This window comes from Hemicordylus capensis, chromosome 5, assembly GCF_027244095.1.
Source record: "Hemicordylus capensis ecotype Gifberg chromosome 5, rHemCap1.1.pri, whole genome shotgun sequence".
Classification (NCBI taxonomy): Eukaryota; Metazoa; Chordata; class Lepidosauria; order Squamata; family Cordylidae; genus Hemicordylus; species Hemicordylus capensis.
This window is the reverse complement of record NC_069661.1, coordinates 258,858,306-258,994,616: the sequence shown is the minus strand read 5'-3', so window position 1 is coordinate 258,994,616 and position 136,311 is coordinate 258,858,306. Positions and strand designations below refer to the sequence as shown.

The 136,311-nt window shown below is 55.1% G+C and overlaps 5 protein-coding genes across 17 annotated transcripts in view; 2 read left to right on the top strand and 3 right to left on the bottom strand.

Moving 5' to 3' along the window:
* CPT1B (carnitine palmitoyltransferase 1B) overlaps positions 1-31,084 on the bottom strand; it is a 31,359-nt gene extending 275 nt beyond the window's left edge. Inside the window, exons 1-20 of one of the 8 annotated variants that reach the window (XM_053256108.1) lie at positions 25,219-25,286; positions 22,055-22,111; positions 21,808-21,967; positions 19,257-19,396; positions 17,756-17,927; positions 17,410-17,511; positions 16,525-16,662; positions 13,024-13,101; positions 12,701-12,808; positions 11,497-11,581; positions 9,418-9,613; positions 6,751-6,936; positions 6,271-6,376; positions 6,006-6,122; positions 5,606-5,770; positions 5,265-5,399; positions 4,076-4,228; positions 3,224-3,337; positions 759-851; positions 1-91 (exon numbers count right to left, since the gene is read on the bottom strand). The exon at positions 1-91 is cut by the window's left edge and continues 275 nt beyond it. In XM_053256108.1, the coding sequence (XP_053112083.1) occupies positions 2-91; positions 759-851; positions 3,224-3,337; positions 4,076-4,228; positions 5,265-5,399; positions 5,606-5,770; positions 6,006-6,122; positions 6,271-6,376; positions 6,751-6,936; positions 9,418-9,613; positions 11,497-11,581; positions 12,701-12,808; positions 13,024-13,101; positions 16,525-16,662; positions 17,410-17,511; positions 17,756-17,927; positions 19,257-19,396; positions 21,808-21,948 (2,319 nt within the window). In that variant the 5' untranslated portion in view covers positions 21,949-21,967; positions 22,055-22,111; positions 25,219-25,286 and the 3' untranslated portion in view covers position 1. The other 7 variants (XM_053256114.1, XM_053256110.1, XM_053256112.1 and 4 more) reach the window with 7 other exon arrangements.
* A 2,702-nt stretch (positions 31,085-33,786) lies between these two features.
* LOC128327723 (kelch-like protein 30) lies at positions 33,787-38,740 on the bottom strand. 2 transcript variants are annotated; one of them, XM_053256871.1, is made up of 4 exons: positions 38,067-38,740; positions 35,489-36,223; positions 34,798-35,098; positions 33,787-34,339 (listed from the first exon to the last, which is right to left on the bottom strand). In XM_053256871.1, the coding sequence occupies exons 1-4, from the start codon at positions 38,079-38,081 to the stop codon at positions 33,954-33,956; spliced, it is 1,437 nt and encodes a 478-aa protein (XP_053112846.1). In that variant the 5' UTR covers positions 38,082-38,740; the 3' UTR covers positions 33,787-33,953. The 2 variants fall into 2 exon arrangements, with proteins under 2 accessions (XP_053112846.1, XP_053112845.1); XM_053256870.1 differs by lacking the exon at positions 38,067-38,740 and adding an exon at positions 36,500-37,372.
* Positions 38,741-39,988: 1,248 nt separating this feature from the next.
* CHKB (choline kinase beta) lies at positions 39,989-50,984 on the bottom strand. 2 transcript variants are annotated; one of them, XM_053256872.1, is made up of 11 exons: positions 50,721-50,984; positions 45,707-45,815; positions 45,401-45,514; positions 45,031-45,164; positions 44,441-44,545; positions 43,714-43,772; positions 43,186-43,270; positions 42,803-42,911; positions 42,038-42,144; positions 41,751-41,832; positions 39,989-41,328 (listed from the first exon to the last, which is right to left on the bottom strand). In XM_053256872.1, exons 1-11 carry the CDS (start codon positions 50,900-50,902, stop codon positions 41,272-41,274), a joined length of 1,143 nt encoding a protein of 380 aa, XP_053112847.1. In that variant the 5' UTR covers positions 50,903-50,984; the 3' UTR covers positions 39,989-41,271. The 2 variants fall into 2 exon arrangements, with proteins under 2 accessions (XP_053112847.1, XP_053112848.1); XM_053256873.1 differs by lacking the exon at positions 50,721-50,984 and adding an exon at positions 50,550-50,602.
* LOC128327725 (adenylate cyclase CyaB-like) lies at positions 50,949-63,109 on the top strand. 3 transcript variants are annotated; one of them, XM_053256877.1, is made up of 6 exons: positions 51,183-51,320; positions 51,404-51,640; positions 52,759-52,914; positions 58,207-58,308; positions 59,416-59,541; positions 62,876-63,109. In XM_053256877.1, the coding sequence occupies exons 2-6, from the start codon at positions 51,638-51,640 to the stop codon at positions 63,017-63,019; spliced, it is 531 nt and encodes a 176-aa protein (XP_053112852.1). In that variant the 5' UTR covers positions 51,183-51,320; positions 51,404-51,637; the 3' UTR covers positions 63,020-63,109. The 3 variants fall into 3 exon arrangements, with proteins under 3 accessions (XP_053112849.1, XP_053112850.1, XP_053112852.1); XM_053256874.1 differs by lacking the exon at positions 51,404-51,640 and having other exon boundaries at positions 50,949-51,320; XM_053256875.1 differs by lacking the exons at positions 51,404-51,640; positions 59,416-59,541 and having other exon boundaries at positions 50,949-51,320.
* A 7,217-nt stretch (positions 63,110-70,326) lies between these two features.
* Positions 70,327-130,099, top strand: MAPK8IP2 (mitogen-activated protein kinase 8 interacting protein 2). 2 transcript variants are annotated; one of them, XM_053257126.1, is made up of 13 exons: positions 70,327-70,725; positions 88,138-88,197; positions 89,552-89,657; positions 98,711-98,959; positions 113,660-113,774; positions 116,502-118,733; positions 119,226-119,301; positions 120,029-120,201; positions 124,675-124,784; positions 125,553-125,672; positions 125,925-125,995; positions 127,583-127,681; positions 128,665-130,099. In XM_053257126.1, exons 1-13 carry the CDS (start codon positions 70,661-70,663, stop codon positions 128,735-128,737), a joined length of 3,549 nt encoding a protein of 1,182 aa, XP_053113101.1. In that variant the 5' UTR covers positions 70,327-70,660; the 3' UTR covers positions 128,738-130,099. The 2 variants fall into 2 exon arrangements, with proteins under 2 accessions (XP_053113101.1, XP_053113102.1); XM_053257127.1 differs by lacking the exon at positions 88,138-88,197 and having other exon boundaries at positions 70,328-70,725.
* Positions 130,100-136,311: the final 6,212 nt, after the last annotated feature.

Here is a 136,311-nt window from a genome sequence, read left to right as displayed (position 1 = left end):
CTCAGGTGGCCGCCTTTCTGGGCGAGGCACTGAAGAGGGCTGCAATGTCCAGCATCGCCTGGCGGATGTTCCTCCCAAAGCGCTTGGAGTCCTGCGGGGAGAGGAGGAGGAGGAGGAGCTGCTGCCAGGGCCCTGAGGGAGTGGCCCCCCCGGGCCACGGTTAGGGCAAGCCTGGCAGGGGGCCCCGGCTGGCGGGGAGGGGCAGAGCCGAGGACCCAGCAGTCAGCGGACTCGTCAGGGGACCGAAGGGATGGCCATGGAGCTCAGGGGCACGCCCAGGCCGCACAGCCCCACTGCTGCCCCCAGGCAGCCTCCCGCCTCCCCACAAGTCAGCCCAGGCCGTCGGGCCCCCCTACCCCCCAGGGCTGAGCCTGGGGAGACAGGAGGGCCCCGGCCACAGCAGCGCCGGCCCTGCCATGGGGAGGAGGAGGGGGCCCCTCCTGCTCTCCTCCCGGGCATGCCTTCTTGTGGCCACTCCGGATTGGCTCACAAGGAGCCAGCTCAGTCGCCACTGCCGTGCTGCTGCTGCTGCTGCGCGTCTTCCTGGGCTGCTGGCAAAGGAAGACACCCGAGAGGGGGGGCGGGGGGGGCCGGGGCACGTGCCGGCGTTCTGGGCCAGCAGTCAGTGGCGGCTCCTGCCGGAAGGCCGGCTGGTTGGAGGGTGGCCTCCTCAGAGCGACCCCGGCCCCCCTCCTGCTTGGGGGCCTGTCGCGCAGCCCCGGGGCCCCACCCCAGCCCCTCCAAGCAGACGTACTTACTGTTTCCGGGCTGGAGAACTTGCTGGAAATGTGGAAGGTGATGAAGTTCTCACCGGCAACGATGTAGGAGACCCCGTAGCCATCGTCCGCCACCTGCAGGGAGGGGCAGTCGGTCAGGGGGAGGCAGGGAGAGCCGGGCCGGCGGGGCCAGGGGGGCTGGGGCTGTTTCCAGCAAGGTGGGAAGCTCCACAGGAGAGGGTGGGTGTGGGCTGGAGGGGCCGAGGGCAGGCAGGTCAGGTGCCCGCCAGCTGGGAGAAGCCACGAGGCCATTTTTGCAACTCCTGCCCTGCCCGCCAGCTCCTCCCTTGCCCTCGTCCTAACAAGGTTCCCACAAGGTTGCCTGTGCCACTCTTCGCAGGGAGCCCAGGCCCCGCTCCACGCTTGGAATCCCACAGCTGGAACGGACTCTGGAGGCCGCCTAGGGCAGGGCAGGAAGCTGCTGAGCCTCCCTGGCAGAGGGCCGGCCAGCCGCTCTTGGCGACTCTCCAGTGAAGGAGAGCCCACCACTGCATGAGGCAGACGGTTCCGCTGGCAACCAGCTCTTAACAGCTAGGAAATGCCTCCTCATATCTAGCCGGAATCGGCTTCCGGGCAACTTCGACCCAGGGGTTCCAGCCCTGCCCTCAGGAGCAAGGGAGAACAAGCCCTCCTCCTCCTCCTCCTCCACGGCGCCCTCCCGATACTGGAAGGCGGCCTTGTGCTGCTCCTCTTCGCTGCCAGCAGATCTGCTGCCAAGGAGCCACGCGGTCAGCCTCCCGCCCCGCACTCTCCGTGGAATGCTGCTTTGCACCAGCATGGCATTGCGATTCGACTGCCAGACTAGGGTGTGGGAGACCCAGGTTCAAATCCCCCCCTCGGCCATGAAGCTCAATGGGCAGTTCGTCACCTTTTCACAGCCTAAGGGAGCCAGTGTGGTGTAGTGCTGAGAGTGCTGGACTAGGACCGGGGAGACGTGAGTTCAAATCATATGGCTCAACTGCCCTGAGCCATATTTGGAAGGGTGGTATAGAAATCGAATAAATAAATAAATAATATAATAATAATAATAAAATCCCCATTCAGCCATGAAACTAGCTGGGTGACTCTGGGCCAGTCACTTCTCTCTCAGCCTAACCTACTTCACAGGGTTGTTGTGAAAGAGAAACTCAAGGATGTAGTACACCGCTCTGGGCTCCTTGGAGGAAGAGCGGGATATAAATGTAAATAATAATAAATACCTCACAGGGTTGTTGTGAGGATAAGAGGAGGTTGGAGGAAGAGTGGAGTAAAATGGCCAGGTAGCGTGAGCTGCTCTTTCCCAAGAGGGTATTGTGTTAATTGGTCGATTACCCCGGCTTCTGTGTTTAGCACTGGTTTCTCCCCACACCCCCCCGCCCATGGATCTTTTAGCCCCTCCTGGCAATCAGGCTCAACCAGGGGTGGCCCTTCTCTTCTCGGTGAGCTTGGATGGTGAGAAAGCTGCTCTCCTTTGGAATGAACGGGACCCTGCCCGGACCCTGCCTGGCCTCCCCTCATGCAGCTCATCGCAGGAGAAGAGCTGGCCTTGTGAGAGCAAGCATGCATTGTCCCCTTTGCTAAGCAGGGTCCGTCCTGGTTCACATGTGGAGTGTGTGAGCACTGCAAGGTCTTCTCCTTACGAGGATCCGATGGGGCCCTCAGCCAAGCTTCTCCTTCACCAGCCCAGCCTCCCTTTCTCTTCCCAGTGCATCGCCATCTGCCCCCCACCCCTGCCCCCTGCCTCACCATCAGACCAGGCCTGTTGCAGAAGGGGACTCACACAGCCCTTTTTAGCACGCTGCCGGCAGTTCTACGCTGGTTCAACAGCAGCAGCTGGGGAGAGATTCTTCTCCCCTGATCCAAATGCTGCCACTCAGGGGCATCCGAGGCAATCCAATGGAAGCCGGTTCGGGACAAAAGGGGGCATTTCTTCACTCCACAAGTACTGAACTTCTGGAATTCAGGACTGACCAAAAGATGCAGTGATGGACACTGGCTTTAGTAAAGGGAGGTAAAAGTTCACGGGGGGAGAAGAGCTCTCTCCGTGGCAATTCACCATGACAGCTAAATGCACCCTCCACATTCCCAGGCAGTCTATCTGAGCCTGAGTGGGGGTGGGTGGGATGCAAATGCAGCAGTAGAGCTTTCAGTGGGGGGATTCAACGTGCATTCATTGCCTCTAGAGTTTGCCTCTCCCTGCTATCCTTTAATCTTTTCCTTTAAAATTTAGCAAGGTATTTTTGAAGCATGTTTTTCAATGTCTGAATTTATTGTTTTCGTAATATTTGTGTTAGTAATATTCTTTCCCTTCTGCCCCCCCCCACTCAGAACTCTCTCTTGCACAAGTGTGCAGCCCCGTCCTGAGGGCATCTCGGCCCCTCCCCTCCCCTGCACCCATCCCGTGGGCCCGTCACACACTCTTCTAGCATCCAGGTGTGCGTGTGCATGCAGCAGCCGGACATACTCACGGGCCCAAAGCCCCCGCCGGGGGAGATGTGGTCCGGATTCTTTTCCAAGTCGAACATTTTGATCTGCTGCTGGGGAGTCTGGCTGGTGGAGAGGCGCCAGGGCTCAGACAGCACCTGGGGGGCAGGGGCAGGGCAGAGTGAGTGCCCAGCCTCCCCCCAAATGCCCACATCATCAGGAAGCTTCGGCGGCTCAAAAGGGAACTTCCTCCCCACCCCTCCCATTTGCCCCCCACCCCCAAACCTCAGGGCAGCTTTTCAATTCTGGGACTTGGAGATCTGCCTATTTTATTTCACAACTTGTACCCTACCTTTCTATCACCAAAGCTATGCAAAGCCGCTTCCATCCATTAAAAGAATCAATTCAAAATAAAACTAAAACCCAATTCAACAAAACGAATAAAACAGATACAAAACGCAGAGCACGAGGAAAGAATAGGGGAGTGCAAAGCAAGCCGAGAGCCAAAGCCAGAGGGACTGTGAGGGCTCACCAACCCAAGGCCATGGGGGGCTGATGGAGCCAGCTGCAGCCCCCCCCGCCAAATGTCTCCCCACCATGGGATATCATGTGGCTGACCAGAGGCTGCCCCTTGTGGGAGACTTGGGCCTCCCGGCTGAGAGGAGGACTGCAGCTCAGGGCATGCAGAAGGTCTCCGGTCCAGCCCTGCCGGCAGCAACCCCAGGAAAGGCAGGGAAGACCCTCCTCCTCTGCCTAAAGCCCCCAAGAGCCGCTGCCAGTCAGTGTAGAGACAGACAACACGGAGCTAGATGGACCCATGGCCTGAGTGGGCAGAAGGCAGCTCCCACCGTGTGTGTGTGTACACCAAGGGGGGCAGAGTGTCTGAGTCGGCTCACCTGGGCCAGGAACGGAGAGTCCACGCCCAGGTAGCGGGAGACCACGTAGAGGCAGAAGAGGTGCCTGTCGATGCCAGCGCCGGTCATGGCCAGGCGGTACATCAGCTGGTGCTTCTCGGCCGCCTGCTTGAAGAGCTGCAGGCACTCACTGGGCTGTGCAGTTGGGGGGGGGGAGAAGAGAGGTGAAGGGGCCCCTCCCTGACTGAGGGCGCCTCTGGGCCGCAAGGGAAGCCAGGGGCCCAGGCAGGAGCCCTCCCTGCTCCCTCTCCTCCTTCCCAGCCCTTCTGGGACCTGGCAGACAGACACAGGTGCCTTCCTCGGGCGGGGAGGGGGGCACCGCAGCAGCAGCAGCAGAGCAGGAGAAGCAGGGACTGCCCTCTGATGGCCGTGTGCGTCCCCCTTCAGCCCAGGGGGCCTGCCTGGCTCCAGCTTGGCCCCTCAGCCCGAGAAAGCCACCGCCCCAGCCCCACCTTGGCTGTGCCTTCTGGCCACCCCAGCCCCACCTTTGGAGCAGGCTGGCTCCTGCCGCTGGCCCAGGGACTCCGCTCTGCCTGCCCCACAACTGGAATCCCTCCACCTGGCCTGGCAGGGGCATCCTCACCTGATGCTCCATTCCGGGCAGTCAAAGCACCCCCCTCCCCTCCCCTCCCCCCACTGCAAGGCCCCCGTCCTCCTCTTCCCTTTCCCATCCCGCCCTCCCAAACACTCACTGCCAAGCCTTGTTTTCTATTTCTGAATGTTACTGTAAGCACTCTGGGGCAGAGAGCACTGCTGTACAGCACCAAGCCTGCTTGGGTGGTGCTGGTGCTCGGACTGTTTCTTGTTTTCAAAATCTTGTCAGAAACAAGAAGCCGATTCCTCGGCTGTGCAGCGCATCAGAGGCAAAACAGAAGCCAGGCTCAGACAGCCAGTACCTGGGCAGCGCTGGGAAATAGGCCGCTCAGGGAGCTCTCTTGCCCAAGCGTGCCCCCTTGCTGGGGCAGGGTTTCAGGCACGCAAGGGCAAGGCCGGCATTCGGCTGCCCAGCACCACGAGGGCCCGGGCGATCGGCTTCATCTCATGGGACCCCCGTCTCCTCTGTTGCTGTGCAGGTGGCATCGGGTGTGATGTGCTGCGGTGGGCCCAGGGAGCCTCCTTCCCATGCGCCTGTAGGGAGAGGCAAGGCCAGAGGGCCCGGCAGGGGACTCACCCCCAGGCTGGGGTTCACCATGCTGCGCACAAAGGCTGTGGACTCGCTGGTGCAGGAGCGGACCGTCTCCGTCCTGCCCTCCCGGAAGAGCCGCGTCATGGAGGCCTCGTAGGTGAGGCAGAAGTAGCCTTTGTCCTGGAGGGGGAGGCCGCAAGGAGGGAGAAGGCTGGGGAGGGGAGGCAGCCCCCGGCCCCCAACAGACCCTGCAGGGGGGACCTGCAAGCCCCAAACCTCTCCCCCCCCGGAGCTGAGGGGGGGCCCACCTGGCCAGGCCAGACCAGCTGTCTGCTCCTTGGAGCCCCCCCCCCCCGGTTGGCCGGGGAACTGGCGGCAGCACCTACCCGGAAGTGGGCCAGCTGGAGCGCGATCTGGACAAAGCTGTCTGGGCTGGTCTGGAACTTCTTGATGAGCCCCTTGCCAAACTCCGTGAATCGGAAGCAGTGGAAGTCCACGTCGTCAGCCAGCGCCCTGGCCACACTGTAGGAGCTGGTGATGATCTGCTTGCACTGCACAGAGGGAGCCAGGGTGAGGCCATCGGGCAGGGGGGGGGCTGGCACGGTCTGGCCCCTGCTGCTGCTGCTCCTCCTCTCCCCCGCAAAGGGGGCCCTCGGCTTCTGTGTGTGCCGCCTGGAGGGGCCTCCCCCAGCCCCAGCGGCATCCCTTCCCCAGCACCCTTCCCTGGCTGGCAACCCGATGCAGCCCCTGGCCCTCGGCACCCCAAAGAGCAGAGGCCGGACCTACCCCCTCGGGGATGTCCCACAGCAAGCGCAGCGGCGGAGGCAGCTCTGTGTTGGGCACTCCGTGGCAGTGCCCATCACTGCAGTAGCCCAGGGTGAACTGGTCGGTTGCCTGGGTGAACTGGGAGGAAGGGAAGAAAGGAGGGGTGGGGCGAAGAGCCTATGCAAGGCCTCCGCCTCCTCCGCCTCCTCCTGCGTGTGCCGCGCGGCCCCATCTCCCCGCACACACAGGCCGGGCCAGGAGCACCGCGTCCCCACCCGCCCCTTACCTCCCAGAGGTGTCCTGCTATGGGGGCGTCAGCCCACGAGTGCTCAACGTTGCCCCCCAGCTTGCCGTTCCGGTACACCACCAGCGTGAAGGATTTGTCAAACCACCTGGGCAGGAGGAACCGGCTCAGAGCCAGAGGCCGAAGGGGTCCAGCCCAGCGGGGGGAGGGCTCGCCCCTTCCCAAACCACGGCTTGCACCTTGGCCAGGCACCCAGCCCAGGCAAGCCGGCCACGCGGCACCCAGCGCTGGGAACCAGGCTAGCCCTGTCCAGGGGTGTCGCTGGGATTGAGCAGAGGGAGGGGCGCCCAGCAGCCCCCCCCCTTTATTCATGCTCTCCCTCCCTCTGAGAGGCCGCCGGGGCCCCTTTCCCCTACGGCTACTACGCCCCGGCCACGTCCCTTTCCCGCCCAGGAGGCCCCTCAGGAGCACAGAGCGCGGGCGGGCGGTGCCTCCAGCAGCCCACAAGGCGGCCCTCCTCACCTGTCGTAGCAGCGCCCGTGCAGGAGGCTCTTGGCGTAGTGATCCAGGCTCTCCTCCCACTCCCGGTTGTAGCCGTGGGCATCTTCGTCCAGGGTTAAGAAGAAGGCCGCCCGGTCGATGCAGTCCAGCGCGGCCTTGTTCCTGCCTTGGCTGAAGTACTTGGCACGGGCTTCGGCCCACGGAACTCTGCAAGACCAGAGGCAAAGGAAGAGAGGCAGGGAGCTGGGCGCTGGGAGGGCTGGGGTGGGCTCTTTTCGACCCTCCAGCTGCTGCTGCAGCATCTCTTATCTGCCGCTGCCGCCTCAGAAACATAGGCAGCTGCCCTACACTGAGTCAGACCCTTGGTCTATCTAGCTCTGTATTGTCTTCACAGACTGGCAGCAGCTTCTCCAAGGTTCGCCTGTGCCTTCCAGCAGCATCTGGTGGGCCACTGTGCAAAACAGGATGCTGGACTAGATGGGCCTCCTTGGGCCTGATCCAGCAGGGCTGTTCTTAAGGTTGCAGGCAGGGATCTTTCTCAGCCCTGTCTTGGAGATGCTGCCAGGGTTAGGCAGCATCTTGGAACCTTCTTCTGCTCTTCCCAGAGCGGCTCCATCCCCTGAGGGGGAGATCTTGCAGTGCTCACGTGCAGTCTCCTATCCAAATGCAACCAGGGTGGACCCTGCTTAGCAAAGGGGACAGCCCATACAAGACCAGCTTCCTTCTCATTTTATGTTATGTTTCATTTGCAGCTGAACTGGTTGCTTTCTCTGCTCTCTTACTGTTTTGCCTGGTAGAGCGGGGCCAAATGTTCCCAGAGGTATTTTTTGAGCTCAAAACAGGGCGGGGGGGTGGTGGTTCACAAAACGATGCCACCTCCCCTCATCATTTTCTCTGCAGCCAGTGGAGCGGATCTCCTCCTCGTGGCTCACACAGCAGAGACGGTGAAGGCCTGACCGTGACACCCGCAGGGCCGAGGGCTTCTTTTCTTGTGGGTCTCTTTGGCTTTGCACAGAGTGTGTGCAGAGCGGCCTTGGGATGGACAGTGCCCCCTCCCCATGAAACGAGGGGACGTGCCGGGAGGGCGCTGGGACATCCTCCAAAGGCCTAGCAATGCCCCCTCTCTCCCCGCAGCCCCTTCCCAATTGTGTGGGCTGGTCAGGCTTCATCTGCACTGGCCCAAAGAAGGCACAAGGTGTGGATAGCACCTTTCTCCTGGTGACCACGACTACGGCGCTCTGCGTTGTGGGATATAAAGACGGCTCCGTTCCCCTCCTTCAGCAGAAAAGGAGCAGCAGCGCTTCCCAATTCTGTTTTCACTCCGATGGTCTTCAAGACCCATCAGAGTGAGGGCGGGAGGAGAAGCAGCAGGTCCCGTCAGCTGAGAGCGAGAGAAAGGGAGAGGGGGGAGGAGGAGGAGGAGGAAGTCCCTGCTGGAAAGTTGGAGGGGGTGGGGTGGGTGGGGGACACACAACCTCCTGGCCTCTGTTCACCACCACCCAGCACCAAAAGAACCCCAACTTCACAGACTGCAAATTGGGTGGGGGGGGGAGACTTTGGAGGGGGCCATGCTGGCTCAGCTGTAGCTTTTGTTATTTTAGTGTTACAAACCATATTTTAATTGTTAAATTATTATATTAACACATGCTATTTCACATATATAAAATTATATGTATATATAGTCTGCTATATATGTTGAAGAATTTGTTTGTGCAAAATAAAGTTATACTCCCCAATGACCTACAGATAGAACATTTTGCTTACACAATTCTGCCATTAAAATTAGCACCACTTTTTAAAGCAGAATATGCTCGAGGAAAATTGTTTTTAAAATTGTAGCTTTTTGAAACATTTTGGAATATGAACATATGCTTTTAACTGTTATTGTTCTCAACAGACTTTTAACACTCAATGATCAGTTCAATAATACAAAAATGACATCCAAGAGGAGCAAAAGAGCTTTCCCAGATTCAAATTTACCATATATAGTAATTATTCCATTAAATGAATACGGTTTGAAGTTGAAATCCTACACATTTAAAACTGTTCTTTTACTATCCTTTTGCAAGCACATTAATACAAAATTCTACTACATACATTTAACTTCTTGAACTTTCCTATCAATCAGTGTAATCTATGCAAAATGACTTTGCGCGATAAATGATGGGCCTCCAGCTTCATATATTAAAGAAATGATATAAAAATAGAATTACTTATTATTTTAAATGTGCCGCTCCACGAGAAGGGCCACTGCTCAGTGGGGGAGCCCCGGCTGACAGTTCCAGGTTCAGTTTCTGGTGGCATCTCCAGGTGGACAGAAAATCAGAGTTCTGAAGTGGGAAGGGACGTTGGACGGTCTTCTATCTAGACCCACCTCCTGCCCAGTGCATGAGCCTGTCTAGAACCCTGGAAAGCAGCTGCCAGTCCGTGCAGACAAGACTGAGCTAGATGGACCAAGAGCTTCTTGACTCAGTCGGAGGGAGCCTTCTAGACTCCTGTACTGTGAGGATGCCATCGGTTCTGAGAACTATTTGGCTGGAAAGCAAAGTCTCCATTTGGGAAATGAATGAATCCAAGCATGGGCCTGTCTTTCGGCCTCCCCCACCAATGGAGAACGGAAGACTCCCCCAGGGAGCGAGACGGCCGTCCTGGCCGGCTCCTCCCGTGACCCTTGGCAAGAAGGGCTACCTGTCCCCAGCAGTGAGGGCTGCCAGCTTCTCCTCGCCAGGCTGCGGCGGCGAAGGGTCGTCCAGGATCCGCTGGAACTGCATCTCCAGGTCACGGGGGGGAAGCAGCTTCCCAGCGTGGTAGAGCCACACCTTGTAAAAGCGGCCCTTGTGGTAGACGGCCAGGTGCTTGCTGTCCGACAGGTGCAGAAGGGAATCTGTCGGGGGGGGGGGAGAGCCGCAGAGGCAGGTTAACACAGAGGTTGGGGGTGATCCTCTGAGTCTCATGGCTGAACCTGAGTCTGAACCTGGGTCCCCCAAGTCCTAGCCCTGGTTCACACAATCATTGGAATCTAGGTTTAATGTTGGGTGACCAACATTAGCATGATTGTGCGAACCCAGGCCAAGTTGGATGACGGCCTGAGATGAATGTGAGGCTTCCACTTTGGCAGATGTGAACACCTGGCACCTGGAGCGGCTCTTCCTAGCGGGCTGGGTGGGGGGGGCGCCCAAGTTGGCCCAGCCGCCTCTCGTTGCTCCTCTCCCTCCTGCCCCATCCAGGAGCTGTGCTGCCTGCAGGCTGGCTGTTGGTCAGACAGAGCTGTGCTGTTAACCACGCAACTCTACCTGACCAACGGCCAGCCTGCAGAGCACAGGGTGAAGGAGAGAGAAGCACATGGAGTGCCCGGAAGGAGAGGTGGCTGGGCCTCCCTCTCGCCTGCCCCCCACTGGCTCATGAGGACCAGCCCCTTCTGGCTCACACATGTTGGTTATGGGGGTCACCCACGTTAAACCTAGATCCCGACGCCTGCACGCCCCAGGCCCTAGACAGGCTAACCAGCCCACCAGGCCAGCTTATGAGGCACCCCTCTGCACGTCCCTCTCCCAGCTCAAGGCTGCACTGGGGGCGACAGGGCTTGTCTGAGGCCCTTGGATCGAGAGGGAGCCCCTGCTGTGGGCTGGGGCTGGAGTGCCCAAGGAAGCAGCAGCCCCACACGCCCCATGCCAGCACCCTGGTGGCCACACAGGTCTGGTTGCACACCCTGACTCCTGGCCAGATCCATCCGCCCAACGTTTCCACATTTTGGTGGACCCTGAGATCTGGTCAAGGACTGGGCGGAGAGCGTGTCAGGGTCAAAGGCCAGCCACACCTGCTCTTCACTTCCTGAAGTGAGGGGCACAACTGCAGCTGCCCAATAGTGAGAGAAATGCATTCAGCACATGCTCAGAGGCACACCCTTTTAAATTACTAATTACTACATGTGAGGCTGTCGCTCACAGAAGATCTCATCTGGCAGCATCTCCAAACAGGGCTGGGAAAGGCCTTGGAAATGCTGCTGCCAGTCAGTGTAGACAAGCCTGAACTAGACAGACCAATGGTCTGACTCGGTGATAGGCAGCTTCCTCTGCTCCTATGCCTGAGTCCCTTCTTGACAGACGTGGCTGCAGCCCCCAATCCAAGGTTGGCCAGAGACCTCTTGGCTCCTGGCCCAGCTGCACCCTTCCCCTCCTTTCCACACATTAATAGGGGCCACATCCCATGGGGAAGATCTCCTGCACACAATGTCCCTGCGTAGCTCCCGTTTGCTTCAAAGGGGGGGGGTTCTGCAGGAGAACTTCCCAATGGGATGTCTGCGTCCTGCTCCACGACTGCTGATGCCCCCGAATTCTGCCACCAGAGGGCCGTGGCTTGCTTGGCCTGCCTCACGGCAGGGCTGCCTCTGACTCACGTGCCCAATAGCGCAGTGGCCCGAAGACGATGCCGCCACCAGGAAGGCCCTGCTGCATCTCCCTCCTCTGCCCTGAGCTTCCTGGGGTGGTGGGTGCGGGGGAGGGCTTCTGCAACATGGGCATGCTGTGACAGCTGACACCCACGTGGGCTGTTGGGATCCCGCCTTCCAGCCAAGGGAGGGACGATGGCCGTGAAGAGCACTGAACGCTGGATAGAAACACTGGACAATAACCTCGCTGCTGCTGCTGCCGCCGCCGCCGCCACCATCACGTGGAGGGTGGCACCAAGTGAATGCAACAAGTGGGTGAGCAGTGGGTGGCCTTCCCGTGGCAGCTGCCATGCCTGCTCTCCCAGCCCACCAGCACCCACCTGCCTCCTTGCCAGGGATGCGTGTCGTGTTGAACATCCTCTCCATCTGGTAGCAGCAAATGGGCACCACACCCAGAGACATCACCTGGCAGGGAAACAGCGGGGGGGGGGGAAGAGGAGGGGGAGTCATTACTTGACCTTTCCTGCCCTGCCACCCCCCCCCGCTTCCTCCTTCCTGCCACGCTGGAGCTCAGAGCCACATGCTGGGTGGAGGGCAGCCTGCCAGTTGTTGCTCAGCTCCCGCAGGGCTGCTGCTGCTGCTGCACCAGGTGCCCTCAGAGCAGACCCCGTCCCCTGCAGGGGGAGCGCAAGGAGGGGCCACACATGGCTCCTCAGCTCTCCCCCCCCCGGCTCACGAGCAGCGCTGCCTGAGCCACCCAGCAGCTCTACCTGGCAAACAGCCAGCCTGCAGGTTGCACAGTGATGGGGCAGGGCAGGTGAGAGAGCAACCACCCCAGCAGCCTCCCATTTGCCCCCCCCCCGGCTCCTTAGGATGGGCCGCTGTGCCTGTCCCCCTCCACCCCCCTGTGTGTGTGTCGCTTTCAATGACTTTGGCCTCCTCTCTCAGCACAAGCTTCCAGGCAGCTATCAACCACAATGTAAAATCCCACAACAGGACACTAGAACAGTGAAATGCCAGACATCATACTCCATGGGGAAGAGCTCCTGCCCAAGCACCGCTATAATGTGCAGGAGCTGTGTAAGAGCACAGAGGAGACACAAGGAAAGGAGCAACAACGAAATCAACCACCCATCCAAAGCTCTGGGGAATAATCCAGCCCAGAGGTCGCCATGGGAAGCCCCCTAGGGAGAGCACCTCCCACCCCCAACACACACACACTGAGCGGCCACCACTGGAAAGACCCTGTCCCTGGTCGCCACCCGCCTCGCCCCGGAAGGTGGCACCACCCAGAGGGGAGCCTCTGGCCATTCAGATCTCCCAAAGAGCAGCGTTCAGATGGGAGCAGGCAGGCCTCCAGTTACGCTGCCTGCGGGGAGAAGCACCTGCATCTCCCCTACTAGCTGGACACCACCCAAGCCCAGTGGGAAGGACGCTCCAGGGAATGGCACGCTCTGCCCACGGAGGCCCCCGTTGGGCAGTCGTGTGTTAAGGGGCCCGCTCAAGGCACCTTTGCCCAAGGGCCACAGAAATCCTGAGAGGGGCCCCTGGAACTCCCCCGCCACCCCCCCGGCCCTCACTCACGGGCTTTATCTCCTCGCGGTCCAGCTGACGCCGGTAGAGCAGGATGGCGTGCACAGTGTTGCCTGCCCGAGCAGCCTGGAGTGGTGTGGGTGTTGCATACAGGAAATCCTGGCCAGAGGGGGGAAGAGGAAGGGCAGAGCCCCCGCTGTCCTGCTCAGGGGCTGCAGCACTTCCCCAGGCACAGCTCAAGAGCGGGGCTCTCCCCCAAGGGGCGGGGGTGGGGCTCTTCCAGACTCCACCCACTAAGGGGGTGGGTGCACCTGGGCACCAGCCAGGAAGCTGTGAGAGGCCCCAGCCCTGCCCTGCCCCGAGGCGTCACTCACCATGACGTAGTAGTTGCTGTTCACCATGATGGGGCCTCTTCCCCGGAGGTAGATGTACTCCTCCCACCAGTCACTCACCTGCAAAGCACAGAATCTCTCATGAAGCAGCCATACCTGGCTGCCCAGGTGAGCAAAGCAAAAGGCACTGGATGGGGGGGGGAACCATCTTCTGAGAGGCAGGAGAGGCCCTGAGGCTGCACTGAGAGCCTGGGGAGGTATCACAAAACATTGATGGGGGGGCACAAAGGGTGTTTTCACTGGCCCATCCCATGGAAGACCAAGGCACTGGAGGCAAAAACAGGATCTGAGGAGCTACAAAGATGCTTCGGAGAACTCTTGGACCACAATCTCCACCACTGAGGCCAGAGCAGCAATGAAAGTTGGTCTTCAACTACCCTGACATTTGCTGGAAGTCTTAACTCTGCAAGGAGTGGGAGCTCCTATAAATTCTTGACCTGCCCTTTGTGGACAACTTCATCTTCCGGGAGGTGGAAGAAGGAGCAAGCAGCTATTGTTTCCCTCCTTGTTGACAAACTGGTGAAATGTGGTCTAAATCAGGGATTCTCAACGTTGGGTCCCCAGATGTTTTTGGACTTCAACTCCCATAATCCCCAACCAAAGGCCACTGGGACTGGGGATGATGGGAGTTGAAGTCCCAAAACATCTGGGGACCCAATGTTGAGAATCCCTGGTCTAGATAATGCTACCCTGAGTTGGATTCCCAGCTGGTGGAACAACCACATCCAATGGGTACTCATTAATGGCTCCATGTCCTTCTTGAGGGAGAGATCCAGTGGAGGGCTACAGTGGGGCCTCTGTGTGTTGGGCCCTGCAGTGTGTTGGGCCCCGTACTAGTGGCAATGACTGCCACTTGGGGCTGGTGGGGGGGGGAGGAGGAGAGGGAGTTGGGGATAACCAGTCTTGTGGTAGCAAGCATGACATGTCCCCTTAGCTAAGCAGAGTCTGCCCTGGTTACATATGAATGGGAGTGTGAGCACTAGAAGATCTTCCCCTCAGGGGATGGAGCCGCTCTGGGAAGAACAGCAGAAGGTCCCAAGTTCCCTCCCTGGCAGCATCTCCAAGATAGGGCTGAGTGAGATTCCTGCCTGCAACCTTGGAGAAACCGCTGCCAGTCTGTGTAGACAATGCTGAGCAGATGGACCAAGGGTCTGACTCAGTATATGACTGCTTCCGATGTTCCTAACCATGGGCGGGGCTGACAGTAGGCAGCTCCTGCCCTAAGTGAAGAAGAAGAGGAAGAGGAAGAGAACCAGCATCCCCTGCTTTTCTCCATCTGTCAAGGTGTTTACTTGTCTCAAGCAAAATCTCCACCTTCCACTCCAGCACTTGGCAGCCAGCCTTTGAGTGCCAATTTAGTGCTAGATTCGCCCCTTGGTTGGCTGTGAGTGAGTAAAGGGATCCTGCCCTTAGAGTGGTTCATGGAGGGGCTCAGTGCGGACAGTAGACACAGACACAGACACCCCTCTTTCTGTAAGGCCCCGCGGCCTCCTCTTCCCTCAGTAGCTCCATCCCGTCTTCTGCCAGCATTGCCTCCCCCCTCCCCCTCCTTGCAATCTCAGCCCTCTCCAACTCCAACTCCTCCTCCTCCTCCTCCTCCTCCTCCTCCTCCTCCTCCTCCTCCTCCTCCTCCTCCTCCTCCGCACCCCACGCAGGACTGGGCTAAGGAGATCAACTGAAGTGGGCCGGGCAGGCGTTGGATCCTGAGTGCACGAGGACGGCAGAGGGGTGGAGCTCCGTGGCTATTTGGGTCTGGCCCGGTTTCCATTCCAAGCTGTGCCTGCCTGCCCGTTAGCTTGCCCGTGGAGAGAAGGCAATAAGAACCCTTCAAGAATAAGCACCAATATTTCTGCAGGAAAGACGCACACATGTCAAAGAAGAGGCGTCTGAAGTTGTCCAGTGAGGGACTTCAGTGAAAAGGCCTTGTTTCAGCTGGAAGCCGTAACCCCCCTCCCTCTCTTTCACCCCCAAGAGAGGTGAGCAAGTAAGAGCAAGAAGGAGGAGGCTTTGCTTCAAGTCCCAGAAGAGGAGGGAAGGTGGGCGGGCGGCTGCTTGCTTGCTTGCTTGCTTGCTTGCTTGCTTGCTTGCTAGCTAGCAAGTAGCAGAGCGACCCAGAGGTAGGGCCAGTCCCCCCCGTCCCCCACTTCCGCCCCCATTCTCTAGATCTCTGGATCTGCTGGTGGCGTTTTTTAAAAGGAAAGGGAAAGACAAGAGCCCCCAGCAGATGCTGGAGAGACCCAGGGCCTCCCGAGGTTGGCCGGGCTGCTGAGTGAGGAGGAAAGAGCTGGCCGGCTGCAGGAAGGCTCCTCCCTGCTCTCGACTCTCTCTGCTTGCAGACCGAGAGCTCCCATTGGGCAGCACACGGCTCTCCAGAGAGGCTGCTCAGCCTGCCCAGGAGGACCCTGGGAAAGCAGATGACGGGGCCGCCCTGGATGGCTGGCTATTGGTCAGAAGAGCAGCCTGCAAGCGACTCTGATTGGCTAAGGGCTGGGCTAGCCCCTGCCCACCCTGAGGGAACTGAAAGGCAAGAAGGGCACGTCCGGATGGGTGCTGAGGCAATTTGGGCGGTGACTGCGGAGGGCAATGGCTTCATTTGGGGGCAACTCCCAAGAGGGAGGAAATGGCTCTACAGAGGGAGTTAGGAAAAAGGCCAAGCGCCAGTGCCACCTCCTGGCAAGCAGCAGAAATGCACGAGCAACATTCAAGCAAGAGAGACAGACACAGAGAGAGGAAGAGATGGTATGTCTGGTGAGAGGGGGGGGGACTGGCAAGGGGGGGGCAATGCCCCCTCGGCCCCAACTGAGGAGCCGCTTCTGGCAAGACATTAATAAACAGGTTCACAGGAAGGCAACCCAGATGGTGAGGGGTCTGGAAGCCAAGTCCGAGGAGCAACAGCTGGAGGAGCTGTTGGGGCCGTTTAGCCTCAGCCTGGAGAAGGGGAGACTCAGGCATCCCCTCCCAAGACCCAGACAGCTGCCCCACAGAAGTGGGAGTGGGCTTGTTCTCGTTTGCGCCTGAGGGCAGGACGAGGACCGAAGGCTTAACATTTGGAAGGATGTAGGTCCAGTCTAGACATCCGGCGCAGTTTCCCGACGGTGAGAGCTGACTGACAGGGGGAGAACCTGACTCGGCAGTGCTGGGCTCAGAGGCTGGCCTGCCTGAGCAGGGGTGGCCCATCCCTGGGAAGGGGACTGAGCGCCGACCTGGTCCAGCCCCTCCTGCCGGGAGGCTCTCCTCACTCATACGAGGTGGGGGCAGCCGCCAAGCAACTCATGGGAAGGTTGGCCGGGGGTGGTTTGCCTAAGGATCTTCAAGGAAAGGGATGGGCGCCGTGCAGGGGCAGGCGAGGAGAGAAGCACCACAGAATGGGGAGCAGCAGGGCGCCTGCAGGGGGGGGGGAGGCAGAGCCAAGAGGCGGCAGGAGGGGGCTGAGGGGCAGGGAGCTGCTGCTGCTGCCGCCGCCGCCCCAGCCAAGGGACTCACGTAGTTGGTGGCCCACCAGGACTTGAGGCGGAGGTACTTCTGGAGCCGAGGGGCCAGCTGCTCCTGGAAGTCCAGGGCTAAGGCTTCCATCTGGTCGTAGTTCTCGTTGTCCAGTAGGGGGCGCACGGACTGAAGGTACTGCAGGCACAAGAGGGCAAAGAAGGGGAGTTGGTGGGGGGTGGGGGCAGGCACCCAGGGCTGTCTCTAGCACTAGTGGGGGGGGGCAGGATGAGCCACGGTTGTTTGGGTCTCTGTGGCAGTGTGGGGCCCTGGTAGGCCTGGGGGGGCCTGGGCGGCTGCCCCCCTAGCCCTCCCCTTCAGACAGCCCTGGCCTGCAGGCACCTCTTCCAGTCCTCTTGGGGCTGTTCCGCCAGGGTGTGCCACCCTGTCCAAACTCTGCTCTAGGGAAACCCAGAATGGCTGCTGAATGCAAAGCGAGTGCTGAGCTGGGCATCAGCCCCTCGTTCGCACCCTTCTCCTCCGTGAGGCCTCGGACTGACCCCACTTGCCACCCGCCTGCTCCAGCTTGGCTGGACAGATGCCTGGGCTGGCAGCAATGAAGGGGTGTGCACAAGAGATCTTATAAGCTGCTGCCTTCCGAGTCCGATGCTTAGTTCATCCAGCCCAGGATTGTCAGCACTGACTGGCAGCAGGTCTCTTGGCAGAAAAGTGTCGTGCACATCCCCTGCTGCCTAGGTGGGAATGACAGGGGTTGAACCTGGGACCCGCTGCATGCGAAGGAGATGCTCTCCCGGGGGTCTCTTTAAGAGAGCCATTGGGAAAGCTGGCAGGCAACCTGACCCCCTCCCCCCCCCGAGCAGCCCACCCTCAGCCCCTCTCCCCAACTCCAGTGCCTCCAGTTCAGCACTGCAACATTCCCCTTACCCTCTGGATAGTGTCCTTCACCCTGGGCACCGGCAGTTTGGGCAGGGAGGTCTGGAAGCTGTACAGCATGGGATTGCGCCCGGACATCACCTTCACTAAGGCCTGCAACGCGATCAGAGGATGGGGTGTGTGTGTGTGTGTGTGTGTGTCAAAGCATCCCCCCCCATTTTTCCATGGACACCCAGCCAACCACCCCTCATGCATCTTGAGCACTACTGATTCCAGCCCCACAGCTGTGATGACTGTGATGTCTGGGGCCACCATCGCACATGCACAGCGCGCAACTCAGCGCCTGCCCACAGCGGGGGGGGGGCAGCACAGCCTCACCCCGCAGCAAGAGACTCACCATCCAGACCTTGGTGCTGCAGCTGATCTGGCCGTGGGGCTCAAACATCCATCCGTGGTAGGAGAGCAGCAGCCGGAGCGTCTGCCGGCAGAGCAGGATCCCCGAGAGCCAGGCCCCCGTGGAGAAGAGGAGGGCGCTCAGCAGGTGGCGGTGGCGCAGGCCCAGGGCACTGCTGCAGAACAAGAGGGGGGAGAGGGGGGGCTGCTGCCGAGGCCGTGGAGCGGGGTCAGAGCCCCCACCCAGAGGAGCCCCGGGGTCACTGGGGAGCCTGGGCTGAAGGGCTTTGGGACACCCCCCCGCCCCGCCCCAAGTTAAGCATCATTTTTTAACATGTCGGTCCTGGAGGGCACAAGCCACACCACCCAGGACAGAGGGAAGAGGATTTGGGGGCCCCAGGGGGTGTGGAGGAGGCCCTGGACTTCAGCCCCACAGTCCGGGGGTCAGAGCGCCTCTGCCACCCCCCCCAGGAGATTTCAGGAAGGGTCCACCGTGCAGAACCTACTGTGGGATTCCACCCCACGGGGTTGCTGAGTGGCCCCCAAAAGGAGAGTCGGTGGGAGCTGTGGGCTGTCTGGAGCGCCTGGGGCTCGTCAGCAACCGCCGTCCGCACAGGGCAACGGGTCTCTGAGCAAGAGGAGTAGCACTGCCGTCTCGGTCTCCTGCCCTGCTGGTCAGCCGCGTACTGGGGGGGTGTCTTTGCCCGCCCCCCAACAGGGAAGGCATCAAGGGAATGTGGCCAAGCTGGGGGGCTGCAGGAACCCAGGAAAGGCCTCTTGCAGGGGCTTCTCTCAGCCAGCCAGCCAGCCTTGCTGTCCCGTCCCCAGCATGAAAGAGGCCTCCCCCTCCCATTCAGCAGGGCCATTCTTATGTTCAGGCTTTACTGCGAGTTTGAAGTTGCCCCCCCCAACCAAAGCAAAAAGTGAGTCTCCCCGCCCCCCCCCCCCGTAGATCGGGCTGCACTCGAATGCACAGTGGAAAAGCCGGAGAGCATGTGAAATGCTGCCGGAGAGTTTGCAGGGACACGAGCTGGTGGGCGTGGCCAGTGGGATTCTGGAGCCCCCAGCTCCGTTCTGGAAAACTCGAGGCGGCCCTTCTAGCCCCAGCGCCTGCCCCAGCATCCCCGAGGGGTGCCTGTTGCCCAGCTCTGACCGTTGGGGCCGCCTTCTTCCATCCCGGGCCTCCCTGGAATGCCAGCCCTCAGAGGACAAGGCTGCCCCTTGCCCCAGAGAGCCAAGAGCTTCTTCCCCACCCTGCCCACTGCCCGGGTGCCGAGGCCAGCCAAGGGCTCCAGACAGGCTCCTCCTCCCCCCCCAAGGATGCCCCCACCCCGCAAAGCCGCGCAGAGGCCAGCCATGCCCCACCGAGTGTCTGGCTTCACGCAGAACTGGGCGCTCCCGCCCCCTCATTCCAAGGACTCCCGCCAGAGCCCTCTGCTTTATATCCAGGGAGGCTGGGCTGCGACAGAAGGGTCCAGGAGGGGGGGACAGAGGCTGGCACTCACCTGTGGGGCAGGTGTGCCTGGATGTGGTGGATCAGGCCCATGGACACGTCTATGCGGAAGTACATGGAGCCCACGGTGGCCACGACCACTGCCAGCCAGCCCGAAGGCGTGCCGGGGAAGACCCCTCTCAGGACACTGTTCTGTGGGGAAGAACCTCGTCAGGCGGAGGGAGGGGTGGGAGGGAGGGGTGGCACTGGGGCCCGGTCTGCTGCAGGGCCCAGGACCGTCTTGTCCAGCAGCAGAGAGGCCACCCGCACCCCCCTCCATCCAGCTCCAACCGATCTGCTGGGCGTCTCCCCCACACACACACGCTGCCCCTTTTGCTGCCAGCCTGCTCCTCAATGGAAGGCCACAGTCCTGCTCAGACGCTGCCTTTGGACGGGAACTGCCCTCACACCCCCTGGCCATGGAGCCAGGAGCAGCAGCAGCTGTGCGGGACAGGCAAGGGGGCCCCAGGGCATCCGGACAGCGCACGGCCCTGGCCGGCCCACCACTTCAAGGGCTAGCAGTGCACCAGTGTACATGCAGAACACTCAGCCCAAGGCATCGACCATCCCAGGCGGGAAGACTTCTCTGCTGGAGAGCTGCTGCCAGTCAGAGAGTAGACGGCACTGGGCTAATGAGCAGCACCAGGCCGATAGAGCAATGGTCTGCCTCTGCAGAAGGCAGACTCAGATGGCCGTTCAATCAGAGCGCCAACCAGAAGAGAGAACACGTCTCGGAATGCTTGTGGATGTGTGGCATTTTACTGGAAGCTCCACGTGTTTGGGCCAAATCTCTGGTTCCCAAAGTTTGGACCCCCCAACTTCTGGGCGGGGGGCAGCTGAGGATGACATTGGTTGCAGTTTGATTCAGGTAAGAAAGGAATCCATCTCCCAGACATCTCTTGTAAGAGTTTCACACAATATAATTGCCCCGAAGGAGCGTTTTGGCCGAAACGCATTGGATTCCTAAGGAAACACACAAGATTGTACACTAAGAGGCATCCTGAAGCATGGCCTCTCTTGGGGGGCGTTTTGGTGGATGCTCCCTGGCTTGGGGGTGGGGGTTCGACTTCACGTTAGAGTGGAACCCACCCCCCAAGAGAGCCCCACAGCAAGGCAGTCCACACGTGCTGTGGAAGGAGGGAGGAGGACCAGCCCTCTGGCCCCGCTGGAGAGCTGCCTGGGGGCTGGCCATTGGTCAGGGATGGGTGGCCAGCCCCCAGGCGGTGCGGCTCTCGGGCAGGGCAGAAGAGAGAGGAGCCCCCCAAACGGCCTCCTCTGGAGTCCCCGCTGGCTGGTCAGGCGGCGTCGCTGCATCGCCAAGCACGCACGGGCAGAAAGTGGGGGCATGCAGAGCGCCCAAACTAGCATCGCCTTCATCAGCAGGTGGACTGCCTGCCTGACTGTGTCCTCCTCTGTGTCGCTCCTTACATTCTCGTGCTTTCGCTGGCCCTGGAGCTTGGGAGGGAGCCCAGGAAACCCCCAGAGTAAAGCTCAGCACAGACAAAGCTGCCTTGTACTGAGTCAGACCCTGGTCAGGCTAGGGCAGTGAAGCTGGCACTGACTGGTAGCAGCTCTTCAGGGTCTTCTCCGGTAGGGAAGGGTCTTTCCCAGCCCGACCTGGAGATGCTGCTGCCAGGGACTGCAAGCTGGACTTTCTGTCACTGAGCTCCAGCCCGGCCAGATCCTTCACTCACCTCCCTCCCTCCCTCCCGCCACCACAAGTATATGCCACCTGAGAGATAGATAGATAGATAGATAGATAGATAGATAGATAGATAGATAGATAGATAGATAGATAGATAGATAGATAGGCAGTCTCCATAATCCAAGTTACAACAATCAAAATGCTTTCACAGAATAAAAACAATTAAAAACAATTCAGAGTAGAACAATTAGAACAATGTCAGAGAGTGAAACAAACAGTCTAAAGGTTGTTTTAATTAAAAGCCTGAGAAAGTGATTGTTTAAAGGCGGCCAGAGATGGAGCGGCTCTTATTTCGACAGGGAGTGCATTCCAGAGCCCTGGGGCAGCCACAGAGAAGGCCGCCTCCTGAGTCACCACCAGGCAAGCCAGCAGAAAACATAACCAGACCTCCCCAGTTGATCTTTATAGGCATCAGGTTTCATGACCAAGGAGGCGCTCTTGCAAGCACCCGGGACCCTTTAAGCCATCCAGGCAGAGGTGCTCTGACCCCTGGACTTCGGGGCCAAAGTCCAGGGCCTCCACAGCCCCTGGAGACCCCCCAATCCTCTTTAGTCTGTCCCAGGGGGTGTGGTTGCCTGACCAATCATCAGGATGCTCAATCTGCAGGGGACAGGGAGGGGGGGCTCCAAAGGGCTTGAGGTCCAGGCTCCCAAATTACCTAGGTGCACCTCTGCATTCTGGGCTTTATAGGTTATGACCAGCACTTTGTATTTCACTCAGAATACAGTTATGGACCTCTCAGCATCTCCTGCAAGTCCCTCCAGAACTGCCCAATTCCCTCCTCTGCCCTTTACGAAGAAGGAGCAAGTCCAGGGCCGGCCAGGTTGCTGCGTCCCACTCAAGGCTGCCTCCTGCTCACCTTGATCCGGGCGAAACGTTTCTTCCAGGAGGAGATGCCCGACAGGTAAATCTGCTTGAGGGCTTCGCGGCTCAGCTGGAAATCCACCCCCTCGGGGGTGACGGTGAATTGGAAGGCCACCGCCTGGTGGGCTTCTGCCATCTTGGACAGTCTCCTTGACCTGCAGTGGGGCAGAAAGAGGGGCCTCTGGAAATAGCACTCAGCACCCCCATGGACTCCCCCCACCCCACCAGGCACACTAACTTGCCTTGCCCCATGCAAAGACCAGCAGTCGCCAGCACCACCTTCAGGACGATGTGACCATCTGCGGAAGAACGGAGACACCACTGCCCCACCTCTGGCAGCCAGTCAGCCTTGAAGGGGGCTGGTGGATGCTTCCAGAAGAACTGCACCCCCCCCATCCCTGCCAGCACAGATCCTCTATCAGGGGGACCAAAGCTGCTTCAGAGGCAAGCCCTGTCTGGAAACCCCACACAGATGGGTCCTGGTGCTCAGGACCACCTGGGGAGCAGGAGGCTGCTTGGCCACCACACATGTAAGCCCTGTGGCTCCAAAGGGTATCCTTGCTGGAAGAATCTTGGCGGGGGGTGGGGTGGGGATCCAAGGGAACTTCGGGGGCAGGGCTCTTCCTCAGAGGCAGAGCCCCCTGCTCGACATGCGGATCTAGGTCCCAGGTTCAGTCCCTGGCAGCATCTTCAGTGGGCTGGGAAAGACCCCTCAGCCTAGAACCCTGGAGAGCGGCTGCCAGCCAGTGCAGGCAGTCCTGAGCCCGGGGGGACCAACTAGGCAGCCAGGACTGCCCCCCCCCCCCTTTCAAGGCAGCCAGGACTGCCGCCCTGATGACTTCTGGGGCCCAGCCAGGAAGGAAGCCATCTCCTGCTCCAGCTTCCAGAAGGCCGTTCTCCTCGAAGCCCCTGGCCAAGGCCCTCAGGAAGGTCTCCTAAGCCACGGCCGCACCACAGGGGGCTGGGGGCAGGGTCTCCTCAGGGGACGTTGGCACTCAGGCAGGGGCATCTGGGAGGAAGTGGCGCTTGAGACATTGGGCTGGTGGGCTGTGCCGGGGCCCCCTTTTGAGGGGGGGGGATACGGAGTGCCCCTTTTCGGACTGGGTCCCACGTGGCTGCTCACGCATTCACCCCACCCCCAGAAGGGTTCTTGGGAGTCAGCAGCTGCAGCAGCCGCCACCCAGGAGTGCAGCTAGATCATTTCACAGCCTGGACCTGATGGCCTTATGAGGCCCCCTCCCTCCCAGGTAAGGTCAACTCCTTGGTTCCAGTCCTGCCCTCAGCAGCAACAGAACAGAAGTCCACTCTGTGTGTGTGTGTGTGTGTGTGTGTGTGTGTGCGCGCGCGCGCACAAACACACACACACACACACTAATGGCTTCCTAAACTTAGGCCAAATTCCTGTTGCATCATGCCAATGAATTCAAGAATTAAAACCACAACACTTGCTTCTCACACAGACCTTCTGGATCACAAACTAACTTGAACATGGCATTTGTGGGAGGAAATTGTGGTTTATTTGGATGTCAACCGTTAGTTTCACTAGGTATGAAGTACTCTATAGACAGATAACTCTTCCTGGTGGTTGTAAAAGTTCAATAAAAATCACAGGATTGACTGATTTCTTTGAAATAAAAAACACAAGAGTCCTGCCACGCTGACCGACTTCTGTGCACAACCTCAAAGGCCTACGTTGCCCAGCCATTCCAGGAGATCTAACGAGTGGGGGATGGGAGAAAATGGAGTCTTTTGCCCTTTTCTGGGAAGGCAAAGGGAAGGTTTCTCTACATGGGGGTGGAAGGATGGTCTGGGGGGAGGCACTGCACTCTCTGCAGTGCCAGATGCTTTTGTAATTTTCAGCCATGAAACAAGCCACATCGAACTTTTTTGAAGTTGTTGTTTTTAATTCAAAAAATCATTAAAAACCAACAGATTGAGCGATCTGCTTCAAAGCAAATACACAGAGTCCAGCGATTATGTCTTACATCTGTGCCAATCAGTTTCATTCCTGGAGATTTAAAAGGCTGGGCATACAAGTGGGGTGCTTTACCCTTTTTTAATGAAGACAAAGGGCAAATTTCTCCAGATAGGGGTGGAATGATGGTCCACGTTTTGGTAATTTTGTGCCTTGAAGCAAGCCAGTTATAAGATTTTTTAAAAAGTTTTTTAAAAATAAAAAATTAATCAAAAATCAGATGACTGACCAACCCAGATCCAATATACAGAGTCCTGCCACTCTGCCCTATATCTCTGCCCAATTTCAAAGCCCTGTGACAAACCATTCTGGAAATATACAAGAGGGGGTGATAAACCACACATGCCATAGTGTCCCCCCCCCCCGGCCACTCGCCTTCTCCAGGGCTTCGTGGCTGTTCTTCAGGCAGGCACAGGCCACCACAGAGGCGGCAGCAGCAGCAGGTGCCTGCTGACTGAGCAAAGAGGCACCTTTTCCGAGTGGCGATTCTCTTTACTGCGCAGAGGGAGAGCAACTGGCCTTACCCAGCCCCGACACAGCATCCCTCCAGTGGCTGTGGCTGGTGTCTACCTTTGGTTTCTTTTTTAGATTGTGTGCCCTTTGGGGACAGGGAGGCATTTTATTTATTTATATCTATGTGAACCGCTTTTGGACTTTTTGTTGAAAAGCGGTAAATTATAAAATATACCTATAAATATTTGTCACTGCTGCCACCGCAGAAGGTGTGAACTGGGCAGCATGGGCCTCTCTGCTCCCAGCTCTGCTGCTGGAGAGCTTCCCAGGAAGGCAGGGAGAGAACACAGCGCGCTGAAGCCCCACCTGCCCACCAAACAGCTGGTCTCGGGGGGGGGGCAGGGGAGCAGCCATAGCCTGCTTGCAGGCCCCGGAGAGCCTCCCTGGGCTGTCGGAGTGGAGGAGGCAGCATGCCAAGGAGGAATCTCCAAGAGGGCAGCCGTGCCCCACCGGGACAGGAAGGAGATCCCTGGCACCTTCCCTCCAGGAGAGTGGGGCACACAGACATTTGCCCCAGGGTCCATGGGGAACGGTGCCCCATGCTGCAGCCCTGAGCCAAAGGGGCCAGCACAGCTTCCCCCACTGCATCTCAACACTGGGGAAAGCCTGACCTGTTGGATGTCTGCCTGGCATGCTTGCACAAGAGCCTTGCCAGGTGGTGGTTTTGAGGGCTGACAGGGCCACTCCTGGTTCTCCAAAGGGCCCGCCCAGCAGCACAAGCAAACCTTGCTCAGGGTGGCTGGATGGTGAAGGGTGGATCTCTGCCTGCGCTGCCCTGAGAGATGCAAGAGCTGAGCTCCACAGAGGCGGCCCCCTGCCCTCCACGACTCTGAAATGCTGCCATGCTGGTTGGGCCAGCAAACACAGGGAAGACGAGGCTTCCGGCCCAAACCACCCCCCCAGCATTCACACACCCACCTGTGCCTAACTACCCTTTCTCCCCGGAGCCCCAACTGCCATGGAACCCCCAGGCCGACGGAGGCCAGTCTCCCCGTTCCACTTAAAGGAACAGGCCTAACTAACTGGGCAGGGAGCGCGTGCCAGGCCCCCAATGGCTGCACCCAGGCGTTACCACCATGGGAAGGACTGTGCCCTGGCAGGGGAGTGGCAGGCAGGAATTCAGCCGGGGGAGCTTCTCCCTCTATCTCCATAGCTGTGCGTATCTTCAGAAGGACATTGTAGAACTGGAGAAGGTGCAGAAGAGGGCAGAGGCGTATCTAGGGAAAATAGCGCCTAGGGCAAGCACTGAAATTGTGCCCCCTGTCCAAATTTCTGACACCCATCTTTCAGATAACTTTACCATAAGATCAGCTCAAAAATACAAGTCAAGCTTGTTAAGCTTTTAATATTTCAAGAACTATTTAGCAGTGGATGTAGCCAGACCAAAAAATGCTGGAAAACGACAAATTTCAGTATGCTGGGGCTCATGAAATACCCAAATACTCTCTGGAGGTATACTTGGAAAACTAAACAGAAGTGCCTGTCTAATTCTCTACTATACATTGTAGCATCACTATTACATCATAAGTTTTAAAAATAAATGGAGAATTTGACTTTTCCCAGATACTCTGAAAATAATTAAAGAATATGCAGAGTAAACTGTGTCACTGCTTGGAATATATTCTATTATTTCAGAAAGACAGTTAAAATGAGAGAAAGAGAGCAAGAAACTCCCAGTGGGCCTTAATATTAAGGATTTCACACTGATTCAAAGACAAACTCACCATTAATAGCCATATTATTAAGACATCACATTTAACTCACTTATCACAAGAAGCAAAGTAAGAGCAAATGAATACAATCCCAGATCATAAGCTTCAGCTCAGTATTCACAATCCCTGATTCTCTGTACATAGTGCCAATCTGAATATGTGTACAGTGACTTATATTAAATTTTTAAAGGATTTTTTTTTACCTGTAGCCCCTTCGGGGGGCTTCCTAAAGGCTGGGGGGGGTCTGCAAAGGTTCACCCTCCCCCTGTGGGCCTCGAGGGCCTCGCAGAGACCATTTGCAGTGGCCATTTTTAAAAAATATATTTTTTAAAAAAAATGGCCACTGAATACAAAATGGCTGCTGTGCATGCTCAAATGGGCTCTGTGAGGCCTGGCATGGCCTAGGGCCTTACAGAGGCCATTTGATCATGCACGGTGGCCATTGGTTACCGGCAGATGTACCACTGTATTGAGGTCGTTCATCTCAAGAAACGGACGCAGCTGGCATATCAGCCAAAGCTGATAGAAAGCCCCTCTGGCCACCACCTCAACCTGAGATAGCAGGGAGAGGTGTCCATCCAGAAGTACTCCCAGACTGCGTACCTGTTCCTTTTGGGGAAGTGTGACCCCATCTAGAAAAGGGAGATCAAAATCATCTCTGGAGTTCTGACCCCGCACAATAAGTATCTCCATCTTATCTGGATTCAGTCTCAGTTTATTCTCAGATTTTGAAAAGCAACAGTCTCCAATTGACACCATCTGGAATCTATCTGAGAGGTAGCAGCAGAACCACTGTAAAACAGTGCCTCCCACCCCCAACACCCTCAGACGTTCCAGAAAGATACGATGGTCGATAGTATTGAAAGCTGCCAAGAGATCCAAAAAGACCAACAGAGTCACACTTCCTCTGTCAATTCTCAATTGGAGATTATCCATCAGACCGACCAAAGCAGTCTCCACCCCATAGCCAGCCCGAAAACCAGTTTGAAATGGGTCTGGATGATCAGTGTCCTCCAAGACCGCTTGGAGCTGAGAGGCCACCACCCTCTCAATCACCTTGCCCAGCCATGGGAGGTTGGAGACAGGCCTATAGTTGCTCAACTCTGAGGGATCTAATGCAGGCTTCTTTAGAAGAGGATGTTAGAAGAATATTGCCTGCAGGCTGGTCATTCGTTCTCTAGGATGTGCACCTTGGGGGCTTCCTCTCGCCTTGTCCCCTCCCCTGGTAGCAACTACAACATGACTGCAATGCCAGGAGGGGCAAGGTGGGAGAGCCTAACCCCCAAGCCCCCCCTCCCAATCACACATCACCCTCGCTGCCCCCTTCTGCCAGCCAGGCTGAAGAAGCTGCTGCTAGTCAGAGATGCTGGCACATGTCCATGTTTATACCTCGTGCTGGCAAAGGCGCTGAGCTCAGCCTGGGCAGGCAGCGTTTGTTTCCATCACATGGAGCTGGACAAGGGCCAAGTGGGGGAAGTCACAGCCTGGGTCACTTCTGCTGGGCACATAGAAGCATCAGGTGCACATGAGCAATGGGGGGGGGCAGGGTGAAGGGAAGCAAAAGCAAGGCTGTCAACACAAGAGAGAATCTTTCCACAGGCTTAGCGCATGAGAAGCAAGCAATGTTCTCAGGGCAAGTGCCGAGAGGACCAGCGTGCTCATCAGGCCAACTGAGGCCTCAGTCTTCTCCCCGCACCGCACCATTGGCCTTGCAATGTTGTAGCACTAAATTGCAAAGGTAAAATCTGAAGTAAGGCATTGGAAATGTGAATGGCCCCTTGCTGCCAGCTGCCATACACCGAGTCAGACCATTGGTCTATCTAGCTCAGTATTGTCTACACAGACTGGCAGCGGCTTCTCCGAGGTTGCAGGCAGGAATCTCCCTCAGCCCCACTATCTTGGAGATGCTGCCAGGGAGGGAATGGAACCGAGACACGAAGACACGCTTCCCAGTGGCGGCCCCATCATCCCCTGCGGGGAATCTCTTCCAGTGCTCACACATCAAGTCTCCCATTCAGATGCAACCAGGGTGGACCCTGCTTAACTAGGGGGACAAGTCATGCTTGTGACCACAAGACCAGCTCACGGAAGCACACTTTGCAGATCCGTAGTGACCCTGTGGCTTAAGGGTTAATCTGGAACGCGACAACACTACTGTGTGAGTGTAACAAAAACCATTATAACGTGGTACAAAGTGTCCATTTGCCACAGGTTCAGCTCCTAAAGCCTAACGCCAAAGAAGAGTTCTGTCTAACTCAAAAACTTGCTTCCAGTACTTCAAAGCCCCCTTGGTCAACAAACGGCGTGTTCCGTGGAAGAGACCGTGACATCCGCGCACCACTCGCCTCCTGGATGCGCCCCGCTGCTTCAAGTCTGCCTGGCGGTCTCATGTTCTGCCTCGAGGGTCTGCCTGGCCGGTGGTGGCGGAAAACGCCCTGCACTTGCTCAGACGGAGGCCCTCGTTCTCTGGTTTCCCTGGGGAGGAGGGAGGGAGGGCATTTCCCTCCCTCCTCCCGGCACATGGGGCAGCAGCGCGAGCTCGCCCCCACGCCCCCCACCCGCGTCCCATTGGCACCCCTCCCCCGCGCTGCCCCCCGAGCCCGCTTCCAGGAGAGGCAGCAGAGCCCCCCGCAGGAGCCGCTCGGCCGGCGGAGCGCAGGGCTTCCCGGGGGGGGGGCGGCGGCGGCGTCGGTACCTCTTGGGTTTGGCGGAAGAAGGAGCGGCGTGGCAGGCAAGGGGCTCCTGCCGCCGCCGCCGGGGAAAGCGAGCGAGGCCGGCGTGAGGCGAGCTCCTCCCCCGCTCCTCCCGGGGACTCGACGACGGGGCGGGAGGGGGAGGCCGCGGCGGCTCAGTCTCTCGGCTGCGGGCTCCGGCGGCCTCTCCTGCTCCTCCTCCGCCCCGGTTGCAACCGGACACCCCCTGGCGGGGGGCGGCGGCGGCAGCCCTACTTGCAGCCTAGCCCATCGCCCCTCTCTTTCTCTCTCTGGGTCGGGGCGGCGGGAGCGCGCAATGGGGTTGGGGGACGCGCCTCCTCCCCGTTGCAGAAAGATGGCGAGGAGCCTCCCTCCCCGCCTCGCGCGCGCCCAGTCCATGGCAGCCAAGAGGCCTGTGGCACCCCGAAGACTGCCCTGTTCTCGGCAGAAGCGTTCCTGGCCCGGATGGATGACCCTCGCTTTGGCAAGGGCACCAAGGAGCCACCTCAGCGGGTGGGTCGAGTCGCGATGGCAGACGATGCGCGCAGCGCGGAGCTTGTGGAACTCCGAGCCTCAGCAGAACTCGAGGCTTTCTAGCGGGCTTGATCTGCACCGTCGCTTCCTCTGCCAGCCAGGCGCCTCCTCAGGAGTCGGACAGGCCGGGCGCCCCACACTGGCAGGGCCTTCCATCTGGTGCTCTGCATAGGCCTGCCTTGGTTGGGACGCACTCCGGCTGCTGCCTTCAGCCTGGCCTGGCCTGGCGCTTTGCATCCCGCCCCCCAGCCCTATAGACCTGCTCGCTGAGCGGAGGCTTCCCTGGATGTGTCTGAAGAAGAAAGGGGCTGCAGCAGAGGGGGGCCCCTGGCATGCACGGGCTCCTTCGGCATGGCCATGGGAGTGCCCCTGTCTGGCCGCTTGCAAGGAAGCTGGGCTTGCAGTGGCCACTCTCTGCCCTCCCTTTGGGTGCCCTCTGGCGCTGACCCGCCGCAGCTTCTTTGGGGCTCTTGGCTGTCAGTGCCTCAGGAGAAGCGAGCACCAAGAGCGACACCCTGGCTGGGCGGCCAGCCTCTTGGGAAGGGCTGAAACCCCCCCCCCCAATTTCTCAGATTAAATGAGGGATCCCGCCCCACATTCGGTGAGAAGGCGGGGTGTGTGTGTGTGTGTGTGTTTTGTAGAGATCCCAAGTGGCTGTGACCAGACTAAAGTGAGGAGTAACATCCATCCATCCATCCATCCACCTCGTCTGTCTGTCTTTGGGTAAGTCCCAGAGCACAGTCTAAGGCCACCTTGCTGAAGTGAAGCAGGAGACCCAGACATGCCACCTTTGAGGATGGGGCTGTCGCTCAGTGGTAGAGCATCATCTGCTTTGCATCAAGCAGAAGGGCCCAGCTTCACTCCCCGGCAGCAGCATCTCCAGGTAGGGCTGGGAGAGACGCCGCCTGCAGCCCTGGAGAAACCCTGCCGGTCTGTGTAGACCAGGGATTCTCAAACCTGGGTCCTCGGGTGTTATTGGACTTCAACTCCCATAATCCCCAGCCTCAGTGGCCTTTGGTTGGGGATGATGGGAGTTGAAGTCCAATAACACCTGAGGACCCAAGTCTGAGAATCACTGATGTAGACAATCCTCAGCTAGATGGAGCAAGGGTCTGACTCAGTAGAGGGCAGCTTCCTCTGTTCCTACGCACGTATTCTGGTGTGCCATACAATTTTGGCTCTCAAAGAATATAACTCTCGACAGGGTCTCCCACCTGCTCAAAGCAAATCAGACAAGCTGACCTCCGACTGGCCAAGTTGGTCCTACGGGGCGCTTTTAGGGAACGGGTGCCTGTTTGCACCTGCGAGGGCCCGTATCAGGGAGCATGTACAATAGACATGGTTGATCAGCTGCTGGCCATGCACACACATTACAATTTTCGGTGGAAACATCAACCATTTGCCTCCACCACCCCCATACAATTTATGGTCTTTGCCTGCGGTTGGGGAGAGCCAGACCTGTCCTCTTGCATCCATGCTGTCTGAGGCGGCACTGCAGGATGGCTCTGTGGAGATGGCAGAGGGACAGAGCAGGCTAGCTTACCCGTGGCTCTTCTCATGGGCTCGCCCCACTGATTTGTGCCTGACTGGTTTGTTCTGTCTGTAGCTCCCGCCTTCTGACCAGGATCCCCGAGGTGGCTAGCCCAAACCAGTCAACAACCGTGGGCCGCCCGGGCATCGTCCCGCCAGCCAGCGCCTCTGCGCCCTTGAGGCCCATGCCCCTATGTGCCCAGGCAAGCCGCCCCAGCTGTGCAGGGGGGGGTCCCTCCCTACCTGGCGTGGCGGCTGGCCTTCCTTTCCCCAGCAGCCGGCCCCCCCGGCGGAGACTCCTCCGCTGCAGCAGGATGCAAGCAGAAGCAGGCCGCCTGGGCCAGCCCCCTGGCAGTCTCCGAGGAAGGGCATTTGGAGGAGACGGGACGGCCCTGCAGGCCTCCCTGCACACCACCAGGCTGGGCGGGTCCCGCAGGAGTCACCCAAGGGCCAGCAGGAGGGGCCGTGTGTGCTGAGCCCAGGAGCAGAGCCAGTTCTTGAGCCAGTGCTCTGTGGGGAGAAGAGCGTTCCCCACTCACGCTGCCAGGGACCCCCTCCCACTCAGCAAGACTCACACAAGCCCCCTCCTCCTCCTCCTCCTCAGCACATCTGGATGCTTTCCAAAGGCCCAGGTAAACGTGACAACAAAGCTGGGCGTTGCAGCATTCTCTGCGTGACCTACAAGTGGGGGGGGGCACTGCTCCCATGGCACCTCCCAGGAGCTACTCATGCTAGGAAGCGGGGGGGGGGGGAGGCAAAGAAGGCATAGCTGCCTCTCCTTCCCAGACTTCTGTTTGCTTCTCTCTCTCCCACCCTGTGCTGACTGCAGGCTGGCCATTTGTCAGGTAGAGCTGCATGGTTAACCGTGACGCTCTACCTGACAAATGTTCAGCCTGCAGTCAGCACAGCTCTCATCAACACTCTGGCAGGGTGGAAAACAGAGGTGCAAATGGAGCCCCAGGATGGAAGCAGAGGCAGCTGTGCCCCCTTTGTCCCTCCACCCCACCTCGTTCGGATGAGCCCCTCCTGCTTCACCGAACTGCCTTCCTTCCAGGCACAACCCTCCACCCCATACCAGCGAGAAGGTGGACAGAGAGGAGCTGCTGCCCCTCTCACACAACACTCGGGCCAGGGGTCCTCTCTCAGGACACCCAGTTTCAGAAGTTTTCCAAGAGAGCCGGGGCTGGGGGCCAGGCGAGAAGAGCTCCGAGGCCCCTCCCCACTCCCAAATTCTATGACTGGCGGGAGAGGTGAAAGGAAGGCTGCTTCCACACAGCAGCACGGAATCAATCAATGGAACTCTCTGCCACGGGAAGTGGTGATGGCCACCAGCTTGGATGGCTTTCAAAGGGGCTTAGACCGATTCATGGAGGGCAGGCCTCTCCATGGCTACTAGTCTGGTGCCTGTGGGCCAGCTCCAGCAGCCTCAGAGGCACGATGCCTCTCAATGCCAGCAATGGGGCATGCCTCCAGTTGCTTGTGGGCTTCCAGGGGTGTTCGATGGCCATTGTAGACCATGGGATGCTGGGCTAAATGGGCCATCATGGCCTGATCCAGCCCTGGGGCTCTGCTCCTGCGCCTCTCTGTGGACCAGGAGCACGGTGGGGTGTGTATGTGCCTGTGGTCACGGAGAAGGCCCGGCCCTGGCCCCAGCCCAGCAGCTGTTTTTAATCACCCCCCCGTGCTATAAATAGAGACAAGTATTTGGGTGAGAGGGCACCCGGCGGCGGCGGGGGGGGCAGAGCAGTGTGTGTGTGCGTCTACACAAGGAAGCAGGATTGACCCAGGCAGAGACGGCAGCTGGACCAGCCCCCCCCCGCCTGGTACCCCTGAAAGAAGCCCACCCGCCCCTCTCCCCACTGCAGGACTTGTTATGGATTTGATTTGGAATATTTAGGGATTGCTCTCCACAGAGAGCTTTTGCAGTGAGATCCACACTGAGGAGGTCTTTGTGAAAAGCAGCCCCTAAATCAATCTACCTATTCATTGCTCTGTTCGTACACTGCCCAAACTTCGATCTCTGGGTGGTTTACAGCATAAAACAGATTGAAACCACGTAACACCACAGTTCTAGTTAGAGCACTTGGGTGAATACATGCACCTTTGCAAGTTTTTTGAAAGCAGTCAGAGATGGGGAAGGCTCTTCTTTCAGCAGAGAGTGAAATCCCAGGGAGCCGAGGGCAGCCACAGAAGAAGGGGCTGGTGGGGGGTGGGGGGCAATGGGGCTCACGGCGAAGACAAATGCTCTCTCCAATACCCAGGGCCTAAGCTGCATGCTAAATCCTGGGCAGCATCCTGGGGAAATACAACCATCTCATGTGTGTACATACTTATGTCTCTGTAAGCCACTTTGGCAACTTTTGATTGAAAAGCAGTAAATAAATATTCATTGTATACATACAAAAATATTTTGTTGGCCATCACACTTGTGGCCAGGGGTGCCTCCCTGGGGCTGTGGGAAGTCCCAAAGCAAGGTGTCCCTGTCCCTGCCCCCCCCGAAAAGCCCATCGTGGGCTGATGTGCTGTGTGAAGGGGCCTTTCCTTTCAGCTGCCCTCCCAGTCATAGAGAGGTCTTCTAGCCCACCCCCTGCTCTGGCATCAGCCTCGCTCTGAAAACTGGTGTCCTGGGAGGATCCCTGGCCCGAGCGTGGTGTGAGGGGGCAGCGGCTTCTCTCTGTCCACATGACATCTGGTACCGTGGTGGAGGGTTGTGCCCGGAAGGCAGGTGAAGCAGGACTGCCTCATCCTAACAAGGTGGGGCTGGGAAGGAGGCACAGCTCCTTTGCACGCATGCACACGCGCGCACACATAGACCCCCGTGGGGCAAAATTCATTAAATGGCAGCAGCTCCTTCACTAATGAGATTGCGGGATGGTCCCAATGACATCACTACCCACAGAAACCATGTCACATCTTACATGTTTCTGTGGAAATGCGCGGGGGGGGGGAGTTCCTGTTCGCACATAACACACACCAACTATTTTGTGTCCCAAACCACAGTTGCAAAGAGTGACTTTCCCCAAAGGCTGTCTTTACGAGTGTTGTTTTATTGAACTGCTGTGTTAGGGCAGGGTGAGCCCCCCCCTTCTTGGCCAATGTTGACCAGAGCAGGTTTCAGGACAGCAGCAGCAGCAGCAGCAACCCCCCCCCCATCGAGGAGGGAAGGCAGGGTGGGGGGGCGACCTCAGAGGGCAGCAGGCTCCCCCCCACACTTGGCGGCCAGAGGAAAGTGGAGGAGGAAGACGGCCTCGTAGAAGAGGGGGAAGGGTGGTGGCGGCAGCAGGCGGCAGCAGCCCGGCCCGGCCAGCTCCACCTCCAGCACGGCCCCCAGGTCGGGGGCGGCCATGTAGAGGACCCCGTCCAGAGCCAGGCCCTGCCCGGCCAAGCTGCACTTGGGCAGGGAGCACACGGGCCCCCACTGCCGGCGGCCCAGGCAGAAGGAGGTCACCGCCGTGTCCTGGGTGCTGCTGCTGCCCACCACGTAGAGGGGCTCCGTGCCTCCCAGGAAGTAGAGCCCTCGCAGGCTGGCGTCTGTGTGGGTCAGAGTGGGCAGAAGCTCCTGCCACGAGTCTGCAAGGAGGAGGAGGAGGAGGCGGCAGGATGGAACCCAGACTCCGCTGCGGCCCTGGCGGCCCCCAGGCCCCTTCCCCAGAACACCTCCCTCCCCCCTCCCTCCCCGTGTGACCCCTGGCTGGCTGCTGCCCCAGCAGTGAAGCCGCAGCATGACACACCCCATGGAGTGCCCACAGGGCATGGCCCTGCTGCCTCCACATGCTCTGCTGTGCCAGGGTTGCCCAGTGCAGCAGGGAGCTGGGAGTGGGGGGGAGCCTGGTTCTTCTTGACCCCCCACCTGGCACGTTCACAGGGGGAGCAAGCCAACTGTGCAGCCCTTGTGGCCCCTGCTGGCTCTGCTCAGCCACGTGAGCCTGGGGCACCGGGCATCGCTGCAGACTGGGCCCGGGGCTGGGTGGGGGTCCCAGGCAACGCCCAAGCGCGGAAGCCCCCGGGGGGCCACACCGGCCGCTCACCCGTGGCCACGTCGTAACGCAGGAGGAGCTTCTCGCCCGTGCGCTGCACGCTGCCCAGGGCGTAGATGGAGCCGGCGTGGGCCGTGCAGAGCGGCAAGTCATGGGACAGGGAGACGCTGAAGGAGAAGTCCCCCATGGGCAGGGGGGAGACAAAGGCCCAGCTGTCGCTCCAGGGGTCGTAGCGCTCCACGGCTGTGTACAGGCACGTGCTGCTGTCCGGCGCCAGGAGGGAGTCCAGGTACCAGCCTCCGAGGGCGTAGATGTGGTGCTCGACCACCGCCATGCTGAAGTGACGCCGGCGCTGGGGGAAGAGCAGGCAGTGAGAGCACAGCACTGGCGGGGGGGGGGGAGGCAGCAGAGGGGCTTCCAAGGCCCCCTGGGTTGCTTTGCTTGGCGGGCACCTCTGAGAGCCGGCTGGGCTGGAGTGGAGAGGGGCTGCCATCCGCTCAGAGTCGCCCTCAGCGTCATGGCTCCCCCATCTGGGTAGCTGCCAGGCTGCAGCTTGCCCCCCCCAGCCCCCCGCCCCCCCCTGGCTGGGCTTCGGTTCCAGAACTGCAGCCAGCTCCTCGGGTGGCGAGCGAAGCCGCCTCCGCCTAGCCCCTGTGCGGGGAAGCAGAAGCGGCTTCCAGCCCCGTGGGGTCGTCCTCCGAGGGGAGGCAGGCTGGTGCCTGCGCAGGGTGCCTGGGCTGACCTTGCTGGGGGTGGCCGTGGGCTGCCAGCTGCCCGTCAGGGGGTTGTAGCGGAAGGCGGCCATGCGGAAGACGAAGCCCCGAGTCCCGCGCTCCTCTCGGTAGCCGCCCACGATGAAGAGGTAGTTGAGCACTTGGGCGGTGCTGAAGCTCCACTTCTCCGCCTGGAAGGGCAGCTGGGTGGCCCAGCGCCAGGCCCCTTCCTCGGGGGGCAGGGGGCGGCAGTACAGGCCCCGCAGGGGCTCCAGCTGGGCCGGGGGCGGCACGCGCACATTCTCCTTGCGCAGCAGGCAGAGTCTGGCCGGGCCCCGCAGCCGCAGCCGGGCCAGCTCCTCCCGCAGCCGAGGGGCTAACTGGCCCAGGACGGGCCCCTCCAGTTCCAAGAGGTGGGCGCTCAGGTACCCGTGCACCTGGGCCTGCAGCTCCGGGCAGCCGGTGGCCTCCGCAAAGCGCAAGACCGACAGGCAGTTGTGGGGGCCCAGCAGGGGGCCCAGCGCCACCCAGCACCGCTCCAGGAAGCCGGGCAGCAGCAGGTAGCTGGCGGCCTGCACTGCGGCCAGCAGCCGCCCCTCTTCCGCCAGGCCAAAGCGCCCCGCGAACACCCACTCCAGGATGGCGCGGAAGGCCTCCGAGGGCACGTGGCCCAGGCGCAGCTGCCCCTCCGCGGCCTCCTGCATGCGCGATCTGGAGAGGGCCTCGAAATAGGCACTCTCTGCTGCCAGCCGGCCCAGATCCACCTGCCGGGGAGGGAGAGAGATGGGTCAGTGGGGCTCTGCTGACCAGGAGCGGGCCCAGGACGTGCCGGACTTGGCAGCCGGCTGGGCTGGTTGGCCAAAGCAGCAGCAGCAGCAGCATCCCTGGTGCTTGGGGCAGCCTCAGCCTTGCCGGCTTGCTCTCTGCGGCCCCCCCCGGATGTGTGGATGTGCTTCGGAGGGGGTATGAGGCTTCCCCCAGAGAGCCCTGGCCCAGGCCCCACCGGGAGCCCACAAGGAGGGCTTGCCCTCCACACATACCTGGAAGCTATGGGGGTCGGTGTGGACAGTGAGCAGCTGGGCGTCTCCATCGCCGGCTCTGTAGACCCTCCGCTCAGGGCAGCTCTCCCAGGCCTCGGGCAGTGAGCCCGGGGGGGCACCCCCGGAGCCTTTCCAGGAGGGTGGGAAATGCCTCCACAGGCCCCCGAGGAGGCCAGAGAGCCAGCGGAGCAGGCCCGTGGCCCGCTGGGCCCAGCCCAGCCAGGCAGAAGCAGCAGGAAGCCCCTCCAGGGAGGACGTGCCCAGAGCGCTCCGAGACATGGTGGCAAGCGGGGCGGGGGCAGGAAGCAAGCCCCAGCTCTCTGCTGGAACTCTGCAGCTATTTTTAGTCTGGACTGCGCGCCAAGCCCCTCTGCCTAGGCCCTCCCGGGGCAGCCGCTCCCCGTGCCAAGCTGCTTCCATGCCAGGAAGGGGGGGGGGAGACCTGCTGGGCCAAGCGAGCGGCTCCAGAAGGGCAGGCATGCTGGCTTGGGGACCAGCAAAGCCGGGCGGGCTGGGAGGGGGAAGTCAGGACTTCCTGGGGGTCTTGCAGGGGCCAGGACGGCAGCTTAAGGCTGGCGGGGGTGGAGTCCAGCGCCTCCCCTCTCTCAACACGATGTGCCTGTCTGTGCCTATCAGCCGGCGGCAACTGTGCCAGACAGGAGGAGGCCCCCCTCCCATGAGCCAGAAAGCCCCCCATCTCCTCATTATTACATCAGCGGGTGCAGCAGAGCCCAACCCTGGAACTCCCTGAGGTTCTGGAACTGAGCTCCCAGCCGGACGCCCTGGCGCCTGCAGTTAAGCCAGCAGGGTCGCCAAGCGGGGGCTTCCAGGAGTGAAGAAAATGAATCATCGGGGATGGGTGGGGTGGGGTGGGGTTCAACCCCCCCGCCCCGCCCCGCCCCAGAGCTGCCTGGAGACCAACTCGGCTGAGTGCCCGACCAGCTCCTGCCACCACTTCTTCCTCCTCCTCCTCCTCCAGCTTGGACTCGATCCTAAGCCCCAGGGTGGAAGAGCCGGCCCATAAGAGGCAGAGGTACCCGGAGCCCTGGGGAGGAAAGCAGCCCCGGCATCCCTGAGCCTGTGCCTGGGTGCCAGGCTTCGGAGAAGACGGGCAGAGTGGCTGGCGAGGCCGCGCAGAGACGTGCCTCTGGGTGAATGGGCGCCTCCCTCGCATCTGCCTCCCTCCGTAGACGGAGGCAACAGCCCTGCCCAGAACTTACTGGGAGGGAGGTTAACAATGGCTCAGTGGAGAAAGGGCGCCCCCTGGTGGTCCCAGCACCCTCTCGCACTCGGGCAGAGTTTGGGGAAATTCAGCCCGTTTGCTCGCTCGAAGCAGGGTGGGGACACTTCGGTCTGCCTTGTCCAGCTGCCCTCTGCAAGCCCTGGTATGTGGCCTGCGGCCAGAGCACGGCGTCCCCCTCTGGGCCTCGGTTCTGTGCCCTCCCGAAGATTTCTCCACCCAACTCTGCTCTTCCAAAGTGCTGGCATCCTCACCCCAGAGAACCAGCAATGCCCTGAAGGAGCAGCCGCGGAGTGGAGCGGTGTCCAAGCCCCATGGCGAACCCACCGAGAGGCCTTTCATCACCCGAGGAGGTGGCGGTTAATCCACTGGCATAAAACCACCACTCCGAAGCATATGGACTCGGGTTGCGGCTGGTGCCCTTGTGCGTCACGGGAGGCTGCAGGGTCCCCTCCACGGAGGAAAGGGCGGGGCTGCCGCCTCTCGAGCTCGGGCTGGCCACCCGCGGCCGCTTCCGGACACGCTTCCTCCCATCCCAATCTGCGGCCTGCTGAACGGGAGCACCTTGTAGCCAAGGCTTTGGTCGTGGCTGGGTAGAGGCTGCAGCCCGACTTCCAAGCAAGGCGAAAGGGCGGCCTCTCTGCCCTCCAGCCACCCTGGGCAAGGAGGCTGGAGCTGGCAAGCGGGGGGAGCCCTTGTGTCGCTAGGCCCACGGAGCAGCAGGCTGCCGTCAGGAGGGTCCGCACCCGCCAAGGAGCCCCTCGGCAGTGTAGGCAATGGGGGGGGGGGCGGGGCGGGGTCCCTTAGCTGAGCCAGGCCCAGAGGGCCTCATCCTTGCCCCACAGGAACCCAGTGCATTAGCCAGGCACTCCCCACTCTGCTGCGGGGGAGCAACGCGGGTGCTGGGGCACGTCGGCCTGCAGGGAAGCCCAGCCTCCTTCTCCTCCTGGGAGGCATTCCTGGTCAGCCCGCCACACACTCGGGTCCCTTCTGGCCAGAAATCCACCTCGAGAGACTGGCTGGGGCAGCCGGGTTGGACACCCGCAAGAGAACGGCGTTGCTGCGCACAGGCCCCCAGCTGGGCTCGGGTGCTCACGCTCCCTGCACCGACAAAGGACGGAGCCTCCAGCAGCAGCAGCAGCAGCAGCCCGAGGAAGGCACCCCCAGCCAGGAAGGCAAGCTCCGCCTGCAGCCCAGCTCCCTCGCGCTGCCTCAGTCGGGACACCTGCCGGGGGAGGGCTCCCGGCTTTCCAGCAGCAGCGCCCCTCCGGGCCCCCTCCCCCCTTCCACGCAGCTCCAGGGTTCCTCTCCTCCAAGGGGGTGTCCCAAGAGTCTAGCCTCTCCGCCCTTCAGGCACCGCTCTTGCCCCCTCACCTGCAAGCCTGGAGCTAGACCACTGGTGGGCACCACCCGCTGCCCACCCCACGGCCTGCCTGGGCTGTGCTTTCCGACAACCTCCTCCCCGGCGGGCATATTAGTGGAGCCAGTCTGTGCCCGCCCGGTCAACCTTCATCCAGGCCAGTGCAGGTGACGGGCAAAGGGTGGCCCTGCTGCTCAAGGCCAGAGCCGGGCAAGTTGGTTGCCCAAAGTCACGGCCTGCTGCATTTGCCTTCTTGCTGAACCAGGTGAATGCCCGCCTTGTACCCACAGAGCGGCTTGCCTGCCAGGAGTGAAACATGGCCCCCGTGCAACTGTAAGAGACAAAGAAAGCCTCCCCCCTCCACCTGTTCTCTCGCGCGCCTTCCTCTCTGTTTTTCTGGGTGTGTCGGCATTTGAAGACAAGGAGCCCTCTAGAGATAAAGCTTGCTGCCGTTCTGCAAGATGGCAGGTGAGGTGGGGGCTACCGGGAGACAAACAAGGCCATCTGCAAGCTGCAGTGTACTCCTCAGAGACCAACGGGACATCTTTTGCAGTTGCATTTTGGCCACATAAAAGAGTCACAGTCAAAGTGCTCAACTTGCGTTGATTCGGTGCCTAGGAGGGGGAAGGAGCTACACAGGCCATCACAGCCGCCCCACCCCGCCCCTGACCACTGAAAGTCCTGTTCAATTTCCCTCCCCACATCCACACACCTCAGGGCTTTCATCACACACTTCCAAACTGAAAACTTGCCAAGAAAAAACAGAACAGAACAGAGTCTTCTCCATGCAGCTGGGTTTTGTGCCACCCAATCACCAAGGACAGGAGCTGGCACCCCCACAAAGGCCCCTCCCTGGCAAGGAAAGGACCAAGCAGTCCAGAGAGAGAAGTGCTGGGGCCCCCAAGGGCCAGGCATTTATTGGCAGAGGCAGAGATGACATTCCATGGTTCCGGAGCAATGGCGGAGGGCAAGATGCACCCCAAGAGAAGGCGGCCGGCGGGCGGGCAGGGCACAGCCCCTGCAGTACCAAGCCCTGCGCTGGACATGCAGGCAAAGAACAATGAGAGCGCCAACAAGGGCCAAGGGTCCCTCTCCCCCCGCCCTGCAAATAGGCACCACAAGCCAAGCCCTTTCCCAAGGAAGGGTACAAACCCCAAGTACGCCAGGAGAGAGGGCGACTGTGGCCTGTGCTCCTCTCTTGGGACCACAGTCCCGAGCAGGCAGACCCACCTGCCATCCCACCCCCTCCCACCCTGGCAGGCCACGCTCGCAGGGTGCAAGCCTCCTCCACTGGGGCTCAGGAGAGCTCCCGCCCTCCTCTTGGGCTCCTGCAAACTCCAGACCTGCCCCCACCCCCCCGCTTCTCCCTGCTGCTCACAGGAGCCACTGCCAGCCCCGTCTGCTCTGACCTCTGACCCTGCATCCGTGGGCAGAGGCTGCACACCAGGGCTGCCGGGCCGACAAGCAAGAGGTCCCGAGGCAGTGGGTGGGGCAGGGGCGGGGGGGCTCCTCTCGCCAGTGACTGAGCAGCTCTGCCACAGCCCCTGGGCCAGCTGCACACAGCAAACCCCCCCCCCCACCCAAGGGTGGGACGAGCCCCGAGAGAACCAAGCCTGTCATGGCTGGGTGAGGAATCATTTCTGTGGTGCAGAGAGGAAAGGGGTGGGGTGGAGGGACAGAAATATCCTGACAGGATGAGCCGGGGCGGGGTGGAACTGAGCTTGCGCACGCATCGTCTACATCTGGGGCAGAGCCGAGGAGGAGCCCAGCTGTGGCAGCGGCCACGGAAAGCCAAGAGGGAAGCAGGGGTGGCCCGTAGGGCTCAGCCATCCCCTTCCTGCTCCAAGTGCGGAGATCTGTTGGTCCCCCTCCCCCAAGGGCCCCTCCCAGGCAGAGGCCAGAAGCCTTTCCCTGCGGAAGCCCAGCCTGAGCCGTTCCACAGGCCGCCAGCCGGCGCGGCCCCTCCCAGCTCAGCAGCTGGCATGAACAAGTCCCACCAGAAGCACAGTGTGTGTGGCAGCGGCAGTGGCGGCAAGGGGACTGGCCGGCCAGCCCTTCTGCCTATGGGGAGAATTTGGTCCACGGGCAACATCCCTTGAGGTCCACGTCAAACGGATACCCTGCACGCGAGCCAGGCCAGGCCAAGGCCAGCTGAAGGCAGGGTGGACGGGGTCAGGCACACAGCGCCTTCTGCTGGAAATAGGCTTCAAAGCGGCACTGCGCGTACTCCTGGGGCGGGGAAGGGAAAAACACGGCACCCGTCAGGCAGCTCCCTCTCCACCAGCACCCCTCCCCCGGGCACATCACGCGAACCATGATGCAGTGCTCCATCCCTCAGGGCCACTTTGTGCTCAACCCATCACTGACAGCCAGGCTTAGAACTGGGAGCAGGAAGGGTTCCGTGTGTGTGTTAAAAGAAGTGCCGGGGGGGGGGGTCCCTTGGGACTGGGGCACACGGGGATGAAGGGCAGCACCCCACCCCTGATGCCGTTTTCCTGTGGAGTGTCTCCCACACATCCACTGGAGCAGCTCCCGGGCCCAACCCTCCAGAGGCGGCCATCAGCAGCACTTCTCCCAACGCCTGCCATGGATGGAAGGAGAGGCGTGAGAGGCCGGGAGCCTTCTGCCTGCCGACCCTCCAAGCTACTCACCAGGTAGCCAAACTCAATGGTGGAGATCTTGGCCTGCAAGATGGACCACAGGCCCCAGAAGAAGTGGGAGGCCAGCACGAACCTAGAGCAAGGGGGAGGAGCGGGATCAGTGGGTGGGCCTCCCTGCTCTGCCCTCTCCATCCACCCTGGAGGGGCCCGGGCCCTTCCCTTCCCAGTGGGGGAAGGCAGCCACGCTTGGCCCCACAGGCGGCCAGATGGGCAGAAGTGCCTCCAAGGGCTGCAGAGCCCCCGGACATTCCCAACCCTTCCGCCGCTCAGTCACTGACCGGCTGATCTCAAGGAGCATCTCTGCCTCGATGCGCTCCTGCTCTCCAGGTGAGGGGGGTGCCTCCTTCCCAGCTGCCTCTGCCAGGTAGCACCGGATGAAATGCAGCTGTGGGAAGAGCAGGCACAGGTCCAGTAAGGGCAGCCGCTGGGCCGGGCCCCGAGAAGAGCTCACACCCAGCTGCTTCTCCCTTGGAGAGAGGAGGAGCAGGAGGTCTGTCTTGTGCCACCAGCAGGCACAGCCACCTCAGAGACCAGCGAGTGGCAGGCAGGCCCCCCGGCCCACCTCACCCCCCCCATTCTCACCCCCAGGGCAGTCAGCAAAAGAGATGGAGGAACCATTCAGAGAGGGGTTCATGCTCATTACACAGAACGTGACTCAATTCTGTTGTCTTTCAAGCAGTTTGAATCTATTATTTACATATGCACATGTAGAGAAGTTATGCAGGAGACGCTCTGCTGCTTTTGGAACACCCAACAGGGGCCCAGATGGCGGCTAATCTGCTGAAAATGAAATTAAAATGACCCACCCCGGAGAGCAGGAGAGGCCCGCCTTTGAGAGAGACGGAAGAATCCGACCCAATCTGATGCCAGTCAGAGAGCCATAGGCAGACAGCTGACAGAGCTCCGACTGGCCAACTGACCAGTGTGCCAAAGGGGCGCTGCAGCGGCCACCCCCCACCCCAGAGAGAGACGCCCTGGCAGCTGGAGCTGAGAAAGGCTCTTCCCAGTCCTGGCCCCTCTTGCAGTGAGGCCGGGGCACTCACCTGCTGGGGCTGGCTAGGGTAGTTTTCTGGGCTCGACTTGTAGAAAGGCCACTGGTCGTGGGCATAGTTGTACACCCACTCGCAGAAGTGATTTGCGATGTCAAAGCCCCTGAGGGAGAGAGTCAAGGCAGAGAAATGAACACGCCGGAGCAAGGCCAACGGAGACCGTGTCCCACAGCTGCGGCTTCCCGCTCTGCCCTGGGTGAGCCCTCCCCCCTCCGCCGACGATCACGAACTGGCAGCAGCTGGGTGGCAAGAGGCTGTGCCGGAAGCAGGAGCCACCTCTTCCCACTCAGGCTCTCCCCAGGAGAGGGCCACCATGCCAAGCCTGCCCCCCGCTCTTGCTCCAAAGCGCCAACCCTGCCCCCCCGCCCCCGGCTCACCTATAGTTGTAGCTGCTGTACTCAAAGTCAATCAGCATGAGGCGGTTGGAGGGGCCCGTGCGCCCAGCCAGCAGCAGGATATTCCCTGCCAGAAGACGACCAACATGAAGCAGCGCCTGCAGGCTCAGGTTCACTGGGGAGCAGCAGCCACAAAGGGCCACCATTTGGACCAGGGCCTTAGCCCAGGCGCTTGGGGCATTTCAGCCCTCACTTCTGCTGAAAGCCACCCTCCGGAACAGCAGCTGGCCCCTGGAAGTGCTGCTTGCTACGGTGGCACTTGGGGGCACTTTCTTTGGCAGGAAGCAGGTTAAAGGCGGAGGGGGGAAGGCGCCCTGCCACCGCCACACTCTGGACCCCGTCCAAATCACAGCCCTGCACATGGGAGTTATCCCAGCACTTCCCAGAGCCTCTCTGCAGACGGAGAAGCCTCGCAAGCCACCAGCAAGGGCCTGGGGAAGGAGATGGGCTGTGTGGGTGGGTGTTGGGGAATCACCCCCCTTTCCTTTCTCCCTTCTTCCACGTTCTCACCTTCTTGCACATCGTTGTGGCAGAAAACCACAGGAGACGGAGTGGCCTCCAGCAGAGCCCTACAGTTGCAGGAAAGAGAGAGAGGGCTGAAGGAGGTGGTGAGGCTGCTTCCCACAGCAGCCCCCCTCCACTCACCAGGGCAAATTGGGAAGAAAGGATAAGGGGCAGGACAAACAGGAGAGATGATTTCTTCAAACAAAACACAAGCCAGCCTTTGGAACTCATTGCCACACGATGGTGGTGGTTGTTTTTTGGTTTTTTAAAGGATCAGATAACACACACAGAAACCAAGGCTATCGACATCTCCCAGACATGAGAGTCCAAAAGGCAATCTCCACATTCGGAGGGCAAACCTGTGAAGCCGCCTCATCCCACTCGCTCTCTCCGTCCGCATTCTCTCCTGTGATGAGCAGCGGCTCTTCGAGGCCTCAGGAGGAAGCCTTTCCCACCCTGCTGCCTGGAGAGAGGGCCAGCACTGGACCCGGGACCTTCTGCATTAGGCACACTGTGTGCTTTGCTGCGGAACTGCAGCCCTTCAGTGCTCTGGCTCCTGGGACTGACCTCTCTGCTACCACCTGCTTGACCATCCCAGGGGACCACTGCCAGGAGAGCCCAGTGGGATACACCAGTGGCCATGCTTGGAGCGGCTGGACAGATCCTCAGCGAGAGTCGAAGCCGGCTGGGGAGTGTTCAGGGTCCCCACCATGGCCTATTGCTCTCCACTCACCGGAGGCTTCGCATCTCTGCCTCTAAGTCGTAGGCCTTGAGCTTGTTGAGCTTCTGCAGCTGATCCTCCTGGGGGAAGGTGAGCTCGGAGATCTGCTTCAAGTACCTGCCGAGGAAGGAGGCCCTCTCACTCACACGCTCTCCCCAACCGCTGCCCAGGACTACGAGGCCCCACCCCTGCTCAGCAGCCTAGAAGCCCCCTCTCCTCTCGGGCTCTCCCCACCCCCACTGTTCCAAGGCACAGGTCCTTTTTCTTCACCAGGCAGCCTGCTGAGCCTCTGCCCTATTTGGCCATCTCCTCTGAACTTTGGGCAACCATGGAAGAGCCTCCAGGGCATTCTCAGCAGACTGCAGTGGGACACTCAGGGTGGGGGAAATGTGCAGCCTTCCTGCCTCTGCCCCTCAGAGCATCCAAGCCCGCCCCTTGAATGGTGGCCCAAGGAGGGAGAGTGTGGCCACAAGGTGCTCCCAGTCCCACTGCCCACAGCTCCAGCTGCTGCTGGCCGCCAACAATCGCCAAGGGCAACCCCTTGCAGAGTGCACAACCGCAGCCGTCCAGCAGGAAGCTTCCGAAGGCACACACAAGCTCACCTCTCCATTGTCCCAAACATCCACTTGGGCTCTTTGTTGAAGGGCATCACCATGCCATGGAAGCGAGCCATCTTCATGGCAATCTCCCCCGATATGCTGGGGTCCGGCAGGTCTTCCGTGAGCAGGCGGCGGCTCTGGGGGGTGAGTGGGGAGGACACACACACGTCAGGTGTGGGGTGCAGAGGGAGTCTCCCTCTCTCACACCACAGTTGCTGGTTCAAAGGACTCTCACTGCCAGCGTGTGACGACCCCAGAGGACAGGGATCTGTGCTGCCAGGCAGCCTCCTGTTACCACCACCACCACCAGCAGCACGATGCTGGCACCCAGGGCTATGGGCCACAGCAGGAGAGAGGGTGCTCAGCACTCTACCGGGATGTATTCTTCCAAGCGCCCCTGCGGGAAGATGCCATAGAGCCGTGGCCCCAGCTGCCGCTCGGCCAGGATGGCAAACATGACGCTCTCAAGGACCAGTGAGTCGACTCCCTGTGGGTGAGAGAAGGGCTGGGATGATGAGATCCAGACACCACCGACAAGATGCCCCAACAGTCAGGGCAAACAGTGATTTTTATCAACCCTGCTTTTAAAGCCCAAGGTTTCACACAAGCATTGCCAGCCCCTAGCTCCTGTTCACACAAAGGGAGGGGGGTCCCTACGGTGCCCAAACCAGAGACTCACCTGAAGGATGGCCCCGTAGACACGTAGCAGGACCTGGCGTGGCTCATCCTCTGTGGCTTCAATGTGATCAGGCAGCGTGCACCTGTACAGGAGGTTGCTAAGCCCTCCGCTGCGGAGAAAGCAGAAGCCAGGAGCAGCGGGTCAGAAGGCAGGGCTGGGAGCAGAAGACTCCAGAGTTCTGGGGGAAAGCCACTTATCCAGAAGCTCCTGAATACAGTCACCTGCAAAAGGGAAGCACCCACCTCTGGAGGAGACCAGGCAGTACTGCCATGTGAATTTGGAAGGCCTGTGAGACTTGAAAAACCAGGCAGTTAGTACTGGTGGAAGGGGGAAGTGAGAAAAACGTATCTTGTATTTCACGCGAAGCTGCCTTCTGCCAAGTCAGAACCTTGGCCCATGTTGCTCAGTCCTGCCCACAGTGACTGGCAGCAGTGGCCCTCCTGGGTTTCAGAAGGGGGCCTTTCCCAGGCTCACCTGGAGACGCTGCCAGGGACTGAACTTCTGCATGCCAAGCAGGGGCTCTGCCACTAAACCACAGCCTCTCCTCTCTAGGTTTCCCCCCAAAGAGCAAATAACAGCTGGGTATGGATGGGGAAACAAAGGGATTGGACCTTACACAATGGTCGGCAATTAGTTTTGGTAAGAAGTAATCTGCCTACTTTCCTTCCACTATCCTTACAACTGGACTAAATTTGGTCCAAATCGGTTAGGCAGTTCATAAGTTAGCCCACTTGCACCTCAAACGTTCATGTGTCCACCATCTTGGGTGGGGTGGATGACATCATTACAAACTATGTCTTTGAGGTATCCCTACAACTGAACACAGTTTGGTTCATATTGGTCCAAGCATTGCAAAGTTGGTGGGCGGGGGTGGGGTGGGGAGGGGAGACGACGGAGACACACACACACACAGAGCTGGGTGATCTCATAAGCTAGGCTAAAAAGGATTGTTATCCCAAACAGCTAGTCCGACAGCAAAGGCTAGAAAAGCTGCACCTTCCTCAGAGGGCAATGAAAGGCCAACATTAGCTCCTCTTCCCCTGCTACCAGGACACAGAGTCACCCTCCCAAGTGGCAATTCTCTTTATGTTTGGAGGGGCGAGGGCAGCTAGTCAATCCTAGCACAGCATCCCTCCAGTATCTGTTGCTGCTCTCTCTGTGTGTAGATTGTGAACATCTTCTCATTATTACTGTTGGTTGTTTTTTTTTAAAGTTAAACTGCTTTTGTTTGTTTGTCTGTCAAATTTGTACACTGCCCCAAACTTTCGTCTCTGGGTGGTTAACAATAACATAACACAAGTTTAAAACATATACAAAAACTTAAAACAATTTAGGCAATCTAAAAATTAAACACAGATTGAAAGCTAAAAATTAAAAGCTGGGAAAGCCTGGGTGAAGAGGTGGGTTTTCAAATGCTTTTTAAAGATTGTCAGAGATGGGGAGGATCATATTTCAGTAGGGAGTGCATTCCACAATTTGGGGCAGCAACCGAGAAGGGAGAAGGGCCATCCTCCTGTGGCCACCAGCTAAGCTGGCGCCAACTGGAGATGAACCTCTCCAGACCTCAATGGGCGGTTGGGGTCACAATGAAGAAGACGTTCTCTTAAATACCCAGGGCCCAAGCCGTTTAGGGCTTTATAGGTTAGAACAACTAGCACTTTGTATTTTGCCTGGAAACCTATTGGCAGCCAGTGGCATTCTATCAGCAAAGGAGTAATGTGGTCTCTCCACAAGAGATCAACCTGGCCACCGCATTCTGGACCAACTGCAGTTTCCAGACTATGAACAAGGACAGCCCCACATACAGTGCATTGCAGAAGTCAAGACTGGAGGTTACCAGCAGATGTACCACTGTTTTGAGGTTGTTCATCTCCAGAAATGGATGCAGCTGGCGTATCAGCTGAAGCTGATAGAAAGCCCCTCTGGGCACCGCCTCACTCGGAGATACCAGGGAAAGGTGTGGATCCAGAAGTACTCCCAGACTGCGTACCTATTCCTTTTGGGGAAGTGTGACCCCATCTAAAATAGGCAGATCAAAATTGTCTCTAGAGTTCTGACCCCGCACAATAAGTACCTCCGTCTTATCTGGATTCAGTCTCGGTTTATTCTTCCTCATCCAGCCCATTACTGCTTCCAGGTAGGCATTTAGGGAGGATATGTCATCCCCTGATGATGCTGACAGGGAGAAATAGATCTGGCTGTCATCAGCATACTGATAACACCATGCACCAATTGGAGACAGTATGGAGCCCTGAGGGACGCCATACATAAACTCAGATTTCAAAGAGCAACAGTCTCCAATCGACACCATCTGGAATCAGTCTGAGAGGTAGGAGCGGAACCACTGTAAGACAGTGCCTCCCACCCCCAACACTGACATTCCAGAAGGATACTATGGTCGATAGTATTGAAAGCCACCGAGAGGTCCAAAAGGACCATCAGAGTCACACTTCCTCTGTCAATTCCCAATTGGAGATCATCCATCAGATCGACCAAAGCAGTCTCCACCCCATAGCCAGCCCGAAAACCAGTTTGAAATGAGTCTAGATAATCAGTTTCCTCCAAGACCACCTGGAGCTGAGAGGCCACGACTCTCTCAATCACCTTGCCCAGCCATGGGAGGTTGGATACAGGCTTATAGTTGCTCAACTCTGAGGAGTCTAATGCAGGCTTCTTTAGAAGAGATCTGATAATTGCCCCTATGCGTGGAAGCCATCAGAGCCCTGGTGGCAGAGGCCAGGGCCGCTGGCAGGGAATGCCGGCTTGTCTTGCCAGGGTGGTGTCTGCACATGCAGAGGCCATCCAAGCCCTGGGGGCGGAGGCCGGGGAGCTGGAAAGGAACCCCAGCTTACTGGGCTGGGGCAAAAGGGAGGCGGGATTGCAGCAGCAGGCAGCTATGTCAGGGCTACACTAATAAAGATGAAAAAAGGGCCACATTTGTGATAAAGAACCAAAAACAAACAAAAAACCGTGTGAATGCAAAAGATATATATAGATATATATATAAACATGAAACCTCAAAGCCTAGTAAACTAAATATATAATGATGTATTTTTCAAATATAATAAATTATTATTCATATACCCAAATGCTTAAAACCCATATAAACATTCTTATACAATATCTACTATGTAGAGGAAATAGCAATTGCTTATCACAGAAGAATCTAGTCTCCTAGAGGCTGAAAATGTCCATCCTCCTACATGTGAAGAGGTATGACTATCTTCAATTTCATTTGAAGCTCTTGGAGATGATTCATGAAGTAGTCCTTACTGATAAGTCCTTAAAAAAAACTGTCCAGATTCCAATAGTTTTCACAACAGCTTCTTCATGAAGGACTTATATACTTCATGGTGACACTTAACCTGTCCCAGGGAGGCAGTTGGGCCATTAGACAATGAGGGAGTGAAAGGGATTATTAAGGAGGATATGGAGGTTGCAGAGAAGCTAAATGAGTTCTTTGGGTCCGTCTTCACGGCAGAGGATACTGAGCATATACCTGTTCTTGAACCAGGCTTTTTAGGGATGGAGGCTAAAGAACTGAGTCAGAGAGAAGTGACAAGAGATGATGTTCTAAACTGTCTGCAAAAACTAAAAACTAACAGATCACCAGGGCCAGATGGCAACCATCCAAGAGTCCTCAAAGAACTCAAATGTGAAATTGCCAACCTCCTTGCTAAAATATATAACTTATCCCTGCAATCGGGCTCTGTACCAGAGGACTGGAAAGTAGCAAATGTAACACTGATTTTCAAAAATTATACCTACCTACAGAGGGTAGGTATAAATGTACTGTACTTTTTCACACAACACACAGTCAACTTGTGGAATTCCAACTTGTGGCCTGTTGGCTGCCCAGAGGCATCTGGTGGGCCACGGTGTGAAACAGGACGCTGGACGAGATGGGCTTTCTTGGGCCTGATCCAGCTGGGCTCTTCTGATGTTCTTAAGGGCATGGCCGGCTCCATGTGGCCAATGCCCAGAGCGGCTTGGACAGTGTAGACCTGTCTGGGGACTGCAGGGACTGCAATGCCCCCCTGAGGCAGCCAGCCTCAGGGAAGCACAGCACTCAGGGCTCCCAGTTCCAGGGGCAACGCAGCAGCTTTTGCTTCCGTGCCACAGAGTGCCAGAGGGTGCCACAGAGGCTTCTGGCATCCTCAAAACACCCACAGACAGCAGCAGAGGCAGGCAGGGGGCAGGCAGGGTGAAGCAATGGGGCTTGTTCTAGTTCTTACCCTTGCATGGAAACAGTAAAGGGGACCCAAATGTATTGCCGGGGCAGGGCGGGGGGGGGCACAGGGTATATGTGGATCCATCTAGTCCTGAAGTGGGCAGCCACAGACCGCCGACTGGCCCACAAGCAAAGCAAAGCAAGGCGGCGGCAGCAGCCCTGCCCCCACCTGAGATTCAAAGGCAGACTAGCTCTGCGCGTGGAGGATCTCCTTGGCAGCACCAGCTTCTGAGGGACCCACTCCCCAGAGGGTCCCTAACTGCACAGCTATTTCAGGCACAGGTGCTCAAGCGTGGGTCCCCCCCAGATGTGGCCGGACGACACTTCCCATCATCGCAGCTCCAATGGCCAAAGGCGTGTAGGGACCCGAGTTTGAGAACCCTGCCCCGGCTTAGGATCCCGGCTAGCGAGCGACCCATCTTGCGTCCACAGCAAGGTTCAGCAGCTGGCAGGAGCGAAGAACCGCCGACCAGCTGCATTAGGGCCCCCCCCACACACACACCCTCTTCCCGAGGCCCCAGCAACCGGCTTCCAGAGACAGCCTGCTTCTGAAATTTAGCCACGGCGGCCATAAGGGCCTTTCCTCACTCCCGCGGGCACTTTCAGAGTCACCTTAGCGAGACCAGTGGACGCGAGTCCCACCACCAGCCGCGGAGGGAGGGAAGCGCCCTTGCGCGCGCGGCTATTCGGCACTGCACGGTAGCGCCAGGAGAGGCGGCAGCGGCAGCAACATTGGGCTGCGCGGCTACAGGGAGCGTTACGGCGGGCGTGGGCGGGGCTCACCTGACCGGGACGATGCCGAGCTCTTCGGGGCCCGCCAGGCGGCGCCAGGCTCCGGCCAGAAACTCGCGGCACCAGAGGAAGGCGCGGCGGCGGGTGGGGGCGGGCACGGCCGGGGAGCCGCGGGGCGAGCTGGGGGGCACAGAAAAGTATCCGGCGGGCCCGTCCCCCTCCGGCGCTTCCATAGCGGCGGCTGCGGTACCAGCGTCTCCCTCAGGCGCGGAGCCAATAGCGGCGTTGAAAGGGCGGACTTTCTCCGGCCTCCCTGCTGCCTATTGGCGGCGCTTCTGTACCAATCCCAGCGGGGTCCTCCTCCGGCGGGCGCCCTGATTGGCCCTCCGCTCCGTCAGAGCGGGAGGAGTGGACCAATCGAATGCCCCCTTAGCGCATAGGGAGGCGGGCCTGGCGCGGCAGCCATTCAGAGGGCGAAGTATGCTCGGGGGTGGGCCAGTCTCGCGCTGGCCTGGAGTGGAGCACACGTGTGAATCCTGGGGGTGCTGCGACCCGGGTCAAGAGTCGGGCCGGCCTTTCTCTGTTTCAGGCAGCCCTGCCTTCGCAGGCAAAGCCCAGCAGCTCCGTCCAGTCCACGCATCAGAACTAGCGGTGGGTTCACACGAGCACGGGCGAACGAAGCCGGATTGACGGATACTTTTAAGGGGTGGTTTTTAATCATGTCCTGTTACTAGGTTATACAGTTGCAACAGAGCAGCTGCGTCGAGACTTGTGTGAAAGGACAGAGGTAATGTGAGAAGAGCCCTGTTTGAACCAAGCTGAGGCTGTGTAGTCTAGTATCCTGGCCATCCAGATGTAGCCTCTAGGAAAGTGAAGTGCAAGGACAGCAGTCTTCCCCTGTTGTACAACTGCCTCTGCAACAAGTATTGTGGTAGACTGCCTCTGGATGTGGAAGCTCATCCTTAGCTATGGTGAGTGATAGGCAGTCCTGATGTAAGAAAAACTATGCTGGATTAGGCTAAGGTGTGCCCCTGTCCTTGTGGTGGCCAGCTAGATGCCTCTAGGACCCGAGAAAGTGCTGAGAGTTGTGACCCTTGCTGGGTGTGCTTTGAAATGTGGCCCAGACCAACACAGCCCTCTGAGGGTCATCCGACAAGGTGTTGCAGAGTATTGTGGAGGCCTTTTCCTGCAGCTCTTTCAGGTGTTTCCAAACTGTGTCCCAGCTTGGGGTTAACACTCCTGGCGTATGTTAAATATGTTAAATAAAAATATGCTAAAGGGTGGTGGCCAGTGTCCACTGTTTGGCTCCCTGCTGTCCATGGGGGCAGTTCTATGTCAAATGGTCCAGGCATCGGCATGCACGTTGGAAGAATGTGGTCAAAACAAGAGGAGGCTGGTCAAGTCTCCCATGTTTATTGGCTCCAAAAGAGTGGGTTAGGGTTGGTTGCAGTTGTGCAGAATTGCTCTTGGGGCTGCTGTGCCGCCACTTGGTCTTAGCTCCTGGTTGGTGCCAGCTGTGGAGGCCAGGCTCCCTGGTAGGGCCATTGCTAGGTACTGAAAAGGGCCTGGGCCCACATCAATCATGTCCCCCCAAGAATCATTTTGTGCATTTTTTAGAGTCGCTGACATTATAATCCAGCACCTCTGAGGGTGGTAGCAGTAGCCACCAGGAAAGCTCTTTCCTATGTGTTGTGAATTTCCTCCCTGGAAGAGGTTGTGAAGGAGGGAGGGGACTGCTGAGAGATTTGGGGCTCTGAGCAATTCACTGGGGACCCTCTGATGGTGCCCCAGCTCAGTGACTAGAGTGCCCCAATCCGTGGCAATTTTGCTGTTGGGAAAAAGCCAAGATGGGAGCATGAACAGATAGTTCCCCGATAATTTTAAAGGACTGCTCTAAGGAGCTTTGAAAGTAAATGTTTTGAGAGAGCAGTTTTCAGTTTACATCTGAGAATCCTGCACAATGCATAGGGGGTTTCGAGGCAGTTGTGCAGGTAGAGAAGCCAGTGTGGAAAGTGTTTCCCTGGAGCCTGAAAATGGCATCCGCTTGCTGCTGTTCTCCTCAGTCACTGTGGTTCTTTCCCCCTTCCAGATGCCAGCGAACGTGGAGATCAAGGCACGGGTGCGGGACTTGGCACAGCTCCTACGTAATGCTGAGCGGGCAAGTGGATCGCCAGGCTGTGTCATTGCCCAGACCGACACGTTCTTCTCTGTTCCCTGTGGACGACTGAAACTCCGGGACTTCAGGGTAAGTGAGCAACTGGCAAGTTGCGGGAGAAACCCCCTTTTGCTGCAAGAGGCTGGTTTCTTTCCCCTTCTCAGGAGCATCCCTGATCTTTAAATCTGTCTCAAATATTTGTTAAGATCCTGATTCGTAATCTGAGCAGCTTATTTTGAACTGACTTGCAACTGTATTGTGCTGTGACTGTGAGAAACCATTGTGGTACTCATCCGATTAATAGCAGTGTTGCAGGAGCAGCTCGTCCTAAGGAGCAGAAGCAGGAGTGGTGTGTGTGTGTGCCAAAGGAAGCCCGGCTGCCTCTGCTTCCCAGAGCATCATCTGCTCCTCTCTCTCCTGCTCCACATGCTGCCTGCAGGCTGGCCATTTGTTAGCCATCATTTGACGAATGGCCAGCTTGCAGGCAGCACAGCTCTCATTAACGCTGGGGCAGGGTGGGATGGGGGGCACAGGAGTGGACAGAACTCCAGCAAGGAGAGAGAAAGACAGCTGTGCATCCTTTGGCACCCCTTTTCCTCCACTCATTAGGACAAGCCGCTCCTGCGGTGTAGTTTCACACTACCTCAAGAACCTCTGCCTAGGAAATGTTTCACATTTCAGAACATTCTTGCTCCATGCCACATAAATCCAATGAAAGAGACCCCTAGGAACTCTCCCCCCCCACCACACCCTGGCCCAGTGATGATTAGTCTCTCATGCCTGCAACTTGGAATACAATTCTTGTTCCTCTTTTTTGTAGTGGAAATCTTGATGTCTCCATTGTGTCCCTTGTTCCAGAGTGATCCTCCTTTTTCATCCCCCTCCCCACCAAAGAGGAAAATTTCTCCTTAATTTATTTATTTTATTTTTTAGTTTTGCATTTCTATACCGCCTTTCGTTAAAAACACAACCCCAAGGCGGTTTTTTTGTTTCTCAAGTGGGCTCCAATCTTCCCAAGTCCAGAGGAGTTACTAGGCAGACAGCCACTGACATCCCAGCATGTGCACTCCGACAACCGCTTAATCAGCACAGTTGGTTTAGCCTAGCAGAATAAAGAACATAAGAAAAGCCCTGCTAGATCAGGCCCAAGGCCTATCTAGTCCAGAATAGTCCAGCATCCTGCTTCACACAGTGGCCCACCAGACTTATTATTTATTCATTCATTCATTCGATTTATATACTGCCCTTCCAAAATGGCTCAGGGAGGTTTATAACAGAATAAAAACAATTAAAACCAGTTAACAATTAAAATTAAAGCTACAAAAACAGAAAAAAACAAATTAAACATTCAAACAGCTAAAAACCCTGGAAAACCAGGGCAAACATTTAAAACAGTTTACGGCAGTTTACAAACTCTGGAAGGCCAGGCCAAACAGGCCATACTGAGAGAAGCTGGATTGGAAGAAGATGAGCGAGGCTTTAAAGTTCGAGGAAGAAACATCAATAACCTGTAATACGCTGATGACACCACTCTGATAGCTGAGAATGCGGATGATCTGCAAGCCCTAGTAATGAAAGTCAAGGAGCACAGTGAAAAAATGAGACTACAACTAAATGTAAAGAAGACTAAACTAATGACAATGGGTACATTGTTGTTGTACAGTAACCAGCCCCAGAATTGATAATGAAGACACTGGTGGATAGTTTCTGCCTTTTAGGATTGACCATCAACAGTAAAGGATCCAGCAGTCAAGAAATACGCTGCAGACTAGCACTTGGTAGGGCTGCAATGAAGGCCTTGGAAAGGATATTTAGATGCCGTGACGTGTCTATACCTACAAAGATTAGAATAGTTCAGACCATGGTTTTTCCCGTGACACTCTATGGATGCGAAAGCTGGACTTTGAAGAAATAGGATAGAAAAAGTATTGACGCTTTTGAACTTTGGGGCTGGAGAAGACTTTTGAGGATACCATGGACAGCCAGGAAAACGAACCAATGGATCATAGAACAAATCAATCCAAAATTTTCACTCATGGCACAAATGACCAGGCTCAAACTATCATACTTCGGACACATTATGCGAAGACCCAGCTCCCTTGAGAAATCTATAATGCTGGGGAAAGTTGAAGAAAAGAGGACGACCACCAGCAAGGTGGATTGCGACAGCAATGAATGCGTCACTGAGAGACCTTCAAGGCCAAGTCGAAGATGGATCATCCTGGAGAAAATCTATCTATGTGGTTGCTAAGAGTCAACACTGACTTGATGGCTCTTAATCAATCAATCAATCAATCAATCAATCAATCAATCACCAAGCACACACAAAAGAAAACAGAAAGTCTAACTGGAAATCTGACTAAACAAACTTTCCCTAGACTAAACTACTAGAAGCCAAAGTCCTGGCTCCCTTTATGAACAAGTTAAAGAGCACAGTACCAATCGCTGTGGGACCCCACTTCTTACTTCCCTCCATTGTGAAAAATGTCAATTTATTCCTACCATCTGTTTCCTGTCCTTCAAGCAGTTACCAATCCACACACGAACCTGTCCCCTTATCCCAGGACTGCTAGGTTTACTCAAGAGCCTTTGGTGAGGAACTTTGTCAAAAGCTTTTTGATAGTCCAGGTATACTATGTCAACTGGATCACCTTTATCCACATGCTTGTTGACACTCTCAAAGAATGCCAAAAGGTTTGTGAGGCAAGATTTATATTTGCGGAAGCCATGCCAGGTCTCCTTTATCAGGGCCTGATTTTCTAAATGCTTAACAATGTTATCCTTGAGAATGTTGCTTTCCATCAATTTGACTTCAACAGACATTAAGCTAACTAGCCTGTTTCCCCCCCCAGATAGCCCTTGGATCCCTTCTTGAAAATCGATGTTACATTGGCTACTTTCCAGTCCTCTGGTACAGACCCTGATAGTAGAGACAATGTACATATTTTTGCTAGGAGCAGGAGGGAAAGGTTCCAGAGGATTTCCTGCAACAGTATTCTCTCTTAAACGTGTGTGAGTGCGCATGCTCACAAGTTTTCTGATGTCCATTCAGTTAATTTTAGATCCTGCTCAGGTTGAATTAGGAAGGCCCCACCCTGAATGCATGTGTGCACACACAGCCTTTATACTGCCGCCCCAAACATTCATTCATTCATTCGATTTCTATACCGCCCTTCCAAAAATGGCTCAGGGCAGTTTACAGAAAGAAATAACAAAGAAATAAGATGGAACCCTGTCCCCCAAGGGCTTACACAATAACAGAATTCATTCCACGCACAGCTGAGAAAAAATTAGAAAGAACACTAGCTAGGAGATTAGCAAATTCACATTTGAGTCCCTTTGGGACTTTTGGGTGGATGCCACCTGGCCCTGGATATTTGTTAATGTTTAGTTTTTCCAGACAGTTTAGAACATCTTCCCTCATCACCTCAGATTGGCCCAGTTCTTCAACCTCTTAAACCTGAGATGCTCAGTTCTGGAGCGGGTGTATGGTCAGTATCCTCCGCTGTGAAAACAGATGCGAAGAACTCATTCAGCTTCTCTGCAATCTTCTCATCCTCCTTAATAATCCTTTTCACAGCCTCCTCGTCTAAGAGTCCAACCACCTCTTGTCAGGCTTTCTGCTTCTGATATATTTAAAGAAATTTTTGCTATTCCCCTTGACACTTCTAGCTATCTGCTCCTCAAACTCTCTCTTTGCATCCCTTATTGTCTCCTTGCATTTCTTTTGCCAGAGTTTACATTCTTTCCTGTTCTCTTTATTTGAGCAGGACTTCCATTTTCTGAAGGAAGTCTTCTTCCCTTTTATAGCTTCCCTGATTCTACTTGTTAGCCATGCTGGCATCCTCCTGACCTTGGTGGTACATTTCCACCTTCTTGGTATACGGGCCAACTAAACCTGTAAGGTGATGCACATTGGGATGAAAAACCCCAACTTCAAGTATATGCGGATGGGATCTGAGCTGTTGGTGACTGCCCTGGAGAGGGATCTAGGGTTGGTGGTGGACAGCTCGTTGAAAGTGTTGACTCAATGTGCGGCAGCTGTGAAAAAGGCCAATTCCATGCTAAGGATCATTGGGAATGGGACTGAAAATAAAATAGCTAATATTATCATGCCCTTATACAAAACTATGGTGCGACCACACTTGGAGTACTATGTACAATTCTGGTCACCACATCTAAAAACAGACATTGTAGAACTGGAAAAGGTGCAGAAGAGGGGAACCAAGATGATCAGGGGCCTGGAGCACCTTCCTTATGAGGCAAGGATACAACACCTGGGGCTTTTTAGTTTAGAAAAAAGATGACTGTGGGGAGACATGATAGAGGTCTATAAAATCATGCATGGTGTGGAGAAAGTGGAGAGAGAGAAATTCTTTTCCCCCTCACACAACACTAGAACCAGGGGTCACTCCATGAAATTGATTGCCAGGAGGTCTAGGACCAACAAACGGAAGTACTTTTTCACACAACGCGTGATCCACTTGTGGAACTCTCTGCCACAGGACGTGGTGACAGCCAACAACCTGGATGGCTTTAATAGGGGTTTGGATAACTTCATGGAGGAGAGGTCTATCAATGGCTACCAGTCGGAGGGCTGTGGGCCACCTCCAGCCTCAAAGGCAGGATGCCTCTGAGTACCAGTGGCAGGGGAGTAACAGCAGGAGAGAAGGCCTGCCCTCAACTCCTGCCTGTGGCTTCCAGCGGCATCTTGTGGGCCACTGTGCGAAACAAGATGCTGGACAAGATGGGCCTTGGGCCTAATCCAGCAGGGCTGTTCCTATGTTCTTATGAACTTCTTTTATTGTGGTTCTAAATTATTTCCATAATTTGGCCCTCCTGAGTTTCCCTTTTATCTTCCTTTTTATCAGTCCCCTCATTTTTGAGGTTTCTTCTTCTGAAGTCCAACACATCTGTGTTGGACTTCCTTGACAATTCTCCATTTGCATATATTCTGAACTGGATCACACTGTGGTCACTGCTGCCCAATGGTTCTGCAACTCTGACATCTCACACCAGGTATAGATTAGGTCCTATTTGGATTTGATGTGAACTAATTTGGATAGGTCACCAAGGCATTGCTTTGGCCAATTGCTGATTCTCACCAGCTGAGATGGTTCATATTGCATCCATTAGTAAGGAAGCAGCAGCAGCAACTTGAGATCTAAAAATGACATCTGGGAGGTTTCCCCTGCAGCCCTGGGAATTGCAGTCTTTTCTGAGGCTGCAGCCACAGGTTTTCCATGGGTGGGGAGGATGACGAGCCCTTTCAAGTTTGTAGTATAAACAAGTCTTCAGTGTTCTCCCAACCCAGCCATTCTGTTGAGCAAGTTGGGTAGGCCAGTGTACATGACAGACAGTTGTTGAATGTTGTTTTCACAGGATGGCCGTGGGCAGCTGATATTTTATGACCGTCCCAACTTGGAAGGCCCCAAGCTCTCTCAGTATGCCATCTCGCCCACTGATGATCCTGCTGGGCTTGTGGTAAGAGCTGTTGCCTACTGTGGCTTCTCCTCCAGGATGCGGGGAAACTCTGTGAGATCCAGAGCTCCTGGACGCTGCCAAAGAGTCTGCCTGGGTGGGATGGAGTCATGGTTGCTATTGGAACCGCTCTTCCTCCAGCCTCCCAAGGTCACTCCAAATCGCCTGGGTGTTCTCTGTGCCCAGGAGCCCAAAATTCCACACTCAGGAGGCAGGATAACGGTGCTGGCATAGATTGATGTGGGACTTGGTCTGAGGGCCTGGGATGCAGCCGCTTTGCTGCAGCTACGCAGGTCTGGGTCAGGCCAGTGCTTGGGTGGGGGGCTCCCTGGGACTCCCCACATACACTCAGGGGCAGATTCAGCTCTTCGCCCCCCCCCCCCAGTGGCAAGGGAGGAAGGCGAGGGGGAAGTTCAGATCTTTTTTTTTAACTTTGAAATTGTTGCAGCGTGGAGACGGAGGGCGGCAATACCCCCCCCCCCAACCCAAGCCTGCCTACCTCCCCAATGAGAGCTGTTGCCCGATTTTGGGCCTTGTGTGTGCACAGAACTGTCTTTGTGCGTGTGCAAAGCTGTCATTTGGGAGGTAGGGGGGTTGGCTTGGGGGGGGTATCGCCGCCCTCTCCGCTGCCGTGCTGCACTGTGGTGGTGGTTTTAAAGTTTAAAAACTTGAACCCCCCCCCCTGCTCTTTTTAATGTTGCTCCCCCACACACACACAACACCAAGATTTGCCGCTGGGGGGATTTTGCCGCCATAGGCAGTTGCCTCTACTGCCTCCCCTTTAATCCTCCAGTGCATACGTGGCCTTGAGTTCTGTGAGGGGTGTTCTACAAGGAAATAAAACCTTATGCACGTGTGCTCCTGGCTTTGCCTGACTGTTGGTCCGTCTAGCCCAGTGTTTTCCTGCTGCTCCAGCTAGCAGCCGTGGCTGCAGAGAGGGGTCTTTCCCAGCTTGGCTGTGTGAGATCCCTTAGCCAGAGCTGATGGGGATGGATGCCGGGTGGGAGCCTGGGGTGTGTGTGTGTGTGTGTGAGAGAGAGAAAGAATGAGAATGAGAATGAACCAGCCTGAGTGCCACCTGTTGCAACCTCCTTGCCCTCTTCTCGGCAGGCAGTGCTGTCCCAGGCCCTCGGGGTGCGGGGCGTGGTCCAGAAGCAGCGCCGCCTCTATATGGTGGGCCAGACCCGCATCCATGTGGATCATGTGGAAGGGTTGGGGGACTTCATGGAACTGGAGGTAAGGGAAGCTGCCGGGGGCAGGAGATGCTCTTAGGGGTTCTCCCCAGGATGATTCCTGTCTGTCTGTCTGTCTGATTTATATTCCACTCTTCCTAAAATGGCTCAGGACTGTTTACATTAAAATCAGAACACAAAATAAAACAATTAAAATTTAAAACATTTAGACCAGAATTAAAACTCATTAAAATTAAAAGTAGATATCATTAAAAGCCTGGCTAAAAAGATGGGTCTTTAAGGCTCTCCTAAAGGCCTCCAAGGAAGATAATACTCTCATATCCAAGGGAGCATGATCCACAACCTAGGGACGACAACTGAGAAGGCCTGATCCCAGGTTGCCACCAGATGAACCGGTGGCAGCTGACGACGGACCCCTCCTGAAGATCTTAATGAGTGGTGGGGATCTTGTAGAGAAAGGCGTTCACTCAGGTAACCCAGACCTAAGCCATTCAGGACTTTAAAGGTAATAACCAGCACTTTTACTTTGCCTGGAAACATATTGGCAGCTTGTGCAGCTGTTTAAGAACAGGCATAATGTGGTCTCTCCGGGATACCCCAGAGACCAAGCTGGCTGCTGCATTTGGACTAACTGAAGTTTCTTAACTAAGTGCATAGGTAGCCTTACATAGGGTGCATTGCAGTAGTCCAACCTTGAGGTTACTAGCTGGTGTACCCCTGTTGTCAGGTCATTCTCCTCAAACAACAGGTGGAGTTGAATCAATTACAGCTGGTAAAAAGTACTCCTGGACACAGCCTCAACCTGAGGCACCAAGATGAGACCCAGGTCCAAGAACACTCCCAAGCTATGAACCTGTTCTTTCGGTGGTGGGGTGGTGGTGTAGGGGGGGTGTTACCTCATCCAGAACAGGAAGTTCTATCCCATCTCATAGATTATGACCCTTAAGAATGAGCACCTCCGTCTTGCTTGGATTTGGCTTCAGTTTATTATCCCTCATCCAGCCCATTAAAGGCAGGCATTTAAGGGGCTAATGTCATTTCCTGATACTGATGACAAAGAAAAATAGATTTGGGTGACATCACCATATTGATAACACCTAGCATCAAATCCCCTGATGACCTCACCCAGCGGTTTTGTGTAGGTGTTAAAAAGCATCAGTGACAGAATGGCGTCCTGAGGGACTTCATATAATATCTCCTGTTTAGAAGATCAAATGTCACCAAGCGCCACCATCTGAAATCTACCCGAGACACAGGAGCGGAACCACTCTAAAACAGTGCTCCCTATCCCCAAATCCCTCAAGCAATCCAGAAGGATACTATGGTTGATGGTATCAAAAGCTGCAGAGAGATCCAAAAGAACCAACAGAATCACACACCCTCTGTCAGTTCCCTGGCAAAGGTCATCTATCAGGCCAACTAAGGCCATCTTAATCCCAGAGCCTACCCTAAAGCTAGTTTGAAATGCGTCTAGATAGTTAGTTTCCTTCAAGATGACTTGAAGCTGGTCATCCACCACCCTCTCGAACAACGTACCCAACCATGGGAGGTTGGGGACTGGCTTATAATTATCCATCACCAGGGGATCCAGAGTGGGCTTCTTAAGAAGGGGTCTAACCACCGCCTCCTCCAAACAAGGTGGCATCCAATCTAATCCTGCAAGAGGGATGGCTGGACACCTCCCTAATAGGCCTTGCAGAAATATTGGAGTCCAGATCAGCCCAAATGCGAGAGATTTTATCTTCAAAGAATTCATTGAATACATCACAGTGACAATTGTTTCCGGAAACAGATTTGGAACAGAAGGGGCTTGAGTTGAACCCCTAACAATCCAGAACAGTTCTGCTGGATGAGAACTTGCAGATGCAATATGTGCAGAATAAAGTCGCTTTATTGACCAGCCTGCATGCATTGTGGACAGCCTAGTGGAATATGGTCCTTGCAGCTTTGTGCAGTTGTGAAGCTTGGAAGAATTCTATTTAGGGCATGATTTGAGCTGGAGAAGGAGCAAAGTCCCGTTTCACTGTGTGAAACAAGTGAGGCCAAGTTGGATCTGGGAGCATCTGAGGGGGGCACATGGCTTGCAGAAGGGGCCTGGCAGGGCGGCCTGTGATTTCGTGCAGATTCTGGAGGGCAGAAGCATGGGCCGTCCTGCGTGCTGGCTGCCTATTCCTGCTTGCTTTTGTAGGGCCAGGAGGAAGCTGGAGCACAAGCAGCTGGGCAACCACACTCCTTCCCATTTTGCGAAATTGGCTTCCAGCGGTGGGCTTGGGGAGCAAGTCCTCTCCAGCAGGAACAGCTTGTCCTCATGAGCCGGGGGAGTGCCAAAGGAGGCCCAGCTGCCTCTCCTTCCCTGAGCTCCACTTGCTCCGCTCTCTTCCGCTCCACACTGCCTGCAGGCTGGCCATTTGTCAGGTAGAGCTGTGCAATTAACCATGCAGCTTTCCCTGATGAATGGCCAGCCTGCAGGCAGGGTGGGGTGGGAGAGAGAGGAGCAAACAGAAATCTGGGAAGGAGAGGCAGCTGGGCCTCCTCCAGCCCGCCTCTGGCTCATCAGGACCAAGCACTCCTGCTCTCCAGGACTGCCTTGTCTCTCTGGTACAGGAAAGGGAGGCGAAAGCCTCTCTGGGTCAGCCCCTCCTCCTGCTCATCTCTGCTCCTCCCTGCCAAGACTCCATCATGAAGTCCTCTCCAGGACCAGCACCTCTGTGGGTGGCAGCCTGGAGTCCAGCAAACTCGGGTTTGACACAGAGGTTTTCCTGAATTTGCTTCCAGTCCTGGGCTAGTTCGTACATGTGAACCAGCCAATTCCCCCCAACCCCCTCCAAATTGGAGGGAGAGGGTTTAGGGCAAGGCTGTACAACTCCTGCAGGTGCTGGACTACAACTCCCATCATCCCTGACTATTGGCCACTGTGGCTGGGGATGATGGAAGTTGTAGTCCAACCAGAGATGGAGGGCTAAAGTTGTGTAGGCCTCGTCCAACTTTATATATCAACCGCTTTGGAAACTTTAGTTGAAAAGCGGTCTATAAATGTGGCGGTGGTGGTTGTGTAGGGCATCGCCCGCCTCAGCTTGCCGTTGGATCACGGCAGTGCTGCTCCACTCCAGCCAGGGTCTCCCTTCCGCGCCGAGTCCCTGGGAGCCACTCTGGGCTCCGTTGCCCCAACCGCCTTCCCAGCAGCTTTTGAGGCGTGTCACTGCACACTCCGTGTGGCCACCACCCAGCTCTGTCCAGCGAGGCTGAGGAGTTGCTAGGGACACCTCAGGTCTGGCTGCCCCCTTTCCCCCTCCCCATACCGAGCAGGGGTCAAAGGCCAGCTCCCCCTAGCTGGGCCTCTCTCTTGAAAAGCCCTCGTTCCCTTTCCATCCTCACAGGTGGTGTTGCAGGAGCAGCAGAGCCCCCAGGACGGTGAGCAAGTCGCCCGGCAGCTGATGGAGGATCTGGGTGTGCGGGAGGAGGATCTGCTCACTGGCGCCTACCTGGACTTTCTGCTGGCAAGAGCGGAGGCCCGTCCGTGATGCTGGACCACCCGGGCCCATTCAGAGGGGGATTCCCTGTATTTGTAAATAGATGGACTGACCCATTAAAAGGGGTGTTTTGGAATTTCAGTGCAGTCGAGCTCCATAAGCTTGCTGGATATCAAAAAGGGCCGGCTGAAAAATGATCTTGGCTCTTTAGAGCAGAGGACTGCGTTGCTGACAAGCGCATGTAGTTACAGCTCGCATCACCTTAATGGAGCAGGACTCTCCTCTTTAAACCAGGTCAAAAGCTGTCCCAGCTTGAAAGGGATCCCATCAGCTCCTCTAAAGCTCACAGGTAGGGCTTGCGTACAGGGCTGGGGGCGGGGGCTTCCCTGCTGATGGAGCCCTCCTTTAAGTAAAGCCCAAGGCCTGCACCTTGGAGAGGTTTGCCTGCCTTTGTGTTGGCTTGAACGAAGCACAAATGGCCTGAGAAGTGGCCCGTGCTGGCAGCAGCAGCGCTCTTTGGGACTACGCATGAGCTGCCCCCTCCCCATCTCCCCTGTGTCAGACCCAAAGGCTGGTTCTGGAGGTATCTGGATCTGTTACGTTTCAAGGGATCCAAGCATGTGTCTCTCAGGCCACAGAATGCAGCCACCTCTGTTGGCAAAGTGTCTGTGCTGAAACTCTGCATCTGATGGAGTGCCACCTGCCCTGAGAAGGTGCCCTGAGAGCAGCTAAGCCCGCTCTCCCTGCAGACGATCGGGGCAGTAGCCCTGGGCGGCCGGATCAGCTGCCCACACGATTGCTGGCTCCGTGACGGAGCCAGCAAGCTCCAGCATGCCCTGCACAAGCGCGCAGGGCATGCTGGCCAGACCCACGGAGCTGGGAGGTGGCTTTTCACCTCCCCTCTGGGGGTCTCCTTGTGAGTATCGCGGTGCGGAGCTGCGCCGCAGCTACTTATGCGGCTACTCATGACCAGATAGCCCGGGTTTGCAGAGCGCTCGCTCCGCAAACCCAGGCTAAGAGGAGGGCTACCAAAGAGGCTGGACACTTCACAATGATGAATATATAAGCTGGGGGTTCCTGACCTTGGGTCCCCAGATGCTGTTGGACTACAACTCCCATCATCCCAAAGGCCGTTGTGCCTGGGGATAATGGGAGTTGTAGTCCAACAACATCTGGGAAGCCCAGGAAGTTTTTCACACCCGGCTTTTAGTCCACATCTTCTCCGGGATGAAGGCTGTGTGTTCACATTTCGGACAAATTTACCCCCCAGTCCCTGTGAGCTATCAGGGAGCACTGCACACAAAATTCAGATTTTCCGTCCCGCGTTAGAGTGTAGCCCAATTTATATCCAGCCTTGGAAAAAATCCACTTTTTGCGTCTGGTTTTTGGGGGTGTAACTTGGAACTTGCAGTAAAGCCTTGCAGCAAACCTGCAGTCAAACCTGCTGTCTGGGAAAGCGCCTGCTCTCAGCAACCGGCAGCACAAGCAAGAGGTCCTTGTGGCCTGTAAGCAGCGGCCATTGCGTGAAATGGTTGAGGAGGAATCCTCGCCTCAGAAGAAGCTGACTTTCTCTTGCTCAAATAAAAGAGGAAAACAACGGCTTCAGAAAACCATAGCTAAACTTGTTGGCTAAATGGCAAGCTGGAGGCAGCCTGTTTCCAAAACAGCAGAAACCGCTTTACAAGGGAGAGATCCACTTAAACATAGGAGCCCAGTTTTTAATCCTCATTAGTGGAATAATTGCACGGGTTAATCGATGAGAGTATCCAGTTAGACAGGGAAAGCCAGTTGGACCTCAAGAGTGGGGACCAGGGATTCTTCCCTCCCTCCTAGTTAGAAGCAAATGCCCGCACTCCAGCACGGCCCCAGAGAAGAGGCTTTACTGCATCCAAGTGGTCTTTTGTGGGAGCGGGGCTACATGCTGCATGGTCTCCCGTCAGGGGTGGAGACCAGCCAGGGCTGCTGCACAACTTCCAGGGCAGCCCCGATGACTCACTGTGGCAGAGGAGCTGCTGCAGAATGACCCTCCAGCTCCTCTGGGCAGCAGCAGGTGCTGCCCAGCACTCCCTCCCATTCCAGAGCAGCCACGCCTGGCCGCTGCTCTCCACCGCAGGAGACTGTGCAGAAGGGAGCTCCTCGCGTGTTGCTAGTCCCCCGTGAAGGATGATGCATTTGAAGCTGGTTGGGCCAATGAGAGGATATTCTTCAGACACTGGGCATTTCCTCTCGTTCTGTTTCTTCTGGGTGTCTCCCCATTTGTTGTTTGCCCCCAGAAGGGAACTAGGGAAGCCAAATGGTTGTGGGCAGAAGCAGGGCCAGCCTGGCGTGGCCAGTGTGTGGCAGCAGCCCTGGGGAGGCCACTGCGTTAGTCTCAGTCACCCCGCTGAGTGAACTGTGTGGAAGGAAGAAGGATCTGCCTCCCAGAATGAACCCCAGGGAGAGTTTGTTTTATGGGAAGGGTGGATCCCACATAAAGTACCTTGCAGATTAATGCTGTGTTCCTGTGCACAGTTACTTGGAAGTAAGCCACATTGAATGTGGGATGTACTTCTGGATAAATGTGATTACGATTGGGCTGTGGGTTTTTAATAACTGAAAAACAAGAGTAGCAGAGTATCCCCTCTCCATTTATTTCACTTACCCCCTGCTAACTGAACAAAGGAGGCACCTTTATAAAAAGGGGTGATTCTCTTTATATAGCAAAGGGGAGAGCAACTGGCCCTATCCATCCCCAGCACAGCATCCCTCCAGTGGCTGTTGCTGGTGTCTCTCTTAGTTTCTTTTTTAGATTGTGAGCCCTTTGGGGACAGGAAGCCACTTACTTACTTACTTAATTTCTATGTAAACTGCCTTGGGAACTTTTGTTGAAAAGCAGCATATAAATATTCACCATCTTCATATTACTAGATTGTTCTGTCTCTTGAAGGGGCAGGAAGTGCAGGGCAGACTTTCTAAGGTTGACTTTCTCTGGTTATCTGTTGTATCTTTGTAAAAGCTTAGGACGCTTATAAAAAACAGGTTGGGGAGGAATTATGGAAAGGTGGGAGTTAGCATGAGGAGTGTGCTGGTCTCAAAGCAGCATCACTCCTGACCCCTTGGCTCTGAGGGTCAAGGCCTTTCAGGGACCAGGATCCCAAAGGGCTTCTATGCTGCTGCTGCTGCCTGGTTTTGTGAGAACGTGGCATTCCAGAATTTGAGCACTCCTCCCTTTTAAAAGCAGAACAATTAAAGCAGAAAAACAAAAGTGAAAGGAAAATGGGAGTCCTGAAGCAGAATCTGGCTGACCTTCTTATTGGCCAATCCCACTTACGAATACGACAAATATATATACCGCTTTTCAACAAAAGCTCTCAAAGCAGTTTACATAGATACACATAAATAAATATAATAATAATTATTATTTTTTTAACTTAGATACCGTCCAAACTTTAGTCTCTGGGTGGTTGGTTCTTCTAAGAACTAATCAGCCTACTTTCCTTTCACTGTCTCTACATCTTGACTAAATTTGGTGCAAACCGAGGGCCACAAGTTAGATCTCTTGCACCTCGAATGTTCATCTGTTCTCCTTCTTGGATCAGGGTGGATGTTGTCATTACAAACTGCACCATTGAGGGATCCCTGTGTATCATTCACTACAGCTGTTCCAAATTTGATTCCAATCTGTTAGACAGTCCTCAAGTTAGTGCACTTGTTCCTCAAAGGTTTATGCATCCGCCATCTTGGCTCGGAGTGGGTGACATCAACACAAACTACACCACTGGGGTATCCCTATGTGTCCATTCAGCTGTAGCAAATTTGGTTCTAATTGGTTAGACTGTCCACAAGTTAGCCCACTTGCACCTCCAAAGTTTATGCATCCACCATCGGTGTCCTTATGTGTCCCTACAGCTGCAGCAAATTTGGTTCAAATCGGTTAAGCGGTTCACAAGTTAGCCCACTTGCACCTCAAAAGTTTATGTGTCTGCCATCTTGAATCGGCATGGATGACATCCTCACAAGCTATGCCGTTGAGGTGTCCGTGTGTGCCATTCACTGCAACTGTACCCAATCTGGTTCAAATAACGGCCCTGAACCTTTCTGGAAGGGTGGTATAAAAAATGAATGAATGAATAGGTTAGGCAGTCCACAAATTAGCCTGCTTGCACTTCAGATGTTCATGTGACCACCATCTTGAATTGGAGTGAATGACATCATCACACACCATGCCATTTGGGCACCCCTATGTGTTCCTACAGCTGTAGGAAATTTGGTTCAAATCGGTTAGGCAGTTCACAAGTTAGCCCACTTGTGCCTCAAAAGTTTATGTGTCCGCCATCTTGGATTGGAGTGAATGACATCATCACCAACGATGCCACTGAGGTGTCCCTATGTGTCCCTACAACTGTACCCGATTTGGTTCATATTGGTCCAGGCATTGTGAAGTTGATGGAGGAGGCACACACACAGAATGCTGGGTGATCTCATAAGCCTACTGGAAAGTAGGCTAAAAATGGCAAAGGGTAGTGAGTCTGCATATAGGGCTTACGAGATGGGAAACTGCAGCGGGCATGAGGATCCTAAAAGGTAACACCGACTTCCAAGTGGTGCATTTGTGATTTAGTGCTGTCAGAATCCGGATGGCCTTTGCTATTATCTGCAGCCCACAAGCCAGAGCACTGCACTCGGGAGTTGGGAACAATCAAGCTAGGGTCAAAAGTGGGAGGAGTTCCCAAGCGAGCAGGCAACAAGAGGCATCTGCTATGGGGTATATCAGTGGGGCTGGCAGCTGCCGCCTAGCTTAGCCTAGCCTGTGATGGGAGTTTCTTGCCTCAGGTGCTTCACCATTAGTCAGGGAAAGCCAACTCAGGGTGACCAAGGCTGACAAAAGAACCATCTCATGATGGGCAAAGGAATCAACATTTTCGGCTCTTTGGGTGTAAAGACAAAATGGTAGCGTTTTCATTGGGGGACATTAAACGTGCACTGCATGGGTTAATGTGAGAGCGGCAGCACTGCTATCTTGATATGATAGCATCAAGGCTCAAGGTTGACTCAGCCTTCCATCCTTCCGAGGTCGGTAAAATGAGTACCCAGAATGTTGGGGGGGGGGGCAATATGCTAAATCACTGTAAATCGCTTAGAGAGCTTTGGCTATAGAGCGGTATATAAATGTAAGTGCTATTGCTATTGCTATATGGGGGTCCCCCTAGCTCATATCCTTTTGTTAGGTGAACAAATTCTGCCGCCATCACTTATCCACTTATCCTTCCAGGCCACAATGTGTCACGTGCAAAGAGAAAACGCCCTGCAGATAGTGACATGTGGAGCAAATTTATTCAGACATCTCAAGCTAGTGAGCCAAGCTACATGTTACAAAGGAAGATGCGGGGATGGGGAATGGGAATCAACACCAGAGCCAGCTTTGCCGGGGGACAAGCTCATTCTTGACCACCACCTGAAACAGTAGCTGGGCTGACTGGCTGCTGTTGGAAAGGGGATGCAGAACACTGTCAACCTAGCTCTGGTCCAACAAAATGCCCCTTCTGATTCCAACTACTTGCCCTAAGGCAGGATCTTCACTTGGGGCCTCCTGCAGCCCAATCACTTTGGCACAAGCCAAGAGGAGCAGCAAGGGAGGTGCAACCTGAGGTCCATTTCCATGTCTGAAGGAAGGAAGGAAGGAAGGCAGGCTCCCAATGGGGCCCTGTTTAAGTGCTAGGGTTTCCTTTTCTTTTCTGACTGAGAGGTCGACACGACACCCTATGCTGTTCCTACACTCATGTGGGGAAAGTCTGTGCATTCTATGCACTATTAGCTCAGCTACAAATGATGGACACTTGTGCCTTTTCCACTATGTGACTGCTTGCGATGAGAAACTGTGATTGACTGCTATTTTCTGCCACATCCACACAGTGAAGTAGGAATTTGTGTTGTGTGTGGGTGGTGTACTCACTTCTTGCACTGAGGTAGGCAAGTGTGTGTCCCTGGGTCGACGGCAAGAGGCCTTTTAGCTTCAGGTGCTGCTGGTGGAAACAGGAGGTTGGCGGGGCAGACCCCTGGTTTCCTCTTTTGAACCCAAACAGCCAGTTCAGATGATCCTGTCCTTTGGATAGTGACGACATGTGTGCCAGCAGAGGGGAGGAGTTGGGCTGGCCCCGGGCATAGATAGGTTACCCTATGAGACAGTCATACCACTCAGAGCAGCCTATCAGGTGCCACCAGCGAGCTTCCCTGGGAGGTTAGCAGCTGGTGCTTTGCATGGGATGTATTGCACACCGCTCCGCAGGGACCCCAGCGACACCTTAGCAACCAGGAAATGTTGACCGAGGGTCACTAGCGAGCGTGAGGCTCATGGGATCCCTGCGAGGAGAGCCGAGCTGGAGGCTGCGAAACGCCTCTCCAATTAGTGTCAGCACTTGGCTTTTCCTGGGAGGGTGCCCGTGCCTCGCCCTCCGCACGCTGGGTTGGCCCAGATTCGTCCTTGCTCCACTAAGTTGATCGGGCTCGAAAGAACTGCCCTGGGGAGTAGCGACCGCCCCCCCGCTGCAGGTGATGCAGGCGACTTGCAGAAGATGTCACGATAGTCCCCAGGTCCCTCGCTGCATCACGATGGCACTGCAGCCTCCCCGGGCACTGAGGCGCTCGGGCAGCGGGCTCGCCTGCCTGGCCGCCTTAGCGCAGCAGAGACCCTGGGAGGGAGAGGAGGGCAGCCCGCCTGCCCACCCACCCCTCGCTGCGCGGCTCAGTCTGGCTGGCTCCTGCCCGCACGTCCCCGCCCGGCGAGGGTCAAGGGAGGCCCCCGCCTCGTCCTCCCGCAGGCGCGGGCTCCGCTTCAGCACCAGGCCCAGGACAGCTCCGCCGCCAGCCAGCCCCCTCGGCCCGGCCGCTCTTCAGCACCACCGCAGCGGACAGCTCCTCCTCCGCGTGCGGCTCCCCGCGGGGCTCTTGGCGGAGGGGGCTCTGCCGCGGGGGTGCTGCTGCTGGCCTGGACCCCCCCCTCCCGCCGCAATAAAGCGCCCCCAACTGCAGGGTCCAGCCAGGCAGGGGCGGCTGCGAGGTCCTTCAGGCGAGGGTGGCCGAAGGCCACTCCCGGGCGGCCGAGTGGGGAGGCCTGATGGCCCCCGTCCCCCGTGCTAGGGCGGGCCCCGGCGGCGGCGGCGGCGGCGGCGGCTCCCTTCAGTCTTGCGGGGGGCGCCGCTACCAGGGGACTCTTTATGGGCTGTGGGGCAGGAGGGGGCGGCAGCGCGGAGGCCACTTCTGCTGTAGCGCAACCACCGCCGCCGCCGCCGCATCTGCATTGGCTTGGGGGCGCTGTTGAGCCTCGCCCGGCCTCGCCCCTCCTCCTCCCCGCGCGTCGCCGGGCTGGTGGATATTGGCTGCCGCCCGCCCCGCTCCGCTCCGCAGCCGGAGGGAGGAGGTGCAGCCCCCGGGCCTCTCCCAGCCCCGCGCGCTCGCTGCGTGCGCTGTTTACTCGGGCCTTGCCGGAGAGCGAGCGATGGCTGCAGCTGGCCGCGGCTTCGGGCAACAGCAGCAGCAGCAGCAGCAGGCGCCTCCGCAGTGAGTCCCCGCCCGTCCCCACCGCGCCTCGCTGGGCCCGGCCTGGTCCCCGCCGCCGCCGCCGCCGCCTCCTCCTCCTCTTCTCCCACCCCCCGCCGGCCTCGCCCCGCTCCGCTCCCGCCGCGCCCGCCTCAGCTCGGCTGCGCCGCGGAGAAGATGGCGGATCGGGCGGAGATGTTCTCGCTCTCCACCTTCCATTCGCTCTCGCCGCCGGGATGCAGGTAAGAGCCGCCCCGAGGCCGCGGGGATGGGCCGGGAGTCCTCGCGTGCTGGGAGGGCCACTGGACGCCGGAGGGCCCCCAGTCCCGACGAGACGACCCCGGCCTGGCCTGGCCAGAGGACAACCGAATGGGGGCCCGGTGGGGGGCAGGCATCGCGGGGCGGGGAGGCAGCGGGAGACCCGCTGCTGCAGCAGCACCTCCTGCTGGATTTGGTGGGACCTCCCTTCGGAGCCGCTTGGCCCGGGCTGCCTCCTCAGCCCTTGGTGGCTGGCCTGGCCTGTTTGCCCCCGCGGTTACCTGCCATGCCTGCATAAGGAGACCCAGGGTGCGGCCGGCTAGAAGTAACTTGTGGGCTGAGGCAGGTCAGGCTCTTGGGCTCCAGGGAGTTGCCTTGGCATTCGGCTGGAGAGAGCGCCCCTCTTGCGCTGGGGCTGCCTTGCCTTGCCTTCTTCTTCCCCTTGGCCAGAGAGCCAGTGAGCTCTGGACCTGCTTGCCCTGAGGTCCCTCCGATGCTCCCTCCTGCCTGGGACCTTTGTGTGTCCACCACCCACCTGCTCCCAGGGGCCTGCATCTCCACGCCTTTCCCTGCCTCCACCCACCCCAGAGTGGCCTCCTCTGCCCCAGCCAGCCACAGAGGCCTGGGCCAGCTTCTTGCCTGGATCCTCTGACTCAATTTGGGCCCATCTCTGGGTACCACTGATGAGCTCCCTTTCCTGCCCACTTCTCCAGTGGGGTGTTCCCAGCAGAGGCTCCCTCCCAGCTCCTCTCTACAGAATAGATGCCGGCTGGATCAAGTTCGTCTTCATTGTGAGGGGCATTGGGATTCTTCCCAGCCACTGGGGTGAGGGGGCTTCGTCTTCTGAAATCCTATCACAGTGAGGGCTCCTGGTCCTCCCCAGGGGCAATTCCCAGCTTGGAGGTGGAAGTTTCCAGCTGTTCCTCTCAGTCACTCCCCCCCCCATCTGTCCTTGGGATCTCCATCCGTTGTGCCCTCCCCCAGGCCCTCGCTTGCTCTCTCGCCCTCCCCCACTTCATCCAATCCCTTTAATGTGTTTGTAGCCAAACCCATCAGATTTTGCTTGATTAATCCCCCTCGCTTGAATCCCAGCAGAGCTTGCCTGGTCAGCCCATTTGCTCTCTCTTGCTCCAGCTCAGGTTGTATTTTCTTCTCTGCTGCCTCTCCATTGGGGCCTAAACTCCCATTACAGAGAGAAAGGAAGCTCCTCTACATGGGATGGGGGGGGGGCAGGCACTCTGCTGTTGTGGAGGGCACCAGGCCAAGCCAGGAAGTGGCATCCACAGCCCTTGAGTTCCCAGGCTTCCATTAGGACAAGAACCACACCCAATCCCATAGACAGGAGGTTGTGGGGCACCCTTGAGGGGTGGGTATTACCCCAAGGCAGGAGGCCCTGGCTGTGGTCCGAGCGCCAATGTGACCCACCTGTGAGCTCCATGGGGCTTCTGGGAGATGCCACTTGTCTGGACAGGCTGGTCTTCCCTGCCATGTGTTGGGGAGTGTGCGGCCTTCCCAGGAAGAACCGGCATGGCCCTCTTGCACCCCTGCCCTGGGGACTGCTGCTGAACTGGGGTGTGGAGTGTAGGATTGGCTGTTCTGATCCGACCACTTGTGTCCTGGGCTTCAAAGTGTGTGCGTGGCCGGTGGGGGCGGCGGGGGCGGGGAGGGGGGAGAATGGAAGCCCTCTTGGTGGGAATGAAGACAAGACACCTGGAAGAGGAGGACCCAAAGGAGGACAGCAGGCCCCACCATGGAAGCAAGAGCTGCAGCTTGGCCTGCAAGAGGAGGGCTTGGGAGAGGAGTTTGTATCTCTCCCGTGGGGCTAGTTTGTGGGGAGCAAGTGGGCCTTGTGGCAGCTGAAGGTCCTGAAGAAAGGGCCATTTCCAGGGATGGGAAGAAAAGCAAAAGGCCCTCCGAGGCGGCATGTTGTGAGTGGGGTGGACACCCCAGTGGCCTCCCGTAGCCATTAGCCACGGCTGGCAGCCTGTCAAACAAAGAAGACCATGTGGTGGAAATTGTGGGTGTTGCAGGGAGGGGGGGGGCCTGCAGGCCTGCTCTTTCTTTCTTTCTTTCTCCCCAAGGCATCCCTGGCAAGCGAGGCCAAAGGAGCAGCGGAGGGTGCGTGGCTGGGCTCCCCTCCCCAGGAAGGCACCCCTGCCAGGGGGCACATGGGCTGCTCCTGAGCAATGTGCTGCCGGGCCCTGTTCTGGCTCTGCCTCTGCCCCTCTGTCTGCCTTTACAAGCCCAGCAGTGGCTGCTGCAGCCTCCCTTGGGAGGCAGACTCCGAGGTGGCCTTTGGCGCCCTATTCCAGCAGTTCCGTTTTTGTGTTCCGTCAGCAAGACTCGATGATCTCCCAGTCTGGCTGAGCTGGCCTCGGGCTGTCTTGTTGTGGCATCCGTCCTTGGCCTAGCCCAGGGATCGGTGGAGCAGCTGCCAGGTGGAGAACCTTCATGGACAAGCTCTGGCACAGAGCGGGGAGGGCCCAACATGGCTCCGCAGCAGCGGGGTGTGCTTGGCAGACAGACAGAAGGTCCCAGTCTGAGTCTCCAGGACCTCCGGAGGAAGCCCACCAGCCTGGGGAGTGGCTGCCAGTCAGAGCAGTTGAGGCTGGTTTGATGGAGCATGGGTTTGCCTCGGGGAGAGGCCGCTTTGTAGCCCAGGCGTGAGATTTCAGCCCCTCCTGGGACTCCGGATTCCCTCTGGAGAGTCCTCTGGTCCCAATCCCTCCTGCAGTGTGAGGCCGCACTTCCCCCTTGACCCTTGCAGCGAGTCTCTCTGTTGCTCCCAGAAGGCCCCAGAGTTGTGCCATGAGGAGAGCCCCTCCTTGCTGGCCCCTGGCGCAAGTGCTGCTGCTGCTGGTCACAGCAGGGCTGTGAAGAACTCCTGTCCTGGTCAGGATGGCAGAGCAGGTGCAGGCGCCGCCGTGCTGGTGATGGCGCAAGAGCGGACGGCGGAACCTGGAGGCCAGCTCGGAAGCCCCGGGAGGCCACGTCTGTGGGGTGCCTCACTGTGCCGCCTCTTGCTAGTCTCTCAGCACCTCAGCAGCAGCGGATCGGACTCCAAGGAGATCTGGCCAGGGTGACAGAGGGTCGCCCGGGTCTGGGCTGGGGGCAGAGTGGGCACAGGCAGCAAGCAGGTGGCCCAGGAGGAGCACGGGCAGTGGAAGGGAGGGATGTGCATGGAACCGGCCGGGGGGTGTTCAAGGGGGGGTGTCTTTAAGGGTGGGGGAGGACGCACTTACCCCTCCCTCCACTTTCACCCTTCTGGCGCTTGGTTTTTTGAAAGTCTGTTGGGGCAGCAGCATACCTCCGTGCTGCCCCACTGCCCCCTTGACTGGAAGTACCCAGAAGTACCCAACGTGCCTGTGTGTGTTGGATGCATGTATGTGCAGAGCGTGCACACGAGCATGCATGTGGGGCAGTGTGCAATGTGCTTTATGCGCGTGTGCATCCAACACATGCAGGTGCATTGGGTACTTCCGGCCAAGGGGTCAATGGGGTGGCTGGGAGGTACGCTGCCGCCCTGACGGGCTTTCAAAAAACCGAGCGCCAATGGGGGGAAAGTGGAGGGAGGGGTAAGTGCACCCTCCCCCACCCTTAAAGACAACCCCCCTGCCTTTGAATCGGTGGAACCGCCGGTCTTTTGAACTGGTTCGGAGGCCCATAAAGGGCCTCCAGACTGGTTCTGTGCCCATCCCTAGCAGAAGGCTGTGCAGAAGGCCCCAGCTCTCCCAAGGATGCCCACCTGAGCAAGCAGATACACAACACAAAGCAGGGTATAAACCTGATCCAAAAAGGCCAACCAAAGCAATGCAAACGACCAGGGAAATGTAATATGGTCCTAGGCTATAATATAGAACTCCAAAGAATAAGAATATAGATGGGTATTCTAATGATAAAAAACAAAAATGCTGCATAAAATAGATTAAAACTTGATAGTTCTTTTAAAGACATAAAACATTCAAAATCCTCCTCCATATGCTGGGTAAGTATTGTAAAAGTCCTAAGACATATGTAGTAATGCTGTACTTCCAAGTGAGTTGAAGTCCTCTTGGATTCTTGTCAAGTCAGATGGGTTTTGACTAAATGTTTTCCTCAGGGACTTTCCATAGATTGTTTTCACGAGGGCGTAACGCCTCCAGACTCCTACTGGTCCAAATGAATGTCCGTAATGCTACCAAAGCCCCTTCTCACTCTGTTCCTTCTGTATATTGTGCCCTTATAGAAGTTAAAAAGTCAAAGCCATTTACAGATGAAACTCGGAAAATTAGAATATCGTGCAAAAGTCCATTAATTTCAGTAATGCAAATTAAAAGGTGAAACTGATATATATATATAAAGTATAAGCATGCATATGTATTCAGTACTTGGTTTGGGCCCCTTTTGCAACAATTACTGCCTCAATGCGGCGTGGCATGGATGCTATCAGCCTGTGGCACTGATGAGGTGTTATGGAAGACCAGGATGCTTCAATAGCGGCCTTCAGCAATTCTGCATTGTTTGGTCTCATGTCTCTCATCCTTCTCTTGGCAATGCCCCATAGATTCTCTATGGGGTCAGGTCAGGCGAGTTTGCTGGCCAATCAAGCACAGTACACTGTATACTTTTCAGAGGTCCGATATTGTTCTATTCTTCAATCCTTGTCTTATTGGTTCCATGTAATATTCTAAATTTCTGAGATTGTGGATTTGGGGTTTTCATGAGCTGTATGCCATGATCATCACAATTATAACAAATTAAGGCTTGACTTATCTCGCTTTGCATGTAATGCGTCTGTCTCATATATCCGTTTCACCTTTTAATTTGCATTACTGAAATTAATGGACTTTTGCACGATATTCTAATTTTCCGAGTTTCACCTGTATACAAGTGCATTGGCTTAAAATACAAACACCTAGTACAGAGTTTACTCTGAGAAGTGAGAAGGGGACTGCACTATTTAAGGGGGGGCAGGGGGCAGGTGGGGAGGGGCAGGGTGGGGAGAGATGGAAGCCTAGTCATATCCAGAAGGGAGGGGGTTGCAAAGTTTAGGGGTAAAAGCAGAGGCTATAGGTAAGCTCTGGGTCAGAGATGCTTCAGCAGGCACCTTGCTGAGAAAGAGATGCCCGGTCCAGTGAGTCCACCCTCCCCTGCACTGCCATAAGCTGGTTGAACTGGAAGAGAACTGCTGCATCTGCCGCAGAGGTGGGTGGCGTGGGTCTCCCCTCTTGTGGTCCCCTCCCTGCCCCTCGCCTGGCCTGGCCTTGCCAAGCAGCTTTGGCTGGGCACAGCTGTTGCCTGCCTGTGGATGTGCAGGGCAAGGAGGTCAGCTGGCCGACTGTGGGGTGTGCTGCTTTTCTGGGAAGGGAGAGCCCCTCCCCGTTTCACCTTCCCATGCACCTCAGAGGGCTCTGGGTTGGGCCAAGTGCTTCTTCACCTGGAGAGTTGAGGCGAGGCTGCTAAAAGCCAGAGAGGAGCTTCCATGCAGAGCAAGCCAGTGTGAGCGGCTGGCTCCAGTTGGGGGGAGCAGTGAGTCTTCATCAGACCTCTGCCTTGGTGGGCCAGGGGAGCCCAGCGCTGGCTCCTCTTCTGCCACTTCTTCCGGGTGGTCCTGAGGCAAGCAAGCCCTCCGGACACTCCTCTGAAAAGGGCAGGGGGTTCTCCTGACTCCAGTCCCACTTCATCCCTTGCAAGAGAGTCACAGCTCCCCCCTGCTCCCTTGGTGGGGCCCTGGCTGCTTTCTGGCCAGTCTGAAGGTGGCCCCTGTTCCGCCCTCTGCTCTGTGTCCTGCTGCAGTGGCCCTCTGCGTGGGCTGGGCTGGGCACAGCCTCTCCCAGGGCACCCAAACACACCAGGGGGTGCCTCACTAGCCCTCCGGTGTGGCATCTCCAGTGTTCAAGTTCTGCCCTGTCTGGGTTAAGGCTGAGCCCTCCCCCCCCCAGCGATGCTTCGGAGGGTTGAGAGTGGGCTGCTTGTTTGTCAACCACCTGGGGAAAGCCGAGCCAGAGCTGTGGTGGGGTGCACAGCCTCTGCCTCCAGGAGGGCACATCTGCACTGCCGGTGGAAGCGAGCGCCAGTGAGGGAAGCCTGGGAGCCGTTGTCCTGGGAGGCTGATGGCGATTCTTGGCACCCTCACAAAACAAAGTGATGGCTTGAATGTAAGGAAGTGGGCCATGAAGCATTCCCGTGAGTCAAATGGTGATGTTAGAAGGGAAACCAGGCATGAGGTTGCTGGGAATCCCAGTCTACTGACTGGTGTGGCAAGAGGCTGCTGGAGCAAGCAGGAGGCAAGCCTGCAGTTTCTTGCTCTTGAGGAGTGGCGGGTTCTTGAGTCTTTATTTATCCCACCTTGCCTTTACGGAGCTCAAGGTGGTGGCCTCCCCTCTAGGCAGTGAGCAGACCCAGAAGGGCTTCCCTTCACCAGGGGCTGCTTCGTGGATCTCAACACACACACACACACACACACACACACACACCCATGTGTTTAAAAGCTGATGAGCCTCCTGGAACCCCTTGGAAAAGCAGCATAGAAATGGTTGGAGTAGGTAATGGTGCAGATGTGGTCACACTTAGTTCTGTGTTTACAAAACTAGACATGTGCGGATTGCACATGGAGAGGCAGGCCCCCTTGGCCAGTTGTGGAGTGAGGAGGGGTGTGTCAGTAAAAGTTGAAGGAATTTTTATTTGTGGAGCCCTATACAAAATCATAAACTTTTTTTTAAAGTCTTAAAATAAAGAATTGTGAAATGACCTCTGCCTATAGTCCTCCAGATCCATCATGACTATAGTATAATAATACAGTAATACATCATTTCTGAAAATATGAAGAGTAGCCAATGAGGGGCAAGACAGAGAAATGGAAATAAATACGAAATGATGCTGCCCCCCTCCTGCCAAATGTTCTACTGAGAGTGAAATGCAAGTGCTGTTTTGCTCGAGCTCAGAACCACCAGGAACGTGGAGCTGGAATCTCCAGGTGCTTTCCAGACTAGACCCTGCAATGGGGTCAGGACGCATCTCGGAAGTGGGCTTCCACACTTCCTGTGTCGTGACACCACAGTCCCTACGTGGACAGCAGGGTGCCATCCACATTGCCAATGCCTTGTTGCAATTTTAATCACTGTGATATAGAGCAAGGACGTTGTACATTTAGCATGAAAAAGTTGCAGTTTTGGGGGGTTGTTAGTTGCTGCGAGACTGCTCTCCCTGCTGTTTATGTCCGGAATGCAACTTGCCAGAACGGAGATATTTTGCTGATGATGAGCAGCTAGTCTGGAAAACGCCCTGCTGGCATTCGCTTCACAATTCACAAGCCCCACCCCAGACTCCCCCCTCCACCATTTTAGCAAAATCCTGCCCCCACTGCCTTCTAAAACCACTCAGAAAAGGGTTGGCCTCTCCTTGCCTCTTCTGTAATTTGAGCTGGAGGAAATGTGTTTACAACACATTGAATAGCTCAAGAACACCCAAACATAACCCACCTGCTCTAAACCTTTGTTACAGGTGGTAAAAATGCATTTAAATCAACCAATCAAATAAACAAACAAACACACAAACAAACAGCTGCAACACAGCAGCCCTCCTGTGGGTGGGGGGCAGGTTTGGTTTGGTTTCCTTGGTTTGGACAAGGAATCCTACAAAGCCAAATCCATAACATTAGAAAACTAAACAAAACAAGGCCCAGTTATTGCAGAAGAGAGAGCTAAGCTAGAGAGCGCTCTCTCTCAAACCTGGCTCCCTGGCCTGAGGGGATTTCAGCCGCCTGGAGAATCTTGGTCACATATGGCCCCTTCTCTGGGATCTGGAGGCAGCCAGGCCCTGGAGAGAGCTCAGCTTTCCTCTCCAACCCAGCTCTTTTGTTCTCCAGGAGCTGCACCTTCTCCCAAGACTTGGGCTTGGCACAGCCTCCAGAGAAAACAGGGTCTCTCCCCGCTCTGTCACGTTGCTTAAGCAGCTCTGGCATTTCCCCCAGTCTGGCTGCCTCTCCCTGCCTTCCTCATCAGGTGGGGAGAAGAGCATCCGATGAAGGGGCCGAGATGCCCTGCAAAGGGGGCTGAGGGGAGACTCTGGAGGGCGTGGCAGAAGCTCGCAGTGCCAGGCGAAGGGTTCTTCCTCTGGAACCCTCTGACTTCTCATGGTCGCCAAGGACAAGTGGGCACACGCCATTCGCAGCTGCCACAGAGCAGTGTGCTGGGCGATGCTGCTGGACCGATGGCTCCTTCTGGACCCTGCGCAGGCCACAGCAGCAGACCCTCCTCATTTTCTCCTCCGCCTTGACTGAAGGGGGAGCTGAGCTGGGCAGCAGTGGAAGGACTAAGCCAGTGCCAAAGGGCTCGGCCCTTGCCTCTGCCCCCTCACCTTGGATGAGCCAGGTCAGCTCAAAGTAAAATCAAAAGCACCAATGACTTGATCATGGATGAAGGAGCTGACCTGGCTTGTCTAACAGAGACCTGGCTGGTGGAGGCTAGTGGGCCTGTGTGGGCCCAACCTCTTCCCCCCGGGTACTCTGTCACTGAGAAGGGGAGGGGAAGTGGGTGGCATGGTGCTGGTGGCATGGCTGTGGTGCATAGCATCTCCCTTCACAAGATCCCTGTGAGAGAATTGGCTTATATTGAATGTGGATACCTTAGGTTGGAGGCTCAGGATAGACTGGGGGTTCTGTTGGTGTACCATCCACCCTACTGCCCACAACCTCCCTAACTGAGCTAACGGAGCTGGTCACTGAGTTGGTGCTGGAGTTGCCCAGGCTTTGGTGCTGGGTGATTTCAACATCCATCTTGGGACTGGCTTGTCTGGTGCTGCTCAGGGGTTCATAGCTGCCATGGCAACTATGGGCCTATCCCAATTAGTCCTAGGATGTTGCTGTTCATACGCTGGATTTGGTCCTTTGCTCGGATCAGGGAGGTGTTCCGTGGGTGGGGCCTCCTGTAGTCTCCCCATTGTCATGAATGGACCACTTCCTGGTTCAGGTTGGTCTCACAGTCACATGTGATCCCTGCAGGGGTGGTGAATCTATTAGAATGGTCCACCCAAAAGGGCTGTTGGATCCAGTAGGGTTCCAAAGGGCCTTGGAGGTCGTTCTGCCATTGATTCTGTTGATGTCCTGGAAAATACCTGGAATAGGGAAATTACCGGGCCATTGCTTCTAAGTGTCCTCTCCAACCCACTTCAAAATAAGCTCCATGGTAAATGGAAGAGCTACGGGTGATGAAGCAGCAAGGTAGATGACTGGAGCGCAAGTGTAGGAGGACTCATCTTGAATTTGATGAGACACAGCAAAGAGCCCATCTGAAGGCCTATGCAATACATGCAGCAAGGAAGCAATTGTATGCTATGCGTATTGCGTCTGCAAATTCTCATCCAGCAGAGATGTTCGGCATTGTTAGGGGTTTACCTTCAGTTTCAAATCTCTTTCCGGAAACAATGTGTCGCTGTGACATATCCAATGAATTCTTTTAAGATAAAATCTCTCGCATTTGGGCTGATCTGGGCTCCAGTATTTCTGCAGGGCCAGATAGTGGGGTGTCCAGCAATCCCTCTTGTGGGATTAGATTGGTCAGTTTCAGTTTGTGACTCCTGAGGATGTGGACAAGCTGCTTGGAGCGTAGGGCCTACTACTTGTTCTTTGGATCCTTGCCCAACATGGCTGGTTTCATCTTGCAGGGAGGTTGTTGGAGCTGTCCTTGTTGATGTCATTCATACCTCTCTGAGGGAGGGCAAGATGCCCCCTTGTCTGAAGGAGGCGGTGGTGAGACCCCTTCTTAAGAAGCCTGCTCTGGATCCCCTGGTGATGGATAATGATAGGCCAGTCTCATAAGAACATCAGAACAGCCCTGCTGGATCAGGTCCAAGGCCCATCTAGTCCAACATCCTGTTTTGCACAGTGGCCCACCAGTTGCCGCTGGAAGCCACAGGCAGGAATTGAGGGCATGCCCTCCCTCCTGCTGTCAATCCCCTCCAACCTCCCATGGTTGGGTACGTTGTTCGAGAGGGTGGTGGCTGACCAGCTTCAAGTGGTCTTGAAGGAAGCTAATTATCTAGACCCATTTCAAACTAGATTTAGGGTGGGCTCTGGGATTAAGATGGCCTTAGTTGGCCTGATAGATGACCTTTGCCAGGGAACTGACAGAAGGTGTGTGACTCTGCTGGTTATTTTGGATCTCTCATCAGCTTTCGATACCATCAACCATGGTATCCTTCTGGATTGCGTGAGGGAGTTGGGGATAGGGGGCACTGTTTTAGAGTGGTTCTACTCCTATGTCTCGGGTAGATTTCAGATGGTGGTGCTTGGTGACAGTTGCTCTTCTAAACGGGGGCTACTATATGGAGTCCCTCAGGACTCTATTCTGTCACTGATGCTTTTTAACATCTACATGAAACTGCTGGTCAAGGTCATCAGGGGATTTGGTGCTGGGTGTTATCAATATGGTGATGTCACCCAAATCTATTTTTCCTTGTCATCAATATTAGAAAATGACATTAGCCCCTTAAATGCCTGCCTATAGGCAGAAATGGGCTGGACGAGGGATAATAAATTGAAGCCGAATCCAAGCAAGATGGAGGTGCTCATTGTTGGGGGTTGTAATCTGCAAGATGGGATAGAACATCCTGTTCTGGATGACGTTACACTCCCCCGGAAAGGAGAGGTTTGTAGCTTGGGAGTGCTCTTGGACCCGGGTCTCACCCTGGTGCCTCAGGTTGAGGCTGTGTCCAGGAGCACTTTTTACCAGCTGCGACTGATTCAACAGCTCTGTGCGTTCCTTGAGGAGAATGACCTGAAAACAATGGTGCACCAGCTGGCAACCTCCACGTTGGACTACTGCAATGTGCTCTGTGTGGGGCTGTCTTTATATGTAGTTTGGAAACTACAGTTAGTCCCAAATGCAGCAGCTAGACTGGTTTCTGGGGTATCCTGACCACATTACGCCAGTTCTCAAACAGCTGCACTGGCTGCTGATATGTTTCCGGGCAAAGTAAAAGTGCTGGTTATTACCTTTAAAGCCCTGAATGGCTTAGGCCTGGGTGGCCTGAGAGAGGACCTTTCTCTACAAGATCCCCAGCACTCATTAAGATCTTCAGGAGGGGTCCATCTTCAGGTGCCATCAAGTCATCTGTTGGTGACCTGGGACCGGGCCTTCTCAGTTGTCTTCCCTAGGTTGTGGAATGATCTCTCTTGGATATAAGAAGATTATCTTCCTTGGAGGCTTTCAGGAGAGACAAAAGACCCATCTTTTTGACCTGCTTTTAATAATATCTGGTTAAAATGGGTTTTAATTTTTCCCCCCAATTGTTTTATTATGTGTTTTTGATTTTAATATAAACCACCCAGAACCACTTTAGGAAGGGCAGTATATACACTGAATAAAGAAATAATAATAACAAAATGAGTTGGGCTGCACAGGGCTGGTTACATACGCTCTGCACATGCTCAGACATGCTCTACTTTGGAAGTAGGTTTTCTCTCCTAGTGCTGACCTTGGCCTTGAAAACGGATTCCAGGACTGAGCCCCAGCCGAAATTAGACCCTGGGGATGCCCGTTGGATGCTGCAGGTTAACGTTTTTCTTTGCCAGAGACGGTAAACTGCTGTGGTCCTTTTCCATGGGGAAGGTAACAACAGAGTGTAGCTGATCAATAGCAGAAGCCAAATGAGGCCTGGCACATGCCTTGTTGTCCGGATTCTGCCTCTACTTAGAACCTCTGCAGAATCAGGTGCTTGTTGGGTGAGGGAGGAAACTGAATGGGATTTGACTTCACAACATCCTGATTGCTGTTTTTTTTAATGCCTGTTTTGTGTCTATTTCTTCTTGCATAGGGACAAGCCCACTTGACTAATGTAAGCCACTGGGTGGTGCCTAAATCACCTTAGAGAGCAGCAAGCCCTGGTTATGTGACTTCCTTAGCTCAAGACACTGAGGCGGGTCTCACGATCAGTGAGATCCGCTTTTGATGATACTGCGGGGAGAGGGGGCTGAGCCTGCTCTCCCCACAGTCAATCAGGGCAGTAGCCCTGGGCAGCCGGATTGGCCGCCCATACGATTGCTGGCTCCAGTGGAGGCTGGGGGAAGCGGGGACCGATTGGCCCCCGCAAGCGCCAGCATGCCCTGCGAGAGCGTGCAGGGCATGCTGGCAAGACCCCCGGAGCTGGGAGGCGGCTTTTTGCCTCCCCTCTGGGGGTCTCCTCATGAGTAGCCATGGCACGGAGCCACACCGCAACTACTCAAGACCAGATAGCCTGGGTTTGCAGAGTGCTCGCTCCGCAAACCCGGGCTAAGAGAAGGGCTACCAAAGTGGGTTACCCACTCGAGAACCACCAGGCTCGCAGCCGAGCCCGGTGGTTCTTCCGATCGGAAAAAGTCGGGCTAGGCTTTCCCCGATCATGAGAATAGCCCCACTGTGTTGCCTTAAAGTCAAAGGGACAGAACTAGTCTGGGGTTTCTTTCAGAACCTGGCTTCAGAGGGAGGGAGGGCTCCATGCTGGGGAGAAGCTGTTCCAGAATGGAGGGGTGGGGGGTGGAGAGCCTTGGTGGGCTCCTCCAAAGGCCTGCCTGAGAGAATATTTTCTTCTGCATGCATTCCACTGTATCTGTCTAAAGCTCAAAGCAGTGTGCAAAAAGTGGACCCAGTAAGATGGTGGTGTGTTCACCTATAGTTAAAATACACTATTGAAAAGAACAGAAAAACATCTTCAGTATAAAAACAACCCCTCCCCCCACAGTAGAGTAATCAGACATCCATCAGCCAGGGAATGCCCATCAAAATAGAAGGCTTTTCAAAGTAGTCAGTGAGGGAGCCTGGCAAGTCTCTGAGGGGAGGCCATTCCACAGTTGAGGAGCCACCACAGAAAGGCCCTGTCTTTCTTAGCCACTGGCCAGGAGGCAGGACCTACAGCAAAGAGGCAGGTGGTGATCTTAAAGCTCAGGCCGGTTCACATGGGAGAAGGTGGCCATTGGAGATGGGGCAACAAAGGGCGACTCACCTGCTTTCTCTCTATCGGACCCTTGCTAACAGTCAAGCCACCACTGAATGAAGTTTCCAAACATTTTTCAAGGGCATCCCCTGTAAGCATGTCAGCTGAGTGGTCCAGTGTAGAGGTAACTGAGGCAAAGGCGACTGTAGCCAGATCTGTGGCTTCCAGGGAATGGTGCCCTTGGCACACACCCTGAGGCCAGGCAGGGCCATGGCCGTTGCCTGCGCATCAAGGAGAGGAGGGCTGGATCCAAGAGCACCCTCAGACAGTCCTCTTGATTCAAGGGTGTGCTGCTGCTGCTGCTGCTTCTTCCAGAGCGGGGTCTCCACTCCAGCCCAGGCAGCCGCCCTCATGCTGACTTCCAGATGGCAAGCCCTTCTGAAACGAGGGCCCCAGTCGTGGACCTTTTCCTCCATAAACCACATAAATCCATACTGCTAAAAGGCAGTATGAATATTGTTAATGATAGTAATGAAAACAGCTCCGTCTTGTCCCAGTTGAATGGGAGCTTGTTTGCCCACATCCAGTTCATTGCTGCCTTTGGGCCCAGGTTCAGCACTTCTACTGCATCTCTTGGAAAAGAGGGGTGGGTGTGGTTGTCGTCCACATTTTGCTGACAGCCCAGCTGAGAGCTCCTGATCACCCCTTCCAGCAGTTTCACATGGGTGTTACATAATAAGGGGGAAGAGGATGGAACCCTGCGGGTTCACAGTTCAGCAGCCATGGGGTTGGACAGTACTGCCCCCTAACAGCCTTCGGGAACCTGCTCACTAGGTGGCCACTACAAACAGAGTGCCCCCCAGGCTAAACTGGTCTTCTCTCCCACCTCCCCACCCCAGACTAGTTGTACATCTCTTAAGAGAGAGTTTGACAAATCCCAGGTGCCAGGGAGCCATGGCACCCAGGAATTTAATTGAGGTGCCTAGACTAGGATATTTAATAACATCTTTCTTTCCACAGGAAGCCCTGTATCTGTTCTAAGGATGTTGCTTGTCAAGGGGATAAAGAGAAGCCTATTGACCTTCCCCCCATAATGCTAGTCACTAAGTCCGGGGGTTTGTCGAGTGCTCATTGTCTGGCTCCTAAGTTTTTAGGCTGGCTCCTAGACCCAAAGAAAAATGGTCAAGGCTGGCCTAAAGATGGGAGAGGGGAGGGCACTTGCTGGATGCTGCTGCAGGTGCCTTGCCATTTATTTATTTATTTATTTATTTTATTACAAGGACTTTTAAAAATCCACTCTTCCTGCTAATACAGCTTAAGGTGGCTAGCAATAAATAACAGGACAAAAATAAAAGAGATATCATAAGTTATGAGAAAACACTAAACTAAAGGTGGCAGGGTAAAAAGTCAAAACCATAATTTAGCTGATAAAACAACCAAAATGAAAAAAGCTTTGCAGAATAAGAATGTTAGGGTCTGTAGCAGTTTAAAGCCTTTGTCTCAGAGCAGCTCACATGAGGGAAAGAAATGCTGAATCATCCCTGTTGAGCTGCCTGGCTAGGCTTCTCCTAAAACTATCTTGTATTATTGGTAGGTTCAAAATGCTGCACCACCACCCCTTTTATCGACAGAGCTTGAACCTCCCTGGGCTTGGGGTGGAATCTCAGGGAAAACTCTCTTTATTTTGCTATTGGATAAGTACAAAAATCTTCCACGTGCAAGCCTACACGTGGTGAGAAAACTGATAGTTTCTGACCATTTGAGGATGTGTTTGCACCAGAGGAATCCCCCCTTCACCCCCACTTTTTTCTTGAGTTAAAACTCAACTCAGAGTGGCTTGTAAAAAGAAAAGAACTTAAAAAAAGTTTTATTTAAGTACTACAGACTGCTTCCGTCAGAGGCTTTCTCAGCTTTAAATACAGTTAAGTATACTTAGTTGGATTACGAAAATAGGTTGTTTTAATACACGCTTAAATGTGTACAGTCTTTTGCAACGACCTAGGTAGGGTGGGCATAGGCTAGTGTTTCTTATTTTAATTATGTTGCAGGTAAACAATAATAGAATAATACTGGGAATATGCAAAAGCACACACACCAAAGAAATATAACTTCTGATGCAAAGTCTGATTAAACAAACTTTCCCCTAAATTAAACTTCCTGAAGCCAAAGCCCAGGCTTCCTTTCCTTGAACTCACCAAACTCTTGAGGAGAATTCAAACTTCCTGCCCTCTGGTCTTTCAAGGACCTGCAGAGTTATTATCCTGCAGTCAACCTCAATGGCTACATATCCTTCTCAGCATTTCCAGCCTAGTTTCCTCTAACATAGAACTCCCTTCTTCCTGGCAACAGCTCTCTAGGTCCCACCCACCTGGTGTGCTGATTGGCTGAGCCCTGGAGTTCACCAGCCTGTCAGTCAAGTCAGGGTACACTTCTGGTTAACTCTTTAGGGGGAGGGGAGGCTGATCACTACAGGGTCATAGTAGAGACCCTGGAGGTCTTCTAGTTTACCTCAAGCCGACTTCAAAAATAATATACATGAAAGCTATTCCTACAACCAGTAGCAGGCTAAGGGAGCCTAGCCTGTTTTCTACTGATCGTGGGAACCACCGGGCTCGCAGCTGAGCCCAGTGGTTCCAAAGCAGCTAGCCCGCCTGGTTCTCCCTCCCCTTAAATGAGGTTAATGGAGCGAACGCTCTGTTAACCTCATTTTTTTGCTCGTGTGCCACGGCGGTGCATGGCACCACACGAATAGACCCCCGACCAGGAGGCTGCAGCTAGCCTCCCGGCCTTGGGGTCTCTTCAAAATGCCCCCCACGCTCACGTGGGGCATCCTGGAACTTCCGGGGGCTGTGCAGCCCCTGATCCCTGCAGCCCCCACCGGCTCCATGACAGAGCTGGTAGTTGTGTGGGCGGCCAATCCGGCTGCCCAGGGCTGCAGACATGATCATCTGTGGGGAGAGTGGGCTAAGCCCGCTCTCCCTGCAGACCCGCCAGAAGCTTCTCTCACTGATGAGCTTCATGGTTATTTTAAAAAGAGAACAAGGTAAGCCGCACACAGAGGGCTTTGCTGTGGTCTAGCCTGGGTGCAACGAAAGCAAGAGTCCCTGGCTTCCAGAAGAAATACACTCTGATTCACATGGTATTGCAGGCAAACAAATGCACTTATTTATTGCTGCGCAGATCACACTACTTAGAAATGGAAAGGGACTAGAAAGAAAAGTCCAGAGGTCGAGTCTAACTCTAGGAGTGCAATTCCGTCCAAGGAACGACTAAGACCACCAACCACACCAGTGAAACTAATGGGACATCAGTCTGGTTTGAAATAAGCTTCTGCTTGTTCACCCTCGTCCAGCCCCCAAACTGCCTGATTCAGGGTCTCCACGGCCCTTCTCGGATCACATGTAGGGAAAGAGAGATAGAACTGTGTAGTAGCATCAGCATATTGATGACACCTCAGCCCAGCCCCAAACCTCCACTGGACAAGAACCAAATGTGAGATTTCCTTCTCTCCCTCCACCTGCTTTCCCCCCAGGGTGTTGTGGAGATGGGAAAGCTGCTAAGTCAGGAAAGTGGGTCTGGCGCGTGAAGCCGGTTCAGTGAGAGTGCCTGTGCTTCTGGAGCAAGCGCAGCTGTTTCCAGGCCTGGCACATTGCATCATCTGGACTGAATCCTCTGCGTCCAGGCAGAAGCTTGCAAAGGGCACCTCAGCTGTTGTGTGTGGCTTTGCAGCTGTCTCCGCTTGACTGCATGGCGGCCTCTTCGTCTCGAGGTGCACTGTGTCTCCCCAACCCTTGGCTTGATTCCTGGATCAACTAGCCTGCATCGTATTGAAACTCATATCCTGCTCTTCTGTCTGTGCAGACATACACTCCAGTTGGTTTACAAGACTCTAAGGAAGTCTCTGGGGCTAGTCACATGCTCAGGCAAAGCCAGGCGAAGGAAGCCCAGCCCGGCTTTGCCGGTGCGTGTGGACCACCAGGAGCCACACGGCTCCTGGTGGGGCAGCAGCAAACCCGCTTAGGGAGCCCGCCGATTAACCCCATTTGGGGGGCAAGGGCACCCTTGACCTGGGCTAACTGCTCATGGGTTGGTGCCGTGCAGTTCTGCGCAGCACCTAAATGCAAGTAGCCTCCTGGCCAGTCCCAAGAGGATCCCTATAATGCACCATGCTCTTGGCCTCCGGGAGGGCCAAGGGTGGGCTTTGGGAGGTGATTTTGAGGGACATGAGGCCTCTGGGGACAGGCCCTGCCTCTCTTGCACCCGTGACCTGCCCATTCATGTCTGTTCATGTGGCTATGCAAAGAACCCTCAAGGAACCATTGTATATGCTGCATCCTGGAAAACACAGAGAGCAGGTGTGCAGCTGTCTCTCCTGCAAAAGGAATGGCACGGTTAAGCCATCCTGGCTGCTTATCCCACCTCAGTGAGTTGTGTTGTGTTGTGTGTGTATGTGTGTAAGTAGGCACTTGTGATGGTTGACTCCCTGAGAGACCGACATTTCTCCCCAGGTCCCTCCATGGAAGGCAGCAGAGGGTTGGTGGGAAGAGATGTTGGCTAGCTGGACAGAGGTAGGTGTGTGGGGTGCGTGTGTGTGTGTGCGTGCGTGTGCGTGCCATTACCTTCTAAGCGATGACGTGACCAGTAGGTGCTCATCCTAACATGCCCCCCGCCAAGGAGATGCAGCTTCCTCTGTTTCCTGGCAGCCGCTCAGGTTGCTCCTCTCTCTGGGTTGCACAGCTCTCCCTGACGAATGGCCAGCCTGCAGGCAGGGCGGGGCAGGGTGGGAGAGGGAGGAGCTCCTTGAGCTTCTGGGAAGCAGAGGCGGCTGTGCCTCCTTTGGGGGAGGGCCCTGGCTTGTTAGGACCGGCTACAGCCAGGGAAGGGAGGCAGCTGCTGGGCACTGAGTCCGATCCTCGGCCCGTCCTGCCTGCTGTGCTGTCTACCTTGACTGGTGGCAGCTTCCCAGCATCTCTCCCTTCACCTGCTCCCTGAGATCCCTTAAGGTTTCCCTGGAGACGCTGCCAGGGGCTCAGCCAGGGGCCTTCTGCATGCCCAGCAGGTGCCCCCCCACTGAGGGATGTTTCCTAGAGAGAGTCTCCTTGCAAAATGATAGCCGGTGTCACAGGCCTGTGGCGTTGGTGGGATGCATTCGGGTAGCATCGCGGGGGGGTGGGCAGAAGTGTATCATTTGCTCTGCTTTTGAAAATGCGTTGCAGTCATAGCAGCTGTGGGGGTGGGGGGGGAGGGTTCCTTTGCTGCCTTCCGGGGCTTCCCATCAGTGGGACATGTGCAGATTAGCCTGGGATTTCTTGCTTGTGGCAGGCTGGTGGTTTCCATGGCAACGATGCCCCCCTGAACCCTTCTGCTGCTGGACCAGGGCCTTGGCCTGCGTTCCGTATTTGGAGCAGTCCTGGGGAGCCCACCACCTGTGGCACTGCAAAATCGTATCCCAAGGTGGTGCTCCCATGACTTTAATGGCTGCTTGAAGGGGAGAATCCTTGGCAAACGGAGCTTCTCTGAACACTGCAGCTCCCGGGCAGGAGAAAATGCATGTGCCAAACTGCTCCTCTTATCCTCGATTCACCCAAGTCTGATGTCAAGGCGGGGAAACAGGAGTTCTCCATACAGATTCATTCCTGCCCTGCTGGGACTGTTGAGGGTTCCGAGGGTTCCTGGGCATGTGTGAAGGGCCAGAAGGTCAACAGGCATGCCAGCACCCCTGTGCAAGGGTGGTGGGAGAGCCAGAGGCTCACTCCACTGGCGTGCCCTTCACTAGGCTATGGAAGTGGCATGAGCCTGCCCCCCCCCCGCCCTGCCCATATTTTCTGTTGGGAATCGATGCTTGTGCTGGGCAGGCAAAGGGGTGCTCGCTCTGTCTCGTGCCCACAACTCTCACCCCCCCTTCCATTCTCCTTGCTCTAGGCCCCCTCAGGACATCAGCCTTGAGGAGTTTGATGACGAGGATTTGTCTGAAATCACCGACGACTGCGGCATCGGCCTTAACTACGACTCGGACCACTATGAGAAGGTGAGAGGCTGGAGGGGCTGAGGGGGGTTGGGGAGGTTGGCCTCGGACCTGTGGCTGGGGTCCTCTTGCCTGCAAAGACCCCAGCTCGGGGGGGGGGGCTGGCTGAGAAGTGGGGGCAGCCAGGTAGAGGCGCAGGGCCCCTGGGGAAGTGCTGGTCGGGGCCAGCGGGGGCCAGAGGCCGCGGCTGTGTGTCCCTCTCCTTAATCCTCACCCTGCCGTGGCTGTCTGGCTGTCTTTGCCTTTATGCCCCTCCACGATTGTAACGGGTTCTCCTCCTCCGGCCAGTCGCGGCTACTTGCCCCAATATGCTCCCCCTCTCCCACAGTCAGCAGTGATGGTGCTATAGGAAAATAGCAGACAAAATACTAGGGAGGTGATGTAGTGAAGCGTTAACTTTGTGAAATACTAAACAGCCCCGAGAAAGGAGCTGGTCACTACAGATGGGAAACGGACCCCTGGACTGGGGCGTACTTTGCCCACAGGCACAAAACGGGTCCTGGCAGATGTAGAGCTTGACTCTTGCTCTTTCAGGTTCAAGGGAAACTCACTCTCTCCACTAGACTACCCTGGCTAAAATAAAATAAAAAGTGACCTCAGTTTCTTATGACACACCCTGCAGATATCTGTCACCAAACTCCCCCCCCCCACTCCCCAGCCTTTGCTGGTTGCCACTTTCCCCTCCTGGTTCTGCAAAATCCTGGGGCTTTAAGAGCCTCTGGATGTTCAGACATAGAGCAGCTGAAGCCCACGCCCCGCCCCACCAGTGGATGGGGAGATGTCCACTGGCTAAATTTCTATGAGGTCGCTTTTGAAGGTGCAGGGAAACCAAGTAGAGCCAGTTAAAAGGGCACTTTGGAGGTTGTGTGGAGGTGTTAATGAAGCTGAGATGGGGGCGGGGGCACTCTGGTGGTACTGAGGAGTTAGGAAGCCAGCCATGCTGATGAAAGAAGCTTCTCTCCGTTGTGCTTGCCAGTTGACTTCCTATTTGGAATTCTGCTGGGGCCATTTGTCCTCCTTCAGCTGACTGGGCGGGTGACCATCACCTGAGGAATGTTGCTGAGTCAGCACTTGCTCCCTGCTGAGTCAAGGATGAGCTCTCTGCCAGCGCTCCCCCCCCCCGCTTCCACGAGTAGGACATTGTGGAGCCGAGAGCAGAGATGACTGCCAGGCTTGGCGATGGGGCCGTAGGACCCACCACAGAGAGACAGAAATGTGGACTGGGCAGAATGAAGGCAGGGTCCACCTCCTCCCCCCACCCCGCCAGCACTTGTCTAAGCTGAACAGGAGCCAGAGGGCCACAAGGCATAGTTCTCTAGTGGAAGCCAAGGGACCCACCTGCTCTCTCAAGTCAAGCAGAGAAGGGTCATGCATACTTTCTCCACGTGAGCAAAGCTGTCTGGCTGAGCCATTTTCCTGCAGGCACTGCAACAAAGTCCTTCTGCAAAGACTTTTGGAAATGTTCACTTCGTAACATACCCTTCCTTATCACTGGAGCAAGCATGGTTTGGTTCTGTTTTTTAAAGCAACACGTAGCTGTCTTAAATGCATATATTTTATTTTATTTTCACTGTCTCACAACCACCTTCTCCCCAAATACTAAAATGCTCAAAGTTCAGCATGTGTGAGCAGACTTGTGAGACCAGTTCACACCTACAATGGCAAGCCAAGTGTGTGCATTCGGCAGGTGTGCTTCTGAAATGTACAGGAGCATGACAAAAGCCCAGCCAGAAGCCCGTCTGCACAGGGAGAAAACAGCTTGGAAAGCCTGGGGAGAAGCTGCCCCGGATGAACTGGCTTCTCGGCCTGCAGTGCTTCATTGGTCAACTCACTATGTTGACTTGTCCTAACGAGCCGGGGTGGGGTGGGGGTGGGGGCAAAGGAGGCACAGCTGCCTCTGCTTCTTGGCAGCAGCTCAGGCCACTTGCTCCTCTCTCTCCCGCCCTGCCCAAGAGCGGCACTGCCTGCAGGCTGGCCATTCATCTGGTAGAGCTGCACAGTTAACCATGCAGTTCTACCTGACAAATGGCCAGCCTGCAGGCAGTGCCGCTCTTGGGCAGGGCGGGAGAGAGAGGAGCAAGCAACCCCAGTTGCTGCCGGGAAGCAGAGGCAGCTGCACCTCCTTGGGTGCCTCCTCACTCATTAGGACCAGCTGCTATTGGTTAAGCATCCATCCCTAGCTGGGCCCTGTTCACCTCTCTGAAAATGGTAGGATTCAGTGGTTAACATGCTGCTCCTGGTCAGTCACTGACAGCTCAGATCCCATCAGCGTGTATGTGAAGTTGGGGTTTTTTGTCACAATGTGCATCACTTTACACTTGCTAAAACTGAACTGCATTTGCCATTTTATCGCCCACTTCCCCAGTTTGGAGAGATCCTTTTGGAGCTCCTCACAAACTGTTTTGGATTTCATTACCCGAAAGAGTTTAGTGTCATCTGCAAATTTGGCCACCTCACTGTTTACCTCAGTGTCTAGATCACTTATGAGCACCGGTCCCAGTACAGATCCCTGGGGGACCCAACTTCTTATTTCCCTCTATTGTGAAAACTCTCCATTTATCCCTACCCTCTGTTTCCTGTCCTTCAACCAGTTACCAATCCCCACATGAACCTGTCCTGTTATCCCATGGCTGCTAAGTTTTTCAAGAGTCTTTGATGAGATTGAAAGCTTTTTGAAAGTCCAGGTATATTATGTCAAAAGGGTGGTGAGGCAAGATTTACCTTTGCAGAAGCCATGCTGGTTCTTCTTCAGCAGGGCCTGTTCTTCTATGTGCTTAACAATTTTATCCTTGAGGATGCTTTCCATCAATTTGCCTGGAATGGACATTAAGCTAACCGGACTGTGATTTCATGGCTCCCCCCTGGATCCCCTTTTGAAAATTGGTGTTATATTAGTTACTTTCCAGTCCTCTGATGCAGAACCTAATTGTAGACATAAGTTATATATTTTTGACAGGAGTTTGGCAATTTCACATTTTAGTTCTTTAATGATTCTTGAGTGGATGCCCTCTGGCCCTGTGATTTATTAATATTTATTATTTCGACAGTTTAGAATGTCATATCTCGTCAGCTCCATCTGATTCAGTTCTTTAGCCTCTGTCCCAGAGACGCCCGGTTCAGGAACAGGTATATGCTCAGTATGCTCTGCCATGAAGACAGCACAGCTGTCTTCTCTGCAATCTCCATATCCTCCTTAATAATCCTTTTCACTGTCTCACATCTAAAGGTCCAACCGCCTCCTGGGCTAGTTTCCTGCTTCTGATGTATTTAAATAATTTTTTTGTTATTCCCCTTGATGCTTTTAGCTAAATGTTTCTCAAACTCTCTTTTCGTCTTCCTTATTGTCTCCTTGCATTTCTTTTGCCAGAGTTTATGTTCCTTTCTGTTCTCTTCTTTTGAGCCGGCCTTCCAATTTCTGACGGAAGTCTTCTTCCCCTTTGTAGCTTCCTTGACTTTACTTGTGTTAGTATCGCTGGCATCCTCCTGGACTTGGTGCCTTTCTTTCTTTTTGGTATACAGTCTAACTGGGCTTCTAGTATTGTGCTTTTAAATAAACACCATGCATTCTGGTGCAAGGTGACTCTCCTGATTTACCCCTTCAATTTTCTTTTTATCAAATTCCTCATTTTAGAGAAGTTTCCTCTTCTGAACTCAAAGTACCTGTTTTAGACTTCCTTGGCAATTCTCTCCTCACATGTATGCTGAATTAGACCACACTATGGCCACTGTTCCATAAAGGTTCCACGACACTGACATCTCTCATCTTGCACCAGGTCCTGGGCACTACCCAGCATCAAGTCCAAGGTCGCTGTGAAGGAGCAGCTTTCTTTCCCACCTAATCTTTTTCTGCTGCCACCAAGTAGACTTTTTGTGTGTGGTGGTGGTGTGTGTGTGTGTGGGGGGGTGCAGTATGGCCACTGCAACAGCTCTTCAAAAATAACCAAAACCCCAAACTCTAGTAGTGTGGAAAGGCTTTATAGGCGTGGGGTGGAGACACATGAACCAGTCTCTATCTTTTATATAACCAGAAAGTTTGCTTTTAGGGCAGGGGAGAACTGGTTCAATTGAAACATTTCTTTCACAGCAAAAAATACAAACTCAAAATGGCTACTTACAGAGAAGGTCAGGGGAAAATAAAAAGCTGGAAAACCTCAGTCACTCTCTGGCTCTATGCTGGTCCCTGTTCAGAGTCCTCTGCACTTCCTTGCTTCAGCTTCTGGCTGGCTGGGCAGTCTCTCGTCCTGGTTACAGCCCAGGTCTGGGACTCAATCCAGCCGGGCTCTTACTTTTCTTCCTGGGATTTCAGCTCGGTTTCTCTCACAACTTCTCTTCTTGCTGACTGTTCACTCTCTTGGACTCCTCTGGACTCACTCTCTGCTCTCCTGAACTCACTCTGACTTGCTGCAGCAACCCCCAGCTCTGTCTCTCTCCAGCATACTGACTCTCAAACTCTCTCTATCTACATTTTTGCCCCAATAGTTTCTCAGCCCAAACAATCACAACAAACAAAAATTCCCTCCATTGTTTAAAATCTCTTCCCCCACCCCAAAAAACAACTGCCAAACTGCTAAACTAAATGTAAAACTACAAAAAAATAAGAATGAACTTTTGTCCCTGTACCTTCTCCATGCATAGGGATTTGCAAGCCCAGAAATCCTATTTACGACAAGGAATATAGGAATAATACAATTATTTAGGAATATAGTATAATACGATTCATTTATCAGGGCTTATTTACAAGAAGAGGTTAGGGAATATTAAAAACAATACAAGGGCTTATTTCCAGAAACCCTGGAGTTCTAGGCCTTGTTTCTCCACAGTCACCTTCTCTCTGGGGGGGTTCCATGACTAACTGTTCTAGGGCACAGTCATCCAGCATGTCTAGAAATGTGGCCTCTTTGCAGTGGATTGAGCGGATGGGTTCAAAGAACCGTCCCCCCGCCCAGCTCCTGAGGGGCCTCCAGCACCACCCCTCCTATTTTCTTCATTAACTCCCTCACTCCGAGGGAGGGGGGCGGACACAGGACCCCTCTCCTCTAGTGATGCCCTGCCTCTCTGTCATGACCTGACTGTGAATTTACCCAGTCTATGTGTGGGGAATTGAAGTCACCCATTATTACTGCTCTGTCTCTCTTTGACGCCCCCCTGATTCCTTTCTGCAACTCCAGGTCACTCTCAGTGTTTTGATCCGGAGGGCGATAGCACATCCCCAGTAGCACGTTCCCTTCCACGCCTTGTATTGTCACCCACAGAGTTTCTGTGGAGGACCCTGGTCCACCTAGGTTTTCTAGCTTGTTAGATTCTATCCCTTCTTTAGCATACAGTGCTACCCCTCCTGCAAGGCGCCCCTCCCTGTCCTTTCTATAGAGTTTATGTCCAGGGATAACAGTGTCCCACCGGTTCTCACTGTTCCACCATGTTTCTGTTATGCCCACTATATCTATTTCTGTGTTAGCAGCCAAGCACTCCAGCTCACCCATCTTAGCTCGGAGGCTTCTGGCATTGGCATATAAGCACCTAAATACTGAGTCCCTTACCTGGCATTGGCGTGTGCTTTCTCCCTTACTGTCACCTGGCCTTTTTGACCAGCTGTCAATGTTACTGTCTACTCTACTCCTGGTTATACTCTGTCCCCTTCTGATTTATCTGAAAAATTTGCACCCTTGCACCTTAGGGGATTTTGCTTGGCGAACCAGATACCTCCCATTTCCTGCCAGCCATCCTCTGGATTCATTTTAAAAGCTGTTCCATCTTTGTTCAAGTGGAGGTTGACTGCTCAGCTCTCACACACTCACGCTAACCGGCAGCCACCCTTGGCCCTGCGGCGGCTTTGATTTGTTTTTTAAAAAAAACAAACAACAAAAACCCTGTAGGTTCGCCACAGGAACCCACCCAGGTTTTGTGGGTCATGTGGGAGGGAGGAGGGTGCCTCGGGCAGGGGGGGGGGCTTGCAGCAGGGAGAGCCCTTCATGGAAGGGCTGGTCCAGGTGTGAAAATCACCTAGATGTGCCCTTGCTGCTTGTCTCACTGACCCTGTGTGTGGAACAGGGAGCTTTTCTGGGAATGCTACCTTAGGGGTGCTGTGAGAGGAGAGCTGGTCTTGTGGCAGCAAGCAGGACTTGTCCCCTTAGTGATGCAGGGTCCACCCTGAATGGGAGACTAGAAGTGTGAGCACTGTAAGATATTCCCACCGGGGGATGGAGCTGTTCTGGGAAGAGCAGAAGTTTTCATATCCCTCCCTGGCTTCTCCAAGATAGGGCAGAGAGAGATTCCTGCTTGCAGGCTTGGAGAAGCCGCTGCCAGTCTGTGTAGACAATACTGAGCAAGATGGACCTATGGTCTGACTCAGTATATGGCAGCTTCCTATGTTCCTGTGATGGCCAGGGAGCCTTCACCACTTGAAGGCAGAGGTGCTCTTACCCCTGGACTTCGGGGCCAAAGTCCAGGGTCTCCACAGCCCCTGGGGTCCCCCAAATCCTTTTTAGTCTGTCCCAGGTGGCATGGTTGCCCAGCCGAGCATGACGATGCTTAATTTGCGGCGGGGGGTGGGGGGCCTCCAAAGGCCCTGAGGTCCAGGCTCCAAAATTACCTAGGTGCACCTCCGCTTGAAGGATGCAAAATTTGGTATCTTTAGATCATCAGGAAGTGTGTCTTTATTTTGCACAAACAAATATTCCAACACACAAACACATCCTTCAAAATATACAATAGATATACAAATAGAGCATAGGTGGAGGCAAGCAGCATACAGATAGCCAAGGCTTAATCTCTTTAGCAGTCTTTAAAGAGCCCTTAAGATACATTCTTCTAGCCTGGCTTTCAGTGATTTTTGAACAATTATAAATTGTTTTAATTTTTAATTGTTTTAATGGGTTATTTATTTTGTTCTTATTTGTTCTTATTCATGTGAACCACTGAGAGCCATCTGGGTTAGGCAGTATTAAAATTCAATCAATCAATAAATGTGAAAGTGTGACGGACTGGGGAGTTATTTTCATTTTCCTAGGCTACACCCGCAGTAGAGAGATTGTGTTGATTCCATATTGGGAGCATGCCATTCTTTCAAAGTAGGCTGCCACCACCTGAAAGATGACCAGGAGTCACTGACCAGACCTGAACAAGCGTCAACAAAATCCTAGAACTAGGTGGCATAAGACTTCCTGGCTTAGCACAGCTGGCATCTGCAGCACCCAGCTCTGGACAAGGAGTTCATTCTAAAGTTAGATCGCAGAAAGGAGCATCAGTGCCCGTGCATGGACGCCTGGGAGAGTTTTGCAAGTAACACTCTCTAGAATCTTTCAAGACCAAACCAAAGCCATGTCTTAAAGAAAAATAAGAGTTGCATGTGAATAAGAAATGGGAAAGGGGAGCAAAGAAAATTCAGGCAGAAATTACTAAAGGAAATGCAAAAACAGTAGCTAGCTGGTTAGCTAATCCTGAGCTTTACCTTAGTTCAGCAGATAAAGCAAGCCCTTGCCGATAGAGAGCCATCTCTACAGAGTTTCCGGGTCCTTTGCCACCAGCTGGAGAAGGGAAGTGGTGACATTTTTCTAAGGCTAATACTCCCATATATCTAGGCACAAGGGTGGGGAAAACTTCCCTGCTCTTCCAGAGATTGGTAACTTTTAGGTCCAATGAGAGGTCTCTGCAGATTTCTGATGCAATCCAAACCTCTGGCCAATTAGAATTTAGGATTCCCCCCCTCCAAGCTTCCTCTTCCTAAATGACTTTTGACTTGCATGGCTGAAGGTGGATCTGGACTGATTTACCAAATGTAAAAAACAGGATTAAGGCTGTACCTTGATGGCTGAATACACTAACTGACAAAAGGTAGGATGTGTTCTTCTTCAGAGTGCTCAGTGTGTAGTCCAAGTTCCAAGATGCCTCTGAATCCCAGACAGTGGCGCTCTGACCCCTGGACTTTGGGGCCAAACTCCAGGGCCTCCACAACCCCTGGGGCCCCCCAAATCTGTCCTGGGTGGTGTGGTTGCTGCTAGCCAGCACTGTGCTGGGCATCCGAGTGTGATTATAACCCATACCAGGTGCTTTAGAGACAGAGCGGGGAGTGGGGAAAGAAATGTGTGGGATGGGAATATATTGAGTTGCGTGTTGAAATGTTTCTGCTAGTGCATATTTGCATATATAGGCCTGTTTTATCTTCTTACATTCTTGTGAGTCCAGTTGCTGCTTGTGCCCTCAAGAATCCACGTGTTAAAAATACTGCGTGTCTCAGGGGTGTGTGTGTGTAGGAGGAGGATGCTTAACTTGCAGCGGGCGGGTGGTGCTGGTGGTGGGCTCCAAAGGCCTTTAGGTCCAGGCTCCAAAATTACCTAGGTGCACCCCTGATCCCAGTTGTAGGGGAGCAACAGCAGCAGGAGAGAGGGCGTGCCCTCAGCTCTTGCCTGTGGGCTTCCTCGAGGCATCTGGTGGGCCACTGTGTGAAGCAGGATGCTGGACTAGAAGGGCCTCCTTGGGGTTGATCCAGCAGGGCTGTTCTTACGTTCAAAGTCCCAAACACTCTGGGTGGTGCTCTTGAGCTACGTCTGAACCCTGAGATTCCCACAGCAGGTAACACAGCACATCCACTCCCTCACATCAGAGACAAGAGGGACCAATGCCTTGACTCCGTAGAAGGCAGCTGCATATGTGCTCCATGTAAGCCCTGTGGACTCTGTCAGAGGGAAGCCAAGCATCAGGAAAGGACTGTATTTGGAAAGTTTCAGCACATGGCCTTCTCAGCAGTGGCACCACCACAGTTATAGAATTCCTTTCCCAGAGAGATTGGAGTGGTGCTCTCTGGCTATTCAGACAGAGGCTAAACAGCCGATTAAAACAGTGATCAAAGTGAGTGTTAATTGATGATATGTTATATTGTTTTTTGTTTTGATCTTCTTATTGCTTCATTGTTTTAATTTGTGTTTTACTGAATTGTAAAAATTTGCAATTCTACATTCAAAAGCAGGGTAGAAGTGCCTTCAAGCAATTACATAAAATAAACTGTGGAAAGGGTGGTGGTGGTGAGTCCCAACAGCCAACTTCTCTGTGTTCCCTTCTAGGACTGCCTGGTGCTGGAGAGATGTGAACAGTCCCACCCCATCTGTACTTTCCAGGATGATTTCCAGGAGTTTGAGATGATTGATGACAATGAAGAAGAGGAGGAGGAGGAAGAAGAAGAAGAAGAGGAAGGGAATGGGTTGGAGGAGAAGCTGCCCTCCCCCTCCCTATCCCCCATCCCCTCACCCATGGCTGAGGAGACCCAGAAGCATCGTCCCACCACGCTCAACCTGACTGCGCCAGGCACACAGGTGAGGAGCATCCCCCCAACACACACACCTCTGCTTAAAGCTTTCCTCATTTTGAAGAGGTAACTCTCCAGGCTTCAAGCATGGGAAGGCTTCTGCCAGCTGTGGAGTTTTGGGCTAATCCATTGCGTAATCCAGGCCAGCTTTTGAAGGGGGCTTTAGTGACTTGTATTCCAGTCCTGGAGGCAGAGATGCTCATACCCCTGGACTTCGGGCCAAAGTCCAGGGCCTCCACATCCCCCCCCCACCATGGTCTTTTGTCTGTCCTGGGTGGTGTGGTTTGTGCCCTCAAGAACCTATGTGTTAAAAAATGAAGCTTAACTTGCAGCGGGGGGGGGGGGGGGCTCCAAAGGCCTTTATGTCCAGGCTCCAAAATTACCTAGGTGCACCTTTGCCTGGAGCAGGGGAGGCGGGGCTGACCAACAACCAGCAGCAAGAGCACGGAAGGCAGCCTGCGCATGCCTCTCTGTGCGCCAGAGCTGTCTCCTTGATCTGCTGCTGATTCCACTCCACTGCCTTGTCCTTGCCTGCCACCACCCCTTCCCTGGGGTCTGTGCCAGCCAGTGCTGGGTCTCCTCTGCTGGGCTCCTTCTCTGTCTAAGGCAGCTCCTGCTGTGCAGAAGCCAGAGCACTTGAGAGATCATTTTGGCCAAGTATTTCAGTTATTTATTTAAATGATTACTGTCCCGCTCTTCCTGCATATGCTCAGAATAGCTTACAGCAGCCAAGGGGATGGGAACCCACAGTCAGAGGTGACTCCTCAATTCTATTATTATTATTATTAATAATATTATTATTATTACATTTATATCCCGCTCTTCCTCCAAGGAGCCCAGAGCGGTGTACTACAAACTTGAGTGCAGAGGGGGCATTGCCCCCCTCCTTGCCAGCCCCCCCCCTTGCCAGTCCCCCCCCCTCTCACCAGACATACCATCTCTTCCTCTCTCTGTGTCTGTCTCTCTTGCTTGAATGTTGCTCGTGCATTTCTGCTGCTTGCCAGGAGGTGGCACTGGCGCTTGGCCTTTTTCCTAACTCCCTCTGTAGAGCCATTTCCTCCCTCTTGGGAGTTGCCCCCAAATGAAGCCATTGCCCTCCGCAGTCACCGCCCAAATTGCCTCAGCACCCATCCGGACGTGCCCTTCTTGCCTTTCAGTTCCCTCAGGGTGGGCAGGGGCTAGCCCAGCCCTTAGCCAATCAGAGTCGCTTGCAGGCTGCTCTTCTGACCAATAGCCAGCCATCCAGGGCGGCCCCGTCATCTGCTTTCCCAGGGTCCTCCTGGGCAGGCTGAGCAGCCTCTCTGGAGAGCCGTGTGCTGCCCAATGGGAGCTCTCGGTCTGCAAGCAGAGAGAGTCGAGAGCAGGGAGGAGCCTTCCTGCAGCCGGCCAGCTCTTTCCTCCTCACTCAGCAGCCCGGCCAACCTCGGGAGGCCCTGGGTCTCTCCAGCATCTGCTGGGGGCTCTTGTCTTTCCCTTTCCTTTTAAAAAACGCCACCAGCAGATCCAGAGATCTAGAGAATGGGGGCGGAAGTGGGGGACGGGGGGGACTGGCCCTACCTCTGGGTCGCTCTGCTACTTGCTAGCTAGCAAGCAAGCAAGCAGCCGCCCGCCCACCTTCCCTCCTCTTCTGGGACTTGAAGCAAAGCCTCCGGCGAGCTCCTCCTTCTTGCTCTTACTTGCTCACCTCTCTTGGGGGTGAAAGAGAGGGAGGGGGGTTACGGCTTCCAGCTGAAACAAGGCCTTTTCACTGAAGTCCCTCACTGGACAACTTCAGACGCCTCTTCTTTGACATGTGTGCGTCTTTCCTGCAGAAATATTGGTGCTTATTCTTGAAGGGTTCTTATTGCCTTCTCTCCACGGGCAAGCTAACGGGCAGGCAGGCAGGCACAGCTTGGAATGGAAACCGGGCCAGACCCAAATAGCCACGGAGCTCCACCCCTCTGCCGTCCTCGTGCACTCAGGATCCAACGCCTGCCCGGCCCACTTCAGTTGATCTCCTTAGCCCAGTCCTGCGTGGGGTGCGGAGGAGGAGGAGGAGGAGGAGGAGGAGGAGGAGGAGGAGGAGGAGGAGGAGGAGAGGGCTGAGATTGCAAGGAGGGGGAGGGGGAGGGGGAGGCAATGCTGGCAGAAGATGGGGGGCAGGTGTGGGGGGGCGGGGTTGGTGGGAGAAAGGGGCAAGCGTGGTCTGATGAGAAATGCTTCCAGTCCTATCAGCTCTGACACCACTTAGCGAGAAAAAGCTCCAGAAGCATTTTGCATCGTAAATAAACCATGAGGAAGGAGCTATGCCCTGCCTGTCCTGATTCAGTGCTGCTGCCAGCAGAAAGCCAAGTCCGTCCATTATGCAAATGGCCTGGGGGAAGGGAGCCCACTCTTGCTGCTGCTGCTGCTGCTGCAAGGGTTCTGCAGCACTCAGAGGGCAGCATCACTCAGCAGGGCTCTTCTTGAATTCCAAACACATGTGATGGGCGAGGAGGCATGCTCAGTGAGTGTCACTTGTGAAGGCAACTCTGGGGCGTTTCCCTTGGTGTTGATTGCCCCCATGGTGGTAGGAACAGAGGAAGCTGCCTGATCCCGAGTCAGACCACAGGTTCAGCTAGCTCAGTATTGTCTGCACTGGCTGGCAGCAGCTCTCCAAGGTTTCAGGCAGGAGTCGAGTAAGGTTGGAGTGGGCCATGGGACAAGAGGTTAAGAGGGAGCCCTGCACCCCCTCCTCCTTTTCTTTGGAGAAGCACAAGAGCAAACTGTCACCCAGCTGGCAGCTCCCCTCCCTCAGAGCCCCAGGGACATTTGTCCCCTCTTGCTCAACTGTGGCTACGCCCCTGCTCCCAGCCCTACCTGCTGGAGATGCTGCCAGGGAGTAAGCCTAGCACCTTCTGCACGCAAAGCAGATGCTCCACCTCTGAGCTACGGCCTCGTCCCCTAAGCGGGGCATCTTACAGCACTCACATGTAGTCCTCCATCCAAATGCAAACCATGGCAGGCCCTGCTTAGCAAGGGGCAATCCAGGCTCACTACCACAAGCCCGGAGGCTGCGTGGTCTCTCCTGAGATATTCAAGCTCTTTCCCCCAATCTCATGTCATTTCATGTGCCAGCCACTAATCCCCTTTGGGATTAATGTTTCCCAGCCTTCATTCTCCACTCACCCCCCATCACAGCCCAGCCAGCCCCACAGCTTAATCTGCTGTAGCATTAACCCTCTGCTGGGGCTCAACTGACAGGGCTTGCTCTGGGTGGGGGCTCCTGCTCCTGCTGCCAAAACAGCCCTTCCCAGAAGGTACTGGGGTTTTCTGCTGGCTACTTTATCTCTCCGCCACATGCACAAATATGCGTGTGCAGCACTTCTGGCCACTCCTGGCCGAAAATGGGGGCAGGGGCAGCAAGGAGGGACGCTGCCACCTCAAGAAGTGTTTTTAAAGGAGCACCAGTGGGGGGGAAGCGAAGGGGGAGGGGTAAGTGCACGCCCCCGCCCTTAAAGAACCACCCTGCCAGTGCCGGACCGCGGAGGCATAGTTCTGTGTACACCACTAGGTCTGGGCCTTGGTGGGACTAACATTTTAGTCAAGGGAAGCGTTTTGCTAAAAAAACTATGGTTTGTTACATTTTTGCCAGAAGAAGATAATATGTCTTCATTTTTAAAGTGCCCCTTAAACATTTTTTAAATGTTTGGGGTAACCCAGAGAGACCATATTATGCCTGTCTTAGAACAGTTGCACTGGCTGCCGATAGTTTCTGGGCAAAATACAAAGTGCTGGTTATTACCTTTAAAGCCCTGAAGGGCTGGAGTCCGGGCTACCTTAGAGAGCGCCTTCTTCTGTGTCATCATCATTTATTTATTACATTTATAGACCGCCCCATCCAAAGGCTCTGGGTGGTGCACAACAAGTTTTAAAAGACATAAAAACAAACACCATTTAAAACACGCTGCTTAAAACACTATAAAAACAATTTTAAAACAATTCAAAACTAGTTAAAATACTTTAAAAACAATTTTAAAAACCTTGGGAGGCCAGGCCAAACCAGTAAGTTTTTAGGGCTCTCTTAAAGGCCAACAGTGAGCCTAAACTGCAGCTACCTGCTGGGAGTGCATTCCATAGACCAGGCGCAGCTACAGAGAAGGCCTGGTTCTGAGTCACCACCAGATGTACCGGTGGTAACTGCAGATGGACTTCTCCAGATGACCTCAACGTGTGATGGGGATCATGAAGAAGAAGGCGCTTTCTAAGGTAGCCCAGACCCAAGCCGTTCAGGGTTTTAAAGGTAATAACCAGCATTTTGTATTTTGCCCGGAAACATATTGGCAACTAGTGCAACAGTTTTAAGATAGGCATAATATGGCCTCTCCGGGTTACCCAAGAGACCAGGCTAGCTGCCAAATTTTGAACTAACTGAAGTTTCCGAACTACGTACAAAGGCAGCCCCACATAGAATGCACTGCAGTAGTCAAGACTGGAGGTTATCAGTTGATGCACCACTGTTTTGAGTAGTTAGTCTTGCCTCACTAACCTTTTAGAGTTATTTGAGAGTGTCAACAGGCATGTGGATAAAGGTGATCTGGTTGACATAGTATACTTGGACTAGAGATGTGCACAAAACCGGCTTGGCCTGTTTGGTATGAATTCAAATATGCTTTGAACCAGGGTGGGAAGGTTTGGTTTTGGTTTTGCTTGAACCCCAGGTTCGGTTCGAATTCGATCCCAGTTCGAACTGGTTCTAAAAGGTTCCACATAAAGTGTAATGGGGACATGAACTGGCCCATTACTCCCTATGTAGAGCACCTAGGGGCACAAAACCAGGGTGGGTAGTAGGCACCTAGGGGTGCCAGCCACCCACCAAACCCCAAAGCAATCAAACACTTCTGTGATTTTTAATGGATTTTTGAAGATTTTTCCAATTTTTGCATTTCTCCCATAGGGAATAATGGAGATTTGAGGCAGCTCCCCCTTTGGCACCCCAACATTCATCTGGGGGTATGGTGGGTTGTACCACAACTCCCCCCAAGCAGCCCCAAGCCAGTGGGGTTCATGGTTCCCCCCTGCCAGGAATTTTTTTAGTTACTGTCCTTTTAACAATTCTATCTCTATCAGAGTAGCTTCTCTGATCTGTGTATATATGTGTATGGGAGATCTTCATAGGGATTCGTTGAGAGAATTCATACACAACAAGTCCAAACACAAACTGGATTCTTGGTGGCTGTATGGGTTCTGTCAATGAATCCCTATCAAGATCTCTCCATACACACATATATACAGACCAGAGAAACTGCTCTAATTGAGATAGACTTGTTAAAAAGACAGTAACTGAAAAAATTCGGGGGGGGGGGAGAACCATGAACCCCACCGGCTTGGGGTTGACTGGGGGGGAGTTGTGGTACAACCCACTGTGCCCCCAGATCTGCTTTGGGGTTCCCTGGCACCTCCCAAAGGGGAGAAGGGGATGGGCCACCACAAATCTAAAATCACAGAAGTGTCCGATTGCTTTGGGGTTTGGTGAGTGCCTACCATGGCGTACCCATGTTCCCTGGACACTTTTGCCTCCTTGAGGCAGAGGGCATCCCTGACAGTCAGATGGAGCATGTGTGCCATGCAGCAGATGTTCACACACTCCAACACTGACTCTTCTGCCGCTGTTACGTTGGCACCATTGTCACAATGAAGCCCCAGGAGAGGTGTGGCAACCTGCCTATCCACTCCTCAATTTGGCGGCCCACCTCCTCCTTGGTGTGCTTTACATCCAAGGTCTCCTTGTGCAGGACAGCCCACCTGTGCCGAAATGCAATGTGGGACACGCTGGAGCCAGAGGCAGCACTGGAGGTCCCCTTGCTCTCCAGACCCCACCAGTGGGCAGTCAGGGCCAGGAAAGCAGCGTGCCTCCCACTCACACTGTTCCACAGATCAGTGGTGAAATGCATACTGGTGCCAGCCGGTGCTGCACACAGCATGGCTGACATGAGCTCCCTGCACTGCCTGTACAGGGAGGGGACCACGTTCCAGCTGAATGTGGTCCTTGAGGGGATGGTGTAGTTGGGTGCTAGCAGCTGGAGTATCTGTTGGAAGTCGTAGTTCTCAACCACCTGAAAAGGCTGGTCGTCAGTGGCCATCATCTCCCCTGTGAGGCGGGTGAGCAGACGTGGGTCCACGTGACCAAGGCGCGTCTTGCTCGATGACTGTGTCCACCACTTGACTGGCAGCGTGCCCTGCCCTGTTCTGTGGAAGCTGGAGCACCACCCTTGTCAGAGCTAGTTGAAGGCACACGAGGTGCACTAGCGCTGCCAGCGGAGTCAAGGAGATCTGGGATGACGCCATCACATGTGTTTCCACAGGAAGGTCGTCCCCTGATGCTTAGCATCCTTGCCTCGACTGACCTGTGCCCTGCAGTGGACACAGAAAGCAGCGATTGGGGCCTCTTGAGGGACCTCAATGCCACCAAACACCACTGATCTGGGTGGCCTCTGACACTGTGGGCACCGTCTTGGGCCTCTTGGGTGATAGCAGACCTAGGGGGGCTGCTGGTGCTTGCTCACCGCTGTCACCCACCTCCTTCCACCCTGCACAGAAGAAGAAGGGCCCGGCTTCCATGGAGGAGGGGCCACCCCCTCCCCCTCAGCAGCAGACCCTTCTCTTCAGAGCCAGACTGGGAGGACCCAGCACTGGACTCCACCACAACCTGGGCATCATCAGGGGGGCCCAGTGAGTGGCGAGAGGAGCGTTGGAAGGGCCGCAAAAGGGAGGGAAAATCTGGCTGCACTGCCAGCCGTCAAGCCCCTGCCCTCCACCCCTGCCATGGAAGAAGCTTCCCTGGCATGAGAGCCCCCACCACCACCAGGCACCAGCCCCAGCAGTGCACCACCCGATGCACCACTGGTCCAGGACCTGGCTCGGCAGCAGCAGGCTCCTCTGGATAGGAGAACCTTCGTGCCACCACCTCACCTGGGCCAAAGAATTCGCCGATGGGGACCTGTGGGACCCCAGGATAGCATCTTCTCCCCCCCACCTCCCACACCAGCTTGGGGACCCCTCCCACCTCTGCCTACCACCCTGCTGCAAAATTTGCTCCCCACATGGCGCTCAGATATTCCCGAACACCTTGGGGGCTTTTTAAAAAACTGGAAAAATGTAAATAAATGGGCTTTAAAAAATAAATAATAAAACCTATTGGGGGGGTAACCTTTTTTTAAAAAAAGAAAACCTATTTAAAGAAAACCCCTTTTAAAACAAGCCTAGCCACCCACTCCACCCACAACAATACAATACAATAAAATACATTGCAATGAATAAAGTACACAATGGGGGAACCTGTAAAAACAAGAAACAATCTGTAAAGTTAAAACACAGAAAATATACCTCCCCACACCCAAACACGAAAGGAGGCCCTATTTAAGGAACACTAAAGGTGGGGGAAAGAGGACAACAAAAAGAGAGCCAGCGTGGTGTAGTGGTTAGAGTGCTGGACTAAGACCGGGGAGACCCGAGTTCAAATCCCCATTCAGCCATGAGACTAGCTGGGTGACTCTGGGCCAGTCACTTCTCTCTCAGCCTAACCTACTTTACAGGGTTGATGTGAAAGAGAAACTTAAGTATGTAGTACACTGCTCTGGGCTCCTTGGAGGAAGAGTGGGGTATAAAAAAAAATGTTGTTTTTTAAAAAAGTAATCACTTACCCCTCATTGTCCTGGAGATCTTCTGCCCCACACACTGGACTGGTCAGGAGAAAAAAGAAGACATTCCAGACCAGTGGCAAGCTCGCACAGTGTGGGCAGGCAGGCACAGCCAGGGTGGGGGTAGGGCAGATTGAAAAGCTTTCCAGCTATTTCACCCACCAAAAAACAAAAAACAAACAAACAAAAAAGTAAAAGTAAAACCACTGAGAAAATAAATAAAAAGGTTGGTGGGGGGAAAGGCTGTTTAGATAGGGATGGGGAAATGGGGGAAGGGGAGGACAGGACAGAGAGGTGCTGGACTCTGGAGCAGGCGATGTGCTAAGTACAGCAGGAAAAGGATTAACAAGGAAAAGCACCTGCTCCAAAGAAAACAAGGAAAAAACCACCAGAATAAAATAAAAACAACTGGCAGCAGCTGCTGAGCTGAGGAGAAGGACACACTCTCTCTCTCTTTCTCTTTCAACTCAGCCAACAGATTTAAAAGCAGCAGCTACCAAAAGCAAAAATGTTGGGGAAAAGTGGGGACTGGGTTAGGCAAATGGGCCAGAGAGAGGCCTCAGGCCAAAGGGCCTAGGCCCCCCTGGCCCAGAGGAGAGGGGACAGACAGACACTCACTCATTCATTCACTCAACTCACTCAGGGAAAACAGAACAAAAGAGCAGAACAAACACATACACAGTCAAACCAGGGGGGAAAGGATTTAAAGCAGGGGAGAGAAACAGGCAGAAGGAAACAGGGGATTGGGAACAAAAATACAGCAGTCTGCCGAGCAGACTCTCACCACACCAGCAGTCTAGAAGGAAGCCCAGCAGCAACTGCAGCTGGAGTGGTTTTGCTAGGCCAAAGGCTTGGCTTTAAATAGGATTTGAAACTCCCTCCTTTGGGAGCCCCCAGCTTTGCCCTCCCCCCTGGCCAATTGGGTGCCATTTCTCAGAACTGGCAGCGTGCAGGACCTACCAGAGAACCAGACTCACCTGGCCAATCAGGGAAGCAAGAGCTCAGCCAATGAAATTAAGCAACACAAGTCACACAAAATGGAGGACAACATCTAAAATGGCCTCTAGAACCTTTTATTCAGCTCAGACTGGCTTGAAATGAACCTGGCTCGATCGGTTTGAACTCAGACTGGCATTGCCATGCAATGCCCTGTTGGGTCCAAGTTTGAACCTTCAAACTGAACTGTTTCAAATTCAAACTGGTTTGCACATCCCTAACTTGGACTTCCAAAAAGCTTTTGATAAAGTTCCCCACGAAAGGCTCTTGAGTAAACTTAGTCGTGGGATAAGGGGACAGGTTCATGTGTGGATCAGTAACTGGTTGAAGGACAGGAAACAGAGGGTAGGAATAAATGGACAGTTTTCACAATGGAGGAAGTGGGGTCCCCCAGGGATCGGTACTGGAACCAGTGCTATTTAACTTGTTCATAAATGATCTAGAAGTTGGAGTGACCAGCAAAGTGGCCAAGTTTGCAGATGAGAACCAAACTATTTAGGGTAGTGAAATCCACAAGGGATTGTGAGGAGTTCCAAAAAGATCTCTCCAAACTGGGGGACTGGGCGACAAAATGGCAAATGTGGTTCAGTGTAACCAAGTGTAAAATGATGCACATTGGGGCAAAAAAGACCAACTTCACATATAAGCTGATGGGATCTGAGCTGTCAGTGACTGACTAGGAGAGAGATCTTGGGGTCATGGTGGACAGCTCAGTGAAAGTGTTATCTCAGTGTGCGGCAGCTGTGAAAAAGGCTAATTCCATGCTAGGAATCATTAGGAAGTGGATTGAAAATTAAAATGCTAATATTATACTGCCCTTATACAAAATGATGGTGCAGCCACATCTGGAGTACTGTGTACAATTCTGGTCACCACATCTAAAAAAGGACATTGTAGAACTGGAAAAGGTGCAGAAGAGGGCAACCAAAATGATCAGGGGCCTGGAGCACTTCCCTTATGAGGCTAGGATACAGCATCTGGGGCTCTTTACCTTGGAAAAGAGGTGACTAAGGGGAGGCATGATCGAGGTTTATAAAATTATGCATGGAGTGGAGAGGATAGACACAGAGAAAAATTTCTCCCCTTCTCACAACACTAGAACCAGGAGTCACCCCATGAAACTGAAGGCTGGGAAATTTAGGACTGACAAGAGGAAGTACTTTTTCACACAGCGCATAATTAATCTATGGAATTCCTTGCCATGGGATGTGGTGATGGCCACCAGCTTGGATGGCTTTAAAAGGGGCTTAGACTGATTCATGGTAGACAGGTCTATCAATGGCTACTAGTCTGGTGGCTGTGGACCATCTCCAGCCTCAGAGGCACGATGCCGCTCAATACCAGTTGCAGGGGAGCAACAGCAGGAGAAAGGGCATGCACATACCTCTTGCCTGTGGGCTCCCCAGAGGGCCACTGTATGAAACAGGATGATGGACTAGATGGGCCTTGTGCCTGATCCAGTAGGGCTGATCTTATGAGATTGTTCTCTTCAAGGAATAGACACAGCTGTCGAATCAGCCAAAGCTGATAGAAAGTGCTCCTGGCCATAGGCTCCACCAGAGATACCAGGGTGAGGTATCCAAGAGCACACCCAAGCTGCGTACCTGTTCCTTCCAGGGGAGTGTAACCTCATCCAGCACAGGAAGATCTAACTCATCCCTCAAATTCTGATCCCCCACAATGAGCGCCTCCATCTTGCTTGGATTCAGCTTCAATTTGTTATCCCTCATCCAGCCCATTGCTGCCCGTAGGCAGTTTAGACAGCAAATGCCATTTCCTGATGATGATGATGATGAGGAGGAGGAGGAGGAGGAGGAGGAAAAACAGAAATAGATGTGGGTGTCATCAGCATACTGATAACACCCTACACCAAATCTCCTGATGACCTCACCAAGCAGTTTCATGTAGATGTTAAAAAGGATTGATGACAGAGGGACCTGAGGGACTCCATATAATAGCTCCCATTTCAAAGAGCAACCATCACCCAGCTCCATCATCTGGAATCTGCCCGAGAGATAGGAGCAGAACCACTGCAATACAGTACCTCCTATCCCCAACTCCTCCAAGCGATCGGGTAAGGATACCATGGTCAATGGTATCAAAAGCCACTGAGAGATCCAAAAGAGCCAACAGAGTCACACTCCCTCTGTCAATTCCCTGGTAAAGGTCGTCCATCAGGCTGACCAAGGCAGACTCAACCCCATATCCTGCTCTAAAGCCAGTTTGAAATGGGTCTAGATAATTGGTTTCCTCCAAAACCTCCTGGAGCTGGTTAGCCACCACTCTCTCAATCACCTTGCCCAACCATGGGAGATTGGAGACCGGCCTATAACTATCCATCACTGAGGGATCTAGGGAAGGCTTCTTAAGAAGTAGTCTAATCATTGCCTCCTTCAAACAAGGAGGCATCCTGATGAGTTAATGATATTAACTAGGCCATCTCCAACAATCTCCCTGCTAGACAGAAGCAGCCAAGTGGGGCAATGATCCAGAGAACGAGTGGTAGGCCACACCGCCCCAAGCAGCTTGTCCACATCCTTGGGCATCACAGATGGAAACTGATCCAATCTAATACTGCAAGAGGGATTGCTGGACACCACCTTAATAGACTCTGCAGAAACAGTGGAGTCCAAGTCGGCCCAAATACAAGAGATTTTGTCCACAAAGAACCCATTAAAAGTATCGCAGCAGAACAAAGTATCATGGGACTGGTTTGAAATGGAAGGAGCCTGAATCAAACTCCTCACAAACTGGGACAACTCTGCTGAATGCGAACCTGCAGAAGCAATGCGTGAAGACCAGAATGGGGTTTTTGCCACATGCACCGCTTCTGCATGAATCTTCAAATGGGCTCTATGCTGTGTCCTGTCAATTTCAAGCTGAGTTCTCCTCCACTTGTGCTCCAGTCACCTACCTTGCTGCTTCAGACCCCACAACTCCTCTGTATACCAAGGGGCAACTCTTAAAGCAGGTCGGAAGGGACACTTAGGAGCAATCGTGTCTACTGCCCTGGTGAGTTCCCTGTCAACAGAATCACTGGCAGGGCCAACATTAAAATCCTCCAGGGCTTTTTGGAACCCTACTGGGTCCAGCAGCCATCTCGGGTGGACCATCTTAATAGGTCGTCCACCCCTGCAGGGTTGAGTTGTGGCTGTGAAACCAACCTTAACAACAACAATAGCAAATATTTATATACCGCTTTTCAACAAAAGTTTCCAAAGCGGTTTACAGAGAGAAATAATAAATAAGATGGCTCCCTGTGCGCAAAGGGCTCACAACCTAAAAAGAAACACAAGACAGACACCAGCAGCAGTCACTGGAGCTCCTGTGCTGGGGCTGGAGAGGGTCATTCAACCAGGTAGTGGTCCGTGCATGACCATAGGGAGACCACAGCATCCCCCACCCATGGAACACCCCCCTGATCTGAACAGAAGACTAAATTGAGCTTGTGGCTGGCAACATGAGTTGGGTCCTGAAACTAATTGGGATAGGCCCAGAGTTGTCATGGCTGCTATGAACTCCTGAGCTGCTCCAGACAAGTCAGCCTCACAATGGATATTGAAGTCCCCCAGCACTAAGAGTCTGGTGACTCCAACACCAACTCTGAGATCAGCTCCGTCAGCTCAGTTAGGGTGTTAGTTGGGCAGTGGGGTGGACGGTACACCAACAGAATCCCCAATCTATCCCTAGTTCCCAGCCTCAGAAATATACTCTCAATATAAGTCTGCTGTCTCACAGGGGCCCTGGTAAGGGAAATGGTATTCTTAGGGACCACAGCCACTCTAACTCCCCGCCACTTCCCCATGCCTGCTCCACAGCAGATTAACCTGGTGGGAGACGCTGGGCCCACACTGGGCCACTAGCCCTGCCACCCCATCCAGTTCTCAGTTAAACAAGCCAGGTCGGCTCCCTCATCCATGATCAAGTCATGGATGATGTCGGTCTTATTCTGAACCGACCTGGCATTGCAGAGGAGCAAGGCTAGGTTCTGTGGGAAGCTGGAATTGCTCCCCGAGGCCAGAGAGCTGATTGGGCAGCTGGAAGTGGAAACAGTGACTAAACTTCTGGTTTCCCTTCCCCTGTAACGGCCAGCTGCTCTGCCAATGCCAATTCTTCTATTCCCCCCCCCACAGTAATAGCTGCCCCAGAGCTGCCAGATACACCCCCTGCATCACCCTGCCTAAGAGAACCCAAACACATGACAACAAACTTTTTTCTTTTTTTTGGAAGGGCGGTATAGAAATCAAATGAATGAATGAATGAATGAAAAGGCCTGGCACAACCCCCCAAAAGGAGGACCAATAACCAACTCAGACCTCCAACCCCCCTTAATATAACTGCCCCCCCAGTCCCAGACTGAAGGCCAGCCCCCTTTGGTGTCCGCCCGCAAGCAGTCCTCCAGCTACACCATCGGCTTCGCCTCCGGCATGCCTTCTTCCAATGTATGCTCCCAGGGGCTCCAAAAATCTCCCCTCTCATGAGAGATCTCTGGTCCTCAGGGACAGGAATCAGACAAGCACTCAAGTACAAGGCCCCGGCGGAACAGGAGAGCAACCAAGCTGCAAGCAGGCTTGTCTTCAGAAGGTCCGGGGCTGCAAAAAGATATCTCCTCGGCCAGATCAGGAATGTGCAGGCAGGGCAAGACGGCTGTTGTTCACCAGGAGAGGACAGGGAAGCTGACAGAATCTACCCCCCCTTCCTCTCCTCACCCTCTCTGACCTCCCAAATGTTCTCAGGTGCCTTCATCCAATTTATGCTCCCAAGGACTCCAGAAATTCCCCCCCGCCTCTCGAGATCTCTGTATAATCCCCTTCACTCGTTGAGGTCACCTGGAGAGGTCCGTCTCTTCAGTTACCACCAGCACATCTGGTGGCGACTCAGAACCGGGCCTTCTCTGTAGCTGCTCCTGGGCTGTGGAATGTGCTCTCTGCGGAAATCTGTTATTTGAATTCTCTATTAGCCTTCAGGAGAGCCCTTAAAATGTATTTGTTTGGCCTGGCTTTCCAGGGGTTTTAAAAAAATTTTTTAAAGCATTTTAACTGGTTTTGAATTGTTTTAAAATTGTTTTAAAATTGTTTTAAGCAATGTGTTTTAAATGGTGTTTGTTTTTATGTCTTTTTAAAATAGTTGTGCACTGCCCAGAGCCTTTGGATGGGGCGGTCTATAAATGTAATTAATTAATTTAATTAATCTTAATGACAGCAGTGCCTGAGTTCTCCTAGATTCTCCTGACTGGCCTCTAGTCAGGCTCTCGATAGAGATTGCCAGGACTTGCCCGTCCCCACTCCGGCTTCAGAGCCCTCAGTGAACAAAATGGTCGATTCTGCATGGATATTGTGGAGAGTTCAGAGGCCGCTCAGTAATAACTTAGGCAATGCAGGACGGAGGTGTTTCAGAAGGACAGCCGAGGAGCTGAGCGGCTCCCTCAAGTGGTGAGCCTGCCTCGGTTGCCCAGCAGCACTGGGAGTGGGGAGGCAGAGATCCCCCAGCGGATCCCAGCCTGGGCCGGAGCCCTGCCCACCCCCCTCCGAAGAAGTCGACATTCCTGCAGCCTTTGGGTGGGACCTGCAGAAGCAAGGAAGGAGAGCTCTTGATGACCCCCCCCTCCCCGGCCCAGCTGGAAGCCTCCTCTTAGCCGGGCTTCTTCTGCCCTCCGCTTCTGTGGGGCGCCCCCTGCTTGCAGGGCCAGTCCAGCTCATGCCCCTGCTGAAGCAGAGGCCGCCTACAGGCCCCAAGGAGCCCCTGCGTCTCTGGCGGTCTGGAGGCTGCCGCAGCTGCTGCCGCTCTTGGGGCATCTGCTGCTGGGCTCCACCCCGTGGCTTGAGCACAGCCAGGCGGTGCTGCTGCTCAGGTGCTCCCGGCTCTGCCCAGCCACCCACCAGCACCACCCACCACCCACCCACCACCCCCGTCCTCCTTGGACCGATAGACTTGGCAGGCTCTGGATGCGCAGCAATGCTTCAGCACAGATGTCTCCAAGGTTGCTACTGTTTGAACTGGGGCTCCACCCGGGCTCTGATCCACTGTGTTTTCTTTTGTCTCTGTGTGTCCAGGACTCCCTGAACAACAACAGTGGCTGCAACCTGCCCCCCGCTCTGCAGCGGGCCACCTGGCAGGAGACCCTGCTCCACTCCTCCTCTTCCTCCTCCTCTTCGGCATCCCACGCAGGTGAGTGCCTTATCACCACCTGTCGACCCCAGGGGAGAGGGATCCCATCTATCCTGCTTGGCAAGAGGGAGGGGCTGCTAGCAGAGACAGGGGGCAGTTCGGGGCGGTATTGAAGAGGGACTGGCTGAGCTGGGTGGCTGGCCATATGGCTACAGCCTGGGGCTTTGGAAATCTGGGGTGAAGACTGGCTGGTGAGTAGATGGGGCTGGAGGTGGGGGGGGGGGCAGGAGGCCGTGATTTGGAGAGGGCCAGGGGTTGAGCTGGCTGTGCAACCATCTCCCTCTCTGCTGGGCTTATGAAGCTCTAACAAAATGCCGTGAGACGGATCTGCACTGCAAGGGCTCTGGATGGAATCCCTCACCTTGTAGCCTTCCAGAAGGACCACACGGGGGGGGGGGGCGGGGGGGCAGGAAAGCTCTGTGTAGCTTAGTGCTGTTCAAAGAAAGGTTGGAAAGGGGTCACCCTTTGATCCGGACAGCACACACCGGCCTCTTGCCCACAAGCCTCTGGATGAGGAACTCCTTTGGCAATCACACTGCCCTGCTTTCCAGTAGCAGCACCACTTTTGTGGCTAAGATGCCAAGTAGAAAGCGAACACCTTGACCTTGACCGGAAGCTCCAGCATGCCCTACGCCAGTGCACAGGGCATGCTGGAGAGACCCCTGAGCCAGGAGGCTGCTTTTCAGCCTCCCGGTCGGGGGTCTACTCGTGAGTTGCTACGGTGCAGAGCCACACAAGCACAAAGACGGGGTTAGTGGAGCGCTCACTCTTCTAACCTCGGCTAAGGGCAGGGGCAATTAAGCAGTTTGCACAACCAGCAAAAATCGGGCTAGGTTCTCCTAGCCCGGCTTTTGCTGGTCATGAGAAGAGCCTCATTGTTTAGGAAGTTTTTACTCCAACTTTTCTTGCAGAAGCTCAAAGCACCTTACAATAAATGAAGTAAACGATGCAAGAAAGATATGAATGGAAACACTTCCTATTCTCCTCTGGGGGATCTGCTGAGAGCATCTTGCTGTGACTCTGCTGGAAGCTTCGCTTGCTCTTGTTTGTCAGCCTCCAGAGGTTCAGATCCAGCCTTGCTATCTTCTCTTGTGCTTATTATCAGGAATCACAAAGGCCAGGAGGAGGAACATTGGTCACGATTGTTTCTAGATCAGTGTTTCTAGAGCATTGTGGCAGGAGGCTGCAATGCCTCTTACTTCTGTGCCTCGAGGCAGAAAATCACAGCTGCCCCTTGGCCCCCCCTCCCCGTGCCTTCAACTGCCCCTGTTTAACCCCAGCACAGCATCCCTCCCATGACTGTTGCTGGCGTCTCCCTTGCATTTCTGCTAAGACTGTAAGCCCTTTGGGGATAAGGTGCCTCCTCTTCTGCCTCCTCCTCCCATTTTTTTTCTTTGTAAACTGCTTTGAGAAAATTTTCACTGAAAAGCGGTATATAAGTAGGAACATAGGAAGCTGCCATCTCCTGAGTCAGACCATTGGTCTATGGAGCTCAGTATTGTCTACACAGACTGGCAGCAGCTTCTTCAGGGTTGCAGGCAGGAGTCTTTCTCAGCCCCACTATCTTGGCGGTGCTGCCAGACAGGGAACTTGGAACCTTCTGCATGCAAGCCGGCAGAATGCTCTCCCCAAAGCAGCCCCATCCCGAAGGGGAATATCTTCTAGTGATCACACATGCAGTCTCCCATTCAAATGCAAATGGGAGCAGACTCTGCTTAGCAAAGGGGACCATTCATGCCTGCTACCACAAGACCAGCTCTCTGCTTGGAAGCAAAGTCAGGACAGACAAAGTCAGGACAACCAAGTGTCTACCATGTAGGTAGAGCCAAGGGGCTCTTTTCCTCCAGCTCCCCAGCGGTGGGTGGTGGAGAGGCACGGAAGCAGGTTGGAACCAAGAGTGTCAGGGAGCTGAGATGCCAGCTCGAATGTTTCTGGGAGGTGGCTGGCAGGGAATGGGGCATGCCCCCCATGTGACCCTCCAAAGCCTCTTCAATCTTAAATCTTAAAGTGGCGGTTAGGGATGTGCAAATGTGTTCGACATCGAACTTGTTTGGTTTGAGCATTCGGTTTGAACCGAACCGTTCCCTGTTCGGTCCGACCCCAGGCCGAATACCCCACAACTGTTCAGGGGGTTCACTGATTTTATATATATCTATATATAGATATAGATATAGATATAGATATAGATATAGATATAGATATAGATATAGATATAGATATATGAACTTATCTCCTTTGGGGGAGTTGTTGCAGGCGGTGGTGGGGTGTGTGTGTCTGTGGAGGTTCCCCCTCCCCCTGCTGGCCTCCCTTTATGCCGCCCCCCTCCTGCGCGGTGGCCATTTTGGAGGCTGCTGCGCCCGCTCAATTGGCCTCTTCGTGACATGAGCCAGCCGAACGGCTGGTGGTGGCATAAAGGGAGGCCGGCGGGGGGAGAGGGAATCTCCACGGACCCCGCACCACCACCTCCAACAATTCCCCCAAAGGGGGTAAGTAAAATTCTTTTTTATTATTATCATTTTTTTAAAAAAAAATGTTCACGAAACACCCCCCCACCCTGCTGGACCGAACCAAACTGGGGGGGGGGCGGTTCGAGGGGGTGCTGGAGTGAACTGGCCCAGTCCGGTCCTGACTCAAACCGAACCAGTCCAGCCGGTTCTGTGGACACTCCTAGTGTCGGTGGGGTGATGGCTCCTGGGTGCTGACGGGGCTGCCTGCTTTCTCTTGCAGAGCGATCGTCCCCCTCGCACCCGTGTCTCCTGGACGGGCCCTGCGTGGACGTGCAGAGCAGCAAAGACTCTGCTCCCGCCCAGGCGCCTTGCAAGCCTCCTCTCTACGACACAGAAGGCAACAGCCAGGAGCTGCGAGGGCCCCCGCCTGCGGGCCGAGCTGGGGAGGATTACAACATGAATCTGGTCCCTTCTTCGGTGTCCCGCTTGAGACCCCCTGCTGCCAAGCCCCTCGATGCCCCCCAAGGCTCTGCCCTGGGCCAAGAGTGCCCTTCCCCCAGCACCAGCCCCCGCAGGACACCCGACACAGACAGCTACTGTGCCAGGTTTCAGAGGGATGCGGCGGGCAGCCGGGAGAAGGAGCAAGGCGTTGGGGGCCCCGTGGGCTCTGCTGGGGCGAAGACATGCCAAGGCCCCCCCACCTCCCTGGCTGAGCAGGGCAGCACCCCCCTCTCTGACGATGAGCTGCGGAAGGGCGACCAACAGGCTGGCCCCGGAAGGCAGCTTCCTTTGGGCCCCGAGACCAGCCCACGCAGGATGGTGGCCGAGCTGCTCAGCTCAGAAGGAGAGGGTGGCCGCAGGAGCCAAGCGGCCAGCCTGAGAGGGCTGCCATCTGCCTCGTCGGATACCACGTCTCCCTCGTCGGACCCTGGCATCGAGGCCGACCTCACCAGCCGCAACTCAAAGGCCTTCCTACCTTGCAGCCGGCACAGCGAGGACCTCAGCTCACCTGGCTCGGATTCGGACATGGAGGGAGAAATTGAAGCCGCCTTTGGCCGCAGTGGGACCCGCCTGGCCAGCAACATGATCTCCAGCATCTCGGAAACAGAGCTGGACCTGAGCAGCGACAGCAGCAGTGGACGCTCCTCCCATCTCACCAACTCCATTGAGGAAGCCAGCTCGCCTGGATCGGAGGGGGAGTTGGAGGCAGAGCTGGACGCCCAGGGGGTGATGGGCCTGAAGGACACCCTTCTGCTCGATACAGCCAAGGATGAGGAGGACCTGGTGCTGCCCCCCGACGAGAGCCTGGCGGCCCTCAAGATAGAAGAGTTCTATGAGGACCCCTCTGCTCCCATTGGCCAGACTGAGGTGTCTGCCCCAGGACCTCTGGAGCTGGAGATCAACCCTGACCACAGTCTGGAGAGTTTGCGCCGTTCCTTCTACCTGCCGGTGGGGCCAAAACTCATGCCCGAGGGAGACGACGAGGACGAAGCGGACAGCGAGTATGATTCCGAATCCGACTCCGAGTCGGAGCCTGACCTGAGCGAAGACTCCGACTCCCCTTGGCTCCTCAGCAACCTGGTGAACAAGATGATCTCGGAGGGCTCCTATCCCATCAAGTGCGCTGATGAGTGCTTCCCAGCAGCCCATTCCCTTTCGGACACCATCTCTCCTGCCTCCGACCTGGAGCCTGAGATCCCCAGTGAGGGCCCGAGCGAGACACAGCCAAGCATTGAGCTGGTGGACATGGAGACCCTGTGCTGCTCCCTGCAGAGCGCTGAAGAGGAGAAGCCCACGGGGGCCAGGCCTGCCCTCGAGCCGGAGCCTCTGGTGGGGGACACGGGGCCCTACCTGTTCCTGAGCAACCCCACCAACGACACCATCACCCCCATCTTCCCAGGGCGACCCCTCTCCGGCTGCTGCAACAACACCCTGCCCAGGGAGGCCTCCAGCAAGGTGGAGCCTGCCCCTTTGCTGGAAGGCTGGGGGGTGGACGGAGACCTGGACTCAGGCATCCTGGAGGACAGTGACATGATTGACGACATCCGGTTAGAGCACAGCGAGGGCCTGGACATCTCCACCGCCCAGACCAACCGCTGCTTCAACCTGGCCTACTCCCCCGAGGAGGAGGAGGAGGAGGAGGTGCCCTGCTTGGGCAGCTTGAAGGACTCCCCCTCCTTCTCTGAGGAGCTGCCACTCCCCCCACCCGCCGTGGTGCTGGACGACTCCTTGGCTTATGACTCCATCAAGTACACCCTGGTTGTGGACGAGAACACCCAGCTGGAGCTGGTGAGCCTCAAGCGGTGCACTTCCGTGCTGAGCGACGACAGCGAATTGCTCCGGGCCTGCGATGCCACAGAACTGGAGGATGCGGGCAGTGACTTTGGGGAGGGGCTGGTGGCACCTGATGGGCGCAGCTGCTCCTCCTCGGAGGACTCTTCGCCGGAGGCCGACCTCCACTTCTCCAAGAAATTCCTCAATGTCTTTGTCAACAGCACGTCCCGCTCCTCCAGTAAGTGCCGCTCCTCTTGGGAGAATAAAGCCCCTCCTCCTCCTCCTCCAGGAACTGGCGGGCTGCTGCCAACCTCGTCCCTTGATGCAGCCTTGCAAGTCCCTCCCTCTGGCTGAGGCCAGTCTTGTCCCTGCCCCACCCCCATCCCCATCCTTTGCCCTCAGAAGGATGCCCCCCTCCCCACAATGGCCTCAGGTCCAGCTTCCCGCTGTGGCCCCCCCCCCTCGGCTTTCTGTTCTAGCAGCAGCCCAGCCCAGCCCACCCACCTCTGTGCCTGACCAAGCAGGCCGCCCCCTGTCCCGGGCTGGTCAGCCTTTTGCTCGGTGTAGCTGCTGGGTAGCAATAGCAATAGCAATAGCACTTACATTTATATACCGCTCTATAGCCGGAGCTCTCTAAGCGGTTTACAATGATTTAGCATATTGCCCCCAACATTCTGGGTACTCATTCTGGGTACCAGCCTGCAGTAACCCTTTCTCTGCCTCCCTCCAGGTACAGAGTCCTTTGGTCTGTTTTCTTGCATGGTGAATGGGGAGGAGCGGGAACAGACCCACCGAGCAGTCTTCAGGTGAGGAGGGAGACGGGAGCTTCGACTTCAGATGGCCAGGGAGCAGGAAACCCTCCCACAAGGCCAGTTCTGGAGCTTCTCCAGGCAGTGACTTGGGTTTTCGAGGAAATGTTGACACACAGAGCTTTTCAGAGTGTCCTGAACCGACTGGGATTGGATTTAGCTTGTTCGACCTATTTAGGACTTATTTAGGAAACTAAAAAAAAGTTTGCAATGTCAATTTTATCTTACACTGAAAAATTCTCCCAGTAGCCCAATGCATATAAATGTAAATATATTTGATTAGGGCGGGGGGGGGGGGATTCAATAAAAAGCAGAGACTGTGATCTTCTGCACACTTACATGGGAGTAAACCCCATTGTATCCAGTGGGATTTATTTCGTGCATATGATTGCACTCTTGATTTGGTTTAAACATTACGTTTAAACATATTCAAAGTTTTATTTGGAAATTATTTTAATGTGAAAAAGTGTTAATTTTTTAAGAGAGGGCAGCTCTGTAGCATGCGCTTCCTTATAGTGTTTAAATATTAGGCGGAGAAATGAAGCCATTGAAAGCCGGGAACTTGCTGGGCAACGTGATGCACAGTCTCCTGAGAAGTGACTGGCCCAAGAGAGATACTGGGAGGGAAGGAGGGTGGGGCTGCGGGAGTCTTGTCTCGGCTGTGGGCCCCCGGAAGCTCTGGCCGTGCCCCGCACGACCCCCTGGGCTGTTCTCCCACCCCCAGGTTCATTCCTCGCCACGAAGATGAGCTGGAACTCGATGTGGACGACCCCATCCTTGTGGAGCTGGAAGAGGATGACTACTGGTACCGGGGCTACAACATGCGCACGGGCGAGCGGGGCATCTTCCCCGCCTTCTATGCTCACGAAGTGGTGAGCCCGGCCAAGGACGTGGCAGGTACGGGTTCCGTGGCCTGGGGGTAGCGGGGAGGGGCAGGGGGTGGCCTTCCCACTTGGGGTGGGAGGTGGACTGCTGCTCTGGGCTGCTTCTCAGGAGCGCCCCGGAGAGCACCTCTAGTCCTCTCCTTCTTGCGGCCTTTTCCCAGCGGCAGGCCCTGCCTTGGGATGCCCTGTTTTTGTGCGCAGAGCAACCCGCTCCTCCTGACTTGCTTTGGGAGCGTGAAGGCCGCCCCACTTCTGGCACCTCCTTGCATCTCCCCCATGGCAGAAGACCAGGCAGGCAGGTGCTGCGGCTGGCGCCTTGCAGGACAGAAGACTTGTGTGCAAAAAGGGAGTCCTGCTCGGAGGCAAAGGGGCTTGGGGAGGTCTGGCAAAGGAGCCCTGAACACCCACCGGAACACCCCCGGCTTTGGGCTGTTTCTGTTCGGCTGGCCTTTTCAAATGCGTGCAGAACAATGGGGTGAGGTCCAGTCAGCCCCCTGGCCTCAAGGCAGGCTGGGCTCACCCTGTTAGGAGAAGCAGATCCAGCTTCCCTGGGCATCCATGACCTCAGGGTAGGAGGGTAGCACACAAGAGTTACTCATGAGCCGTCTTCTTGAAATAAATGGGACAAGTTTCCTTTTCATTTCAATGGGAATATTCGGGGTTAATTTTCTGAAGCTTGTCAATCAGGCTGAGGGGAGCACTACGCTGAGTTTCAGCATGGAGCCAGCCCATCAGGAGCAGAGGAGGAAGCGGGTCTCCACCCAGGGGCCTAGTGAGGCTTTACAGACAGGGCTGCTACCCTGCATCTCCTCCAGAAGAGAGTGTGTGCGTCCACACACCAGCCAAACTTACCCCAAAGTCCATTCGAGCTCCTTGGAAGCACTCCACACACCAACCAGGCTCGGTCTTCCGAACTCTAGCTTATGTCGATGTATTTCTGGGTTTTAAAATGCTGGTTTTAAGCTACATTTTCTGAAAATGCTGGAGCAAATAGGAAGAGGCAGTAATCATTCACATGATAAGAGGGAAACCCTCTTTAGAAATGCAGATATAGGCTTTAGAAATCTCCCCCCCCCGCCATGCCCCATTGGCTAGATGGAAAACACAAAGGCATGTGATGTGAACTTGCACCAAAACAAAACCCGAGAGCAGAGGGGAGGGGCTGCTTCCCTCAGTGCTGCGAGTGTCATTCGAAGGGGCTTCGCTCAACATTTACCCCGCAGCATGAAGCCATGTGTGAATAACTCTCTGGGGCGGGGGACAAAGTTAGGCAGAGGTGTGCATGCAGCCCAGAACCCCAAGCCACGCCCCCTGCATCTGATGTCAGATGCAAGGGGGTGGGGCTACCTTGCCGCCGCAAGCCTTCCCCTCCCCTTCTCTTGAACTCACTGTTTGGTGAGTCTTTCAGGAGGGTGGCTGCAGCAGCACCAGCTCAATGGTGCGGATTGGGGCCGGGCACGGGGACACCAGGGATACTGTCCTCTGTCCGGGGGTGGTGGCAGATCGGGGCTGGGCAGCCCCTCCTCCAGTGGCTTCTGCATGGTGGCCAGGCCAGGGGGTGGAGCAGTGGTGAGGGGCTGGGGGGGAAGCCGGGGGGAAGTGCTGCATGCCCCAGTAGTGCCTGGCGGCAGCCTTGTGGGCCCCCTGTGGGCCCCCTGACCCTCCAGGCTGGGGGACAGTACACCCATGTCTTTACCCTGCTCCCTCCCCATCACAAAGGACACATTGGCTGCTTCAAGCCAGCAAGCCTTGAGCACCCCCCCCGAGCCCCTCAAGTACCCCCGGCTGGGCACCCCTGGTGTAGGGCACACCCAGTGCCCTCACCAGCCCCAAGCCCTTTCCGAGCCCCCAGTGCCAACGTGCCTCCATCGCCCGGCCCTGCTGCGCCACCCAAGAGCTCAGTGTCAGTCTGAAGAGGCAGCGGCTAGGGGTGTGCAATTCGGATTTTCGGGTGATTCGGCTCGGACCCGAGCCGAATCACCCCCGTTCTGTTTTGTGCCCGAATCTGGGTCACCCGAATCACCCTTGATTCGGTTCGGATTCGGATTTAATCCGAATCCGAATCCGAATCGATTCGGGGGGGTAAAAAGGGGCCCAGGGGCAAAATTTTGGGATGGGGTGGTAGTGCCCAATGGGTAGAGTCTACCACCCCAATTTCAGGGGGATTGGGCAAAGTCCTGATTTTTTGTGAATTTTTAAAGTTTTAGTGACTTTGGGGCAGTTTGGGGGCATAGCATGGGATTTGGGCAAAAGGAGTGGGGTGGGGTGGTAGCGCCTAATGAGTGCAGGCTACCACCCCAATTTCAGGGGGATTGGGCAAAGGGCTGATTTTTGGTAAATTTCTGAAAATTTCATGTCTTTGGGGCAGATTGGGGCATATTGGGGCAGAAAGTGGGGGCTGGGGCAGAATAGTGGGTTGGGGTGGTAGTGCCTAATGGGTGCAGGCTACCACCCCAATTTCAGGGGGTTTGGACAAAGGGGTGATTTTTTGAGAATTTTTGAAGTTTTGGTGACTTTGGGGCAGTTTGGGGGCAGAAAGTGGATCTGCCCCAAAAGAGTGGGGTGGAGTGGTAGTGCCTAATGGGTGGAGGCTACCACACCAATTTCAGGGGGATTGGGCAGAGGGCTGATTTTTTGAGAATTTTTGAAGTTTGGGTGTCTTTGGGGCAGATTGGGGGCAGAAAGTGGATCTGCCCCAAAGGAGTGGGGTGGGCTGGTAGATAGTGCCTGATGGCTGGAGGCTACCACCCATCCCCAATTTAAGAGTGATTGGGCAGAGGGGTGAATTATGGTGAATTTATTTGTATGAGGTTTGTCTTCATAAGGTGAAGTGTGCTAAAGTGATTACTTCCTCATATTATTCATAGTAAAGGAAAGTGTGAAAAAGTGAAAGTGGGGTCATGAGAGTTGTTTAATTGAAAAATATCTCATTTGCTATGATAGAATGAGAATTCACACCTCAGAAAAAACTTCTGAGGTGTGAATTCTCATTCTATCATAGCAAATGAGATTTTTTTCAATTAAACAACTCTCATGACCCCACTTTCACTTTTTCACACTTTCCTTTACTATGAATAATATGAGGAAGTAATCAATTTAGCACACTTCACCTTATGAAGACAAACCTCATAAAAATAAATTCACCAAAATTCACCCCCTGCCCAATCACTCTTAAATTGGGGATGGGTGGTAGCCTCCACCCATTAGACACTATCTAGCAGCCCACCCCACTCCTTTGGGGCAGATCCACTTTCTGCCCCCAATCTGCCCCAAAGACACCCAAACTTCAAAAATTCTCAAAAAATCAGCCCTCTGCCCAATCCCCCTGAAATTGGTGTGGTAGCCTCCAGCCATTAGGCACTACCACCCCACCCCACTCTTTTGGGGCAGATCCACTTTATGCCCCCAAACTGCCCCAAAGTCACCAAAACTTCAAAAATTCTCAAAAAATCACCCCTTTGTCCAAACCCCCTGAAATTGGGGTGGTAGCCTGCACCCATTAGGCACTACCACCCCAACCCACTATTCTCCCCCAGCCCCCACTTTCTGCCCCAATATGCCCCAATCTGCCCCAAAGACATGAAATTTTCAGAAATTTACCAAAAATCAGCCCTTTGCCCAATCCCCCTGAAATTGGGGTGGTAGCCTGCACTCATTAGGCGCTACCACCCCACCCCACTCCTTTTGCCCAAATCCCATGCTATGCCCCCGAACTGCCCCAAAGTCACTAAAACTTTAAAAAATCGCCAAAAATCAACCATGAACCAAATCACCCGAATTTTTTTTGCCCGAAATTCGGGTGATTCGGCTCGTGTCTGAAAAAATTCGGGGGACATCGGGGGTGATTCGGTTCGGCCCCGAATCACCCGAAATTGTTCGTTTCGGGCACAGATCGTTCTGTGCCCGAAATTTTTTGCACATCCCTAGCAGCGGCAGCTGCCCGGTCTCCACCCCTGCGCTCCGAGCCACGGAGGAGGGAGAGGCTCTCAGCGGGGCTCTCTCCAGGCGAAGACTGCAGGCGGAGGCGGGGGGGTCCACTCCACGTTGTGCATGGTGTGCCTGGCCGCAAGGAGGACGCCCAAGCAGGGCGGATGCAGCCGGGCCACCTTGGCGAGAGCCAGGCCTTTCCCCGCTGGCCCCTTGTGGACGGAAAGCCCCTCTCAAGGCTAGACAGCCAAGATTTCTAGCCAGGCAGTTGCTCACCCGGGGCTTTCAAAGCCCTTGAACTCTCATCGCCTCGGGAATGGAGCGGGGGGGGGTGTCCACGTATCGGCCCGATTGGCTGCTCTGCTGCATCCGAGTCAGGGAATGGGGGTGGGTGGAGGTCGGGGAAGGCTGGGTGCTGCCGGGCACCCCCACCCCTCTAGCTCCCACCCGGCCCGGCCCGGCTCCTGGTTGGGCAGCCTTTTGCTGGAGTAGCTCCCTGCTGCCACAGGGCCAGAGGAGCGGCACTCACGGATCGGGGCCTCTGTTCGATTCCTTGCAGGCTTGAAGCGGAATCCCTGCTGGGTGGAGCGTTTCAACGTCCAGTTCCTGGGCTCGGTGGAGGTTCCCTACCACCAGGGCAACGGCATCTTATGTGCGGCCATGCAGAAGGTGAGGCTGCCTGGGGCAGGGGGCCGTGGCTCTGGCTCTGGGTGAGATCCTGGGGGGCAGGGAGGGCCTCGCTGCCAGCCCTGGGTGCACTCGCTTTCTCGGCACCTGGGGCTGCCCCTTCCATTCCTGGCCTGCTGCCCTTGGAGCCTGTGCAGATGGGAGAGGAGAGCTGGTCTGGTGGTCGCCAGCAGGACTTGTCCCCTTAGCTAAGCAAGGTCCGCCCTGGTGGCATCTGAATGGGAGACTTGATGTGTGCACACTGGAAGAGATCCCCCTCAGGGGATAATGGGGCCACTCTGGGAAGAGCAGAAGGGTCCCAGTCCCCTCCCTGGTGGCAGCATCTCCAAGACAGGGCGGAGAGAGATTCCTGCCTGCCACCCTGGAGAAACCACTGCCAGTCTGTGAAGACAATACTGAGCTAGATAGACCCAGGGTCTGACTCAGTAGATGGCAGCTTCCCATGTTCCTATGAGTGACTCTCTGCCATAGCTCTGTGTGTGTTCCCACTTGGGGGCTACTTGTCAAATAAGCCCCACAGAAAAGTGTGTGTGTGTGTGCGCGCGCGCATGTGTGGTGAGCTCTCTGACTAAAAAGTCCTGCAAGTCCTTCTTTCTGACAAGGGGCCTTTCCCGAGCGGGGGGCGGGGGTTCTCCTTTCTGGGCCTTGATGGATGGGGGCGGGGATGGTCCCTCTAAGAGGCGAGTATTTGGCGTAGGGAGGCTCCCCCCCCCGGCACTCTGTTGACCCCAACACCTCCACACTTGGCAGATCGCCACCACCCGGAAGCTGACTGTCCACCTGCGGCCGCCGGCCACCTGTGACCTGGAGATCAGCCTGCAGGGCATCAAGCTCATCCTGATGGTGAACGAGTACAGCCGGGAGGAAGAGGTGAGGGGCTGCTGGGGGGGGGAGTGGGGCGGGGAAAGGGGGGAGGCCTGTGGGCTTTGCGTTCCTTGGCCCAGCCCGCCCCCACATCCCGCGGGAGGGACGGAGATCTGGCTGCCGACTGGGTGTGGGGCGGCGGCTCCAGCTCTCCCAGAGAGGGGCTTCCACGGGGCCCCTGCCAAAGGTGCCGGCTGAGCCCTTGGGGGTGGGGGGGGGCTGGAGGGGAGCTCTCTCTGACTGGCCGCCTCTTTCCAGTGTGAGCGCTGCAGCCATTTCTTCCAGATGAAGAACATCTCCTTCTGCGGCTGCCATCCCCGCAACAGCTGGTGAGTGGCCTCCCTGCCCCGCTTGCCCGGGGCCAAGCAGCTCCCCACTCCGGGGACCCACCCACTCCCAGTCCTGGGGAAGGCCCCTCGGGACCCCACTGCCAGCCTCCACCCCACCCCACCCCTCCTGGCCTGCCCCCAGAACGGCACCTTGGACTGGGGAGCTCTGAGCTGAGAGGCGGGTCTGGAGAGGAAGCCGCCTCGGAAGCTGGGCGGCCGGTGCCTGGGAAGCCACCCTGGCCGCTGAGCGCCATGGAGGATGAGTGGGCCACGTTCCAGTGAGCAGTGAGGAAGACGGGCCAGAGGTCACCTTGCTGACTCAGGGCCGGAAGCAGGAGCAGGCGCTGCTCTCGACTGCTGCTGCAGCCGCCCCCCCCCCCGCCGCCACCTGGTCAAGGAGAAGATGCCCATCTGACCCCCCCCCATATAAGGAGCCGTTGCCATTCACTCTTCTGGGACAAGGAAAGGGATGCCCTGGGCAGGGGGGGGGGCGGGGTTGCTGCTGCAGGGAGGGCAAAGACTGCCCCCCTCCCACAGGGGAGTGTGGTACAGGGGCCCCTAGCCCCCCGCCCCCCCACTGAAGGGCCAGAGAGGGAGAGGTCCCCTTTTCTACCCCATCAACACACACACACACACTCCTCATGTTTTATGTGTACTGTAGGGTACACAGCTTTGTCAGGAAAAGGTGCATAATCAATATTTAATCAATAATACAGCTCCACTTCTCATGGTGATGAGCGTCTTGGTTGTTCAAATGCCACAAGATGGTGATGGCCACTAGCTTAGCTACCTTCCAAAGGGCCTTGGACAGACTCGTGGAGGGAAACGTTGACGCATCTTGAGGGCTGCAGGGTGCCTGTGGATTCCAAAGCAGCCTCTGCCCCCAACGCCTGGGAGTTGCCTTTTGGCCCGTCCTCTCTGTACAGCCTCTTTCCCCTACTCCAGTGACCTCCAGTGACTGTTGCTGGTGTCTAGTGTGTGTGTGTGTGTGTGTTTAGACTGAGCCTTTTGGGCACGGGGATCCAGGGTTGGTTGGTGGGTTGATGATTTTTGGAAAGCGGCATATCAATATCCGTTGTGGTTTGCTCGTCCTCACCCAGCCCTTTGCAGCAGGTGGGTGCTGTTCCCATTTCCCAGCTGAGGAGGAGAGCTGGGGCCCTTTTTGACTCCCTGGTGCCTCTTGGGCTGAGCTGGCAGTTGAGGCGGCCAAGCCTCCTTGCTTCGGCCCACCCTCCCCTTTTCTCACGGCGGGGATGACGTGGTGCCAGCCAGGCCACCTGCCCCCGTCCTCCGAGAGGCTCCTCCGCACACATGACAGGAAGGCCAAGAGCCACACAGCTCCACAGGGGCACGGCTGCTCCTCTGGCAAGCAGCACACTGGTGCCTGTTGCCGGCCCCATTGGGGCTGTCCATCTTGACCCTTGAGGGGCGTGTCCTGGCCCTCCAAGGCTGCTTTCCCAAGCCTCGGTTTCTATGCACACCTGCATCGCTGGGGCGGGGGGGCAGGGGGGCAGAGTTCCCCTCCCCACCGGAAGCCCCTCTCTCCCTCTGCTGTGCCCCCGGAGTGCTGACCCTCTTCCTTTGCAGCTACTTCGGCTTCATCACCAAACACCCCGTGCTGAGTCGCTTCGCCTGCCACGTCTTCGTTGCCCAGGAGTCCATGCGGCATGTTGCAGAGTGCGTTGGGTGAGTAGGCGAGACCCCCACTGCAGCCCCCACCTCCGCAGATCAGCCCAAGGGATTTCAGGGCCTGGAGCCTGGTCTCTTCCAGCTCCCTTCTTCTCTCACAAGGCACGGCTGAGGGTGCCCAGTGGTGTGGGGCAGGAGAGAGTTTAAGCATGACTAGGGTTGCCATATTCTGGCTTTCCAAATCTGGGTGCCTAATTTGCAGAGTATGTAAATAATAATTTTGAAAATAATTTTGCATATGCAAATTAGCAGCTGCACTTTCCAGTTGATTTGTATTTGCTCTGAATAGTTGGGGAAGATATCTTCGCCTGACCATTTTCCTTGACATATTAACAGCAGAAATAGAACAACAACAAAAGCACAGCTTTTTAATGAAGGCTGCAATTCTGTACACACTTATTTGAGAGAAGATCTGATTGAAACCAACGGTGCTTACTTCTAAGTAGGCGTGCATTGAACGTAAGGCCAAGAAAGTCCTTAAACATTGCAACACACAGCCTGGTAGGCAGGTAGTGATTCACATCAAAAAACAAGCCATCCTCTCAATTGCCCAAAAGAGATCCCCTGCTGATAACAAACAAGGCAACATTCCTCAGGGGATTTCGGTACTTGTGAAAGTGAAACCCTCCCAGCGAGCCTCCTGTGCTCTTCTTCTCTTAATCCAAGTCCAGCGGTTGAGCAGAAGAGTGACTGCCCGTTTTGCTCCATAACTCTGCTTCTACAAGGGCTAGAGCCTAGCTTTGAAAAATAAAAAATGAAAGCTGAAATCCGGGTGAATCGGTGGACTAAGCAATCTGGGGGAGATGCTTAAAATACAGGTGAAACCCAGAATGCCGAGGGGCATGGCAACTCTAAGCATGACCCTTCCCCATGTCAGTGGGGCACTTTGGCCAAGTCAGCCCAGGTCCCGGGCTCTGTTTCGGAGTGTCTGGCGTCTCTCCCACTCGCTCATGGTGGGCTTCCCTCCTCTTCTCTTGCAGCCGCGCCTTTCAGGAATATTACCAAGAGCACCTGGAATTTGCTTGCCCCACAGAAGACATTTACCTGGAGTAGGGAGTGAGCTGGCGTGCTTCCTGCTACCGCCCCCCCCCCCGCCAGAGACTCTGACCCAGCCCTCCCGGACCCTGTGCTCTGCCAGGCTCACCACAACCCACACCGCCATGTTTTGCCCCAGTTCCCTGCAGGAGAGGGGCCAGATGGGTGGGGAGCAGGGGCCAGCCATGGGGCTGGATCCTGCCCTTTTTGCTCTTCTCCTCTCCCCCACAGCAACATCTAGCCTTGGCAGCAGCAGACGATGCTTCCTAGGGTCCTCCCTCCTCAAAGCACCTGAGCAGGATGAGGCCAGTCAGCCTGGTGGAGGTTAGGATGACCCAAAGAAAGGGCTGGGGGGCTGGGGTGGGAGCTGCGGAAGGGTGGCAAAGGATCAGGGTGGCGGGTCAAGGAGTGGCACTTTCCCAGAAAGCTCCCGTCTTTGCATGGCGTCCCTTCTGGGGCTGGGAGGAAGGCTTGGAGCGTGATGGTGAACGGCCCCCTGCCCCTGCTCCCCCCGCCAGAAATGCTCCGCTGGGGGAAGGACCAAGAGCCAGCTGCTCCCCTCCAACCCCAACCCATTCCTCCTTCTGGGGGCAAGAAGGGGCCCCTACTCTCCTCCAGCGGGGGTGCCCACTCCTGGGCCGGGTTAGGGCTCCCTCCCGCTCCTGGGCTTCTTGGCCTCATTGCCTTGGTTCCCTGCTCTGGGAGCTGGCTGCCCCCTCTACAGTCCAGGGCGATGCTGCAGACCCCCACCCCTCCCCCCTCCCCGCTTCTGGGTCCACCCACTCTGCCCACCCCCCCCCCCCACTGGGGCACCTGCATGCTGCTCAGGAGCGGAGGGGGAGAAGGGTCTGTGTGCAGAGTGGGCGGAGCAGGCAAAGGAGGAGCCCAGCGGACTCTCAAGGGCTCTCCTGCTCCAGGAGCTCAAGCCTTCTCCCCACGGGAAGGGGGGTGGGAAGGGAAGCACACAGCAGGCATAAAGCTGTGGGTCAGCTCACTCGCCCTCTGTTGGGGTCCACGGTAGCAGCAGCCTCCGCCCCCCGCCCCCCCCCCCCCGCTCTGTTGCTGAATCACGAGTGTCTCTGGGTGGGAGTGCTGCCCCGGCCCCCTCCCCCACTGGGCTCCCCCCACCTCTCCCCCCCCATGCGCCCCCTCCTGCCCCCCACTGCTGTGCCTGGTGACCTCCTTTGCTTGCCAGCCCTGCCTGTCTCCACCCAGTACTAGCTGACTGACTAGCGCTCACCGCTGTCCGTATATGTAACAAGATGTATCTGTAGCCTGAACCAAGCGGAGCAGGGACGGTTCCAGCCCCGGTTCCAGGCCCTTCCTCCTCACTGCCTTGTCATGGAGTTGGTCTTTCAATAAAATATATGCTTGGTGTCACCGCGTGGCGTGGCTGTGTGCTCTGTGGCTGGACAACGTGGCCTCCTGGAATCGGGGCCCCCAGAACCCTCCTCCCATCGCACCGCAATCCGTGATGGGCAGCGGCGGCGGCGGCAGCAATCTCCTGGGGAGCCCTTTCCATCCTGGAGGGGCCTGCCACCCCAGTCCGCAAGCGGCTGCCTAAAAGGCTGGGAGGGGCGGGCTGTGCGTCTGGGGCAGGGAGGAAGGGTCTGCTGGGGAGCGCCTTTGGGATTCTGCACGGCAGGGTTCAGTGTGGCTACCGTCTGCCATGGGCCAGTGAGTGTCCTGCCCACAATGCAGCCCTGCTTGAGCCACGCTGGGCCGGACGAGGATGCCTGGAGGAGCGGGCGGGAGAAGCTGGACTCTTCAGCACGTCCCAAGATGTGCGGCTGCCCCGACTGGAGACAGCACCCCGCCCCGGGATCCCGAGGCTCTGGCAAGGTCTCGGCGCCTCTTGGCCGCACGGCAAGAGTGCACCCAAGGCGGAAGACCGCTTCCTTCCGGGGGGCCCTCTGGAGTGATGCACAGGAGGAGGCACTTGCCTCTTACCAACGTGCTCACTTAAGCAGCCCATTGACTGATTTTCCACTGCTGAGGCCCAAAGGCAGCCTCCACAGCAACGAGGGGTGCCTGGAATGGAACAGCCACGCTTGCTCTGGGACTCTAGCATGTGGCTGGCTCCACTTCGACTGAATTGTGGTCAGAAATCCTGATTTCAGGAAGTTGCAGCAGATTCTGTGCAGGTGCCATGCCCTCAGACTGTAGTAATTCAAAACAATGGCACCCTTAGGTATTGTTTAGGGGACCGTTTCCACTGGTTTTCATGGAATGCCTCCTTGGAGATTACTTTGCCTGTCTGAGAAAGAGAATTTATATAATGCAGCTGGAATGAATATATAGATGAGATCCTGGCTAATTTTCACACTCTTAAAGCACGACTTTCAAAGAAGACTAATTCCAGCAACTTGTTGTGACAGATAAAAGATGGATCAGAGTGCCCTGTCAGCAGCTGAGTGACGGGGGGCGGGGAGAGAAATATGTGTCTAACTCTGTGGGTAAGAGACAGAGGTGGGGGGCTGTGAGTGTCCACAGATGATGTTGTCCATCAGTTAAGAAATTAGGTTAAATTGCACAAGCCACACTTCTGCATATTAGGGGGGGGGAGGGGGGGACATTCTCTGCTGTCAGTTTTCTTGCCCCCTTCCCAGTAACTTTTCTGCCCCTGAGAAACTGGAGATGCCTGTTCACAACACCAGCCTCGTTGGGCCGTAAGAAATGCCAGTTGGCAAAGCCTAGCAATGCCAAACAACCTGCTTGACGGCATGGGTCCAGGTTATCTAGGAGAGCGCCTTCTTTGTCATGAACCCAGGCCACCTTTTACGATCTTCTGGAGAGGTCCGGTTACAGTTGCCACCAGATGGTCGATCCTAAAAGGCAGAAGCTATCCACCACTTCAGTGTCTACATTATCAATTCTGAGGCTGGTTGCTGTACCCGCTGCCATTAGTTTAGTCTTCTTGACATTTAGTCATAGTCCCATTTTTTCACTCTGCTCCTTGACTTTCATTACTAGAGCTTGCAGATCATCCGCATTCTCAGCTATCAGAGTGGTGTCATCAGCGTATTAGAGGTTATTGATGTTTTTCCTCCAACTTTAAACCACGCTCACCTTCTTCCGGTCCAGCTTCTCTCAGTATATGCAGCATATAAACTGAATAAAGAAGAAAAAAGTATACAGCCTTGTCTTACTCCTTTGCCGATCTGGAACCAGTCTGTTTCACCATGTTCCGTCTGGACTGTGGCTTCCTGTCCTGTGTATAGGTTTCTCATGAGAACAATGAGATGTTCTGGGATACCCATTCTCCTACGGATATTCCACAACTTGACATTAGGACAACCTATTTTTGTAACATTTTGAATAAAAGTCTCCCCCCCCCGCCACTTGGTTCTTTACCCTTTTCAAGCTTCCAAGGGTGGTTATTGACACAGCAAGAGGAAGGGGGTGGTGGATTTTCCCTGGTGCAAAATGTGTCTCAATGAGAGCTTGGCCAAATTAACAATTTAACTCCACTTGCAGCCAGCAGACCAGGGAGAACAATTGGATTTATACACTTGCTTGTTAGCAAGGAGGAGAAGGTGAACAGGAAACTTTGGGCACTCCAATTCTCATTCAGAGTAGCCTGTAGGAGAGATCTGGTGGCAGCATTTTAAATGTAATGGACATAAGAACAGCCCTGCTGAATAAGGCCCAAGGCAGCCCATATAGTCCAGCATCCTGTTTCACACAGTGGCCCACCAGATGCCGCTGGAAGCCTACAGGCAAGAGGTGAGGGCATACCCTTTCTCCTGCTGTTACTCCCCTGCAACTGGTACTCAGAGGCACCCTACCTCTTAGGCAAATCTTGTGGCAGAGGATTCCACAGGTTGATTATGCGTTGTGTGAAAATATACTTCCGTTTGCTGGTCCTAGATTTCCTGGCAATCAATTTCATGGGATGATCCTTGGTTCTAGTGTTATGTGAGAGGGAGATATATTTCTCTCTATCCACTTTCTCCATACCATGCATGATTTTATAGACCTATATCATGTCTCCCTGCAGTCATCTTTTTTCTAAACTAAAGAGCCCCAGGTGTTGTAGTCTTGCCTCATAAGAAAGGTGCTCTAGGCCCCTGATCATCTTGGTTGCCCTCTTCTGTACCTTCTCCAGTTCAACAATGTCCTTTTTAAGATGTGGTGACCAGAATTGTACGCAGTACTCCAAGTGTGGTCGCACCATAGTTTTGTATAAGGGCATTATAATGTTAGCCGTTTTATTTTCAATCCCCTTCTTAATGATCCCTAGCATGTAATTGGCCTTTCACACAGCTGCTACACATTGAATCAACACTTTCAACAAGCTGTCCACCATGACCCAAGATCCCTCTCCTGGTCCATCACCGACAGCTCAGTTCCCATCAGCATATACTTGAAGTTGGGGTTTTTCGTCCCAATGTGCATCACTTTACACTTGCTAACATTGAACCGCATTTGCCATTTTGTCGCCCACTCCCCGAGTTTGGAGAGATCCTTTTTGGAGCTGCTCACAATCCGTTTTGGATTCCACTACCCGAACAAGTTTGGTATCATCTGCAAATTTGGCCACCTTGCTGCTTACCCCTGCTTCTAGAGCATTTATGAATAAATTAAAAAGCACCGGTCCCAGTACAGATCCCTGGGGGACCCCACTTCTTACTTCCCTCCATTGTGAAAACTCTCCATTTATTCCTACCCTTTGTTTCCTGTCTTTCAACCAGTTAGCAATCCACACAAGTACTTGTCCCCTTATCCCATGACCGCTAATTTTTTTCCAAGAGTCTTTGATGAGGTACCTTGTTGAAGGCTTTTTGGAAGTCCAGGTATAGTATGTCAACTGGATCACCTTGATCTACACACTTGTTGACACTCTCAAAGAACTCCAAAATGTTTGTGAGGCAAGATTTCCCTTTGCAGAAGCCATGCTGGTTCTTTTTAGTTTAGAAAAAAGACGACTGCGGGGAGCAGGGGCGTAACTATAGGGGGGGCAGGGGGGCACATGCCCCGGGCGCCATCTTTTCTGGTCACGTGGGGGGCGCCGCCATGACCAAATTTTGTTAATACAAATGTTTCCTGCTCAGTGCAGCAGCGCTGCAGCAGTCAAGGGAGCGCGTCGGTGCCCCCTTCCCCACGAGTGGTCCCTTCCATGCTGCCTGCGCCCCCCCATTGCTTTGCTGGCACCTGGCGGCCAGTCAGTGGCCTGGCTTGGCAGCGGCGGCAGGCGCTTGTGAGGAAAAACCTAAGTATAATGTAGTATGTTGGGGGCGCGGCAGGGGGGGGGGGCGCGCGCCATTTCAGTGCTTGCCCCGGGCGCCGTTTTCCCTAATTACGCCTCTGGCGGGGAGACATGATAGAGGTCTATAAAATCATGCATAGCGTGGAGAAAGTGGAGAGAGAGAGATTCTTTTCCCTCTCACACAACACTAGAACAAGGGGTCGCTCCATGAAATTGATTGCCAGGAGGTCTAGGACCAACAAACGGAAGTACTTTTTCACACAACGTGTGATCCACTTGTGGAGCTCTCTGCCACAGGATGTGGTGACGGCCAACAACCTGGATGGCTTTAAGAGGGGTTTGGATGACTTCATGGAGGAGAGGTCTATCAATGGCTACTAGTCAGAGAGCTGTGGGCCACCTCCACCCTCAGAGGCAGGATGGCTCTGGGAACCAGTTGCAGGGGAGTAATGGCAGAAGAGAGGGCACGCCCTCAACTCCTGCCTGTGGCTTCCAGCGGCATCTGGTGGGCCACTGTGCGAAACAGGATGGTGGACTAGATGGGCCTTGAGCCTGATCCAGCAGGGCTGTTTTTATGTTCTTATGTTCTTATCCCCGAAAAGCCTGGTTCAGTTACAGGTATATGCTCAGTATCCTCTGCCGTGAAGATGGATGCAAAGAACTCATTTAGCTTCTCTGCAACCTCCATATCCTCCTTAATAATCCCTTTCACTTCCTCGTTGTCCAATGGTCCAACCACCTCCCTGGCAGGTTTCCTGCTTCTGGTGTATTTAAAGAAGTTTTTGTTATCCTCCTTGATAATTTTAGCTAAATGTTCCTCAAACTCTCTTTTTGCCTCCCTTTTTGTCACCTTGCATTTCTTTTGCCAGAGTTGGTGTTTCTTTCTGTTCTCCTCATTTGGGCAGGCTTTCCAATTTTGGAAGGATGCCTTCTTCCCTTTTATGACTTTCTTGATGTTACCTCTTAGGCATGCCGGCATCCTCCAGGACTTAATGATACCTTTTCTCCTTTTTGGTGTACATTCTAACTGGGCTTCTAGTATTGTGGTTTTGAGTAAACTACATGCATTCTGGAGCAAAATGACTCTCCTGATTTTCCTTTTCAGCTTTCTTTTCACCATACTCCTCATTTTGGAGAAGTTTCCTCTTCTGAAATTCAAAGTGTCTGTGTTAGACTTCCTTGGCGATTCTCTCCCCGCATTTATGCTGAATTTGATTGCACTATGGTCACTCTTCCCTAAGGGGTCCATGACACTGACATCACACATCAGGTCCTGGGCAGAGTTGCCAGAACCTAAGGGGTATACTCGTGGGTCAAATGTCCTGGGTGCCACTCAGAATTAAGTCCAAGGTTGCCTTCTCACTGGTTGGTTCCAAAACCAACTGTTCTAGGGCACAGCCATTCAGCATATCTAGAAATTTGACTTCTTTGTCATTACTTGTGAATTTACCCAGTCTTTGTGGGTAACTGAAGTCACCCATTATTACAGCCCTGCCTCTCCTTGACGCCTCCCTGATTTCCTGCTGCCAACTCCCAGTCACTGTCAGCATTTTGATCCAGAGGTTGATAGCACGTCCCCAGTAGCACGTTCCCTTTCAGGCCTTGTATTGTCACCCACAGGGTTTCTGTGGAGGACTCCAGTCCACCTAGGTTTTCTAGCTTGTTATATTCTATCCCATAGGAACATAGGAAACTGCCATATACTGAGTCAGACCATTGGTCTATCTAGCTCAGTATTGTCTTCACAGACTGGCAGTGGCTTCTTCAAGGTTGCAATCAGGAATCTCTCTCAGCCCTATCTTGGAGAAACCAGGGAGGGAACTTGAAACCTTCTGCTATTCCCAGAGCAGCTTCATCCCCTGAGGGGAATATCTTGCAGTGCTCACACATCAAGTCTTCCATTCATATGCAACCAGGGCAGACCCTGCTTAGCTATGGGGACAAGTCATGCTTGCTACCACAAGACCAGCTCTCCTCTCTATCCCTTCTTTAACATACAGTGCTACTCGACCTCCAAGGTGCCCATCCCTGTCCTTTCTATCGATTTTATATCCTATGGAGTTTATGTATTTTATAAATACAGAATCGTTTTATGAGAAGCCCAGCCAGGCAGTTCGCCAGGGATGATTCAGCATTCCCCCCCTTCACGTGAGCTGCTCTGAGACAAAGGCTGTAATGTATTAGAGGATGCAACACAGTCCTTCTGGCCTCTGCTACTGAGGTACAGCTCATCTCCCAAGTCTGACAAATGTTTCAGCTAGATTGAAAAGTCAATCTTGTCATCACAGGCTTCCCAGCCACTTCTATAATTAATATAAGCAAACTCGCATCACAAGCAAGCAAGGAAATAGCTTTTGTCCATAAACAAAAGGGTGCAGGAAAT

Bases quoted from the DNA above. Each gene is read 5' to 3' on its own strand.
- LOC128327723 (XM_053256870.1), bottom strand. From the start codon at position 36,979: ATGCCTGCCCTTCTGGAGCCGCTCGCTTGGCCCAGCAGGTCTCCCCCC. The intron at 36,224-36,499 runs GTATGTGTGGAG...CCTCCCCGGCAG, and splicing joins CCGACCCCCATAGCTTCCAG to GTGGATCTGGGCCGGCTGGC. The intron at 34,340-34,797 runs GTGAGCGGCCGG...TCCTCCTTGCAG, and splicing joins GCGTTACGACGTGGCCACGG to ACTCGTGGCAGGAGCTTCTG.
- CHKB (XM_053256872.1), bottom strand. From the start codon at position 50,902: ATGGAAGCGCCGGAGGGGGACGGGCCCGCCGGATACTTTTCTGTGCCC. The intron at 45,515-45,706 runs GTGAGTCTCTGG...TCTCACCCACAG, and splicing joins TCTACGGGGCCATCCTTCAG to GGAGTCGACTCACTGGTCCT. The intron at 45,165-45,400 runs GTAGAGTGCTGA...CTCACCCCCCAG, and splicing joins GCTTGGAAGAATACATCCCG to AGCCGCCGCCTGCTCACGGA.
- LOC128327725 (XM_053256874.1), top strand. From the start codon at position 51,150: ATGCTCGGGGGTGGGCCAGTCTCGCGCTGGCCTGGAGTGGAGCACACG. The intron at 52,915-58,206 runs GTAAGTGAGCAA...TTGTTTTCACAG, and splicing joins TGAAACTCCGGGACTTCAGG to GATGGCCGTGGGCAGCTGAT. The intron at 58,309-59,415 runs GTAAGAGCTGTT...TCTTCTCGGCAG, and splicing joins ATGATCCTGCTGGGCTTGTG to GCAGTGCTGTCCCAGGCCCT.
- MAPK8IP2 (XM_053257126.1), top strand. From the start codon at position 70,661: ATGGCGGATCGGGCGGAGATGTTCTCGCTCTCCACCTTCCATTCGCTC. The intron at 88,198-89,551 runs GTAGGTGTGTGG...TCCTTGCTCTAG, and splicing joins TGTTGGCTAGCTGGACAGAG to GCCCCCTCAGGACATCAGCC. The intron at 118,734-119,225 runs GTAAGTGCCGCT...GCCTCCCTCCAG, and splicing joins CAGCACGTCCCGCTCCTCCA to GTACAGAGTCCTTTGGTCTG.